Source organism: Balaenoptera acutorostrata, chromosome 6, assembly GCF_949987535.1.
Source record: "Balaenoptera acutorostrata chromosome 6, mBalAcu1.1, whole genome shotgun sequence".
Taxonomy (NCBI): domain Eukaryota; kingdom Metazoa; phylum Chordata; class Mammalia; order Artiodactyla; family Balaenopteridae; genus Balaenoptera; species Balaenoptera acutorostrata.
In genome coordinates this window covers 59,835,024-59,956,919 of record NC_080069.1, presented here as the reverse complement: position 1 = coordinate 59,956,919, position 121,896 = coordinate 59,835,024, and the positions used below count along the sequence as shown (strand labels likewise).

Here is a 121,896-nt window from a genome sequence, read left to right as displayed (position 1 = left end):
CATTGCAAGCAAATACCAAAGTTAGACACAGGGCTCAGAAGACAACACAGTTTTTTAAAACTGCTCTATGAGTCAGCAACTGGCTGGCAAAAGAAAAAAAGGGAAAAATGTTTTGCTTCACCTCCCTCTTATGTGGGTAGTAATACTCTAATAGCTAACTGTTCACAGCAATTACATAATGTGAGAATAGGCACCTTTAAAAACACAGACATTAGAGGAAATTTATGGCTTGTGTGAAACCAAAATGTTGTCAACAGGAAAACCTACCAGATAGATTTGGAAACAGAACTTTTATGATGTGGGTGTAATTGTTCAATTTATACAACATTCCTTCTGCCTTATTCCTGAAAGGTGGTGAAGGATTTTCATTTAAAACACTTTTGGGGTGAGACGGGGGAGGAAACAAATAAAACTGCATACCCTAAAGTCATCTTCCAGTTTTAAAAAAATCCACTGATATTTTTAATTTTAGGAGCCTCCCTCATGGAGGGTATAAGGTACAAGGCTGAAAAGTTCTGACTTACCTCAGGCGATGGGCCAGTGTATGTCGTTAGACAGGCTTTTTAAATTTTTTCCATTCTTTCAAGACTCGATGCCCTCCTCTTTAAAAGAAGGAGAACAATAATCCTCCTTAGACATTCCATGCCATCTGATTATTATAAAATTTATTCAGACACTCAAAGGAAAGAAGGTATAATTAAGTGAAATCAGTGTCTCACAAATCAGAGTGTCCTCTGACATATACCATTGCCTGAGAGTTCAGTCCTCAGTGTAATAGTTGCAAAAATTTTGTTTTCAATTCACCAAAGGATGACCAGATTTGAGGGGATTGGGTCATTCTACCAAAACTTAGAAGAACCTTGGTTTTTGTAGACAGCTCTTATTTCTGTCTGCCCATGATTACATTCCTTCCTTTGGAGTACTGTTCTTCTCCCATCTACTTGCCAACTCTGCTTTTCATTCTGGCAGAGTTGTCAGTCATAGTACCTAATCCCGTGGCCACAGGGTGATCTAGATCTAGCCAAACATAACAGCTCATTCCTCTAGCCGCAGCCGCTGGTTGAAAGGAATGGTCCACTATGTGGTGGGCATGTGCTCTAAGCTGGATTAATCATCCTCTTGGGTTGTTGCTGTTTGGAGCTGGGTGACAGGGAGTCTTACCTCTCAGATCACAAAAGCTGAAAGATATAAATATGGGACAGCAGGCAGCCATATAAATGATATATGCAGATTACAAAATTTTTAAAAAGTCATTTTAGGTTGGGATTGTTGGCATTATGAGTGCTTACAACGTTTTTAGTTCTATGATTTTGATTTTCAGTTTAAAAAAAAGGAAACAAACATAGGCCAATTAAACTTCTGAGGTGATCCAGGACAATGTATAAAGTTTGGACAAAACAGTACAGATTGGAGTGGGAAAGCCTTCACAGAACTCAGTGATTTTAGTTGAGCCTTAAATGATCTGGATGAACAGAGGAAAATAGTGCAGGAAAAAAGCAGGCTAGAAGGTCACCCTGATGGGGGCAAGAGTGAGCGGGTGTCAGGAGGCAGTTAAGCAGGTCAAAAAACATCGGAGTCATATCTGAGAGTCTTCAGACTAAGGGAGGAGAGGGGCCAGCACTGAGTTGAGGTTAGGGGTTCTAGAAAAGGAGCCTCTTCTGGCGTGAGGTAGAGAAGTGGGGGAGGAGGAGGGCTGGAGTGAAGGAGCCTGCTGGTAGACATAAGTGCCCTGGACATAATGACATGCCTAACTGCCTTCTACCTATGTAAACAAACTCTGTATGGGCCGCCACTCCTCCCAAAAGCCATGACCATGGCCACACTGGTTAGACCGGAAGTGGACACAGGACAGGGCCATTTGAATGCTGACCAATGGCCTAGCACGGCCTGGTACCCAGGGCTTTTCCAAAACAGGAAGAACTGGGCCAGTCCTATCCTCTTTCTGCCTCTAGCTTTTGCTCTCTCCCTCAAAAGATCTAGAGGGAAGTTTCTGGCAGCTCCATGAGCTGATCTGAAAGGTTATGAAGTAGACCCAGGCATAGGTTTGCCAGATAAAATAAAGAGTAGTTGAATTTGAATTTCAGATCAACAAAAACAACAGAAAGTTTTTTCGTACAAGTATATCCCAGATAGTGCATGGGATATACTTATACTAAAAAGTTATTCATTCATTATTTATATCTGAAATTCAGAGGTAAGTGGATGTCCCGCACTTTTCATTTGCTAAATCTGGCAACCTTATCAGGTGTCCTTATGCAGCACGCGAATATGAAGCATGTGGGGCAAAGCAGTACAGATCTCTTCTTTTCTGCCTTAAGGGAAAAGGAAGTCTGACTGTCTCTGGTGCTGCGAGACTCTGCCCCGATGCTGCAGGCGTGTCTCCTGGCCTCTCATTGCTGGAGCACGACTAAGCCATCAGAGAGCACTTACTGCTCCTTCTCGAGAAGCTTTGCTGCTCAGTCTCCCCTGACCAGATACACACTGTATTATGAATGAGCTACAGATGTTCATCACCCAGGATTAGGCTGTGATGGTGTTGGACTTTATTCTTTATTCTGCTAGACACCAGCAAATGCCTTCCAGACTAGGTCTTCAAAAGCAGGGAGTCTAATATAAATGTTGCCTCTCTTCAACCGCTTTCCACCTATGTAGCCTCTCTTTGAAGCCCCCAGCAAGGTGCCCCCATGCCCGCGCGCTCCCTCAGTAAACCCCTGCCCTCCCTGTAGGAAGAGGACAGTCCTCCTCTCTGTCTTTTGCAGGGAGTTGCAAACTCGAGCACCCGAGAGGCTCTGCTTTGCTTAGTCACTGCTGACTCTGGAAGCGTGAGGATAATCCCTAGTGTTTGATGTGCTTGACATCTTCCGAAATGTTCCTAAAAAGTAGGGCACACTCTCCAAGGTGAGTCATTTTTTTCTCAGCTACAGTGTCTAATCATATACAAGGAAAATGTATGTGAAAGTGGCATTAATTCGACAAGTTGCAAAAGCCTAATTGTGTTGGAAGGAATTGCTTTTTTTCTTTTTCTCCCTGGGCCTAGCTTACATGACCAGAGGTGTACGTGGCTCTCTTTACCATCCTAGAAGGTGGGGCCAACTCTAATTAAATTCTTCTTTACCAGCTCCTCCCTTCTAACCTAGCTAGAAGGGGAGTTTCCCCGCACCGAAATTTAGCAGCCTACATAAGGGGCCAGTGAGAACTACCTGATAGAGAGGAAAGGAATGGAGGGGAAGTGCACAATGGAAGCCAAAAAGCCATAGAAGAAAATGTACTGTTGATTCCTGGTGTCAGATCTCATGAACACTTCAGTTCATGTTTTGGACTTCCATAAGACCTCTCTCTATTTTTATAGAAATAAGCAACATAGAGAACAGACTTGTGGTTGCCAAGGGGGTAGGGGAGGGATGGATTGGGAGTTTGGGATTAGCAGATGCAAACTATTATATATAGATTGGATAGACAACAAGGCCCTACTGTATATCACAGAGAACTATATTCAATATCCTGTGACAAACCATAATAGAAAAGAATACGAAAAAAGAATATACATATGTATAACTGAATCACTTTGTTGTACAGCAGAAATTAACACAACCTTGTAAAACAACTATACTTCAGTAAAATAAATTTTAAAAAGAAAGAAGCACGTCACCTTCATCTAAAAAAGGAGTCAGCAAACTTTTTTTTACTATAATTACATATTTTTTTTTATTGAGGTATAATTGACATGTAACATTATGTTAGTTTCAGATGTACAACATAATGATTCAATATTTGTAAATATTGTGAAATGATCACACAGTCAGTCTAGTTAATATCTGTAAAGTGCCAGATAGCAAATATTTCAGGATTTTCAGGCCATTCAGTCTCTTGTAACTACTAAACTCTGCTGTTGTAATGCAAAACCAGTCATAAACAATAAGAAATTGAATAAACATGACGGTGTTCATGTAAATAAAACTTTATTTACAAAAATCAATGGTGATACCATTCTCCAATAAAAAGAACCAGGGTTTCTTGGAGAAATGGCTGATTCTAGGCATTGGGCAGGGAGTATATGAGTCAGAAGCATCTTGTTGCACCAGAAAGTAAGGAAGTGCTCAAAAAACAAGAGGACAGGGAGGATGTGAAAGGGACACAGGAGCCTATCTGAAACAGCTCTCAAAACCAAAGCTGGAACAATGTAAGCAATAGAATAAATAAGTAGCTTTAAAATGTAGGTTTTATTATTATTCATCTATGGTGAAGGCTAGCAGATCAAGAGATGACTGCCAGTGTAAAGATGGCTTGTTACTCACGGTTCCTAAGAGGGGGCATGCCACACAGCAGGGGGCCACAGGAGGAAGCACCGGGATTGATCAGGAGGCAGAGGGAGTGAGAGGGAAATGTGGGCAAGAGCCCTTGTTGTAGTTTCTGCAGGAAGAAACAGGTGAGGCAAGGTAAGCAGGTTTAGGATTGGCTGATTTAAATAATTTCAGTGGTTCTGGGGCATAGGGGCTGCCTGTAGTTGGCTGGTACCTGGACCTGGCTAATTAGGGCAGAGGAATAGCAGCCCTGAGAGTGAGAACCTGATAGAGGAAGTGGGGGGGGCGGTGCCCATTCTGGGTAGGTTGGTTTGCATTTGAAAGACACACTCAAAGGAGAATCCTTTACTCTCTCTAGAAATTGGCTGTCGCTGGGAGGGGCAGTCTCTCCAGGCTCAGCAAGACCCTGATGTCCAAGCATCTGAAGCACGTGATTAATACATAGTGATGGATGATAATCCAAAACATAAAATAAATATCCATGAGTCCATACTGATACAAATAAAAGATTGAATAATTAAATAAGTGAAGGAGAAGAGACATATCTCCCTTATAGGATTTCAAATAACTTATCAATATGTAACTACTCCCTGCTCCAGGAGATGAAACTTAATTCCCACTCCTTCCCCACTCCACACCCCATGAGTGTGAACTGTGCTTAGTGACTTGCTTCCAAGGAGTATGGAAAGAAAGAAAGAAACTTTACAGTGGAAAGATGCTTTCCTTCTGAGGTAAGGGCAAAATCTAATATCAGAGAGTATTTCATTACCTGCTCCCACAGCTTCTAACCTTCAATCATTTTATACCATTTTCAAGATCTTTTCCTCTTACATCAGTGAATGTGTCTCATAGAGGTAGTAGGTGAACTTCAACAGATTTTTTTAAAGTATGCTTGGTTGCAGAATCTTAGGATGATACCAGCCTCACATCAAGGGGGTCAGACAATGTCCTGGTTCAAGCCTCCCTCCAAAAAATGACAGCTTCTTCCAAATCTTTCCATGTCCACAGTCCCTATAATCAAAAGGGACTAAAATGTTTTCTGATATTTCTTTTCTCTGATTCTATTATTTTCTACCAGTAGACTCTCTCACTCTCTTTGCTAATCCAAGATTTTAAATACCTTCCAATAAATTTGGCACTGTTTTTGGAAAAAGCTAATTGCCTAATATGTACTTGTCAGTGGAACAGAGGTGGGGATGGTGGGAGAACAGCAAACAATAGAGGTATCCTAAAACAATTAGTTGGAGACAATTTAGACAATTAGAAAAAAAATCATTATGCAGGGCTTCCCTAGTGGCGCAGTGGTTAAGAATCTGCCTGCCAATGCAGGAGACATGGGTTCGAGCCCTGGTCCGGGAAGATCCCACATGCCTCGGAGCAACTAAGCCCGTGCGCCACAACTACTGAGCCCGTGCTCAAGAGCCTGTGAGCCACAACTACTGAGCCCTCGTGCCACAACTACTGAAGCCCACGCACCTAGAGCCCGTGCTCCACAACAAGAGAAGCCACTGCAATGAGAAGCCCTCACACCGCAATGAAGAGTAGCCCCTGCTCACCGCAACTAGAGAAAGCCCGCGTGCAGCACCGAAGACCCAACGCAGCCAAAAAAAAAAAAAAAACAATGATTATTTTTAAAAAATCATTATGCAAATATATATCTATTAACAGTTATTCAGCTTTGAAAAGGATCATTGCTTAGAATTGAAGAGGACACTCAATTCAGATTTTCCATCTCGGTTGTTAAAATTCCTTATAATTCATATCAGGCCTCTGAAAGGTTATAAATCTTACTTCTCACTAAATTGTTATTATTCTACCAACTGCCTTTATGACTAAGGGTACTTCAGCTGTCTTTCCCGTCACACATTCCCTTTCCATCCTTCTGCTGCTACTCCTTTCTTTGGCAGAGAGAAACTCCCACATGGTCCCCTGGCTTCAGGAAAGCAATCCTCCACATGAACATGTAATCTGTTGAAGCAGAGAATCCAGGAACAGCACCAAGCAAAAGATTTTTCTCCTTTTGGTATCTTTAAGGTGTCCTCAACCCTATTGTGGAGAGAGCTGGCTAGTTCTTATTTTCCTAAAGCCTCGCGATGCCTAAGGGGTGAATGAGAATTGGGCATTTGGCCCTACCCCTCTCTCAGTAGCTCTTGCAGGGCCTTTCTTTGAACCTGTTGGGAATGCCCGTCCCACAGAACCCAAAACTAAGAAAGATCCAGCACGCTGTAATTGCCACTTAAATTTAGGTATGCTCCCTGCTAATCGTGGGTCAAATGTAAATGACTGAAAATTCAATTGGTTGAGAATATGGCCACAGCAGTGTAGCTTTGGTAATTCATCAATAGAGATTTATGCTTAGTCAAGATGACGGTTGGATTGCAAAAGAGTATTTGTAAATTTAGAGACATCATTTCTGTTTTTAGATAAAACTCATCAGTGCTTTGAAACACAAACAACGCTTAACCAAAAGAATCCTTTATATGTGTATGTGTCTGTGTGTGTGTATTTCACAACGGTAAAAGCAAAGGAAAGAACAGACAAAAAGGACATAATCTTGATTATCCAGATTTTTCCCAAACAAGATGTCAGCACCTCAAGGCAAGAATGTTCCCCAAATGGTGTCCCACCATTGGAAATGCTATTCCACAAGATAGGATCAACAGAGAGTCAAAAGATGACTAGGAGAAGGAAGTCACCATTCAATACGAAGAGCCCATTCTGACCAGGGTCAGAGTTGAAAGGTGATTTCAGTGGGTGCAATAGCATTTAATACTCTCAGAATCAGTCATTTTTAGAAATATTGCTGTTCAAGTAGATGAATCTTCATGCATTTTTATTATCGAAACCAAGTCCCCCTAAAACCAAGTTCCCTTACTGAGTTTATGATTAATCTCTCTATCCAAAACTTTATTCCCTTTCTTGTCCCCTCTGACCTCAATCCTGTGCCAACTGAACGCTAATCAACCAGAGTCAGATGACTAAAATTGCTGTTGTCCATAACATCGTTAATGTACTAAAATTGCTATTATAGAATATCATCATTAATGTACAAACTCAGGTTGTCTCTCCAGGGCTGGATGAGCTCATCCTTGTCTCTATTCATAGACCCTCCATTGCCTCTTAACTGGATTATTGCAAATGTTTCCTTAATTATTTCCCTACTTCTTGCCCCTCTGGCAAGGTCCCCTGTATAGATTTACCCTCTTAATGCATGGCTGTGTTCACCTCACTCCCTCTATTAGTTATCTGTTGCTGTGTAACAGGTTACCCCAAAATGTGGCATCTTAAATATTTATTATCTCACACAATTTCTGTGGGTCAGGAATCTGGGAACAGATGAGCTAGTGTTGGCAGGAATGCAATTCTCTTAGGCTTGACTGGGCTGGAGGGTCTGCTTCCAAGGTGGTTCCCTCAACTACCTGACAGGTTAGTGCTGATCATCGGCAAGAGGCCTCTTCTCAGTTCCTCATCATATCAGCCTCTCCACAGTGACATCTGAGTGTCCTCATGACATGCAGCCAGCTTCCCCCAGGGTGACTGATCCAAGAGAGTGCAAAAGAATAATTTTTAAATAGAGTTTTTAATTGGGGCCTGAGGACAGACAGTAATCAGCAAAATGACTGCCTGTAAGATTATTCATTGCTGCATTAATTGTACAAGCAGAAGACTACAAACAGCCTAAATGTACTTCAAGGGAGAACTAGTTAAAGAAATTTGACAGATACAGTGGAAGAAATAGGATGCTTTTTATATTTATATAAAAGGATGTCTAAGATATAACCTCACATGAAAAACATGAGGTATAGAATATAGAACAGCATGTATTGTATGCAAAATATGTGTGTACATGCATACATATGTGTGTGTGCAATATGTATACATACATACATATATATTTATATAAAATATATGATTTCTCTGGAAAGATACACAAGAAATTGCTAACTGGAGGTTATGGTTGCCTCCAGAAATCTAGGAAGGGGCTCTACATGACTGGGGGAAAGATAGAAAGGGAGACTTTCACTGTATGATATTTGTATCATTTTGTTCTTCCACTTTTATTGAGATATAATTGACATACAGCACTGTATAAGTTTAAGGTGTACAGCATAATGATTACATACATCAATGAAGCGATTATCACAATAAGTTTAGGGAATATCCATCATCTTATATAGATACAAAGTAAAAGAAAAAGAAAACTATTTTTTTCCTTGTGATGAGAACTGTTAGGATTTACTCTCAACTTTCATATATAATATATAGCAGTAATAATTATGTTAATCATGTTGTACATTACATCCCTTGTACTCATTTATCTTATAAGTTTCTATTTTTGACCACTTTCATCCAATCTCCCTCTCCCCACCCCTTGCCCCTTGTAACCACAGTCTGATCTCTTTTTCTATGAGTTTTTTTGAAGTATCACTGACCTACAACACTATGTTAGTTCCTGGTGCACAACATAGTGATATGATATTTCTATACATTACAAAATGATCACCATAAGTGTAGTTACCATCTCTCACCATACAAAGATATTACATTATTATTGACTATATTGGAATATAGTCAATAATAATACAGTTGATATTTCTACCTTTTAAATTATGTGCTTAGGGGCTTCCCTGGTGGCACAGTGGTTGAGAATCTGCCTGCCAATGCAGGGGACAAGGGTTCAAGCCCTGGTCTGGGAAGATCCCACATGCCACGGAGCAACTGGGCCCGTGAGCCACAATTACTGAGCCTGCGCGTCTGGAGCCTGTGCTCCAAAACAAAAGAGGCCGCGACAGTGAGAGGCCCGCGCACCGCGATGAATATTGGCCCCCGCTTGCCACAACTAGAGAAAGCCCTTGCACAGAAACGAAGACCCAACACAGCCATAAATAAATTAATTAATTAATTAAAAAAAAATTTATGTGCTTATTCAAGAATTATTTTAAAAAATTCAGACCAATTGTCCACTCGGGGAAAAAAGCCAAAGCCAGAGGAGAAGAATAAAATAAATGACTTAGCTATAGGAAAGATTTAGACATCAGAGAGAACTAGATGGAAATACAACTTGGACAGTTACTGTTGAAATGTGGGAAACATACGGTTTCAACCCCAAGTGAGACTCCCAGTTACCTATAGTCTAATTCTGAGAAAGGAGGCCTTGGGGCAGTGGTAGAATTACTTTGGAAACCAAGATGAAAGAAGTTCACTTTTGGAATTACATAAATTGGGAGCTGGGTGAATTTTAGAGATACAATAGATCAGAGATCACAAACAAGTAGGCCACTGGCCAGATGCCTATGTGTGTTGTGTTTGGTTTGAATACTGTTTTTAAATGTTATATGAGCGGTTAAAGGATAAACTGAGGCATGTTAAAATTTTTGACTCTATTTGAGCAAAAATCAATTCAAATAGGGCAGTGCCAAACAGCAAGTGCTTAGGAGAACTCCACTGACTGGAGCCTGGGGAGAGAATCTTATAGAGAAAAGGCAGAAGCAAAGCAATTATTGAATGGTTATAGCTTGAAGTCTAGTTGGCTGTTTGCGATTGGTTGTCCTTAGCATTTTGATTTTGTAACCTTGAGGCATTTACAGACTTAGACTTTGGTTTTCTGAGGCAGGCTGCCATTGCATTAGAGCCACCTCAATCTAATGGCCTCCTTGTTTAAGTAATTTAACAAAATTAATTGCCCACATTTGAAGATCAGGAGATTTCACTTTTGTTGTTGTTGTTAAAAAGCTAAATATCTGAGTTCTTTAGAAATGTTGGAAGCTCTGGTGGAGAAGTTCTGCATTCCTACGTGGCAGCCATGGTAGCTTTGTAGAGAGAGGCTGGTACTCCCCAGTTTGCCACGGCTCCCCCCAGCAAGCCAGTTTTCATCACCTCATGAGCTCATGTAAGCATCTCAAGTGAGGAAACTAATGCTCAGAGGCAAACTTTGAGAGCTCATGTCTCCCTATTCCTACTCTCCAATCAAGAGTCATAATCTTGGTTTGTGCCACTACTCAGAATCCTGTCTCTAAATTAATGCCACGACTTCAACCCAGTGGTTGGTTCCAACATCCACAATTGGGAAACCTTTGTTTTTGTTTTTGTTTTTGTTTTTCCTCCCTCAGGAATCATACAAAACTCACCCAGAATTACAAGGACTATCTATCCTGGGATCTTAGAATCTTTCTATCTCCTTTCTGTTGTTGTCTGGTCCTAGTGCCAGGTCTAAGAATGCTCCCATTTTCTGCCAAACTTGCAGCAGGGCCAGAAGCTTCCTTTGCCATGGCTGAAGAGGAAAAACTTCCTCTACACTCTTATATTGTCATTTGGGAACCGTGAATTAAACTGACAAAAGACAGATTAATGAGAGTTCACAGAAAAAGTTGACTCAAGGAGGCGGTTAGAATTGGGGCTTATGTACTATCTTAATGAGATAAGGGGAAGGGGAGCGCAGCACTTACAGGAAAACAAATGACTTCTTAATAGAGGAGGGGGAGAAAGGGCACTTATTGGAAAACAAATGACTTTCAGGAAAGATAAATAGGTCCTTAGAATAGATGGGAGATACACCTTTGTGACAATGTGTAAGTGTGATGCCCACTTCTAATCAATCTTCTCTAGTTGTGGGAGGGGATTTATGACAATTGAGTTCTTTGGGGAAGCTCCACATTTAGGAAGATAATGGAGTTCAGGGGAAAAAAGCCAATTCTCAAATGCCTTCAGCTCAAAATAATTTTTATGCTGCAGTGGTTATTCTGGACCTCTTTAGACTTATTCCAAGGAGTGGCCGCTGGCGCTAAGACTCAAAGGAGTTCCGCTGGTGCCGACCACTAACCCTTCTTTCCCCCGATCCCTGCGATCTGCACATCTCAAGATGCTGTTCTGAAATGCCACACCTCATAGTGAACCACCTTCCCCTGCTGTGTTCTTTCGGGTCCTGCCCCTTCCCACTGCTTCTCAGGAACCATTGTGGTCTCTACTCCTGAAGACAATGTTACTCAATCTCCAGATATATGTTAGAGTTTTTACATCTGAAACATGACTTCATTCTCTGGAGTGAGAGCTCCCCTGTTAAGGGATTTAGAGCAAAGTTTACAGGCACTGGGAAGACTAATTGTCCTCAGGTTGTGAGAATTCAACTCAAACTAGCTAAAGATTAAAGAAATTACTGGCTTACATAATGGCAAGTCTAGGGGAGAAGATGGCCTCAGCCCCACTATTCCAAGTCACCGTGACTTCTCTATTTTCTGCCTTTGCTTATTTAAACTCTTGGCTTTTTTCCTTCTAACCCTTCCACTGTCTGACACGAGCTATGATGTCTAAGGACACATCCTCAGGTCCTCAGAATGGAGGGAGAGTTTCTTAGTTTATAGATAAAATCCCAGAGTTCCGACCTTGCTTCTATTTCCTAGCAGTTAACTCCTTCCTCAACAGCACAATTGGGATGATCATACCTGCCTGGAAAAGCTGTTGTGATTTTTAAAAATATACGTTAGGGATAATACTGTACAGCGTCTGATACACAGTAGGCGCTCAATAAACATTATTCTGCGCGTGTACAGCAATGATACGTATGTACACACTAACACGGGGCCGCTGAGGAGGTTCTAAACGAACCGGACCTGGAGGGCCAGTCGTGCCCCGGGCCTCAGCCTTCGACCCTTAAGTCTCTCAGGCTTTGGGGCAGTGAGGCAGCAGTGCAGCTCTCGAACCCTGGAGTCAAGGAAAAGTTCCGCACCTCAGGGCCGAGAGGAAAACAACGAGGGGGACCAAAGGGCGTGCCAAAACCGCCCTATGCCGCATAGAGCGATGCTGCGTAACCGAGCGGGCTGAGAACCCATCCAGACAAGCTGCGGTGAAAAGAAAGCCAGAGCCCCTCTTCTGTGAGCCGAGACCAGAGAACAATGAGTTCAAGCTCTGCACGCGGAGGCTCGGGGTGCCGCGCCCGGGGGCGGGCCCAACTCGGGGCCTGACGGGAAACGTAGTGTCTAAAGCTGCGCCAGTGCAGCCCAGTTGCTCGCCGGCCCGGGCTACGCGCAACTACAAGTCCCAGCAAGCCCCGCGAGGCCTTGATCAGCCGCTTTTCGCCGTGAAGGGAGAGGGGCGAACATGGCTGAAGGCAGCAGGGGCGGCTCAACGTGCGGCGGCGGGGTGGGTGGCAGGCAGAACCCGGTCCCCAGCAGCGGCGGCTGCAACTTCCCAGAGTACGAGCATCCTGAGCTGAATACGCGCGTTTTCCATGTGGCCGCTTTCGGGGAGTTGTGGCTTGGTCGGCTGCGCGGGGAAGGGGACTTGTCGCTGAAGGAGCCGCCGGCACCGGCGCTGCCCGGGGGCCGAGGGGTTGCCGACTCCAACCGGGAGGATGAGGCCGTGGCCCGGGATCTGGGCTGCAGCCTGGAAGCGGCAGCCGAGCTAAGGGCGGTGTGCGGGTGAGTGCGGGGCCGAGGGGCTTTTGCGGCTTGGAGTCAACCCGAGTGCAGCCTTGCTCCTGCGCGCCCCAGGGCCTCATCCTGGGGGCGGGCCTGTGGTTTACTCCCCGGGGTGGAAGGGCCGCCCTATCAAAGCTTTCCCGGAACAACGGGAGAAGTCCCGTGATGGGAATGCACAATTTCTGCTAGTGGGATTGAAGGGACGAGAGAGCTGCATGAAAGATTAATTTTTCTATTCACTAGTTTTTAAAGTGCTTATTAATGTAGGAAAGCAATCAGAGTAACAGCGACGTGTATCTGTCTTTGACAAGACACTTTGACGACGGAGGAACCTTAGTTTATGATGAGGCTGGAACTCTCCTTTAACCACAACAGTGTCAAAACCTTGATTGTCTCTGGTCTCTTTTGGGGACCTCCTGGGTATGCTATTATTGAGATATTCTTCAAAGTGCCTCATTTTAAATGAAAATATAAAAATAACGATCTCTTTCTCCATTTAACAGTATTGGCCGCCTTCAACCAGCCGTATATCCCTTTCTTTATAGAATATCGGCACAGAATTCGCCTTTAATTCTGGTTATCTGATTGCTTAATTATTCAGTGATGTATTTAGGACACAACCCCTGCTTGCTAAGGACAGGATGCGGTGATTGCTTTGTTTGTTTCTTTTTGTTTTAGTCTTGATAAACTGAAGTGCCTTGAGGAAGGGGAGGATCCAGAAGTCATCCCAGAAAATACTGACCTAGTGACTTTGGGGTATGGAGGACTTCGCTTTTGTTACTTGCTACTTATTTAAATATTTTTTCAACATTATATTGTTCGAAAGTTGACAGTGTGGTATTGTTATCATTCCACCTCCTAAATTCAACCATTGTTGACATGTGGCCGTACTGGCTTTAGCTGTATGTGTTTGAGATACCTGGTGTGTGTCCTTTTCTATTGCTGAACCATTCAGTAAGTTGCAGACATCATGATAATTTACCGCTAAGTACATCAGTATATAGCTTCTAAAAGTATGATCCTACTACTTAATCAGAGTGGTATTATTATACCTAAGAAAATTAACAGTAACAGCATTATCTCTAATATCCAGTCCATATTCAAATTTGTGTTTATTTTTAAGTGTTTACAAAGGTACAGTTAATGCACTTAGACTTTGGGGGTGGCAAGCTAAATACTCTGCTAGTGTGGTAAAGGACTCGTTTTTTAAAATTTTCTGTCAGATGGATACTTTTGTAAAATAGGATAAAAATGAATTACTAGAAAAATGAAATTAAAAGGCAAACATAATAAAACTCCAAGTTTTTTATCATTAAATTCCACAGTAATATTACTGTCATATAGGTGTGAACATTTCTAAATGCTTTCTCTCATTGTCTGTACTGATTGGATAACAAATAGCTCATAGATCAATTCCAGTCTGCCAACCACATTTTGAGAAAGGCTGCTCTATGGTAATACTATTATAGAGAAACTGCATGTAATAGGGAAATTTGTAATTTCCAGTTTGTAGCCCGCTTACTTTGCACCGTCTCAGCTATGTTGTCATCCTTTATCCTACCCTTTCTATTGTCCCCTTCAAAAATTTAGGCAGGCGTTTCGACCCTACCTTGCTGTTGGGTTTTTTTTGTAATTGCCACATCTGTTTCTCTTATCCCTGTTGGCTAACACTTACATTAGCAACACTTGGAGCACTATAAAAGGTTCCTGTCTTTCCTAGGTCCTGTGTTTTCTCCTGACTTATCCATCATGCTATCACCTAAGCACGCTCATTTGCTGAGAAATTGTCAATGGCTCAACCTCTCCTCTATGGGCAAATTTCAGATTTTTTTACTTAGACATTTGAAACCTTCCACATAGCCCAGATCTGCCTTTCTTGACTTGTTTTCAACCATTTTCTCTTTCAGTGCCTCAGGATGCACATGGCCCCTCTCCCAACTGAACCCTAACCAGTCTTTGAGTCCCTAACATTATTTCCACATCTCTACAACCCATCTATCTCCCTTTGGAAATAGATACACTTGTAATGTCTAGAATTCTTCTAACATTTCTAAAGTCCTTGAAGGCTCATTGAGAGTCCAAGCTCCTTCATCTGTGAATTGCCCTTGAGCGTGTCAGACTGCTTTACTCCATCTGGTACCCTTTAACTATTGTTGATTGATTATTTGGATTTTTTTCTAAAATGCACATCTGATTGTCTCACTCTCTTACATAAAATCTTTCAATGGTTCTTAGGCAAAGTCCTGAGCTCTTAAATGGATCACAGGGTCCTCTATAGAATGGATCTTGCTGATCTTTTCGGCCCTACATCCCTGCAGTGCTCCAGCCATGTTACACTGTTTTTCAGTTCCTAGAATGTGCTCTCTCATCCTAGGCCTTTGCCTAGAACACTCACACTTCCTTATCCCCCGGTCTGGCTGACTTCTACTCATCTTTCAAGTTTTAGCTGAAGGACTAAGGACTCCATCTAGCTCCCCTTTTATGCTTATGTAGCTGCCGATACTTCTCTATTGAAATACTCTTCCCACTTATACTGTACTTATTTAATTTTCTGTCTTTTAGCTAAACTTAAAAGTTCCATAAGCTGTGTCTGTCACACCCACTGCCATGTCCCTCATTCCTAGAATTTTGGCATAGAATAATAGGGAGTCAGTAGATATTTGTAGAATGAGTGGAATAAATGAAACTTGCATAAACCTAAGGAAGCGATTTTTTAGAGATTGGCTAAAAGAAGAAAGTTGATGATATTTATAAAGCAGACTTTTTTTTTCTATAGTTAATTACATGCTAATTGGCTTATAATGATGTTATTGAGCTATGTGAAATAGTAGTTTTCAGACTGCTTTACACAGTGCTTCCGTTGGCTATTTTCTGTTACTAGATCAACTGGATCTCCTTGGTTGTCTTCTAGTCCCTTCCATAGGAAATGTGAGTAGAATTATATGTGTAATCTCATGTAAAAGGAGTTAGTGCAGCATTCCTTAGCTGGGATTATTTTGATGTACTTTAAAACTATTATATTTAAAATAAGACTAATCTTAATCTTAACAGTAGCACAAGTGAATTAGGCTTGTGCCAAAAGCCAAAAATCTGTATCTTTATGCTTTCTCTTTCACTAAACTTTCCTTTCTTTTCCCTACCAATAACTTAAAAACATAAAGTAAAAACAAAACCTAAGTACATGACCCCTTTATTGTGGCATAAAATACATTTCTAGCACTTCCTCTTTTCTCCAAAGGTTAAACAACATTGTTTTTAATACAATAGCTTGTAAATAGAATATTTAAGAATATAATCTAAGAAAAATTTCCAGAATGGTGAAGAAAACCCAAATCTACAAATTAAAAGGGCTCACTGGTTACCTGGGAAAATTAACTCAGAATTATCAACTCTGAGATGTATCCTGGTAAAACAGTTATGTTTCAGAGAGAAAATGGGTAACAAGGGGCATTAAAAATATATATAAATACAAAGGTAACCACTGGAACAAAAATGCAAATACCAAACCTCCATCTGCAATTTCTAAAAAATAGACAAGCAGAAAGACATGTCTCATAATGAAAAAAACAGCTAATATAACAAAATACATACAATTAGAAAATGTAATAGAATTGAGGCCAAAGGCATCAGTTTTTCTGCAGTCTCATAAAAGGGTTTAGAGTAGGCTCACAAAACAAAAACCTTACAGAGACAACAGACACATCTAAAATAAAGTAATTCAGAGAGGCTAAAAATAAATGGTGGGACAAAAGTATACCAGATAAATGGAAAGAAAAATTGAGCAGATGTAATGGTCCCAATAACAGACTAATAAAATTCAAGTCCCCAAACATTATATATGACAAAGGACACATTTTAGTGCTAAAAGCCACGAACCACAGTTAAGATAGAATACTTATAAATATATATACCCCAAAAAATACAGCAACCAACTTTATAAAACAGAACTATAGGGGATACAAGGAAACATAGCTAGAAACACACTAACAATAGGGCACTTTAACACACCAATCTCAGCACAAGACAGATCAACTGGCTAAAAAAAAGTGAGGCGGTAAGAGCTCTAAACAACATAATCAGTAGGATATGTCTTATGGAGATACATATATATACATAAAATTTATAACCCAGTATTAGAGACTGCGTGGCACATTCACAAAAATTGGTTATACATTAGGTCACAGAGGAAACATCATAACATCCATTGAGTAGAAATAAAACCAACAGCACTTTCTGATCACAACATAATAAAACTAGAATTTACTAACAAAAACAAAAATCAGGCCATTCTAACATGGAACTGTTCTAACAGGGCTATTGTTACAACATGGTAAAATATATATACCTTAGTTGTAAAGCTAGTATCTTATTTAGTAGAGAAGCAGTACATGTATTCCTGCTAAGATCTGGAATCAGCAAGCATGCCTAGTATCTCACTGCTTTGCAGCATTGAATTATAGGATTAGCCATGCAGTTTGACGAGAGGAATCAATTAGAAGCATAAGAGTAGATAAAGAAGAAAAACTAGCTCTATTTGTGAATGATTTAATGGTATTACCTGGAAAAGAAATCAATGCTAAAACAGACAAAAAACAAAAAAGAATTGTGTAAGAGCAGGATACAAAATTGATAAATAAAAAAAATAGCCTTCGTAGATACAAACAGTAAACAATTAGAGGACATAATGGTGGAGGAAAACCCCATTTACAATAGTCAAAAAGGTTAAATACTTAAGAATAAATTTAACGAGAAATGTGTAAAACTGAGGTAAGGGAAAATTTTAAACCCTCCTGAAAGACTCAGAAAAAATCTTGAAAACATTGAAAGATATCCTCTGTTCTTGAATAGGAATACTAAGCATTATAATGTTGTTAGTTCTTTCTAAGTTAATTTACAGATTAAGTGCAATCCCAATAAAAATACTAAAAGTATTGCTTATTTTATGGAGTTAGACAGTTGATAATAAAGTTCATATGGAATATATTCAAGAATAACTAGGAAAAAACTGGGTGAGGAGGAGAAAATTGTGAGTGCCTGGTTATTTTACCATATATTAAAATATACTACAAAGTCTTTATAATTAAAACAGTGGGTACTAGCTCATGAATAGACAAATAGACCAGTGGAATAGAAGAGAAAGTCCAGTTAGATTCAAATGCATATGGAAATTTAGTACGACGCTATACACAAGAATAAACTCCAAAGGGATTGGGATCAAAATGTAGAAAATGAAACATACCTACCTTGGTGTAGTGAAAGGCTTTCTAACTATTATTTAAATCCAGAGGTAATAAAAGGAAAAGATTGATAAAATTGACTACATATAAAAATTTAAAATTTTGCATGACAAAAAACACCATAAACAAAGTCAAAAGACAGCTGCCAGACTTGGAGAAAATATAACATGTACACAAAGAGCCGGTAACCCAAATATATAATACCTTAAAAGTTGAGGGACAAAGAACAAAAACCCAAAGGGAAAATGGGGAAAAGATATGAACCAGTAACTCACACACAAAAAAGATATAAAAATGACTCACAAACATGAAAAAATGTTCATGCAGATTCATTATTAGAGAAATGCAAGTTAAAATGACAGATACCTTTTTTCTCCTATCAGACTGGCACAAATTTTAAAGTGTACATTCTTTTGATGAGGCTGAGGGAAGCAGGCATTTTCAGACATTCCTGATGGAAATGTAAATTGATAACAGCCCTCTTCTAGGGAAATTTGGTAATGCCCAACACAAAATTACATAGGCACTTAGCAGTCCCACTTCTAGTAATCTCTACTGAAGATATACCTCCAACAATATGAAAATTTATTATGCATAAGGTTATTCGTTGCAGCATTGTTTGTAATGGCCAATATTTGAAATATCCTAAATATACATACATAGGAGAGTGTTGAAGAAATTATAGGACATCCACAGAGTGCAGTATTGTGTAGCTGTGCTAAAGGATAAGGAAGGATGAACCAATAGAGAGATTTCTAGGAAATACTGTTACGTGACAAAAGCAAAGCCCAGAAGCGTACGTTACCCTTCATGTAAAAAAGAAGTTTCACTGGGTATCAATTTATTGGCTCTCATCTAAAAGTGTACCCTTTTTGCCTGCTCTGTAAAAATGAGTCTCAGCTCTTTAAATATTTTTCCTTTCCCAACTGGCACAGTATTAAGCTTTGTCAGTAAAGGGCACAGGAGAGACTTTGCATGAGGAAGGAGTTCTGCTTCTTGGTGCCGTGTGCTGGCTCAGCAGGGTCCTGCAGTGCACACAGCTTCCCCAGCATGCAGCTCCCGCAGTACCCGGCAGTCAGTAACACAGAGCTTTCCCTGCCACTCCACTCCCCTTGAAACCTCCCTGGAAAAGCTTTTCCTGGCACCCTTGAGGGAGATTTCCAGCAGGTTCCACTGATGCACCCTAGCAACTTCTCTGCCATTCAGCAAGTCACAGCCATTCCCTCTCCAACAAGGTCTGGCTCTCAGTCCTGGGGGAAGAAAAGGGAGCCTTCCTTGGGTATTCTTTCTTAGCGCAAGGGGTAGGGTTCCTTGTATCTGCTATTCCTGTATTCTCTAGCGTTCTCTACTTCTTACTTGCCAGTCCCTCATTACTCCAGCCCTCTGTTAAAAGTTAATAATTCTTCAGATTAAGCTTTCTCTGTTCAAATTACTGTTTAGTTTTTTTCTCCTAATTGAACTCAGACTGACACAAAAAGGAATATAAGAAAATACATAGGTATCTGTGTATTTGAACAAAATAAATGGAGAGGGTAAACCAGAACTGTAGAGATTGGTGGCCTGCGGTGGGTGGGTAGGAAAGGGGTGGAAAGAAAGGAGGAAATAGGTACAGGTTAGTGGTCGGGACAAAGAGGGAATGATACTTCTCTGAATATGTATACTTTTTATAACTCTCTTAGAATCATAGTAGTGTTTCACATATCTTTTACACAACCCAAAAGTAATCAGACAATTAAAACCAGCCAAGATATAGGGGGAGACCCAAAATAGAATGTGAAAACTAACAAATGCGTCTATTTGTGTTACAAATGACTAGCATAACAACACTGAAGAGAATTAGGAAGAAAGATCTAATCTGATTTCTGTATAAAAGTGTACTTGGATTCGGTGTTGCAAGGCTGAAGACAAAAAGAGCTACTAATTATTAGTGTTTTTCACAGGGGTGTAGGTTAGCAATTCTGAAACCATGTTTTTTTAAAGAACCGAATGTGTAAGTGAATAGATTAGAGATAAAGGGAGCTGGGTTTCTCACTTGTGGAGAAAAGTTAAGGAAAGGTTGAAGGCTAAAATGAATCCTGATTTTAGTTTGGGATTAGAAGTATTAGTATAAACTCAATGGCTTTAAAAATATATAACAGAGTATTGGGTTAAATAAACTACATTATTGAAGTTAAAAAATATGTAAACAGAAAAATACAGAAACACAGATATTTGTACATGTGTGGTTTAGTATATATATGTATGTTTCGTACCTCTCTCTGCTGAGAGTCCTGGAAGTGGTGACTGCAGTAACAATGAGAACACCTCGTGCTCAGGTACAGGTGTCTAAACCTCTCTCCAGTGAAGGAACTAGGGCTCCTAGGAGAAGTGGTTGGATTCCAGGGCTGAGACACGAAAATACAGGGTGAGCCTTGAGCATCTTCTGTGGTGCCAGAAAGTAAGGAAATGTTTAACAAAAAAAAAAAAAATGATGACTTGTTGAAAGAACAGAGCCAACTTGAAGGAGCTCTTAGTGGCCAAAACTAGAATAATTTGAGCAACAGAATAACAATGGTATTAGATTTTAACCTGTAGAATAAAGTAAATATTTATGAGTTCATACTAATAATATAAATAACCAAAAAAATAAATAAATGGGAAGAAAGAGGCAGGTCTTCCTCATAATACCAATGAATAAATGTTAAAGGAGGAAAATAGAGAGTCACTGTTAGGTATAAACCACAGTAATAAGTGTTGTAGACAAAATCTACTGGTGAATGCTAAAATTCCTGGAGGAAAGTTTGAGGAGAAACAAGATTTGCATAGTCTCAAAGTATCTCCCCCGAAACACTTATCAGGGACAAAGGAAAAGAAAATATCTTTCTAGTGTAGGAACCTGGCGGACAGGAGCTTAACCAAGGTAAATATCTACAGGAATAAGACATACTAATATTAACATTATGAACTTCAGGAGGATACAGTGAGAAGGAAAACATCATTCTTGTGGTATTCTTGTCAAAAGTTTATAAGCTTACTCCAATTATGAGGCAACAGCAATTAAACCCAAATTGAAGGACTTTCTATAAAAACACTGATTAGGGCTCTTTGACAGTGTCAAGGTCATAAAAGACAGAGACTGAGGAACTGTAAAAGACTGGAGGGGAAAGGAGAAATAAGAAATGCAATGTGGTGTCTGAATAGGATCCTGGGACCAAAAAAAGAGGCACTAAAGTTAAAAATTTGTGAAATTCAAAAAAGTTCTTTAGTTAATAATACTGTATTAATGTTAATTTCCTGGTCTTGATAATTATTCTGTGAACATGTAAGATGTTAACAGGGAAAGCCAGGTAAGAGATATAAGGGAATTCTTTGTACTATTTTTGCAGCCTTTCTTTAAGTCTAAAATTAGTTCAGAATAAAAAGCTAAATATTAAAGATATTTTTGAAGCCCCAGTAAAGAATGTTGAAGTTTGATTTTTCTTGTAACAGGGTTAGAAAGAGACTTCTGGAACACCGGGAAGAAACCATAACGATAGACCGGGTCTGCAGACAAGAAACATTTGCTTATGAGATGGTAAAAGTCTTATCTTTTCTACCTTTTCCCATGAAACAAACTCTCATTGATGTTAGTGATGACTGTATGATGGCTTTATATTGGATGTGCTTAGTTGGAAACAAATTAGAGAAACTTCACTGGGACTGGGAACTAGTAGGAGAAAAAGACCGATAAAATTCAAGCGATGGGGAGTTCCCTGGCAGTCCAATGGTTAGGACTCCACTTTCACTGCCGAGGGCACAGATTCGATCCCTGGTCGGGGAACTAAGATCCCGCAAGCCGTGCAGTGCAGCCAAAAAAAAAAAAAAAGAAAAAAAATTCAAGTGATGGCACATTTTCCTCTCAGATCTCTGCCTTTATTTTTGCTTTTACTTTGGTCTTGCCTTCTGTATTAGGCTAATTTCATGCCTTTCACCACCCTCTTTCTGATATTTTTGTTCTGCTCCTGATTTTGGTTTAACTATATTCTTTTCTAATCCATTATTTCTTAGCTAAAACCCTCAGAATAATTTAAGATGATGAATAATGAGGAATTAAGTGTTAGTAGACATGATAGGTTCATTCAGTACATGTTCTTGACAACTTATTATGAGCCAAATGCTGTTTTAGGCACTTAATAGTGCAGAAGGGCATCTGTTTTCTCTCTCACTCATTTTTATAATTGTAAAATTTACGTAACATAAAATTTAACATTTTAACCATTTTAAACGTTCATTTAAGTGGCATTAAGTACATTCACAATGCTGTGTAAGCATCACCACTATTTTCTGAACTTTTTCATCATCCCAAACAAATTCTATACCCATTAACACCAACTCCCCATTCTCCCTTACGCCAGCCCCTGGTAACCTCTGTTCTACTTTCCATTTCTGTGGATTTGCCGATTATAAATATTTCATATAAGTAGAATCATGCAGTATTTGTCCTTTTGTATCTGGCCTGTTGTACTTACTATAATGTTTTAATGGTTCCTCCATGCGGTAGCATGCATGAGAACTTCATTCCTTTTTATGGCTGAATAATATTCCATTGTATGGATATACCACATTTTGTTTATTCATTCATCTGTTGTTGTGGACATTTGGGTAATTGCTTCCTTTTGGCTATCGTAAATAATGCTGTAATGAGCATTAGTGTACAAGTATCTGTTTGAGTCCATTTTCAGCTCTTTTCAGTATATACCAAGGAGTGGAATTGCTTGGTCATATGGTAATTCTAGGTTTAACATTTTGAGGAACTACCAAACTGTTTTCCACAGGGGTTGAATTATTTTATATTCCCACCAGCAATGCAGGAGTGTTTCAGTTTCTCCACATTCTTGTCAACATTTGTTATTTTCTAGGCTTTGATAATAGCCATCTTAATGGGTGCGAAGTGGTATTCATTATGGTTTTGATTTGCATTTCCCTAATGATTATTGATGTTGGGCATCTTTTCATGTGCTTTTTGGCCATTCGTATACTTTCTTTGGAGAAAGGTCTATTCAAGTCCTTTGAGTCCTTTGCCAGTATTTAAATTGGCTTGTTTGTCTCTTTGTTTTGGAGTTGTGAGTTCTTTGTATGTTCTGGATACTAGACGCTTACCATATGTATAACTTTAAAATATTTTCTTCCATTCTGTGGATTGCCTTTTTACTCTCTTGATAGTGTCCTTTGATGTACAAAAGTTTTAAAATTTGATAAAATACAATTTATCTGTTTTTTTTCTTTCGTTATTTGTGCTTTTGGTGTCATACTTAAGAAACAATCGCCAAATCCAACGTCATGAAGATTTTATTTTACCCTGTTTTCTTATAAGAGTTTTATAGTTTTAGCTCTTAAGTTGTTGATCCATTTCTAGTTAATTTTTATGTATGGTATAAGGGAAAGGTTCAACTTCATTCTTCTGCATGTGGATATTCAGTTTTCCCAGCACAAAAGACTGCCCTTTCCCTATTGAGTGGTTTTGGTACCTTTATTAAAAGTCAGTTGACCAAATAAGGTTTATGTCTGAGTTCTCTATTCTATTTCATTGGTCTGTATGTCTGTCCATATCCTGGTACCACATTGTTTTGATTACTGTGGCTTTGTGGTCATTTTTGAAATTTGGAAATGTTAGTCTTCCAGTTTTGTTCTTTTTCAAAATTGTTTTCATTATTCATGGTCCCTTGAAATTCCATACGAATTTTAGGATGAGTTTTTCTATTTCTGTAATAAGAACAGAAAAAGCATTGAGGTTTTGATAGGGATTGCATAAAATCTTTATATTGTTTTGGGTAGCATTGTCACCTTAATGATACTGTCTTCCAATCCATGAACAAAAGATGTCTTTCAGTTTGTTTAGGTTGTCTTTAATTTTGTTCAGCAACATTTTGTAGTTTTTTTGTGTGTACAAGTCTTTCATCTCCTTTGTTAAATTGTTTACTAAGTATTTTATTTCTTTCCTTGCTATTTTAAATGGAATTGTTTTCTTAATATTCTTTTCAAATTGTTCATTGCTATTGTATAGAAATACAACTGATTTTTGTGTTGGTTTTATATCCTACAACTTTGCTAAATTTATTAGCTCTAACAGGATTTTTTGTGTGTGTGAGTTCTTTAGGATTTTTTACGTAGAAGATCATGCATGTCATCTGCAGAGATAACTTTATTCTTTTCCAATTTGGTTGCTCACTTGACCTGTCCTCCTTCCTTCCTCCCTCCCTCCCTCCCTTCCTCCCTTCCTTCCTTCCTTCCTTCCTTTTCCCCCTAATTTCTCTGGCTAGAATTTCTCTAGTACTTTGTTGAATAGAAGTGGCAGAAGTGTACAACCTTATCAATCTTTAACTATTAGAGTATTAGTTTAGCTGTGGGCTTTTCATATATGACTTTTATCATATTGAGTAAGTTCCCTTTGATTCCTATTTTATTTAATGTTTTTATCAAGAAAGGGTATTGGATTTTGTCAAATGTTTTTTCTGCATCAATTGAGTTGATGTGTTGTTTTCCATCATTCTATTAGTGTTGTATATTACATTGATTTGCATTTGTTGAACTACCCTTGCATCCTGAGGATGAATCCCCCTTGGTTGTGATATGTGATCCCTTTTATATGCTGCTGAACTTGTTTTGCTAGTATTTTGTTGAGAATTTTTATATTTATATTTATAAGGATTGTTGGCCTGTAGTTTTCTCATAGTGTCTTTGTCTGACTTTGGTATCAGAGTATGCTGATCTCATAGAATGAGTTGGGAAGTATTCCCTCCTATTCAGATTTTTTGGAGGACTTCAGGAAGGATTGATAAATTCACCAGTGAAGCCATCTGGTCCTGGGCTTTTCTTTGTTAGGAGGTTTTTAATTTCTGATTTAATTTTCTTACTTGTTACAGGTCTATTCATATTTTCTGTTTCTTCTTGAGTTAGTTTTGATTATTTCCTTCCTTCTGCTAGCTTTGGGTTTAGTTTTCTTTTTCTGGTTCCTTAGGTTATTGGTTTGAGATTGTTCTTTTCTAATGTAGATGTTTAGAGCTGTAAGTTTCCCTCTTTGTACTGCTTTTGCTGCATCCCATAAGTTTCTTATGTTGTGTTTTTGTTTTCATTTGTTTCAAGGTATTTTGTAATTTCCCTTGTGATTTCTTTTTTGACCCATTGGTTGTTTAAAAGCATGCTGTTTAATTTCTACATGGAATTTTTCAGTTTTCCTCCTGTTACTGATTTCTAGTTTCATTCCATTGTGATCAGAAATGATACTTTTTTAAAAAATTTATTTATTTTATTTATTTATTTTTGGCTGTGTTGGGTCTTCGTTGCTGCATGCGGGCTTTCTCTAGTTGCAGCAAGCGGGGGCTACTCTTTGTTGCGGTGCACGGGCTTTTCATTGCGGTGGCTTCTCTTGTTGCGGAGCACAGGCTCTAGGCCCTCGGGCTTCAGTAGTTGTGGCTCGTGGGCTCTAGAGTGCAGGCTCAGTAGTTGTGCCGCATGGGCTTATTTGCTCCACGGCATGTGGGATCTTCCTGGACCAGGGCTCAAACCCGTGTCCCCTGCATTGGCAGGCGGATTCTTAACCACTGCGCCACCAGGGAAGTCCCAGAAATGATACTTTTAATGATTTTAATTTTTTAAATATATTAAGACTTGGTGGTCTGTCCTAGAGAATGGTCCCTGTGCCCTTGAAAAGAATGTATATTCTGCTATTGTTGGATAGAGTGTTCTATATATGTCTGTTAGTTCTAACTGGTTTATAGTGTTGTTCAAGTCTTCTATCTCCTTATTAATTTTCCATATGGATGTTCTACTTATTTGTTGAGAGTGAGGTATTGAAATCTCCAAGTATTATTGTAGAAACCATCTGTTTTCTCTTCAGTTCTCACTTTATATCTTGTGAAGTTCTACTGTTAGCTGCATATGTTTATAAGTATTGTATCTTGCTGGATTGTATCTTTTCTCAATATATAATGTCCTTCTTTGTCTCTTGTAACCTTTCTTTGACTTAAAGTCTATTTTGTCTGACAGTAATATAGCCCCCTCAGCTTTCTTTCGGTTACTATTTGTATGGAATATCTTTTTCCATCTTTTACTTTCAGTCTCTTTGTGTCTTCATATCTAAAGTGAGTCTGTTGTAGAGAGTGCATAGATGGATCTAGTTTTATCCAACCTGCCAATCTTCTGCCTTCTTAATAGGAGAGTTTAGTCCATTTACATTTAGAGTAATTACTGATGAGGATTTACCTCTGCTGTTTAGCTATTTGTATGTCATATATGTTTTTTGTTCTTCAGTTCTTCCATTACTTCCATTCAGTTTGTATTTAACTGAATTTTTGTGGTGTATCCTTTTGATTCCATTCTGTTTTCCTTCTGTATGTGTTGTTATTTTCTTAGTGGTTACCGTGCAGATTAAAATTAACTTCTTAAACATAGAACAACCTAGTTTTAGTAATACCAACTTTTTCAGTAGTGTGTGTGTGTGTGTGTATAATCCTATACCTCTCCGTCTCTTTCCTTTATATGGTGATTGTCACAGGTAACATCTTTATATATTATGTGTCTGTTAACATAATTTATAAATATTGTTTTAGGCTTTTGCTTTTGAAATCACATAGGGAAAAAGAGAAGGTACAAACCAAAAGTACAGTAATTCTGACTTTTATAATTACTTATGTTTTTACCTTTACCAATGTTCCTTATTTCTTATAGATTCAAGTTACTGTCTAGTGTCTTCATCTCAGGCTGAAGAATTCTCTTTAACATTTCTTATAGGGCAGGTCTACTGGTAATGAACTCCCTCAGCTTTTGTTTATCTGAAAATGGCTTAGTTTCTCCTTTATTCCTGAAGGCTAGTTTTGCAGGGTGTAGAATTCTTGGTTGACTGTTTTGTTTTTTTTTCATGACTTTAAATATATCATTGCACTGCCTTCTTGTCTCCATGGTTACTGGTGAGAAACCATCTTTTTTTTAAAAATGTTTGTTTGTTTGTTTGTTTATTATTTTTGGCTGTGCCGGGTCTTAGTTGTGGCATGCGGACTCTTAGTTGCAACATGCGGACTCTTAGTTGTGGCATGTAGACTTTTTAGTTGCGGCATCCCTGTGGGATCTAGTTCCCTTACCAGGGACCGAACCCGGGCCCCCTGCCTTGGGAGCGTGGAGTCTTACCCACTGGACCACCAGGGAAGTCCCGAGAAATCATCTTTTAATCTTATTGAGGAACCTGATTTCCATTAGTTCTTTGTTTATGGTTTCCTTTAGCTAATTGAGTGCGTTTAAGACAGCTGATTTAACATCTTAGACTAGTAATTTCAGTGTTTGGGCTTCCTCAATGGTAGTTTCTGTCAAATTCTTTTTTTTTCTTGTGAATGGGCAATATTTTCCTGTTTCTTTGTGTATTTTATAAGTTTTTGTTGAGAACTAGACATTCTGAGTGTGTTTTTTACTTGTTGAGAGCTGGAGCTGTTTGTGACATTTCCAAACTATTTTTCCAACGTGTAGTCCTTGTTGTGTACAGGCATACCATATTTTATTGCACTTTACTTGATTATGCTTCACAGATACTGCGTTTTTTTTTACAAAATGAAGGTTTGTGGTAACCCTCCATTGAGCAAGTCTATTGGTACCATTTTTCCAACAGCATTTGCTCACTTGATGTCTGTCACATTTTGGTAATTCCCACAATATTTCAAACTTTTTCATTATATTTATTTTGGTGATCTATGATCAGTGAACATTGACATTATTAGTACAACTTGTTGAGGCTCAGAAGATAGCATTTTTTAGCAACAAAGTGTTTTAAATTATGGTCTGTACATTGTTTTTGGGGACATAATGCTATTATTGCACACTTAATAGACTACAGTATAGTATAAATATAACTTATGTGCATTGGGAAACCAGAAAATTCATATGATTCACTTCATTGCAGTATTTGTTACTGAGGTGGTCTGGAGGTGAACCTGTGATATCTCCAAGGTATGCCCGTATGGTCACTGATGTTTCTGATTAATTATCACTTTGGTCAGCCAGTGACCTGACCAAGATTTCCTTAAATGTCTGACTCCACAAAGGGTCCTGTGTCTTTAAATTTTCCAGTGGATGCTGCTGGGGGAAGCCACTGCTGGTAAAACTGAAGTCAGGGGTTTCCCTGGTGGCGCAGTGGTTGAGAGTCTGCCTGCCAATGCAGGGGACACGGGTTCGAACCCTGGTCTGGGAAGATCCCACATGCCGCGGAGCAACTAGGCCCGTGAGCCACAATAACTGAGCCTGCGCGTCTGGAGCTTGTGCTCCGCAACAGGAGAGGCCGCGATAGTGAGAGGCCTGCGCACCGTGATGGAGAGTGGCCCCCACTTGCCGCAACTAGAGAAAGCCCTCGCACAGAAACGAAGACTCAACACAGTCATAAATAAATAAATTAATTAATTTAAAAAACCAAAACAAACAAACAAAAAAAACAAAAAACTGAAGGCATGTATCTGCACCAGGCCCTCAGGGCATTGCCAGACCAACCAAATCACACTACCCCCAGTTTTTGGAGAACAAGATCCCACTGCTCGTCCTGGTGTTGGCCACCTTTTCCAAGACCACAGGCTGCTGTCTCCACATCTGCAACAGGGCTAAATGATGGTAGTTCTTAGCCCATGGTAGTTAGTTTATACCCTCTGCTAACCTAGGAAAGATCAGCAGCTGGCTCCTTCATCAGGCACTGACCTGGTTGATACAAGTGTCTGATCAGGTTCCAGAGTGCCGAAATAGTTGATTCCAGTCTCTTTCCATCTTAATGGTTGCTCTGCTGGAGGGACCGATCCCCTGGAGCTTCCTGCTGTGCCTTTTTGCACAGTGTCTCTACCACCTGTTTTTAAAACATCTTTTGCACCTTTACTTCTTAGCCAGTCCTCCCTGGTGGCCTCTATTTTATAGTTATTAAGCACATATAAAAGAGAGTGTGATGTATTGATGGATTAAAGATGTGGCAGTGTAGTAAAAAACGGGTTTTAGAGTCAAACAGATTTGTATTTGCATTCTAACTCTGGTTTACCGTGGGTGAATTGGTGAACCTAAGCTTCATCTGTCAAATAGCTTTCATGATAATATGAGAAGAGGTATGTAAAAGTGTTAGTAACTGCCAGTATTAGACCAACGTTAGGTGATACTCCTGTTTTATCATCAATTGCTAAGCACTTAGTGCCCAATGTCTTATTAGATGCTTTATTATACATTTCCAGCAACCATTCTGTAAAGTAAGTATTTTCTGTTTTTTATAGATGATGAAACTAAAGCTTAGAGAGGTTTTCAACAATTTTCTTGAAATGGAATTAGGAGTCAAACCCAGGGCTGACTCAAGCCCTTGCTTATAGCCCTTATTCTACACTGCCTCTGATCTGGGTCACAGTGTCTGATTTTAATGTCTTTATTAACTTGTTTTCCTTCTTCAGGAGTCACATGCCATAGGAAAAAAGCCTGAAAATCCAGCAGACATGATTGAAGAAGGAGAGCTTATCCTATCTGTGAATATCTTGTACCCTGTTATATTTCATAAGGTCAGTAGTAAAACCTTTTGGATTCACAGATAATATGAGTGACTTTTGTCAAAGAATTTAATTATTTGAAGTTTAATTATTTGAACCTTATTTGAACCAAAATAAATGCAAGCATATGCTGTCTCATATGACATTCTGTCTATATTCTTGGGTTCTTTTTTATATAAGGAATATGGTAAATAAGGTCAGATTTCAAATTATCTCTTGAGTAATAGGATTACAGTTACAGCGTTGGAATGTATACCTGATTTCTGTATTAGTAGCAACTGGAAGTGTATGTAAATCCACAGTGATTCTGAAAATATGTATTCTTGAGGATTGTTTTTTTTTTTTTTGCAGAAAAACTGGTGAAGGAAAGGGGTGGGGTTTTTTTTTCACCAATTCAAAATTCTTGGGAAGTTATTGAACTAGCTAAAGACAGCTATTCTTAGATGAAAATGCAGAAAGTTAACAGGTCAGGGGTACCCAGGAATTTCTTAAGAATCTCTAATAAAGAGAACTCTATCCCAGCCCAGAGTGTATATATTCTTGATTCTCCAAATACATGTATCATAAACTCTGATAAGGTTTCATTGAAATATTACTCTACATAAATTGCACTTGTGAATAAATAGACTTTTATGAATCATCTGGGAAGTAGTACTAATTACTTTGTTTGATTAAGATCTCAAATTACAATCAAAACAAAGCAAAACAAAACCAATAAAACCAAACCTCTGCATTTATAACATGCGGGTAGTGTATAGATTGCTTGACTTCAATGAGGTAACTTCCAGGAAAATTTAAAAGACAGTGAAGTTATATTCCAAAGGTGCTTCATGTTAATGTCACTTTAGTAGCATCTTGATTATAAAATTTAGCTTAAACTAAAAAAGTTTTATTGCCAAGTGTATTAGTCCATTCTGGCTGCTATAACAAACTAGCACAGACTGGGTACCTTATAAGCAACAGAAACTTGTTTCTCACAGTTCTCGAGGCTGGAAGTCTGAGATCAGCATGCCAGCATCTAGTGAGGGTCCTCTTCTGGGTTACATACTTCTTTTTTATAAGGGCACTAATCTCATTCATGAGGGTTCCACCCTCATGACCTAATCACCCTCAAAGGCCCCACCTCCTAACACCATCACATTGGGTCTTAAGATTCCAATGTGTGAATTTTGGACAAACATGAGCAGTCAGACCACATCACCAAGTGTCTCAATTGTACTCATAGGATTTTAATTTATGGAGGTGACTGAGTGACAGCACTAGAGGCCAGTGCCATTGAAAGATTTTTATTGTTTACATTTCCTGAGGGGAAAGGGTATGCCACATCATGCAGGGCCACAGGGGTAAGCACCAGTATCAGTCAGGAGGCAAGGGAAAAGCATAGGCCACAGCCTTTATTGGGTTTCCATGGGAAAGGCATGGCAGGGCAGAGTAAACAGTTTAGGATTGGCTATCTTGAATAATTCCAGTGGGCTCTGGGCTATCAGGCTGTCCCTAGTTTCTGGTACCTGGCTCTGGATTGACTTAGGACAGGGGAAATATCGGCTTGGTATATGAGAGTTAGATAAAAGAGATGGTTTTAGAGTATGGGCTCTGGATCACAGGGGAGATGTAAACAACTTTGGCGATTAGTTTGGAGCTATAATTAATCGATGCTGAGTAGACAAATGCAGAATCTAAGAAAACACAGGACACCATATTATGGGAATAACTTAAAGTAAGAAAACTAGTAACTTAATTTAGATCTGGTCATGACAGGATTTATAGTTTAACTGCTTTGTCTCTAAGTGAACACTGATTTATTTACTGTCTGACTCGTAGCACAAAGAACACAAACCGTACCAGACGATGCTGGTATTGGGCAGTCAAAAGCTCACGGAACTGAGGGATTCAATTTGCTGTGTCAGTGACCTCCAGATTGGTGGGGAATTCAGCAATACTCCTGACCAAGCCCCTGAGCACATCAGCAAAGTAAGGTGATTTTTTTTTTTTTCTAACACTCATAAAACAAGAGGAAATAATAATAATAAGCTAAGGAAATAGTGATTTTAGGTCAACAGGCTCATAAACATTCTGGTGAATGCTTTCTTCTTCTATGCCATTCCATCAAGCTCATCTCTTCCCTTCTATTTTTTTTCTTAATTTATTGATTGATTGGTTGATTTTTGGCTGTGTTGGGTCTTCGTTGCTGCGCGCAGGCTTTCTCCAGTTATGGCGAGCGGGCGCCACTCTTCATTGCAGTGTGCGGGCTTCTCATTGTGGTGGCTTCTCTTTTGTTGCTTAGGACGGGCTCTAGCCGCATGGACTTCAGTAGTTGTGGCACGTGGGCTCAGTAGTTGTGGCTCGTGGGCTCTAGAGTGCAGGCTCAGTAGTTGTGCCGCATGGGCTTATTTGCTCTGCGGCATGTGGGATCTTCCTGGACCAGGACTCGAACCTGTGTCCCCTGCATTGGCAGGTGGATTCTTAACCACTGTGTCACCAGGGAAGTCCCTCTTCCCTTCTTTTTGTCATCAAGACCTTTTTAAAGATGAGGCTATATTCAGTTTTGATTTCTTCATCTCCCATTTATTTCTCAACCATTTTCTGTACACTCTTCTTTCTAAGGTCATAGGACCACCTAATTTTCTAACCAATAGGTCTCTGTTCCACGTTCATACACTTTGACCTCACTGTAGCATTGGAATTTGCTGTTCACTCTCTTCTCTTTCAAACTCTGTATGAGTGTGTCTGTCAAAACTGCCCCCAGCAAAGCGTTGGAGTCCACCCAAGAGCATCAGTGCCCATAGAAGAACCTGTTAGTTCAAGGATCGAAGCAAACAGGGACGTAATATCTGGTGATGGTCCTTGCTGGTGTTTCCCAGGGTGCTGCTCTCAAAAGGACAGAGAAACCCTGCATACTCATTGGATCAGGATAGAAAGGACCCAAGTGGCAGACTGGCCACCCACAGTTTCCAGAAGGGATTGCTTACTCAATAACAGTAGGGCCTTGATCCTTCTGAATTTCATCATAGAGCAAGCTTGACCTCAGATTTACTGGCATACCTAAGAAGGGCAGCATCTCCTGTAGATCACTAAGAAGATGTTGGAACAACTAGAATGGAGATAAGAGTTTGGACAAGAACCATCACAGTCTCTTCTTTTTGCTCATTCCTTTATCACCAGCCATACAGATGTTATTATAACTTAGGTTTCATCTTAATTCTTATTCTAAATTGTTCTTCTGGGCTTTCCCCCCAGTTTTCATGGTTTTAAGTGTACTCCAATCTTTGTAAATCTCTTTCTCTCTTGGTTTCCAAACCCATTATTTGTAAGTGTCACTGGGCATTCTCACTTAGCCTCAGTGCTGCCCGGCATTTTTACTACCTCTCTATAGTCGATATACTCTGCCACTTTTCAAGGTAACTGTTTTATTCCTTCTGAAACTGCCAGTATCCTTTCCTTGTGGCTTACCTTCAGCTGAAAACCTTGCTGTTAATTTCACTGAGAAAATAAGTTATCAGAAAAGAATTTTCCGTTGTCTTTTACCTACATTTACCCATTTGCCCATGCAATTCTGCCTTCACACCTGTTACAATGGATGGGCTAAACCTGCTGCTATCAAAAGCCAATGTAGGTGTCTACTGGATTCCATCCCCCATTGCATAACCAAGGACTTTGTTCTTGTATTTATCCCCTCTTCCCTGCATCATCAGTTTTTTCCATTCTGTTGGCTGTCCCATCAGTACACAAGTGGGCTGTAATATCTCCCATCTCCCATTCTAAACCTCTTCTTGACCCTTATCTTCCTCTAGCTAGCATCTCATCTTTCTGCTTTCTTCTCAGTAAACTGACTCAAGAGTTAATGAGTTAATAATAAGAAAAATTAATAATAGTACCTCAATTCATTGTTTCTCTTTTTCTCCCCCCACTTTGTCTTACACTCACTTTTTTTTTTTTTTTTTAATTTTATTTATTTATTTATTTATTTTTGGCTGTGCTGGATCTTCGGTTCGTGCGAGGGCTTTCTCTAGTTGCGGCAAGTGGGGGCCACTCTTCATCGCGGTGCGGGGACCGCTCTTCATCGCGGTGCGCGGGCCTTTCACTATCGTGGCCCCTCCCGTTGCGGGGCACAGGCTCCAGACGCGCAGGCTCAGCAGCTGTGGCTCACGGGCCCAGCTGCTCCGTGGCATGTGGGATCTTCCCAGACCAGGGCTCGAACCCGTGTCTCCCGCATTAGCAGGCAGATTCTCAACCACTGCGCCACCAGGGAAGCCCTACACTCACTTTTATTCACCACCACTCCACCAAAATCACTTTACTAACGCCACCATAGACTTAGTTCTCATCTTATTTGACCTCTCATCAGCATGTGACACAATTGAATATTCCTTCTTACTTGAAACACTTTCTTTACTTGGCTTTTAAGATGTTACACCCCCTGGGACTTCCCTGGTGGCGTAGTGATTAAGAATCTATCTGCCGGGCTTCCCTGGTGGCGCAGTGGTTGAGAATCTGCCTGCTAGTGCAGGGGACACGGGTTCGAGCCCTGGTCTGGGAGGATCCCACGTGCCGCGGAGCGGCTGGGCCCGTGAGCCACAATTGCTGAGCCTGCGCGTCTGGAGCCTGTGCCCCGCGACGGGGGGGGCCGTGGTAGAGAGAGGCCCGCGCACCGCGATGAAGAGTGGCCCCCGCTTGCCGCAACTGGAGAGGGCCCCCACACGAACCGAAGACCCAACACAGCCAAAAATGGATAAATAAATAAATAAATAAGAGAATCCTTTAAAAAAAAAAAAAAAGAATCTATCTGCCAATGCAGGGGACACGGGTTCGATCCCTGATCCAGGAAGATCCCACATGCTGCGGAGCAGCTAAACCCATGTGCCACAACTACTGAAGCCTGCGCTCTAGGGCCTGTGAGCCACAACTACTGAGCCCATGTGCCACAACTACTGAAGCCCACGGACCTAGAGCCCATGCTCCGCGACAAGAGAAGCCACCGCAATGAGAAGGCTGCGCACCGCAACGAAGGGTAGCCCCCGCTCGCGACAACTAGAGAAAGCCCATGCGCAGCAAGGAAGACCCAGTGCAGCCAAAAATAAATAAATTTATTTATTTAAAAAAAAAAAGATGTTACACCCACCTAATTTTCTTCCTGTCGACTTTAATTCCTCTGCCGGATGCTTCTCATCCTCCTGACTTGTAAATGTTATGAAGCCCTTTGAATCAATCCTCAGACCTCTCCTCTGTGTATACTCCCTAGGCGATCTCATCCAGATTCCTAGCCCAGATTTTCATCTCCAATCCCAACATCTTCTCTGAACTCCAGACTTATTTTTTCCAACTGCCTCCTTGACAATTACTGAATGTCTAATAGCCATTTCAAACTTAATTTCTTCAAAAACAGACTCTAGTTCTCTCTTCTTCCTCAAATCTGTACTTTCCCCAGTGTTCCCATCTCAGTAAATACACTCATTCTACACCTGGTTACTTAAGCTAAAAACCTTGGAATCATCTTTGCTTCCTTTTCATCCCACATTGAAGGCATCAGCAAGTGCTTTGGCTCTACTTTCAAATTATATTTAGGATCTGCCCATGTCTCTGCTCCTTCACAGGTACCAGGCTGGTTAAATCATCATCATCTCTTGCCTGGACTTTTGCAGTAGCCTAGTGACTGTTCCTCCTGCCCCTTTCCACACTTCTGTTTCTCCTTTATACCAGCCAGATGATACTGTAAAGTATCAGTCAGATCCTGTTGCTTTTCAGCTTGAAAGTCTATAGTGGCTTTCTCTTATATCTAGAATAAAATACAAAGTCCTTACTGTGGTCCATTATCTGGTCCTGTCTGCCTCCCAACTTCATATACTAACACCCTCTTTGTCACTTGTTGCCTTCAAACAACCTGCCATTCTTGCTCTTTCTCATGTATGCTAAGCAGGGTCCTGCTCAGAGCCTTTGTATCTTATGTTCCTTCACCCTAGAGTGTTCTTCACCAGGTATTCAGATGGCTCACTCCCTCATTTCTTCTTCTTTTAGATGTTGCCTCGACAGAGAGGTCTTTCCCTGTATTAGTATTCTCTTCCCCGACATGCTAATAACACTCATCACTACCTAACATCATGTTATATATTTGTCTGTCTTCCTTCCCTTGAATCATGAGGGCAGGGACTGTGTTTTGTTCAGTGATGTATTCCTGTGATGATGTGTGACACAGAGGAAGTGCCCAAGTCTTTGCTGAATAAATGAACCCAGATACCTCAAGCTCAGTTAGTCTTAAACTCATTATTCTACCATCTCCCTTTTTCTTCAGATGAAACTCTCCCTTTCCGTTGCTGTTTATCCTGCCGTAATAGCTCCAGACTCTTTTTTTCCACTGCCGTATGCTTTAGTTTGGGCCCTCAGCATCTTCTCCTGGAACTATTATAGAGACTTCTTAACTGGTTTCCCCACCTTTAGACTGTCCCATACCTGCCACTCAAGATGTCTTTCAAAGACAGATCGAACACCAGGAGTGAACTGTAAAGTAAGCTGTGGACTTTGGGTGATTATGATGTGTCAGTTTAGGTTCCCCCTTGGTAGCAAATGTACCACTGTGGTGAGTGGTGTTGATAATGGGGAGGCTGTGCGTGTGGTGGGGGAGGGGTGTGTGGGAGGCCTCTGTACCTCCCTATTTTATGATAAACGTAAAACTGCTCTAAAAGAATAAATCCGTTCTTTTTGAAAACATTTTTTTTTTAAATTGATCCTGTCATTCTCCAATCTAAAAGTCTCAGTGGTTCTCTGTTGCCTGTGGTCCAAGTTCCTTAGGCTGACATATAAGGCCTTTTGTAATGGTGATTCTCAAGTTAGCTTTCTATATTGCTCACCCCCTGCTTTTACACCTTATCTTTCAGCCACAATGAATTTATCTGGCACAAGCGTACCATACTTTTTTATGCCTCTGAGTGTTTGAACATGGGTGGGAAGCCCTTTCCCTCACTTATTATATGAGATTCTTCTTGATTGTCCTCTGTTTGCCACTCTGGCCCCATTTCGTTTGTCCATTATAGTGCTTTATAATAATATGCTGATACTATTTGATATGTTTGTCTGTCCCACAAGGCTGACTGTATTCCAGTCTTTTGGGTGACTGGCATGGAGACCAGCATAGTTTTTGAGTTATATTGAAAGTGGTTTTAAGATATTTGGGTTCTTCAGGTTTGCCAGCTTGGTGCTTTTGAAGGTAAACATTAAAGAGAAACAAGTGGAATCTCAAGGCTGTATGCACACCAGGAAATAGAAGATTTATCTTTTCTTTTAAAAGAGAAGCAGTCTTCTGCAAAGTTTCTCCACCCTGTGGGGGAAAAAAGAATAACAAGGTGTAGCTATAAGTTTATAAGATCAATTTAAGAAGAAAAATCTGAATTCACCCTCCTTATTCTGACCATGTCATGACTGCTCACAGTGGTGAGTCAGATCTGGGAATCAGTCTTAGCTCCAGGAATCCTGGAGAGTGTTTTTAACCAGACTTGTTTAGTTTATTGTGTTTGTACATCAGTGCTCATGCCTTCAGCAGCTTTCTAAGCAGGGGACTAAATGACCTATAGTCCTGTTTATACATCTGCTGTTTCATTGTTTCTGCCTCTTCCATGTATTAAAATAATATCCTCTGATTATTTAGCACTTATCGTGTGCCAGTTGTATAGTACACTAGTTGATAGTACAGTATCTTTGGAAAGAATTATCACCATTTTACAGGTAAGAAAAAGATGGGTCAAAGCATCGTCATGAGTTACCTGTGTTCAGTAAGCAGTGGTAGAGGCTGGATTCAGACCATTGCCAGCTTGCCTTCAAGGCCCCACGTTCTTTCTTTGCCATGTTGGTACTATGCCTGGCTTTAGACATCTTTCCCTACCCTTTTATTTATTTGGTGAACAAGCACTGAGTGAAAACTTGAGCTGTGCTGTGATTAACGGCAAGATTCTAGTACATGGGCTTTGTGGAATCTTTGCCTGTTCAGGAACCTGTTTCATTTGCCTCCTTGTTCTAAGCTATGTTTTAGAAAGGTGAACTCATAGTTGTTTGGCCTGTGGAAAGATTTTTATTTCAATGATTGGCATTTGTATTTTACAGTGTTTTTTTTTTTTTTTTTAAAGTTTTGCCTTGGAAAATTGTAAACATGCACATGAAAAAGAGAATAGTATAAGGAGCCCTTATGTACCCATTACAGTTCTCAGCATTTTGCCAGAATTATTTCATCTGTTTGCCCCATGCCATTGTTACACCTAACAAACTGAAAATAGGTCCTTAAGTTATAATGGTTTTTTTGACAGGGAGATATTTGGCATGTATTTCACTGGTAATCATGGAACAAATTAGTGACTTGCAGCTCTTGCAGCTGAGGAAATGAGAATCTTATTTCCAGCCAACAAGATTTGAACAAAATACTTTCTTTGATGAATTTGGTGTGTGAGAGGACTAGGAGAACTGGGCCAGTGTAGTTAAATCTCTTTTAAAAGCCATGTCTAAAATGTAATGTTTTGCTAATGTTTGTTTTAGACTACAGTAGTTCAAGAATGAAGTACATTTTTAAAATATATGTATAAAATCAGTGTCAGTATTTTCTGCTCAGGTTTGTTTTTGTTTGTTTTTAATGGTCCTTCGGGTTTTAATGTCTGATTTATCAATCTTTTTAACATAGCTCAGATTAGTCAATCTCTTTTTGTCAGTAGTCTCTTAAGGGTCTTACTTAGAGGAACTCTGAGAAAATACTTGACACACATATTATTGTTACTTATTATAAGTAAAGCCTGGATATAGGAAAAATGGTAACATACATTTAAGTTGTAAAAATTTTCTTACCCAGCCTTCTCTGACACTTCTTTTCCCCCATTACTATTTTCCTCACAGCAAATCTTAGGAATGTTGCTGAGCTTCTAACGCAGCTGACTTGAAATGATAGCAAGAGAGTACATGATTATTAGATGCTTAAAATGACATATAGATAATGACTTTGTTCAAATGATCATACTAGTTATCCATAGTTACTTTGTTTATAAATTTGAAATAGTAATAGGTGGACCTTTAGGTTACATTAGATTAATAACAGAAGTAACTTCTTATACTTCTTATAGTTTTTCCACGTCAGTTGGTTATTTCCCTCCCTTGCAACTTAGTCAGCTAAACCAGCTGACAAATAGGGAAACTAGTTAGTTGAGGATCTCTGGTTACCGTTGAAAATGAAAATTAACTGATAGTGAGATTACTCACATCTTCTTTTCTAGCCGTTTATATAATGATATAATGAAAAGATTTTTGTTATTTTAGAGTCCCCCTTCTAATTAATAATTACACCAAAGGTTTTAAACTGCCTGAATCACTTAAGATGAAGTTCTATATGAACATATTTTTATATACACTAAACTTTCTTTGTTTTGTTTCCAAAATAAGGCAGTAGTGATTCTTTCAGAATCTTTACTTTGGACCCTAGCTTACCTCTTTGAAGGTTTAGAAGTATAGTAAGTGGTGTATTTTGTGTTACAGCAGCCAGGCATGGCATTATAGTACGTTATATCCTTTCATCTCTGCAACCACATGGGAAGAACGTATTGGCTTTACTCAGATTTTACACGGGGAAACAGAGGGTCAGGAGATTCAGTTGAGTAGTCTGAGAAGAAATAGCATAACCAGTCTTAGAAGGGTGTCTGACGCCAGTGCCAGGTGATCTGTAAATGGAGGAATGAAGAAAAATAAGAAAGAAAAATCGAAGCTTCGAAGAAGGAGAGAAATTAGGCTATCTTAGGGTGATATTATTTTAATGCCTGAAACATATATCTTTTATAGTTCATAAACTGCTTTTGATTCTCACCACAATCCTGTAAGATAGCATGGCAGATATTGTACAGGTGAGGAAACTGAGGTCTGAGGAGTAAGTGTAGGAGAAAGACATAGGTCTTCTGACCCTCACCCAGGGGTCTGATTCTAAGCAGATGGTCAAGGGCGAGTCTAACAGAGTGGTTCTCAGCGCTGGTTGCACATCTGAATCTCCTCAGGGGGTTGGGGAGATATTGCTGCCTGAGTCATATCATCAGAGATTCTCACTTAATGGATCTGCGGTGAGACTTGGTCTTTGGTATTTTTATGATTCTGTTACAAGGTCAGGATTAAGAGACCACCCCTCTGATGGAAAGTCTGGTAGTCTGAAAGTTGAAACCTGAGGGTTCTATGGTACTTTGGGCAAGATTGCTTGAATAAGAATAGATATTCACATTCTGCCTGCCTAAGAGTTATTGAAAACAGAAAGGGGGAATTTTTATAAAAGCCCATTGAAAATACAAAAAAGGACAGAACAACATAGCTCCATGATCATTGTCATTAACACTGGGGAAACATCAAAGATGTGGCTTTGTTTAGTTTTTAGTTCTGGTATCCAGAATAACTGTCACTGCCGTGTATGCATATAATAAAATAATATTAAAGTTTATTTCATTTCTAATTGGGTTCCTTTCATGAATCTCAGGACAATATACAAATTTAAATCAAACCTAGTGATTAAAACTACAAAAGGATAAAATTGAAAATAGCATCAAGGATTGTGTCTTTATATCTTTATCCCTGGTAACTTAACATAATACTTCCCACATAGGAGGTTCCTGTTAAATAATAAATTAATGAACTGAACAGATTCTGTGAAGTTGCATGAGGTTATTGTAAAACATATTAACGTGATTTTATGACACACAAATGTGGAATTAATACTTAGAGCAATTTTATAATTGTTAATACTGTACTTTATCTCAATACCATCTGTTTTCTTTCAGGACCTATATAAATCAGCCTTCTTTTATTTTGAAGGAACATTTTACAATGATAAAAGATACCCTGAATGCAGAGATTTGAGCAGGTATAACTTTCCAAAAATCCTAAAGTCTTTCCTGTTTCTCGTTGTAAAAATAGGGTTATCACCACAAATTCTATTATTGGTCTCTTAAGAATCTTTGCCAAGGAATTATTTTGTTAGATTGTTTTTTGTTTGTTTTGGGGTTAAAAAGTATCTCTCAGTTTTTAAAATATTTTCAAAGTTATCTGGTTGGCCTAGGTTATAGTAAGTTAATCAAATTTTTACCCCAAAAAGAAAATTTTCTTACCAAAGACATACATAGACCATTTCAAAATCTTTGCCAGCTATCTAGAATTATTTTTTAAATGTAATATCTGCTGTTTCAGAAATTATAGTAAATCTTGTGTAGAGCCTTAGATACATCTGAAAAAAAGATTAAATTCCACTTAAACACTTTATTAATCTCTGTTCTTCATGTTTAGGTGATAGTAAATTAATCTTTCACTATTTTTTTCTGCTTGTCCAATGTATACTGTTTGGAGTGGATATGTGTATGTAAGGTTGCTTATGTAGATAACATGAAAAATCTATGTCTGACATCATGTTATCTACATAAAAGTATTACCATACTTTTATTATTGGTATTCTGGCAAATAGAGTATATATGTATATTTTTTCTGAGTGTTTATGTAAACTCTTTCATTATAGCCATTTGTATCTATATTCTAATGCAGCAGTTCTCAGACTTGGCCTCCGCACTCCTTTATACTGTAAATAATTGACTCCAAAGAGCTTTTGTTTATGTGGGTTATAGCTGTAAATATTCACTGTATTAGAAATTGAAACTAAGAAATATTTTAAAATATTAACTAATTTAAATAGTCAAGTTACAGTTACCATTAATAACAATTTTGTGAAAAATAACTTCCAGAACAAAATAAAATAGTGAGAAGAGTGACGTTGTTATACATTTTCCATTCAGTCTGAAGTGATAACACACATCACATAGCCTCCAGAAAACTGGTGTTTATGAGAGAATAAGAATTGAAAAGAGTTTTAAGATTACCGTAAAGATAATTTTGACCTCACAAACCTCTGTGGGAGTCTCAGGACCTTACTTTGAGAACTGCTGCTCTAATGGATACGGAAAAATTCAGAGTTCCTTCCTACTTGCAACATGTGTCAGCCACTCTGGTTTTCATTTCAAGTTGGTAGCTGTCCAGTTAATTCGGTGAGCCGGCTTTTGTGAAACATGCAGTTGCAAACCGCTTGGAGCAGTGATACAGCCTTGCCGTTTTCCTCCTCAGAACCATCATTGAGTGGTCAGAGTCCCATGATAGAGGCTATGGAAAGTTTCAGACTGCTAAGATGGAAGATTTCACCTTCAATGACTTGCATATTAAACTGGGTTTTCCATACTTATACTGTCACCAGGGAGACTGTGAACACGTTGTTGTCATTACTGACATAAGGTAAGTGGTAGAACTCAGAACATTTTGTTATTTGTCCTGTTTTCCTTTTCTTTATTTCACAGTATAAAAGCACAGGTAGTTTTGTTTGTTTGAAATAAGAGGAATAAAAGTAATCATCACTGCAGTTTCGTTCAGGAGCAGCAAAAATAACTGCTTGCTATGCAGTGACCAACTCTGCATCCATTTGCATCTTCTATTGTTTGTCTTTTGGAAAATCTGTAATAATTACTTTAGTGATTAACCAGTGTGAGCCATTTGAAATGGTAGAATATGCCAAAAACCAAGAAAAATAACTGAAGCTTCTCCTTTGCCTGAGGACAGTGTTTGACTTCTGTGAGTCTCCATGGGCCCCTTCCTCCATTAAAAAATATTAGAAATTATATTTTATGACAGTGCTGGTATAAAGACAAACAATACAGGCTGGATTTTTATTATAAAAAAAGAAATACTTTACTGTTTATTAAGGGGTTAAAAATCTGTAAATAAAAGTAATTATCTTTGTATATTGGGCAGCTATTATTCAGGTAATAGTCATCCACTTTGTATATCAGATAGGCCCTTTGCTTTGCAAATCTGCAGCTATATTTCTAGGTTTCTTCTCTTTTTGCCAAAATTTGAAGGAGGTAAAAGGGAACTGGGGGAAGAGAAGAGTAATTCTAATATTTGACAAATATGAAGGCTTAATGCTTTGATAAAGATTTAGAGTGGTCAGGAATGAAATAGTCTAAAATGAGATTTAGGGATTAGTTATAAATTTTGTATAGCTGGTACCTCTAATGAATAAGGCTATTCATTTCCTTATTTAGGAAATCTCAATTTATGAAGGACCACTATATAGGAATAAGCCCTGCTCTATCCTTGGCTTGATTTTTTCTGAGAGACGATTCAGATTTTTTTATGGAGCAATGATATACTCATTCTGATGGTTTTAGAAAGTCCCTGCTTCCACTTTTTTGGGGTTTTAGTGACTGGTCTCTAAAAATTTACCTCCCATGCCCTCATTCTCAGGAAGCTACCAGCAGTACTTTACACAAAGAGTAAACCTTGAAGAAGGAACACATGGAATGCAAAGCAGAATAGGTAAGACATAAAAAGGAACTCTCAGAATGATGGGAAAGGGAAGTCCCAGAATGATGGCTGTAGAACAGACCTAGAGAACAGCTTAGTCCAGAGATTGGAGCAGGACGGGGGACGAAGGAAGCATGTCCTGAGACTGCTAGACCTCCCGTTGGTGTGTAGCCCATTTGGAAAGCACGTTTACCATTCTGTCAGCAAATAGGGAACTGAATTAGTGACAGGTACACTGAAACCTAAGCAAATGCAAACATGAGAGAATTAGTAGCTAGAAAACAAAAGTGTTACACAGTAAAATGAACCTATAGTCAATTCTGTGGTTTAGGGGGATGTTTAATTCATTTGTCATAATTTAAACATTAAATATCTATTTAACCAAAGTTTAGTAGTTCTGCAGAGGGATGTTGAGGAGCTAAATTAAAAAGAGGCAGTTAAAAGAATGGAAAACAGTTGCCTCTAGGGAAGAATTGATGAAGCAAGAGCCAGGAGAGCTCATAAACCTCATAGATTTATATGACTTAAAATTATTTAGGTTTACTTCTTTGATAAAGTGTTAAGTTTTTATAAAATGTTCTGCTTGCTCTTCACTCAAATGAGGGGGAGTGTGCCTCAGTATAAGCATAAGATGGAAGACAGTCGACTTTTTTCTGGTGATCTGAGTCTCCTTACATTTCTTACAGTGTAGGCATATTGCTGTACAGTGTCATTCCTTAAATTCAAGGCGACTTGGAAAAACAATTTACACTTGTTAAGCATTTGCACTATAGGACTTTCCTAAGGAGTTTTTTAATGTAATTGACTACAAGTAATTTTTATCTTACAGGAGGATTTAATCATTCAGTGCCATTTCATAGTTTAATAGTTGGTAAACTATTAAAAGTTTATTAATCATTTTCTGATGGTGAAGTTAATACATTGCTACCCTTTCTTACTAAAAAAAAAGAAAAATCAAATTTTATAATTATCAGGGGCCTTTAAAATACTGTTGTGCATTCCATTCATTTTTCAGATGAAGAACCTGGGGTCCAGCATGGTTAATGGATTTATCCAAACCCACTAAGCTGATTAGTGGCATAGTGAGAACTGACTCCCACTTAAAATTTCTGAATTCTGACACCTAAAACTAAAGTCCTACCAATTCACATTATAACGGAAGCCAGATTTGGATTTTAATGAGAGCTCTTTTAATAAAAGAAGACCCATGTTTGTAACACAAAACCACTTAATCTAGGTAAAATAGCACTGAGTACACTTGCTCAGACTGTGTACTACGTGTTGAGCAAAGCAGGGATTCTCTGAAGGAGTACATTCAAGAAATGCTGCCTACAGTATTTCCCTCTTAAGAGTCATAGTGCACATGGCCATAAAGGGATTTGGGAAGTTTCCCAGGAAAGAAAACATTGTTTAATCCCAAATGCTCTTTTGGAGAAAGTGTTTTGTGGAACACAATAAATTGAAAAATATACCTACCGTGTTCTTAATTTTGAGGTAAGGATATATTTCATTACGGATCACAAAAATTTGCACTACAATATCATCATTTATTTTTTCATGTACAAAAGGCTTGTGCATCATAATGACTGCCTGGATAGGACACTCTATCCCCTTCTTATCAAGAAGCATTGGCTCTGGACCAGAAAATGTTTTGTTTGTAAAATGTACACGGCTAGGTAAGTGATTCTGTTTTTTTCCTTGAAAAGTATTGGTTTTTAACAGTCAAGTACTTTAGATTTTTGGTATTTCAGTTTTTTTTCTGTTTTGAATTGAGGATTTACACTCTGGAATATAAATAATATAAAGGCTTTTATCTAGTAGGAAAGCAGTACAAACAGTAGTACAAATCAGTTTAGTAGGTTAGAGCCATGTTTTAGACAATAAGGAATTATGTATAATGGAAGTCCAGGGATTAGGTCAGACTTTAGTTTGGTTGATAATTTATGCTGGATGATGTATGTCATCAGGGAGCCATATTCTTTCTACCTCTTGTTAGCAGTTTACAAAATTGGCTTCATCCACAGCTTCTCGATGATAAAAATAACACTGCATCTCATTTTTAATGAGGTCAAAATATGGTTTCATAAAATTTTGTGGTTTTGCATGTTTAGCTTTTGTTTTAACTGTGGCTCAGAGTCAAAAAGCCATTTAGACGAAAACGGAAGAATTTAGTGTCATCAGTTTGTTTTGGGTTCCCCACCACAGTGTTTTTTTTGTTTGTTTTTTTTTTTAAAGTAACTCTCCCTGGCTTGGCTCTACTTTTTTTTTTTTTTTAAAGTTTAATTTTTATTTATTTATTGATCTATCCATGGGTGTGTTGGGTCTTCGTTTCTGTGCGAGGGCTTTCTCCAGTTGTGGCAGGTGGGGGCCACTCCTCATCGCGGTGCGCGGGCCTCTCACCATCGCGGCCTCTCTTGTTGCAGAGCACAGGCTCCAGACGCGCAGGCTCAGTAATTGTGGCTCACGGGCCCAGTTGCTCCTTGGCATGTGGGATCTTCCCAGACCAGGGCTCGAACCCGTGTCCCCTGCATTGGCAGGCAGATTCTCAAGAACTGTGCCACCAGGGAAGCCCTTTTTTTTTTTTTTTTTAACATCTTTATTGGAGTATAATTGCTTTACAATGGTATGTTAGTTTCTGCTGTATAACAAAGTGAGTCAGCTATACATACACATATATCCCCATATCTCCTCCCTCTTGCGTCTCGCTCCCACCCTCCCTATCCCACCCCTCTAGGTGGTAACAAAGCACTGAGCTGATCTCCCTGGGCTATGCAGCTGCTTCCCACTAGCTGTCTATTTTACATTTGGTAGTGTATATATATGTCCATGCCACTCTCTTACTTCATCCCAGCTTACCCTTCCCCCTCCCCGTGTCCTCAAGTCCATTCTCTACATCTGTGTCTTCATTCCTGTCCTGCCCCTAGGTTCTTCAGAACCTTTGTTTTTGTTTTTAAGATTCCATATATATGTGTTAGCCGTACGGTATTTATTTTTCTCTTTCTGACTTAGTTCACTCTGTATGACAGACTCTGGGTCCATCCACCTCACTACAAATAACTCAGTTTCGTTTCTTTTTATGGCTGAGTAATATTCCATGTATATATGTGCCACATCTTCTTTATCCGTTCATCTGTTGATGGACACTTAGGTTGCTTCCATGTCCTGGCTATTGTAAATAGAGCTGCAATGAACATTGTGGTACATGATGCTTTTTGAATTATGGTTTTCTCAGGGTGTATGCCCAGTAGTGGGATTGCTGGGTCATATGGTAGTTCTGTTTTTAGTTTTTTAAGGAACCTCCATACTGTTCTCCATAATGGCTGTATCAGTTTACATTCCCACCAACAGTGCAGCAGGGTTCCTTTTACTCCACCACACCCTCTCCAGCATTTTTTGTTTGTAGATTTTTTGATGATGGCCATTCTGACTGGTGTGAGGTGATACCTCATTGTAGTTTTGGTTTGCAGTTCTCTAGTGATTCGTGATGTTGAGCATCCTTTCATGTGTTTGTTGGCTATCTGTATACCTTCTTTGGAGAAATGTCTATTTAGGTCTTCTGCCCACTTTTGGATTGGGTTGTTTGTTTTTTTGATATTGAGCTGCATGAGCTGCTTGTAAATTTTGGAGAATAATCCTTTGTCAGTTGCTTCATTTGCAAATATTTTCTCCCATTCTGAGGGTTGTCTTTTCGTCTTGTTTATGGTTTCCTTTGCTGTGCAAAAACTTTTAAGTTTCATTAGGTCCCATTTGTTTATTTTTGTTTTTATTTCCATTTCTCTAGGAGGTGGGTCAAAAAGAACCTTGCTGTGATTTATGTCATAGAGTGTTCTGCCTATGTTTTCCTCTAAGAGTTTGATAGTGTCTGGCCTTACACTTAGGTCATTAATCCATTTTGAGTTTATTTTTGTGTATGGTGTTAGGGAGTGTTCTAATTTCATTCTTTTACATGTAGCTGTCCAGTTTTCCCAGCACCAGTTATTGAAGAGGCTGTCTTTTCTCCATTGTATGTTCTTGACTCCTTTATCAAAAATAAGATGACCATATGTGCATGGGTTTATCTCTGGGCTTTCTATCATGTTCCATTGATCTATATTTCTGTTTTTGTGCCAGTACCATACTCTCTTGATTACTGTAGCTTTGTAGTACAGTCTGAAGTCCGGGAGCCTGATTCTTCCAGCTCCGTTTTTCTTTCTGAAGATTGCTTGGGCTATTCGGGGTCTTTTGTGTTTCCATACAAATTGTTAAATATTTTGTTCTAGTTCTGTGAAAAATGCCATTGGTAGTTTGATAGGGATTGCATTGAATCTGTAGATTGCTTTGGGTAGTATAGTCATTTTCACAATGTTGATTCTTCCAATCCAAGAACATGGTATATATCTCTCCATCTGTTTGTATCATCTTTAATTTCTTTCATCGTCTTATAGTTTTCTGCATACAGGTCTTTTGTCTCCTTAGGTAGGTTTATTCCTAGGTATTTTATTCTTTTTGTTGCAGTGGTAAATGGGAGTGTTTCCTTAATTTCTCTTTCAGATTTTTTCTATTTTTTCTGTTGAGATGATCATATGGTTTTCATCCTTCAATTTCTTAATATGGTGTATCACATTGATTGATTTGCATATATTCACAATATGCTTTTCTAAATGATCAATAGGAAAACATGATAAATCAGTTATCAGATCAAAATGGAAATCAGGGGATGTCAAAACAATCCATGGGATGCAGAATTCAGATAGACTGAAAAATATCATTTTCACTTAATGTGACATTTCAGGTCAAAACCCAAAATCTCATTTGAATAATGTTGCCCATATTCCCATTTGTATATACTCTGTAACATTTTAATCCTAAATTCTAGGTTAAAAACCTGGAGTTTTTACAGTGAGGTATCACCTCACACCGGTCAGAATGGCCATCATCAAAAAATCTACAGACAATAAATGCTGGAGAGGGTGTGGAGAAAAGGGAACCCTCTTGCACTGTTGGTGGGAATGTAAGTTGATTACAGCCACTATGGAGAACAGTATGGAGGTTCCTTAAAAAACTAAAAACAGAACTACCATACGACCCAGCAATCCTCCTACTGGGCATATACCCTGAGAAAACCATAATTCAGAAAGAGACATGTACCACAATGTTCATTGCAGCACTATTTACAATAGCCAGGACATGGAAGCAACCTAAGTGTCCATCGACAATGAATGGATAAAGAAGATGTGGCACATATATACAATGGAATATTACTCAGCCATAAAAAGAAACGAAATTGAGTTATTTGTAGTGAGGTGGATGGACCTAGAGTCTCTGATACAGAGTAAACTAAGAAAGAGAAAAACAAATACTGTATGCTAACATATATATGGAATCTAAAAAAGAAAAATGGTTCTGACAAACCTAGGGGCAGGACAGGAATAAAGATGCAGACGTAGAGAATGGACTTGAGGACACGGGGAGGGGGAAGGGTAAGCTGGGATGAAGTAAGAGAGTGGCATTGACTTGTACCAAATGTAAAATAGCTAGCTAGTGGAAAGCAGCTGCATAGCACAGGGAGATCAGCTGGGTGCTTTGTGACCACCTAGAGGGGTGGGAGGGAGACCCAAGAGGGAGGGGATATGGGGATATATGTATATGTATAGCAGATTTACTTTGTTATTCAGCAGAAACTAACACACCATTGTAAAGCAATTATACTCCAATAAAGATGTTAAAAAAGAAAAAAAAGCTGGAGTTTTCAAGTTAACCAGTACTAATTTACCAGTTAGAAAGATTAAGCAAAAAGTTTATCAAGTTTGTAGTATCTAATATTATGCATTTTCAAGATGGCCTATTAGAAGAAAACATTTGTGTTTATGTAAACAGTTATTTGAAGGATAGGTATGTCATGGCAAGTATGTGATGCTTTCAAGTATGGATTTACATTCTTTTCTACTTACCTTTAAGGAGAAGTCTTTCAGAGCACAGTTGTCCTTTTGCCTTGTGGAGTATTGGTAGTGATATGTCTGTATGTATACATGTGTATACAAAATTATATAAAGGACTATATAAATAAGCTAAAATAAGGCAATAGTGGGAATGTTATGTATACATATTATTACAGGTCATAACTACTGCGGCATATTAAAGCATGAAAAAGTCGATTATAATAATATACATCTTTTTTAACTACAGATGGGTGACGAACAATGACAGTTTTGCACCAGAGGACCCATGTTTCTTTTGTGATGTTTGCTTCCGAATGCTCCACTATGATTCAGAAGGCAACAAACTGGGGGAATTCCTCGCTTATCCTTATGTTGATCCTGGAACCTTTAGTTAATATCAAAATGTGTACCCTTTACTTCCAAGAAATGCCAGTGAGGAGCAGGATCCACCTGAAACAATCAGCTGAAGTTACCACCCCAGCAAAGAAAGTTCAAATCACAGGTCTTATTAAGCAACTTAAATGTATTTAAATGTTTTGAAATATATTAAATTATTTTAATATTCCAAAGTATAGTTTTTATTCAGTGCTTTTTTGCCCATTTTTGAGTTGTCTCATTGATTTGTAGGAGTGCTTTTATGTATCCTGAGTACAAATCCTTTGTCAGATACAAGTATTCTGGTTTTCTCCCAGTCTGTAGTATGCCTATTCACTCTTTGTCCAGAGGGCTTTTTGCTCATCTGTCATTATACATCAAGTGATGGAAGTGTTTTGAAAATTCTTTGAAGAATGTGAGCGCTACACCTTGTACCATGAGGCTTCCAAGGTAAAGATCCTTCAAATATCTGTAATAAAAATGAGGGAGAAGTTAAGAATAAAAGCAGACTATTTAATAAATACAGTATTAAGAGTAGCTATTGTGTAATTTAATCTTACACTGAGCGCTTTTGTAATGTTAGGTTTTGTTTTGGTAGAAACTAGGCACGCTTAACACTTCAGAAAGACTCACTACACGAATAACGAATGTATAAAGATCTTGAGTATACACTCATACCTTCACAGAAGTAACTTAAACTGAAGCTTCATTTCTTGACCAGAAGTTTTTGGAATCACAAATGCTATTAGTTTAAAATGTATGCCCATTTAATATTTTTATGATTTAAAGAAATCGATTTTATCTAATATGACCAATGAATGGACATGGGAAATCAAGATCCTATGGATTGCTAGCTGTGGATCATGATTCTTAGGCAATAATACACAGCATCCTGTATACAAAAACACAATTGTTTTTCTATCCCAGCTCTTCATTCTTCTGGTTATGATAGTCTAGTTATCCTATTCTCATTCTGGGCCACAGGGCAACTTTGATAAATTCTGAGGTCTAGCTCCGTGAGAGAAAATTGTAGCTACCTATATTGAAATGTTTTCTGGAAATCTTTTTTGGTGGAAAATTTAATTGTTTAATACTTTTAGGAATGCTGGAAAAATATTAAACAGAATTAAACATTTTAAATGTGTTGTACTTAAATTTCACGTTCTCTCTTCTAGGTTATATTTAAATTCGGCTGAATTCCACTTTCCCTGGATGGCTAAGAACATTTACCATATAAATCAAAAACTGATGAAGCCTAAAAGACTGTGTGTTTAAAAGGTTGACAGTGAAATGTTTTATGGACTTAAATGCCACATAAGTCAATTAAGTCGATTGGTATGTAGAAGACAAGGACCTGTTTCTAGCGGTGAGCATATTCACTGATTCAGTCAATACACCAGAAAATCAGCATAAGGAAATAAGAGGTCCCTCCATGGCTGGCTGGCTGTTATTGCCTGCATGTTTACTTTCATGTTTCCAATGATGCTGAATTAGAACAGATTGAAAATCCTGCTGGAAAACCAAAGATTTATCTAATTCTTTAAAGTTCCACAGGTAAAAATGAATTTTTGCTTCCTTTATTTTTAAACTGCATTCCTTATAGGTCTTCCATTAGTATGCAAGGGTCTGTTTACTTTTATTTTCATCATTCCATATCTCAAAACAGCAAATTCCAGAAAGTGGATTGTCACAAAGCAGCATTAATCCATGCGTGGTACCAATCAATTTATTTTACTGGCAAAGAAGGCTGTCAGTTAAAACATTACTGCTATTGAAATTCTTATTTTGTTCTTCTTTGAGATTATTATTCTGCTGGTTCTTAAGGTTAACTTCTTCACCGAAGTTACAAAGGCTCAGATACCCTTCTATTATCATTTCCTGGTGCGGTCTAAAGGCCTACCATATTACTCTCAGAACTTGCCAATGTACTGCATATCAGTTATACAGGTCTCCCACTACGTTCAACTCAAAAGAAACCCCTAACTTTGAAGTAGGCATATTTAAGATGTTTTGAATCAGGGATTTTGTAGCTGTAAAATTCAGTTTTAAACACATGACAAACTACAGTCAACATTTTATCTGAAGAAGGCAAATATGAAAATGTTATGAACTTACTAATCAGCATCCTCTGTAGTTAGAAATGAATGGAATTTTGATATACTAGTGGATGGACAGGCACAAAATGATTACCTAGAAAAGCAATACCTATTTTAGGCTTCAGTATCCTTTAAGGATAATTTGACCTTTCTCCCAATCAAATTGCAGTGTCTCTTATCATCTCTAAGGTTGGAAAATTACACAGCATAAATATGTAAACACATTTTGGACTATATAGCAGCTTCTCCATTTCTTAATATGTAATTATGGGTTTGCTATTTCCAATAGATCATTTCTCTGGATAAGTTGTATTAGTGAAGCCCTCACAGAGCCCTGTAAAAGCCTTTGCTCTTGTACAGGATTAGATGGCAGACCTGATCTTGACCTGACGTCTTTAACCAGGTAAGTGTGTATGGGTATGCTACAATCAATGTATCAGCAAAAACTGGATAAAATCTATCATCCTACTATTTGAAATCATTCCAATCAAGCTGTTTCAGGTTCTCCATTTTAGATGATACATACGAAATTTCTCTGAGAAAACATGCAACAACTGATTCTGCTGAGTCATATGTAACTTACTCTTTTAAACGTTATCTGATGGTTAAAAAAAAAAAAAACACAGAAGAGATGTTGCTTATATATAAAAAAAAATACGTTTGGGTTGGGGCTAGCTAGCTCATTTAAAGTATCTCTTACTGACTTGTTCGGCTATGTAGTTTTGGTCAAATACAAATTTAAATTGAGCCAGTGCTCCCAAAAATTGATACCGGTTTATATGACTTTTTCTTAAGAGTTCTGAGAATAGTAGTTATCTGTGAATCAACCTATGACAAAAAAATTTTTTCTTGAAATGAGGGTAAAGAGAAGGCAACAGTGTTTTAACGCTACATGAATCAACTGGCTAGAGCAAGGTCAGCCCATAAAAGTAGACATAAATAATCAGAATGCTACTATATTTCTCTCCAGCATTTGAATAGTCTGTGGTTTCTTGGTAGAACTATATAGATCCGTTGGGTCACCGAAAAAAAAGGAAGGGTAAACCAAAAGATAACATTTCCTTTATTTTTATCATTTTGAGCTTACGTTTTAGTAACCCTGTGTCCCCAAATAATACAGTTTCTATGACCAAGTATACTCTCTTGGAAGCAAATCCAGAATTTCAGCACAGTTTTATAAGTGGCAAAGAAGTAATTTACTAGTAGACTTTGATAGAAAAATTCTTTAATCAAAACAAGTTTACATGTTGACACTTATGGCTTAACTAGAATAAATCTGTCCAAATTTAAATTGTATTAAGGACCAAACAGATATAATAGCAAGAGTTCCCTCAAAACAGTGGGTCCTAGTTCCATTGTAAGACCTCTCAAAAGCAAAACTCCAATTACTGAAATGTTTCAAACTTTTCATCTGTAGATGAAAACAATTACCCGAGAGGTCAAAGCATACGATGCATGTCACATGCAAACACTGGTAATTAAGCCTTTTTCCCATATTCAGTTTCTAAACATGAGAAGTGTCTTTTAAGCTACTGCAAACCACCAACTGACCTAGTATTCAAAATATCTTAGAAATGCTATCTGTTAAGTTACCCTTAAATTTTGTGTTAACCTTGGTTCACCCTGATTTAGTCCATATCCATGAATATACAGACAACTCCTTTACTTTTGTCTACTGTGTTTCCACTTTTTGCAATCCTGTCACATGTATGACATAGAAATAAAAATTCCCTTCTGGTATACCCATGTTTTCAAATAGGTTAGTTTCCTTATATAGTATTTACTTTTATTTACTGCAAAAGCATTATGGATTGCCTTTTTTCCAATTAAAAAAATACTTAGTGACTTCTTTAATGTGTGACTTTTAAAAAAATTCAGAAACTCGAGACATTTCTCAAAAATAAACTTTTATCATTTAGTTTTCAGTTTCAGCTACTAGTGCCTGTAAAGGATCTTAGATGGTTGAACCCTAAAGCCAGATTCATTCCTATATATACTCCTGCTCGCTGCAGGAAACTCATGTGACTTCACTGAATTCCCAGCCACAAAACTAAATTACCTTCAAAAGTTAACATGAGTTTTGTACCCCGTAGAACAAACAGTTCAACGTCAGTTGGATATCTAGTTGTCATACAAAAAGGCATACAGACCACACGTTGTTACAAAGCAGCAGGATAATGTAGCACAATGTAGACTGAGATTAAAATTAACTTTTGATAAAAGAAGGGAGGGAGTGAATACTTGTATAGAAGTAACATTTTATCTACTGTAAAAATGATTGATTAACTTCTACAAAACCCACAAACAATGAAAAGACAGTCTGGTAAATCCAAGATTTGTAAAAACTATGCACAAAACCGACAGTATTTGGGAAAAGAGGAAAGGTTTATACAAGTAGCAGTTTTAAAAATGTAACCTTTTTCTACTATCAATTACACATTAACATACACACACTAATTGAAAATATACTACAACCAATGTCTGGAAAAGCAGTTTAACGTTTCCTAAATTGGACTTTCCCTCACATTTACTGTATAATGTAGCTGTTAATACTGCACAAGTACAATTAGCAATGTTTAGTCACTTTTAAACAAAGGTAAGGAGATTTCTCCCTCAAAGCAAGTTTTAAACATCAAAACCTATGCTTATAAAAATTTAAAACTTTCAGCAGTCTAAATATTTCGAATGAAAACCATTACAAACTTCTCAAATGTTCTTTATATTCCAGGTATGTCAACCTAGTTATCTAGTGTAGAATCCTTCAGAGATATTTCAGTCTCTCTCTCTTCACTGGATGGCCTAAAGAAAAGGGGGAAAGAAAGGTGTGACAACTGGGATTAGGATTTTTTTTTCCTCAGGAGGAAAAAAGATATTAAATCTGTGCATTTGTTTTTAAAATCACCAAAAGAATTTTTTCCGTGACTTTATTAATTGTTATCTTTTGTTCAAAATTTTATTTTACCATGTTGTGTCTTCTTCCCAAAGTAATATGCACATCAAGCAAAATAACTCAGGGAAGCATCATGGCCCAGGCCCTTTCCCACCACTTCCAGCTTTAAAATGAATTCTCTTTAAAGAACATGAAAATGTTATATCTGTGATACCAACATATTATAAATCTTAAGAAGAGAGGGTAATATACACATGGACAAGATTTCCCTGAATTTCAGAATTAGAAAGGATGTTTGATTCCAAGTCCTTCAAGTGTACAGTGGACAAACCAAGATTTGGATAACTACGGTTACATATCTAGTTATTTTAGAGTGGGTATGATAATACAACACAGCCTATGATTTTAGATCTAATTTCTGTATCCTGTCAAAATTCAAGAAGTATGGACATGGGTCATTATTAAAGGTGCTATCAGTGGAAGAAGTCCAAGGAATAGTTATTTTTTTAAACAGGATTCCTGCCTTGCTCTATTCCCTTGAATACAGTGGCATATTAGTTTTAAGTGAAGTTTCTTTACGGCTTGGCCATTTTAATTTGCGTCTTGAATCCTGAATTCAGAAAGTGAGTGATGAAAATATAATCCCTTACACAAATAACCTTGGAACAGCAATGTGATTTAAAAATTAAAACATACATCACAACCCACTAAAACATGTCCTCACTTTTTCTTAATGCTGGCCTCATGGTGGTCTTTGCTTTCTTCATTGCTGTCTCCATTATGTTGTGGTTGATTACTGTCTTGAGCATCCGATCCTCCATTTAGAGTCTTTGAACCTTTATAAAGATTTCAATGGAAAAACTGTTAGAGCTTCTCATATTTTAAGATGTCTTGAAAGACCCAAAATCAAAAATAAAACATAGTCCCAAAGTTTCTAATACTGTATTTTATTTGAAATTACATTGTAATCCTTTGGGTAGACAAGGCACAATAAGAAACAGGGTTACTACATATATCTGTCCATATAAGTAGGTTACTAATCTGATTATTCCATTTGTTACTGTTATCAGGAACACGAAAGGGTGGTACAACTCTTTGGAGCATTATGATTTATTCTAGTTCTTAGAAAAAGCAATGTGAATCACAGTAAAATTTTGTATTTAACAACAAAACGTGGCAAAGTAGTTAATTAACATGATTTCGTCTCTTATGACAAAATGATGAGGGCTTCCCTGTAAATATTATTTCATTAACAAATCTCTAAGGAGACCTATATCATTCCCTAATAAGTAACAAAATTCAACTCCTTTGGAACATTTTTTTCTACATTAAGCAGTTGCTGCTAAGATGTTTTAGTACCGTGGAATTGGGGAAGCTGCTAATTTGGGGGGAAGTGGCTAATGGTACAGGCAGACCTCGATTTATTGCGCTTGACTTTGCTGTGCTTCATAGATACTGCATTTTTTTTTTTTTTTTTTTTTTTTTTTACAAATTCAACGTTTGTGGCAATCCTACATCAAGCATGTTTATCAGCACCATTTTCCCAACAGCATTTGATCACTCCACTTCTCTGTGTCACATTTTGGTAATTCTCACAGTATTTCAAACTTTTTGACTTTTGTTATATTTGTTACAGTGATCTGTGGTCAAGTGATATTTGATGTTATTACTATGACTCACTGAAGGCTCCAGATGATTTGTTAACATTTTCTTAGCAACGAAGTATTTTTTTTTATTAACGTATGTACACTGGTTTTTTTAGACATAATCCTACTGCACACTTAATAGATTACAGTATAGGGTAAAAAACTTTTATACACCCTGGGAAACCAAAAAACTCATGTGACTCACTTTATTACAGTAGTCTGGAACCAAACCTGTGGGGTATGCCTGTAACTATGGATTCTGTTTTAAGCGTCGGTCATATATACATCCTAAAATATTTATGATTGAAATAGTGTATCTGGAATTTGCTTCAAAATAATCTTCAGGGGTGTCACAGAGAAACTTGATGGGGATATAAAAAAGCAGTGCTCATGTATTGATAATTGCAGAAGCTGAGTGATGGGGACATGGGAAGTTCATTTCCCTCGACTTCTGTATAGGTTAGAAATGTTTCCTAATTTAAATGGAAAGAGAATAGCAACCACTACTACTACTAATTTAAACTTGATGAAAACTTAGGGATGAAAAAGAAACCCAGAAGCTAAGGCTGATCATGTTCTGCTAAGGGCTTTATGAGACTTTCTCATCATTTAATATAGATAAGGTATTAATAGGATTAAATATTGAAGCCATTTTTAAAAAGTAGTTCCAGCGAACAATTACCACATACCTGTTTGTTCCTTTTCTAGTTTTTTGTTTGGCCCTTTCTTCCCTTGATCTTTGGTTTTATTTGCTTCCTCATGCTGCCTTTGTTCGGCAAGAGATTTATTCAGCACTTGTGTGATCACAGAATCTCCTTCACCAACCAAAAACATGTTCTTAAACTTGTTATACAACATTGTAGACTTTTCCATGATAACCTGACTAACTTTGAATCGCCGTATCTGAGAAAACAAAACATACTCATAATTAATTTTTTAAATGTTACTTAAAGAAGTGGTGATAATGAGGAAATTTTAAAAATCTACATGACTCAAAATCACTTACTTTTTTCAGTGTTGTAATCATCTCTGTGTGTTTTTGAGCTTGCTGCATTGTGACCTGAAGTGAAGCAAGTTCATCCAAGGCCTCAATACATCTGTTCACATCCTTCATGACAAAATAGTAATTTCATAACTGTTAATTACCACAACCCATATAATCTATTTCTAGAGATTACTTTTAAAATCTCAAATAACAAGGCAGTACAAAATAACCAGTAAGTCTGTTATCTCAAATTTACACTTATAAAATCATGTGAGAAAATATGAAGCCATAAAAGCAGCACTGTATTTTTAAATGAGGTATTAAACACTTACAAGATTATCAATTTTGAGTGAATTTTTAATTTCAGCATGTATCCTTTGAAGTCGAGAATCCATTGATGTTTCTATAAATTAAAATGTGAAACACAGTAAATAGATTTTCCAAAACCAGTATTTTTGTATAATCTAAGCAAACTATAATGGAAAGGTTTGGTAAATTTTTAAAAATGTTCTTTGTAATCTGTCTACATCATTAAGAAGTTATCTGCCATTTTTAGTATTTAGGAAAGCAACATTCATCATATAAGCAAAGAATCACCATCTAGCTGCATGTTGCTAAAAAAAAAAGCAGTCTGCATCCAATAACTCCTCTTCTGCAATCCTTAAGGCACTGCTTCACCCTTACACATTTAACCAAAACTAAAAAATCCATCTGAAACCAGATTTGTCAGAAATGGTAAAACATCTAGCTTTAGGCAATGTTATAAAAATTTGACTTCATCATATATTGAGCAGTAAAATAATAAGACTCCTTAGCAAGTTCACCTGATAACACTTAAAAACAGTGCAAGGTATATAGAATCCATTAGGGATTTGAAATGTATACTTGTAGGATAAGAACATAAAATGACCAATTTCAAAACCTATACAGTTAGGTGTCTGTAAAACTTCCTTTCTGTGTAGAATACAATTTTATACATCTTAGAAAGTGAAATAACTAACCTCGCTTCTTCTCCACTTTCTTAACTTCTGGCTTCTTTCCTTCATCTTTATTCTGCCTATCAAATGTTAACACAAATATTTCAAAAACATTGGAACTTTGTGACTGGTTACCAAACGCCCACAATCCCTTATGTAAAAGTTAAAATTTTTTTCTTTAAAATAGTCAGTGGCCTAGATCACAAGGAATTGACTATAATTTTTAGAACTTGGTAATGCCACATTAGTATTAATTAGTATAAATATAAACAAAACTCAAAACGTAAAAATTAACATGCTAAAGTAATCTAACAATCTAATTTTTCAGTGGCATTACAAAGAAATTTTAATGGCTGCCTCGGTGAAATTTTGTTCCAACAATACTGTGTTAAAAGACCGACTTTAGGGTCAGTGGATAAACAGGCCATAGTGGGAAGAGAATGCCTGTAAATGTTTCATGAATTCTACATCACAATTATTTTTTAAAATAGCACGTCAAAATAGACTGATTTAATTGTTCCCACATCTCCCAAGGGTAGATAATTTGAGGGGTTCAAAGTTAGTTTCAAGGTTAAATAGACTTTATAATACTACTAGATTAAAATGGAGTGGGATTTTTTTTTGTGCCAATATATCAAACTTAAATGACATTCACTAACATTTACATACCATTTCACAAATGAAAAGGTACCATTTTACTGTAAATCACAAAAATAACCATTTAAAAATGAATTCTTAATAATTTCTAGTACCTTGACTTGGAGTTTGGGCCCTATTATAATAAACCAATTGAAATAGACAAGAACAAAAAAATATCTAAAAATCAGGTATTTTTTTTAAAAAACTTTATTTTAAAATTTTGGTTACAGTTTCATTTTTGTTTTCTTAACAAGTCTACTGTTTAATCTCTCAGGATTAAAAAACAATTATTAATCTTCTAAAGAACTGAACAACAAAGGAATGTCAAGGGAAGGGCACAACTGCCCCATTCTCTGGGGGTATAGTAGCTACTCCAGTTTAACACCTAGCTTCAAAACAAAATGAATTTTTATATTTTCTAAATGAAATAATGTACAACCACCATCTTCATCTGAGCTTATTATAACTTTCAAACACAAAGCTTCATTTTAAGCTTGGTAAAAACCTTTTAACAGGAATGATGGCCGACCTTAATATGTAGTGTGTATCTTACAGGAAATGTTTTTTAACAATCATAACACAGTAATAATGCCATTAATGAAGTCCTCAATTTAGAATCTGGAACATTCTTCCATCAAGGGGGGGGAGGGGGAAATTCAGTCCAATGAGTCTGTCTCAAGATCTTCATCTCTTGTTTGCTCCACTTGTATTCTCTTTTCAGTAACTGGATTAATGCTTTGAGCCCAAAATGAGATATATTTTTTATTACTGTAGATTACATGTTGTTTGGCTGGGAATACAATACAATAAACTTTATTTTGCATAATGCATTTCATACAAGCTGCATCTGAAATGCTTTACAGAGCAAAACTGTCCAAGTACAAAGTTTTGTAATAACAGGAGAAGGAAAGAAAACACAAATATTAGAATTTGAGAAAGTTACATTCGGAGGACATTCAAAAAGAAATTGAAACACATAAAGATTAACTCTGAGATACTGAAGAAGGGTTGGGCTAGATTTACTAAGCAACAACTAATTTTATATCTTAATTTGGGGAGCACAATAAAGTTAAAAGCAACAAACAGTCCAACAACTTTTCAGTGAAAGGACAGGAAAGGATAGGTAACAAAAAATAACTCTAGTATTTACATAAATGGTCAAAGTCTAACAAAGGGAGTAACATTTCTGAGCTTTAGATCAATTTTTAAATTACTCCCTCAAGTAGCTAAAACTGCTTATATATCCTCCAAAAAAACTAAGAAAGCAGATGGTCAAACGCTATACTTATCAAGAAAGACTTTCGGCTTACAGATTATATATTAAAAAAGTACAAAATTACTTAAGAATAGTTTTAAGAATTTCACTGTTTATTATTAAGTTTGTCTTAGTGACCTAGAGCATGTTTTTAAAATCACCTCCTCACTAAAACAACAAAAAAACAAAGTTTAGTCAGAATAATGCAAGATGCTTCACAAAGAAAGAAACACTTTTCAGAGAAAGAACTCGGAAGTGACAGTCTAAAGATAACTAGGAAAACAAATGTAATAAACATATGAAGCCTAATCATCATTGGCACTGCTATTTTCCCTGTTATAAAATTATTTTATAGAATAAACTTTTTAAAGGGGAAAAATTCCCCATGGTAAGTATATTGTCTCCAGGTATCAAAACTTCTTAGCTTGAACTTGATTTATATTGCACACATCTAATGCAAACCCTGTCAGCCTTTAAATTTTCCTTTACTGGCTTCTTGGGTTTCCATCTGTGCTTTTGTTATTTTTGCTGGTCTTTTGGGGGAGGGCTGCTGGTGGTATGACAAATATGGGTATTTCTTTCATTCTTTCTCCACCAATTTATTATCTTTCTCTATTTAATATTATACAAGAAAATAGAGGATAAGGACATTTTCTACAAAGCCACTTAACAGTTAAGCCCTATCTGCACTTTCAGTTTAAATTAAAAATAATTCACAGGGTGATTATCTCAGTAAATTTCATCCTCTTTACTCAGAAAAGAATGAAGCCTGAAACATGATTATTATATACTGAGGACATTTTTCTAACACAATGGAAAAGTCACTTCTTTAAAAGGCTTCAGAAAGTCTGGAAAATGAGATTCTATTGTTTAAACATTTCATGCTAGCTTAAAAAAAGAAACTGAAATTTAGAAAAAGAAAATACTTACTGCTCAGTTTCCATTTGTTCCTCTTGCTTGCGTTTTCTATCTGCTGCTTCTTTCTCATGTTGGCCTTTCAGCATATTCCTTCTATGAGCAGTCTGAAAGTTTCTTCCACCTTTTCTCTTCTGTTTTATTTGAGAATTAGGATGGTTTTAGTTAACTATCAAGTCAGTGACTAATGCTTCTGTGATTACAATCTTGGGAGAAAAGAAGCAACTAGTTTTCTTAAGGGATGAATAAATTACTAATTTTTAAAAAACCCTCAGAATTACACGTTGTTGCTATCTAAATTTAACTTTCCCCTTGATGATTTTGGGATTTATAATCCATTTACTGCACTGCTATAGGAATGATATGCTTTGGTTAAGATGGGTTAAAATGAAGCACCTCAGGCTATTTGCCTCTGCACTATGACTTTGACTTCAGTACCTGTTTACTGACAAGTACCTGCTCAACCTACCGAATTTAGTTTTGGGCTCCTGAAGTACTAATAGATTAGATACACATAAATGAAAGACCTATACAACCTGGGTCTGTAGATTTCCAAGGCTATACACAAAACTTGTGTTTTTATACAGAAAAGAACGTATAGCTTTAATGAAATTCCCAAACAACTGCTGTATTCAAATAAAGTACCACCAATAAAATGTACCCTAAATAGGCCTGAAGTGTTAAGAATTTCATTGAGGTAAATAATAAAAATCTACGTATAAATGTACCTTTTTACATCTGTCTTCACTGGTCACAACCTATCTGGCTTAATTCTCTACTTTCCTACCTTTTCTGTCAATAGGTAGGTGGGGTTACTGGAAGTTTATCATGTGACATTTAATTTCCATGTAATTATGAAAAGGTAAGATAAACTTGGGATGTACAATAAAGTTTCAAATATGCTTCTTAACACAGGTAATTCAAGTTTATTCAGAAAGGTAAAGAAATTCATTTTAACTTTTAATCACATTTATAGACTTTCATAAAGATACTGAAACTTTCCTAAAGATTAAGAACTACATAGGAAGCTAACAATAGAACAAATATTTTATTTGATATGCAAACGTTCTACCTTTTCACCTTCTTGATCATCTCCTTCCTCTTCAGAATCAGAGGTTGATGTAAGCCCTGTTTTAGCTAAATTTTTCCTTTTTGATTCAACTTCTTTTTTCCCCTCTTTTTTATCTGGCTCTTTTCTTGGCTTATCTTCTTCCTTCTGGCCCTCTTCATCCTTTTTAAGCTGCTTTTTAGGTTGTTTTTCCTCTTGCCCTTTTTTCTTACTTTTGTCTTCTTCAGTTACCCTATTTCACAGGCACAACAATGAAAAATAATCTTTTATGTATCATTAGTACTTGTCATTCAACCACCTCTCTGAGTTAATTGAGTAAGTACTCTGGATAACAATAAGCTACATATAGTTTGTTTTTTATTTAAAAACAAATTTTAAATATCTTTAAGTAAAATATAATGGAGTGTCTATCAACCAATCATAAAAGGAAAAGAACATCCTTTTAATATAAGTTAGAAGACAGAAAAATTACAGTGGCATTAGGGTAAAAGAAAAGTGATTTTTTTTCCCTTTGTTTTCCATGTTTTTTGTAATGTGACTCATTCACTTAAAAATAATATTGAGTACTATCTCATATGCCATGGTACTGTTCTTGACTTTGGGGAACATCAGTGTATAAGATGTGTGAGATGCCTAGATTTTATGGAGCTCATATTCTACATATTTATAAAAGTAAATAATGTTTTAAAAAGTAGCCATGCTGGGAAAAATACAATTGCAGAATCGAACTGCATAATGGTGAAATACGGTCATTTTAAAATTTAAAGAAATATGCTTTGCAATGTAAAAAGCTCCCAACTGACGCATATAATGGTAAAATATATGGCCAATTAACCTTAATATTACAGTGTTCAAGGAATTTCATTGAGATTTACACATATTATATAATTACATCAATGGATTTGAAAGCTGGAAGGGACCCCAGATCATTTAGTCCAACCCATTCCATTTAAGAAATGAGAAAATGATGGTGCAAAAGGTCAAATAGCCCAATCTCTCAATTCCAAATCCACTGACCTACCAGACAACTGCTTCCTTGAACCCTTAAGATTATTAAATTGGAAAAGAAAAAAAAATCACTTTATTTCTTTAGAAATTTTTTGTCACATAACTACCATTGGCTATGTTTATTTTTAAATGTTATACAGGTTTCATCCTTTTAATCGATGGAAGAAAAAGCAGGCAAGTAAAATCCCTTAACTTTCTTCAGTATTTCCACAAGGGGGTAAATATTTTAATAATGATCATTTTTTAGAGATGGGAATAGAGAATCAAATATAAAAGGGATTCCCATGGCTCTTAATAGATATTGACGAACTGTCTCCCCCAAAATGTTACCCCCTATGCAAAGAGGCAGGTATTAAAAATAAAAATATCCTTTTAACCCAGCAAATCTGCTTCTAGCAATGTATTCTAACCAATATATTTGCACATGTACAAAACGACAGATGACAATGTCTAAAAAAATGTATCCATACAAGAAATAAACTTTTAAGAATTATGATACATACACAGTGGAATACCATGCAGCTGTTTTTCTTTTTTAAAGGTAGATTTAAAAGTGTATCGTTAAGTTTTTAAGAAATGGGATTATTATTTCAAAGTTTTTGAAACTGTCAAAGCAGAGAACTCCCATAAACGTAACTATCACTGCTTGCTGCAATTAAGTCTTTTCCCAATGGTCCTCCCTCCTTACCATCTTCCATGAAAAACAGACCTCATGGTGATAATTCCCTTTTTAATAGGTCACAGTACAATAGGAAACATATTAAAAGACTAAACAAAATAATAAATACATGTTAATAGCAAAAATTAATGCAAACACAACCCAAAATATCTCAGTGGCTTATAACAAATATTTTTACTTTACATGAGGATTATGAGATGGTTTCAGCTCTTCTGGACTCTATCCACTGTCTTGTCATTTCAGGACCCACTGCAAAGAAGCTGTCACTAGCAGATACACGCTGTTCTCATGGTGGAGAGCTTAAGTTTCAGAAGAGCTTACATAGTTTTGCTCTACACTCCACAGAGTTTTTGCCCAGATACAAAGCTGAGAGTAGCTATAACAGCCAGTGCCCAGCCTACATATAGCACAAGTGAAAAATAAATATTGTAAGCTGCTAGTATTTTGGGGTTGTCCATCAAAACCTAAAACGTTTGACACTTGCTTTGCATTTGAAACCCTAACATATTATACAATGGGTAAAACTGTCATCTGTGATAACTGGAGAGAAAACTTGTTCAGTGAACTTGTGGCTCTGGGTGAAGAGGTTTCAAGATAGAATATTAGCATTTTGAGTTGATTGTTATCAACATAAATTTGATAGGGTACTTCAAGAAAGCGGTAAGTTCAAAAAATAATAGGACGACAAAGGAAGGAGAAAAAAATTCCATGCATTTCAGTGTTGAAAGTCACTTCCATCCTGTAAAAGATTTTCAAATTCAGACAAAGACTGGAGTCAAAGATCCAATCAAGGTTGTAAGTTGCCAGCCTTTCCTTAAGAATTCAAATTGGGATACCTTGATCCTTCTGATGAACAAATGGTTCTATGAAAAAGAAACCAGGGAGTAGGTCTTCAGGAAAACCTATAAACTCAAAAGTGCTTTTAGTTAAGTATAAAGAGATAAGCATGTCTGGGGAAGTCTTATGAGTGAGACCACGGCACATGAAGCTGACTAGAATTAAACAGACACATGCTAACAATAAAGTAGTATTACTACCAAAAGGGACGCTAGCCTGCATTAAGAGAAACTAATGGAGATTTAAAAAGGAATCTTGGGCCCAACTCCCTAAAGTATGAAAGCAGAATAAGAAAGCTGCTCAGCTAATAAGGAGGGTTAATACTTTCCAGTCCAAGAATCAGACAAAAGCCATGGAGAGAAATGGACTAGGAAGATACTCTCAGGGAAAATTGGGACGTACCTAATCAAGGAAATATTCCTTGTATCTAAAACAGGGGGATCTCACAATATTTTCCCAACAGAATTTCATATTTCCTGGGGAACAATGACTGCTGTGTGCCTCTTAATCTTCTCCTTGGGAGTATTTATTATGGTTCCCTATCCCTCCCAGATCAATGTGCATATATAAAAGGGAGAGGGGAGCAGATAACCTGTGTTTCAGTTCCTAAGTCAAGGCCTTATGTTGATCGTAAAATCCTAGACTTGATGCTTGATGCCCTTATTAGAAAAGACATCTTAGGGAGGAGATGAGTGAGATTTACTTGGTATGTTTAAAAACATAAACTCACCTGCATGTACCTAATTTCTTAATTTCACTATAGTAGCTAAAACCATGTTGTAATTTTTGGCCACTATTTTCAAGAATATTTAAACAGCTTGGCAGTAAAATAAAACTCTTTAAACATATATTGGCTGAAAAGTACCAACACTTCTATAACTGAAATTTCCAATAAAATATTTTCATTCAAAACACTGTAAATCCATTCTTAAATGACATACTCACTTAAGCCTTTTCTATAAAATCTTTAAACACAATAGCTACAAAGTTTTGCCCTCTTTGTCTAAATATACATTCCTGCTGGTGAAGTTTCTACCCAGAAAAGCCAACACAAACAAGATCCATAATGGAAAAGAAAGATGGCAAGAAAAAAAAAAAAAACTGATTATTTTGTTAATAACTAGTTATCATTCCAAAATACTTTAAAACTGTAAATTTACAAAAATAATGTTAAGTGTTATTATTTTTTAAATAAAGATTATTCTGGAGGAGCAAGATTTGTGGAAATTGCTTCAAAAATACTTTGTCTAAAAATTCCCTTAAAGGGAACTATTATAAATTTTACCCTGCATTATCCAAGTATCTTATATCCTAATATACAAGAAAATGTCTTAGATTAATGAAATGATAATCATATCAGATTTTTCTTGATTCCCTATCAATTTTAACTTTTTATATAATGAAAACTATTTTTCAACTGTTTTGCTCATAATTCTTAGAAATACAAAATAGTAATAGCAACAAACACCCTGTAAATAAAACTGGTAAAAATGCAAAGAAATTTATACATATTGAAAGTGAAATGTCTCATTTACTGCATAACTAATTATACTCACATGTCACTCTCCGAAGGACAGGGCTGTTTTACCATTTTGGGTCTGCCTCTTGGTTTTGGAATCTTGACTTCTGTAGCTAACATTCACAGGAAAAAAAATGTTGTAACTACCAGCTTTCCCGTTAAGATGTAGATCTCACATATAAAAGTTACAAATGATATATACTAAGAATATTAGTTTATTACAGATAACAATTACTTTAGGTTTTAAAAATCATATCCTCCAGTGGTTCAAATGAGTTAACAGCAGAAAATTTACAGAGGTGAATCAAGAGTATTTTCAATCTGTCCTTAGTATGGCTGAGGGTTTAAAAGAACATCCCTCATTGTTGTTTTAATAGGAATGTCACAAAATTCAACTTTATAGTAGATAGCAGCACTTACATTCAACATTCATATACATATTACAGTATTATTTGTATATGTATGCTCACGTATTTGAAAATTTGTTATCAAAATTCATTGAATTTTCTAACAACACCATTAATGTGATCCATTACACTATTAAATTCCAAAGTAAAAATCAGGTAAATTGTTTTTTTTTCTTTTTGGGTATTACTCATTTTATCCTGTTTCATTAAGAATCCTCTGTTATGGGACTTCACTTCCCTGGTGGTCCAGTGGTAAAGAATCTGCCTGCCAATGCAGGGGATGCAGGTTCGATCCCTGGTCGGGGAACTAAGGTCCCACATGCCACGGGGCAACTAAACCTGCGTGCCTCAACTACTGAGCTAGCACACCTCAACGAGAGAGCCTGCATGCTGCAAACTACAGAGCCCAGGAGCCCTGGAGCCTGCATGCCACAGCTAGAGAGAGAAAACCCGCACGCCATAACTAGAGAGAAGCCCATGTGCTGCAATGAAGAGCCCGCATGTCGAACTAAGACCAGATGCAGCCAAAAAAAAAAGAAAACAGAATGCTATGTTATGAAGTAGAAAAAAAATTGGCTCTATTTTGGCTAATTTTTTTGTTTTACTTTGTATTAGAGACACATCCTTCCAAACTATTTCCTATTTGCCAAATTAGGAAAATAAATAGGCAGTGCTGAAGACATCTGCATATTGTACAGACCCTAATAAAGAAAGAATGCAATAATTTAATAGCTTTGATTATTCAAATGCTGTTTATCTCTTGTTTTCATTATGATTCCATTTGGAAAGCTTAATATTTCTAAAGTAAGAGGTAAAATAAACCCATCATTCATGGATTTAAAATCTCACCACAGCCTCATTTGCTGCTATTAAAGGAAAATGTAATGGGGATAAAACAGAAAATGAAAAAGTCTCAAGCAATTATTTCAAATTTAAATACTTTATTACAAAGAGCAGAAACCTTAATGTTTTATCTCCTTTGAAATTTATATATTACACATAACCAAGTACCTATTCACCTATTCCAAAGTAGCTGAGGTACAACACTTTAATGGATTAGAATAATAATCACAAGCCAGCTATTTAAACATTAATAATCCTACCTGCAGGTCGTCCTCTTTTAGGACTCACTTTTAGATTAACAGATGCTGTTGCTGTAGTCACTACTCCTGCCTCCTCGGTTTCTACTTGTTTTTCTGCCTGAATCACAAAGATTTAAATTAACTTACTTAGCACATAGTAGGCATTCCAAATTTAGTTCAATGGCAAAAACGTGCCACTATAGGATAACAAGTTCAAATACAAGCGTAACATATATTGATCTTCATTATTTTTCAACAGTTGACTCATCAGAGTGATATCCTTAAATTTAGCTTCTAATTCTAGAGAGTAATTCTAGGAAACAAAAACTCACTTTTTAGATATTCTCAACCTAAAAAAGTCATTTATAAAAATATAATGAATATTCTTGATGCAAAATGTTAAAGTATAATGTAATTACACTGTAATATCCCACACACTGCTTATAAATGTGCTTTCATTGAGTATCTCAAAATGCTAACACTTTATATTGCGTACTTATGATGTACAACCTAAATTAATGTTAGAAAAGGCAAGAAATTAAGTTGCTGATATTTCCATTCTTTAACTTTGTTAATATGTACATGTTTTATTTTTGAACTGAGACATCTGCTGTTCTTCCCTAGGAGTTATTCTTATTTTCTATAAAGGATTTTCTACTGTAAAGAAATCCCAATGACCCTTTGCAAACTATAATGCCCCAGGTAATGAGACAGTAGCCCCAAATGAGAATCAGTTTAATCAATTCAAGCATTAGAGTAGAACAAAGGTTAATAACCACCAATCAGAAAGGGAATGCAAACATAACATCATAATCGAAAAGAGAAAATAAATAAATAGCAAAGAGAACAAAGAGAAGAATGGGAGGACTACTATGAGCTGCTCCCCCACCCCCAATTATTTAGAATTCAGCCGGAACTAGCTCAGTAAAAATAAAGGCAATAAAGCATCATGCCAAACGTTGCATAATCCAACCTTACTGATAAAAAAATTTTTTTAATCTTTTAATCAACAATCTTATTTGCAAACACTTACGAGGTAATGCCCAATTTTGGTAAGAATGTGGAGAATTATTCATATATTGATTAATGGTGATCAAATCAATAAACTGGTAATACATTTCTGATCATTATGAATATCAGCAATACAGAATATGCAAATCTGACTCAGCAATCCCACTTCTAAGAATTTATCCATTTCTTTGTTCTTAGTTTTCAAACATTATTTTTGCCTTTGTAATTGCAATATAATAATGTAGGGTCTTCCCTGGTGGCGCAGTGGTTGAGAATCTGCCTGCCAATGCAGGGGACACGGGTTCAAGCCCTGGTCTGGGAAGATCCCACATGCCACGGAGCAACTGGGCCCGTGAGCCACAATTACTGAGCCTGCGCATCTGGAGCCTGTGCTCCGCAACAAGAGAGGCCGGGATAGTGAGAGGCCTGCGCACCGCGATGAAGAGTGGCCCCCGCTTGCCGCAACTAGAGAAAGCCCTCGCACAGAAATGAAGACCCAGCACAGCCATAAATAAATAAATAAATAACATTAAAAAAAAAAAGTATATTCAAAGCATTATTAAAAGTCAAGAAACTCATCTAAGGTAACCCTTGAATTGTTCTCAAGGAACATTACAAAAATTGCTTCAAAAACATTAGCGCAAGTTGTATTTCTAATTTTAGGAATTACAGACTACCCCCCACCCCAATCCTGATTCGATGATAGCTCTGGAGTAGGGAGCCAGGCATCTGTTTTTATATCAAAGGTTGAGAACCCAAGACTGTATGAGAGCTCTTCTATTGAGTTAGGAGGGTGAGCAGTTAAGAGGGCAAAAGTTCTCCAAAATTCAGTTCAAACTGATGAACTCTTCAGTGCAAAAAAATCCCCTCTTCAATTACACTTGCAACTTTTGGAAATAAATCATGACATCGCATAAGAATTACAGGTATGAATCTCTTTGAGGAGATACCAATAAGAGGTAACAAGGTCATCGATAACTAATGCCATAAATAAACTAACACTATACGAAGCAAAAATACAGCCCTTCCATAGACATATATTGACTATTACAGCAAAATCATGCAAGTCAAAACCATTCCTCGTGAAAATATTAACTCAAAGAATAAGAAATATTTTATCTAGAGAAAGGACTATTGTTATTTCAAATATATATATATTTAAATATCTCAAATGCAAATATTGACTCTAGATTTCTTCCATATTTTATCTCACTGAGACCTCTAAGCCTTTGACAAATTTTCTCCCCATTTGTTACCCCACTTTCTAGCTCTACTCCCTTCGTGACTTTACGTAAAGGCCCCCCCCATCCCTCAAAAACCTCATGGAACTACTATTCATCTGCATTCTTGTTTTGCTGCACCTGTCCCGCAAATCTCCAACAGCGAGTTACTATAAAACTCTACCTTCCCTGCTCTATTTTTCCCTGCTGCTGAGCCCTGCTGAAAAAAAATTATACAAACATGCATTCATTTTATGCAACTTCATTTGTGATCTCAAAGCCATCCATTAATCCTTTACCCTGTCTTTTGTCATGCCCTTTCCTTCTCCCTCTAGCATAAACTTTCAATCCTTTCTTTCTGCCTTACACCACACATGCAGTCTTGCTTTGAATTTGGTGATGGAGAAGGGAGAGACTGAGGCCAGCAGGAAGGGATTCCCATAATTTCCAAGTCTTCCTAGAAGTTTGTAATAGTCTTGCCCACCCTTCCCTTCAATGTGAAGAAAGATGAAATGTCCGTCTCTTTCCCATCAAGTCAATTCCCTCAAATGTGTCCTCCCTTTTCTCTCACCCAGCATTATTCTTAACTTACAGTAATTTTATACTCTTTCCACATCTTTGATCTTTCCTGGTTTCGCAAAGAAAAAGTGTTAAAGCCTCTATTATATTTTGTCACTTTTAACACCCTCCCTTAACCATGCAAATCCTTGTTGCTGCATTCTCTCCTCCCCTTCAAAGACTTCAAAAGCACAGTGTAATTTTAACATTAAACATTTTATTCTTTAACCTACTTCATCTGTTCTTACCGTTTGACCTTAAGGTATCCTGGGGGATCCTAATTGTCAAATATTATTGGACCCCTTCTGCATCAGGACACTACTAACCACTCCCTCATTCTTAAAATTCTCTCCTCCCTTGTTTAGCTTGATATCCTCTCTTAGATTTTTCTCCTGACAGTTCATTCTCAGCCATAATTTTACAAGCCAGCCTTTCATCACCATTATAATTCCTCAGGATTCTGGTTTTCTGCGTTCTTCTCAGTAAACTTTCTCCCTTGACTACCTATCTAAATCCTATCTTTATGTCAGAGACTGCAGCTGTAACTTCTACCTTTTCCCCCTTTGGTGTCAGAGAAATATGTATCTTCAGTCTAATTCTCAAAGGTGTTTCACATCCTCCTCCTCATGCCTCTGCTCCCAAAACATCTCCTGCATTCTCAGTGTATAATCTAGTCATCCAAGCCAACACCCTGAGTCATCCTAGATTCCTCCCCCTCACTTCACACCCACTTCCAATCAACTATTAACTTTACCTCCTAAGGTGCTCTTAAAATCCTATCTCTCATCTACACCACTAAAAATGTCATGCTAACTCTTTAGAAAGGCCTTTCATAATTTAGTTACCAAGTCCCAATCATGACTCCCCATTTTAATTCTCTTGTTCTATGTATTTATTGTCTGTCTCAACAAAAATATAAGTTTAATAAGAACAGAGACCTTATCTTCCTTATTCGCCGCTGATTTTCTGTCTGGGCCAGTGAAGTGAGTACCAAAATTCTGAATGAACTTATCAGTGAACTGGTCTCACTGCTCCAGTCCAATCCCCATCATTCACACTGCTTTAAAAAGAGAAGTACCTGAAATTTAAAGTGATTCAATGGCTTCCCACCACTTCTCTAAGTTCAAGTTCTTCAGGGTAACACAGTGGGGTTTTTTGTACTTGTTTCCCTCAAACTTTATGGTCTGATAATACTGAAATGCAATACTTGAAATGCTTGAAGCAAAATTTTCTCTGTGCCTCTGTAATTGCCTCACATGCTCCTCCCCTCCTCCTTCATCTGCCTGACTAAAATTCTGCCTACCTTTTAAAATCTTGTTAAAGTTATCATAGCCCCTTCACACACACCCCACAGGGAATAAAAAGCCACTGTAATTATTTGTTTTCATCTTACTTCCTTATAAGACACTGAACTCAGAATACTACAAAAAAAATTTTTTTTAAAGACTTAACTCTTAAGTTTTCTTTGTAGCTTTGTCATATAATAACAGTCTGAGACATAAATAGGTCAGGAAAAGGTATGATGAACAAAACTTCACATAGGGAAGAAGAAACACTAATTAAAAGCCTAAGAGGTACTTTGTCCTAAACTGTCACATACTCTCATTTCATGCAACAATGCTGTAAAGTAATAACAACATAATAATGGACAACACTTACAAAGCACTATGTACCAGGATTTATTATAAATATTTTACATGTATTAACTCATTTAATTCTCTCAACAGTCTTATGAGTATATATATTATCCATTTTATAGAGAAAACTTGAGACAGCATCATAAAAGGAATGAAAATTGGTGCATTTTATTTTGTATACCATTCAACTTAAGGGTGCTGTATCACTAAGAAAAGAAACAGATAGTTTTGATAAGTGAACATAGTTTTGATAAGTGAACAACATAACCTATCCTTTAAAAAAATTAAAGGACTTAGAGTGAAGGGCTAAGTCTAAATTAAATAGTACCATTTCATTATCTACACTCCCTCAATCCAACTAAAATAAAAATTCTTTTAAGATCTCTGTGGTTAAGCAATAGAATTACCTTTCTCTTTCTCCCTCTTCTGGCAGCTTTTGGAGTGGTTATGTCAACTGCTTTAGTCACATCCTTAAAAAAAAAAAAAAATACACAACAGATGAAATTGATAATTATGCCATGACTGAAAGAAAATTTCTTAAATTAAAAATCACAAGCACATTTCACTAAAAGTACTACGGAAACTTGTTTTGCTTCTCTGACCTTTGAAATTATAAACATTAGAAGTCTTAACATTAATTCATTATAAAGTGGAAGTAATCACCAGTATCTTCACCTAAAAAAAAAAAATGCTTTCCTCTGTCTGATCAAATATAAAAGTCACACTTGCTCGTACACTGGGAGGTTTGTCTATTTAAATTTACAAAACACTCTTTCTACAGTAAAATCCTCAGTTTTAGGACTGTGAATGTTAAGAGGTGGTCGGGACTCTGGAGATCAAGTAACAACTTCATGAAGCCTAGAAAGGCTAAATGAGTATCCCCACTCAGATAATCAAATACAGAGCTGGAAATAAATCTAGGTTTTTAAAAATTCGGTTCAATATCCTTTCCCGTACATCCATCCAACAATACCTCACTTTAAAAATATTCCTAACAAACAGTAAGCGACTCTCCTAGTTGTACCTCATATTTTGCACAGCAAACTAACTTCAAATAAAAATATCCATGCATCTTAAAGATGCAAAAATTATTTTACAATACCATATTTAATATTTACACAAGGAAATAAGCCTTTAATATTTTCCCATTCATTACTCAACTACTTTAAAGATTAGTTTCTACTGTGCCACAATCAACTCATTTTACAATTCTTCCTTTCAACAAAATGGGTTTAGAATGCAAGAGAAATTAAACACACCTCGTTGCTGGCTTTTTCTTCATGGTCAGTATCTTCCTTTGAAACACTAGTTTCTTTTTCTTCAACTTCAACATCAGATGATGCATTTGATTGTTTAGTTGATGCCTATGAACAATCAAGTCTATTAGTTTCACAAAATAATATTTTACGCCAACTTTAAAATTTTGTACCCATGAAAAAATCAAGGCCTGTTTGTAAGAAAGCTAGAAAAGTACCCTCATTTCTGTTGCACAGGATACTTTTAATATACACAATTTTGAAAAGTTTTAAATGCTACTATTTTATTTAGGAAAGTCTTACATGGAACTATATTCCTGCAATTGATGCATGCAATCTCAGCAGATAAAATGGTGAGGCAGAAATTAAAAGTACAATTACAAAGAATACCATTCTGATGTTCTAACCAGCAAATGCCCAACAAGATACAACGTAAGGTGATTTAGAGGAGCACAGACCTACACCGTATTCAACTACTGAAATATTCTTAGATAAAGAAGCTAATCTATGTACTCTAAGACGAACAGCCTTAACAAAGGATATATATCACAACTTTAAGGACTCTTATTGATCTATATCTCAAACTTAGTTTATTTAAAATGCAGATTCCTGAGACCTAAACTTAAGTGATTCTGATTTAACAGACACTGAGTGGGAGAGTCCAGTAATCATTAAATTTTAAAAGTACCCCCATATGAGAGATACTTAAGCATGTAACCTAGGGTCCCTAGATTTCCATAAAACCAACCAAAACGATGAATACCAGAGGCAACACAGCATACATCGGGAGGTGAGGGTAAAGCTCCCAATCTACAAGATGAAGGGACTGTAATCCAAACTGTGCACCTTTCTAGCTATTTCCTTTGGCAAGTCTTTAAACTGTAAACCCATTTCCTTTTCTGTAAAAACAAGGCAATGCTGATAACCCACAAATTATAAAGGTATATAAAAAATGTGCCCAAAATTACTTATAGCACGATAGAAATATTTATAAATTATGATGGCCAATTTTTTTTTGTTGTTTCTTTTGTATAGGCTTGGGCATCAACGCTTGTACCAAACCACAGGAATGTGCCACTGGGGATGTCTGGGCTGGGAACACAGAGTACATCACACCACCATAATCATGTGATTATTCTCCAAAACTGAGTAAATAATACTAAACTAAATTTTATGTAATATGACGCACCTGTTGACTTGAAAATTTCACTTTCGGATTGTTATCTATCTCCCATAAACCTTCATTAAAGCCTTTTCGTTTATTTGGTTTGCCGTACTTTTCCTTATTTTCTGAGTAAGGAAATATGTCCTTTGGGCCTAAAAAAGCACTAAAAAAGGAGGGGGGGGGAAATGTGAGTGTAAAGCAATCTCAAATATAAGTGATTAAATAGCACTACTCTATGAACGCAATTATCAAAAATTCTTAATCTAAAACGCATTAAAAATCATAAATTAAAGGTAGCCACAAATAATATCTAATTCCAAATGCTTTTATTAAATTCAGTCACAAACTCATAGATCCATAATCCTAATTTTAAAAAAACACACAAATTGCACAACAATGTCAATGTACTGAATGCCACTAAACTGCACACTTGAAAATGGTTAAAATGGTAAATTTTGCTATAATAATTTTACAAATTTTACTATAAAAATGCATAAAAATGAAAAAAAGAAATGTCACAAGACTGCATTAATCTATACATTTAAATGCATTCTAAATACTGTTTTACTACAAAGTAGTTTGGAATATTATACAACTCATAAAACATTGTCAATAAAGTATATTATATGTATGTTTTAATATTTGTATATACTAGATTTTTAGAATAAAATAAGTATGTTAAGACTTCTGCTTTATTCAGTGAGGGAATCAGATGTTATAACTGGTTTGTTCATTCATATATATATACACACACACACACATCTATATTACAGTCAATTCTTGTATTCATGGTAATTATATCCTATAATGTCACCATGAACACTGAATTAAGGAATACTGTACCACTGCTCCAGGGTAAATACAGGGTAGGTTCCTCTGGTCACAACAGTTTTGTCAACCAATCAGTACATAACATTGTTTTATGTGTGTTTCTGTTTAAAGACACCTATTTAATATACACTGGTAATTCGTTAACACTGAACTCACAGCCAACAGCTTACGTAACACGTATTTTCTCCATAAGGCACAGCACAGGCTTCTTGCACTTAGGAACACTAAACGGCACTTCAGCACTACACTTGGGTGCTATTATAAACGGCAAAATGACCAAGAAAAAGCACAAAAATACAAAAGCCATGGCACTACACAGACTGCAAAAAGGACACTTGTTTACAATACGAGAGCTGAAACAAGGTAAAGCATGGCCTTGGTTCAGCCTCAGCTAGGAATGTGTGCATCAAGTTACTCAAATTTTTTGCCATTTCACACACAGACATGACCGTGAAGGCGCCACAGGTATTGATTTGGCATTATAAATACATTTTAGTGAGCAGGCAAATTAATAAATATGGAACCTGTGAATGATGACAACTATTTTTGTGTGTGTATATATACATATATATTTAGATATAATCCCCAGAACAGCCCCATTATATATCTCCCCTATGTTAGTCAGTTCTGTAGAAGTCTGTCAATCCTATAAATTTAGATGCAGAGAATTTATCAGTTTTTTGCTATAATGGTTGATATATATGTATTCTCCAAAGCAAGAGGAAAATCAAATTACTACTCATTTCCTCTAAAATATGCTACAATTTAAGATTATTAATTACTAATTATCTATCACAAATTCCGTATCTGCTGAAATTCTTTAAGAATTAGGGACCTAATGACTATAGCTCACATTCCAGTTTAGAATATTTTAAAAGGCTTTAAGATAAAATTTCAATAAAAAAGAGACTTAGGGCTCTACTTAAATATAATCAAATGCATATAAAAGTCAGCTTTATTATTTAAATTCTGCAATTTATAAATACTCGAAGTATCCATGTATTTTAACTGCACATCAGTTAAGGCACACTTAAATCATCACTATCTCATTTGATCTAGAAATTCAGACTTTTACTAGGCATCATTCATTCCTATCCATAATCTAAAATTAGAAAATTTAACACATTTAGTTAAAACAGTAAAGCAATTCCTCCTGCATAATCAGCTTCAAATTCCAAGTAGATGACTCGAGTTAAAACACCATCAAAAATAAAACATACTTCTAGTTAGAACAAAGCAATTCTCTCTCCTAAAACCCCGTAACTCATAAGGCTAAAGATGACAAGGGACATTGTCAACAGGTCTGAAAGCTGGGAAGACTAAGAAAGTTGGATACTAAACAGCAATATAGAAGAAAGTGAGACGGTACCCTAATTTAGAGTTCAAAATCCCCAAAGGGTTCAAAACTGGTGGCATCAGGAACTTGAAGAAGTGGAAGGGACCTTAAATATTTAACAAAATTACAGAAAAATGTCTTAAAACCTCAAACATGGGGCATTTTTAGATATGATTCTAAACCAAAAAGCTATTCAAAAAACTGATTCTACCATGATGTTATTTAGCATATAAAGGTTTGACAGTTCAATTTATATAGATTATTTTTCTTTCCCCAAAATAGGCAGTCCTCACTTTGTATGACAATGAGAGAACACAAAAATGACTGTGCAAGGCAATCTTATTGAACAATGGGAAAAATTACAATTGTTCCAAAATCTTCAAAAATTGTCAAAACACTAAATGCACTATTACTGACAGTGTGTAAGGAAATTTTAAATATAGTAAAACTAATACTAATTATTTAGTACACTGTAATTTAAAACATTAGAAACATTGAGATTAAAGTGTTTCATGTCTCTGTAAAAAACTTAAGAATAGTTTGAACAGTGCTTGCCCCTTCTGATCACATAACTTATGACATGGGGTAAGCATATTTTCTATGCCTAAGGCAATGTGTCATACTCCTTTCTAAATCTGATCAGTTTCTAACATTTTGTCTTTTGTACTTTCAATGTTACGGCATATCTTTAATGCTTTTTGTTGGCGTCACTTCCTCTGAGACATCTTCATCCTGTTTATTACAACCACTTTCCTCATTTATGTTGATAAGCTTGCCTTCCCTAAGCTGCTCTGGCTGTGTACCTAGTCACCCCATATACAGCACATCTACATTCACAAGGTTATTATTCACAAGGCTATTTATTCTATAACTGCATTTACATTCAATTCAAATTTCACTTCTGGCATTATCAGTTTCTTTGCTGGCTGATTCCCCATCTTGTTTTTTCTTTAAATGTAACCTGGGTGGGTGTATCATTGAAAGACAAAGAGGCAACAACACTACTACACTTTGTGCTATCTATGCTTGAATTGAGAAACAGATGCACACTGACCAATCACCAAGAAACTTCAAAAAAAGTGACATGCTGTGCATCTGTTATTTACATCTTGATTTGTGGACTGAAGAACTAGCAACAAATTTTGTAGTCTATACAATTACAGTTAATATTCCAGAGTAAGTGAAAACTGAAACATTGTTGCGGGGACTGGGGCTGTTTACCTAAACCATGGTAACCAAAATTTAAACATACTAGAACTATGCAAAGCTAAGGAATGCCTGTATCCTTCTCTTCTCTTCATGCTTTGACTTTAAATTCTACTTTTATCAGACAGCAATGGTCCCATTCTTGCTTTCTTTGTGACATTATATTGTTACTTGGCAGTGACTTGTTTGAGCCTTGTCTCAGAAAATAAGACACAGGTAGTCTAATAGGATTAATCCAATCAAAAGGTCTTAATAGAGAATTCTATTCACATAGTGTAGTCACTTATATTTGGTCTTATTCATACCACCTTGATTTACATATACATTTTTATTACACTTGGTTAACCTTTATTCTTAATTTTGCAGAATAGGTTTTAAAAAACTTCTCTCCCTCCTCCTCCTCCAGTCAGGTTTTCAAGCACTACTTTCTATTATTTTACTATTATGTTCATATTATAAGTCATACTTAAATTTACATGTTTATCAATATACCAAAAATTAAATAACTATGCCTTTCCAACTGAGAGAAGACCTTTGCAAATCTAAATAATTCATGTTATATATAGATGGTTAAAAAAATACTCACACATGAAAAGATGCTGAGTGTCACTGGCTATCAGTGAAATGTAAATCAAAACCAGAATAAGATATACTACCTTCACACCCAATAGGATAGTTGTAATAAAAAAGACAATAACAAGTCTTGGAAAAGATGTAGAGAAATTAGAATCCTCACACATAGCTGACAGAAATATAAAATGGTTCATAGCTGATTTGAAAAGTCTTGCAGGGACTTCCCTGGTGGTCCAGTGGCTAAGACTCCACACTCCCAATGCAGGGGGCCTGGGTTTGATCCTTGGTCAGGGAACTAGATCCCACATGCCACAACTAAAGATCCCACGTGCCGCAACTAAGAGCTAGCACAGCCAACAACAACAACAACAACAAAAAAGCCTGGCAATTCCTCAAAAGATTAAACACAAAGTTACCATGTGACCCAGGAATTCCACTCCTACAGAAAAGACATGTCCACACAAAAACTTGCTCACAAATGTTCATAGCAGCATTATTTATAACTGTCCAAAGTAGAAACAACCCAAATATCAACTGATGAACGGATATAGACCAATACAATGGAATATCTGGCAATACTGTAAAGACAAAGTACATGCTACAAAATATAGATGAACCTTGAAAACATTATGCTAAGTTAAAAAAAAAAAAAAGTCATTAGAGACCTCATATTGTATACTTCAATTTATATGAAATGCTCAGAACAGGCAAAGTGATTAGTGGTTCCCTGTGGCAAGACAGGAGGGAGAAAGGAGAAATGCAAAGTATCTGCTAATGCGTACAGGGTCTGTTTTTGGGGTGATGAAGATGTTCTAAAACTGTGCTAATGTCTACACTACTCTCTGGATATACTAAGATCTACTGAATTGTACGTTTTAACTGGATTAATTGTTCGGGATATGAATTACATCTCAATAAAGCTGTTAAAATATTTTTCAGTGAATACCACATCCCATCAAAGAAAACAAAAATGATCCAGAATTTTACCAACTACAGATAGCCACTGTTTTCACCCACTTGTTTGTTGCATATATACAGATATAAACATGTAATTTTAATGGATATGATACATACTCATCCATAAATACTTTCTCAAATTATAATGAACATCTTTTCATGTCAACAATTACTTAACAGCTAAATACTATTTCACTGAATAGCCATCCCAAAATTAATCTATTGTTGGACCATTTTCTATATCAAATTTTCTATTATAAAATGCAGCTATAGTAAATAATGTATTGCTCAATCTTTTCACGTATCTTCCTAATAAAGTCTAAGTAGAACTGTTGGCTCAAATGATATGCTCAAGACTACGGAGCTCCTTAATGAGACTCAAAAAACTATGGTGGATGAAAAAAAAATCCTCCCATGTTGTCTCCCCCAAAAAAGAAATGACTAATTAAGGGACCTGATGGAGATGTTAGCTAATGCTATGGTGGCAGGTAATCATATTGCAATATATAAATGTATCAAATCATGGTGGTAATATTGCAATATATAAATGTATCAAAATCAACACACCTTAAACTTATACAATATATATCAATTACATTTCAATTTAAAAGAAGAAAAAGAAAACACACACACATACAAAGAATCCTCCCCAGGGATGCAATCCCACAGGTTTGGAGCACAGGGCTCAGATTAGTTGTTAAACAGCCAGTGCTAGTCCCCAAGGGCACAACCTTACGCGGCTGTGGCTCTGATTCATTCTTCAAAGCGTTCCATTTTTAAATGACATATAAATCTCAAAGAAAATATACTAAAACAGTAACAGGTTTAGGGGTTGTTTCTAAAAAATAGTAGTAAAAATGCTGCTTCCTTTGTAGAGAACTCTTTTAACGTTTTTAAAATTTTTACAATGAAAAGATATACATTAACTCAAAGTACATTACCCACCAAATTCCAGAGCTGAAAGGAACACTTAGGGATCACCAAGATCCTCCTTTTAAAGATTAGAAAACTGAACGCCAGAAAGATTAACTGACGCAGGCAAGGTTATCTAGCTATTAAACAGAATAGCCTCCACTCTGTACAATGTTCCCTTAAAAAGGTTTCAGGGTTTCCTTTAACCACTGTAATATAGTCTTTGAAATAGCTACTAATAAAATATTGATGTTATATCCCTATACGTATGAACTCATTTCAAATACCAATGTCAAAGCCCACAAGGATCAAAGCTCATGTAAAATGTCCTAAGAAAATAGCAAATCATTAACTAGAGTACTAATGTTATAATTCTGAAGCAACTTAAAGCCTGCAAGTGTGTTTCTTACGTGGCATATGCCTGAAGACCGTTAAGTGTGTTCCTGTGTATCCCAATTTTCACAGAATGTAAGTAAACAGAAAAGCAGTTCTCTCTCTAAAGTCACTTTTTGGAAACAATGTACATACCCACGAGAACATACACATATATGTCTCACAAAAACTCAGTTATCACACACCTAGAACCTTTCCTTTAAAGCAAACCAGAGTTGCATATAAAAAATGGGATGCGAATGCTTATCAGAGCTGCAGACATGAAGCTCAAAACTCATTTAACTGTTGCCAAGTCATATTATAATACAGAAATGTCTACCTTTTAAAACATTGATTCTAACTTGCTGCTTCATTTTCCTATTATTATTAAACCACAAAATAGGAAACATACTGTTTTAAACTAGATTTTATAACAGCACGCACTATTTTATAATAGAAGATGATGCAACAGACAATTGATACATCTACTATGTGCCATGAACCTGACAGTATAGAGATGAAAAAACAGTTCCTCTCATCATATAAGGCTCATGAGAAACCATACAGGCCCCTCACCAACACATACAGCTATGTCTGTAGTACAGAAACTGTATAGAAAAACTAGTGTAGAAGAAAATAAAATCCTATCCTTATGATTCATTTCTTTATTCCTTTCTTGTGGACAGGTTATACAAAAAACTGACCAACAAGCAGTACCTCCCCATTCACCTTCATTCCTAAAACTGTACATTAGGCAGGTTTTGAAACAGCCTGTGATGGATATTTTTAAGGTTCCTAGAACTGTGCATCTAACATCTTTGAATTAAGACAAGAGCAGTAAGGAGATAAAAGTGGCAAAAACACCGTCTTCATTTAAAATTTTCTGACTTTAGAGAAATAAATAGACCTTAGATGAGAGTATTCCCTCAATTAGCAATGGTAATTAGCCAGCAAAACTCAAACTGCACTGCAAACAATTTAATAAACACAAGTATTAGTCGTGAAAAAATAATATGCAACATTACCTTTAACTATTCATAGCTGACATATACTTAGTGTTTAATACATGCCAAGCACTGTTCTAAGCATCTTTAATGTAGTATCTTGTTTGCACCTCAAATTCTGAGGTCGAGTATTTTATTATTCCCATTTTACAAGTAAGGAAGAGAAGGACACAAGGCTAGGTAACCTGCCCAAGGTCATATAGCAGATAAATGGCAGGATTCAAAGACAGCCTTACGATCAGTTGTCTTAAAAACTATAAAAATGCTAGCCAATGGACAGCAAATTCATAATCCATAAATGATTTTATCTAGGTCATAGAGCTATCAATCTCTCACCAAACATTTATTTAACAGCTACTATGGGCCAGGCACTTAAGCAAATGATGACAAACAAGATAGACAAGGTCCCTGGTCTCCAAACTTTTCACTTGTGGGTGAAGGAAAAGAAAAAAATTTCAGTCATCAGTGCAATGGAGAAAAAGCATAAAAAGGAAGATTTGAGCTAAGATCTAAATGACTGAAAATCTGAAGACATACCTTTCCCAACAAAGAGAAAACAGTCAAGAAGGACTTGAGACAAGATGAAATATATTTGTGTAACAGTGAAAACATGTGATGAGGTTGGAAAGGTAAACACAGACTAGTTCATATAGGGTCTCATAAATAGCATTTGTCGACAAAACTTGGGAGTTTTGTTTGTAATAAGGCAGCCATTGAAGGGTTTTGGACAGAGAAATGACATGGTCTGACTGGAATATCAAGTTCACTTTGACTATACATGAAGAGTGAAAACTGAGACCAAGATAGGATTAGGGGGCTTCCCTGGTGGCGCAGTGGTTAAGAATCCGCCTGCCAACGCAGGGGACACGGGTTCGAGCGCTGGTCCGGGAAGATCCCACATGCCATGGAGCAACTAAGCCCGTGCACCACAACTACTGAGCCTGTGCTCTAGAGCCCACGAGCCACAACTACTGAAGCCCGCACGCCACAACTACTGAAGCCTGCGCACCTAGAGCCCGTGCTCCGCAACAAGAGAAGCCCATGCACCACAATGAAGAGTAGCCCCCACTCGCCGCAACTAGAGAAAGCCCAAGTGCAGCAACGCAGCCAAAAATAAATAAATTTATTTATTTTAAAAAAAAGATAGGAGTAGGACACTATTTCTAAAACTAACTGCAGCATGAACTTAAGTGGTAGTAGAGGAGATGGAAAAAAGTAGATCAGAATGCACATTAAAGGAAAAGAACAAGACTTGCTGACTGACTAGATGTGGGGAGGAACGGAAAAGACTGTAATAGGAAATCAAGGATAACACCACAATTTTTGCCTCCAGCAAAGCACTGCATCCTTGTCAGTCTCATTTACTAAGAATTTGTTTTGAATATGTTAGTTTTAAGATACCTAGTGGACCATCATGTTTGGTATACATAAGGGCTCATTGTTATCTAATATTCAAAACTTGGCTGGATGAATTTACTGTGAAAGGTATAAAACACTATGAAAAGTCAGATGGTTGCAAGTCAGGAAAAGAATGCAATTACAAAAGGATTCTGCTCCAAATTAACAATAAAAAAATCTTAATCTATAAATAAGTTATGAATAAGTACAGTTTTCTATGTATGTATTTTCTTTTTTTTTTTTTAATTTTAGGTTTATTTATTTATTTATGGCTGTGTTGGGTCTTCGTTTCTGTGCGGGGGCTTTCTCTAGTTGCGGCAAGTGGGGGCCACTCTTCATCGCGGTGCGCAGGCCTCTCATTATCGCGGCCTCTATTGTTGCGGAGCACAGGCTCCAGACGCGCAGGGTCAGTAATTGTGGCTCACGGGCCTAGTTGCTCCGCGGCATGTGGGATCTTCCCAAACCAGGGCTCGAACCCGTGTCCCCTGCATTGGCAGGCAGATTCTCAACCACTGCGCCACCAGGGAAGCCCAGTAGAGTTTTCTAAATTGCCATTTCTTCTTCTATGTTCTTCCTTTCCCATCTCCCTAACTACAGGCTATTAGAATAAACTCCCATTTATACAAATTCCAAATTGAAAGGTTCACATAACTGCCCCCCCAACTTTTGGGGGGGGGAAGGCAAATAATCAGTGAGATCTAGTTTCTAAAAATCAACCTTAAATACCAAAAAGTTAAGTCACCAGACCAATAGATACAACAGCACTGCCTTTCCAAAGGTAACGGTATACTTATGAGATCACTAAGGCACAAAAATTACAAGTGCATTTTGAAGTGAAAATTTATTATCGTTAGCTTAATTTTTTTTTAAATTTATTTATTTTTTATTTTTGGCTGCACTGGGTCTCTGTTGCTGCACCCGGGCTTTTCTCTAGTTGAGGCGAGCGGGGGCTACTCTTTGCTGCGGTGCACTGGCTTCTCATTGTGGTGGCCTCCCTTGTTGCGGAGCGCCGGCTCTAGATTGCAGGGTCAGTAGTTGTGGTACATGGACTTAGTTGTTCCGTGGCATGTGGGATCTTCCCAGACCAGGGCTCAAACCCGTGTCCCCTGCATTGGCAGGTGGGTTCTTAACCACTGTGCCACCAAGGAAGCCCCATTAGCTTAATTTTAAAGTTATACTTTAATTTCCTGAATATATTCTAATTCTTGAATATTAGTAATTCACTGTCTTCATTAACCACTTAATACCACTGTTTTGTTATTAACCAAACAACGCTTACGAAAATTTAATTATTTGGTGTAGTCTGTTCTGACTTACAATTCACAGATATTTACAACATAAAAATCGTCATTTTTAAATGTTGGGGAAGGGATGATCGTTCTTCTAAATTTAGCATAAAAATTAACTATGTGTTCTATGGTACTATAAACATACATAAAAATTCTAGGGAATATCTACTCACTTTACTCTGATAAAGTGTTCCCAAACTTCACAGGCACCAGAAGTATCTGGAAGGCTAGTTAGAACAGACTGCTGGGCCCCACACCTCAGCTTCTGGTTCAAGTGAGGTCCAAGAATTTGCATGCCTACTATCTGAAGTTCCCATGTGCTGTTCCCATGTGGGGTGCAGCTTGACCTGGTACCACACTTTGAAAACCCCTACTCAAATAGGGAGTACACAGTTTTTCATTAAAAGATACCTTGCCCTATTAAATTTATGGAAGAGTTTTAAACAGTAGATTATCCCAGAGAATCAGAAACTCATCATTTTTTTACAAATTAAATTTTTATATTCAGAGGATATACCTGGATCCAAATCAAAGTAATTACGGTGAAGGCCAATACAATTCTGGACTCAAAACTGTACCTTAAAGCAGATAATTACGTGGCATTGTATGATATCGTTAATATGAAATGTCCAGAATTGGCAAAAATAGACAGACAGTAAACTAGTAGGTATCCTGGGCTGGAGGGGGAGGGAATGAAGAGTGACTGCTAATGGTTATGGAAATAAATATACTAAAATCCATTGAATTATACAATTTAACAAGTGAACTTTATGATGTAAATCACATATTAATAAAACTATTTCTTAAAATTATGTGAAAGTTCATATAGTAGCTAAGCAACATTAAACCAAATGTTGCCACTGTACACACTCTAAGGAATACATAATTCTAATTAGAGTATCACCAGTTTTGTTTCACCTGATCCCAGGTAAACAAGTCTACTTTACCAAAATTATTGCAAATTCTAAACTTAAAGTTCAAAATCAGTGAGGTTATATACAACTTGTAAGGCTATTAAAATCGAGGCACAAAGTATATTATTTTTCAAAACTAATGATAGCCCCTGGAGTAATCCTCTGCACCCAGCAATAACAGTTCAATATTCTATTGCAAATTTTTTTTTGCAATTTTTGAAAAATTAATTTGCTTCACCAAATCAGTTCTCTGCCCACAAATCCACCAGGGGCAGCAGAGCAGTAACAGTGGCTCTCAGGACCATATAAATACACACAGAAGGAACTATCCAGATTTCTTCTCACCTTTCCCACAATATACCGTTTGTGTGGCTAAAATCAAAGCCTAAAATAGGGTGCCAGGTTAGCACTAATTATACTAAATATGAATACTGAATGCCTTGTTAAAACTTCCCTTACATATTTTCATCCATCAGTTATTCTTCTGATTGATGAGAGGATCAATGTACATCTTTCTTTTATGATTAAGGACATCCATTTCAATAAAAGTTAAACCTACAGTGTCTAATTTTTCTACCATAAAAATAAAATTTAAAAGGAAACTTGAAGACTTTTTTCCAAGTTCAAAGATGATTTTAACGTCTCCTGTTACTTTATTATTTTCTCTCTGAATTAATCGCTACTTGTTTTTCGTTATATGCCCAATGAACCTGCTAAATTAACTCTGATTTGCTTTTAGAGCTAAAAGGACTTACGTCTCATGAGTTCCAAAAAAGAAAATGGGTAGTTTGTTTGTGGGTGGTTTTACAGCTCCATCAGGAACTTCATCTACCTAAAAAAAGATCAGAAAAATTAAAATCTTTTAAATCATACGCACCTAAACACATCAGAATAAACTGAAAACAAGACATCCAAAAGGGATCTGCTATAAAATGGACCAGTTCTACAGGTCCACAATCCCTTACCTCCAGTTCTGAAACCCAAGAAGCTCTGAAAACCAATATTTCTCTCAAAACTCATTTGGTAGCAAAACCTGGATTGACACTGAAGCTATTCCATCATTTCTTTTATCCACCTAGCATTTCTACTGATGCTTCTCCACAGAAATATCGTGTTAGATTACCATGTGCCATCCCAGACCCTACTAGGAGCAAGATATATGGCATCTGTACCATCATTACCTTTCTAAAATCCCGAAGTTCTGAATTTTTAAACACATCTGGCCCTAAGAATTCCAGATAAGGGAGTCTGAACCTATTCAAAAATTTTAAATGCTATTTCCGCAGGGAGGCTATCCAAATATAGGAGACATTAACAAGTTTAAAACAGTATTTCTCCAAGTCTGAAACACATATTCTGAAAAGATCTTAGACCTACACGGCTGAATCACATGAGGTTACCTGTTCCTTTTTCATTTCTCTTTTAATACTTTAATACTTCTAATTAAGTAAGGAAGAAAGTATCAGGTACTGTTATGTCTAACACATCTGTAATACTTAATACTTTCGCTTACCAGAGAGAGTTAAGGCCATCAGGCAGTAGTATTTAGCCAGAATTTAACACTTCTACTTCATTATTTATTTATTTAAACTTCATAATAACATTTCTATTTCAAAACTTTCATAATTTCAAAGACACCTTAATTTAAAAAATCAGCTGACTATTAAGAAGGGTACAGACCACCAGCAGACCTATGATGCTCCACATGCATTATCATGTTTAAGAAAAGACCATGAGGGTGATGTTGGCAATCTGAAGGTTTCAGACATCAGTAAGAATCGTCAGCACCCAACACCCTTGGGAACTTAACTTCCCCACCTATATGAAGATTATACTGTCTTTTCAACCTTGTGACAAGTTGTTAAATTGTGAAAATCCTTAGAGGCCTTAAGATAAGGGATATATTTGTCACCTCAGCTCATATGCTTTCTGCCAGCAAACAGCTTTAAAAGTTTATGCAAATGTCTAGCACCTAAAGATTTTAATAAATGCTAGGCAATTTTTTTAAGTTGACTTTAAAAACGATTACTACTGGTACAGGATTACAAGAATGTGCAAGACTTAAAAAGTAATGAAGCCTGGGATACACAGAAAACTTTAAAATCAAAACTGGAACAATGATTGTCACCTTCACAGCTGAGACCTTAAATACATATTTAAACTCTCTAAAGCAAAGACTTAGAATTCATAAGACTGGAGGGAAGATAGAAAAAGGAACATAATTCTTAGACACAGACAATATCAAAACTAAATTCAACTGCTTCTAAGAAAAAAAGGGGAAAAGGAAAGAGACTAAAATTTCCCATTTTAATCCAAATTAAATTGTTAAATATAGAATTTATTAAAGAAAGAAAGAAAATACTCTGGCCCTCCTAAGGCTACTCTATTTTGCTTTTATTAGCATTCTTAGTCACCTAACAGACTGAAGCATGTGGGGAGGATGATTTAGAAGAAGAGCAGATAATTTTTAAAACATTTTCATTTGGTTTTTAACTGCACTGTCGCATAGAAATCTTAATAAAGATGTACCCCATATGCTCGGATTTTATAACACCTCAAAATAAATGATGCTAAAACCACAAAAAAGTATTTTGCAGGGGGCTTAAACCTGCTCAGTTTCCCTATGCTCTCTACTTAAACATGAAATAGTGTTTTTTAGCGTATGATTTATGTACTAAGAATTAGCGGGGGGTGTAATAAGGAAATTCAGTTTGTATCTACTGCTCTGCAAAAGCTTACAAACTACCTGGAGGTCAAAGAATGCACATAAGAGTTAAAAGGTTATCACAAAGGAAACAAAGTGTCAAATATACAGACGAATTATGATTAAGGATTTTTTCAATAAGACACCACTGAAAAGGTAGACTTAATAGACCAGGGAAAAAAATATCTTTCCAGGCTGGGGAAGGAAACCAGTAAACCTGAGTCTGTAAAGAGCTGGATGGGAAAAATTAAGAAACAGTGAATATTTTATACTTGGATAGCACTCAGCAACTCACTCCATGATTCTCTGTAACCAATGGTTATTTTTCTTCCCAACTGACATAATTAAAACTACAGGATTTAATTATCTTTAAGAAATACAGTCCTCAAAGAAGAGTAAATTAGTGGAAATGACAACTTTAGAATATCTCATGTTTATATTTAAGGACCTTGAGCTTACTAATCTAATTGAGCTCAACATTTGCTAGGTTCTATCACTACCTTAGAACCTGAGTCCTACCATAACCTAAAAGATCTTTTTCTGAAAATGGTACTTAGATATTTTAGACAGTCTCAATTCCTAAATGTTACAAAAAAACCCTCAGTCCTTAATCACCTCTCTGCACTACATGTGAACCCAGGAATCTGGGTCTACTCCTTTTGCCTGTGGGAAACAATCAAAGAGGTAAAACAACTTCTTCAAGGTCATAAGGCAAACTTCACCAATAAAAACGTGAAAATAAACTTTCTAGACGTTCCGTGATGCTACCTTATTGTAAAATTTTCAAGAATATCCAGTCCTATGTCCTATTAAACAAGTCAATCCAGAAGGTCTCATCAACCATAAAACAGGAAAGAATACCTATGTTAATTCAATCACGTAGAACTCTCTGACACCCAACAGTCTGCATAGATTTCACTGGTATTTTGCATTTTACTCAAAGTTAAGAAAATGTCTATGTTTCCTTAATTTTTAAACACAAAATCCATACTTGATTATTTTCACCTACAATGGAACACTAATGGCATCAACTTGAAATATTTCATATTAAGAAAACCTGCCGAAGTCTGTCAAAAACAAACCATAGGAAAATACCTAAGTATGTAGAAACACCTGAATTTTTAAATTACATGGAAGATTAGTGGGCAGAAAACTAAAATAAAAGGTCAGGTTACAAATGAGACTAAGTGAAAGCGAGGGGGAGAAAGGACACGAGAAAAAAAAATTAAGAGAAAAGGGTATAGGAAGTAGGCCTCTGAGGAAGGTAGCACCGCTAAACGCGAAAGCTAAAAATCACTTACTCGAGCTGGCCAATGAGGATAACCTTTCATCTTGGCGAAGATGAGGTCCCCAGGTTTGAAATCGCGAGTCATGTTTCGGGGGCGAGGCCGGGGGTCCGAGCACAGGGAGGAGGTGTGGCGGTGCGGACTGCGAGGGGATGCGGGAGGGAGGACGGCAGCCGAGGCTCCCGCGGCGGCGGGAGGGGGAGGATGCCTCGGGGTGTCCCGACGCGCCTGCGAGGGAGAGCATGGAGGGCGGTTAAAGCTCAGAAACCCGAAGGGAGGGGCCGTAAGGGAGGGACGGGGGAAGGGGAGGAGGAGGGGGAGGGGGTGGGGAGGGGGAGGGGGTGGGAGAGTGAGGGGAGAGCCGCCTCCCGCTCCTCCCGCGCGAGTGCGCGGCCTCCGCAGCCCGAGAGCTAGCCCTCCAGGCTTCGCCAGGTCTACCGCTCGACGACCGAAAAGACGCCACCACCTGAGGCAGAGATGCTTCTCAGCCCCGAATTCCCCTTTCTCCCGCCCCATCTTTTCTCTGGCTTTTTCCCCCCAAGCTTAAGCCCCAGGAGGGTGGGGGGTCGGGGGGGAGAAAAAGATGGCAAAAGGCAGGGGAACGTTCCCCTCCCATCCACACACGGCCTCTCCCCCAGCCTTCTTCCCTACGGTCGCAGCCCCGGGCCGAACCTCTGCTCCCGGGCGGGCCGTGGCCACTTCCCCGCTACAGCCAGGAGTGAGGCCACCGAGGGGGGGCGGGGCGAGTCCCCGCCGCCCGCTCACCTGCCGGGGCCGCGGGCGCTGAGGCTGCGGTGGCGGGCCGGCCGCCTCTGCCCGCGTCCACGCAAGCCACCTGCGCCACCAGCTGCCGCAGAGGCGTCTCAACGGCCCCGAATAGCAACCACCGCCGCCGCTGCCGCCGCCGTCGCTGCGCTGCTCCCGCGCGGCTCCCGCTCGGCGCCCGCTAGCACTGGGACGGGACCAACTGCTAGCCGACGGAGGGGGGATAACGCAACACCCGCCGAAGGTATGTGGCTTCTAAACAGGACTTCAGGAGACCCTAGATCCCCAAGTTCACTTTTTCCTAACAGGTGCAGCCTGATGGAGAGAGAGAAGAGTGAGAAGGAAAAAGGAGGGGGCGCAAACAGCTTGGCCCGTTGTGGCTCCCCCCTGCGGTTTGCGGAGTGGTCGGGCCCGGCCCGCCCCTGCTGGCTGCTCTGCGTGTGTGTATTTGTATGTGTACTGTATGTAAAAGGCGGGGAGGGAGGAAACGATTGTTGTGGACGGGGTTTGGGGGCGGGTATACGGGCCTCCAGCCCTTGGCTGTGTGTTGGAGAGAACCTGGCAGCCTAAGCTGCATGTTCTTGCAGTGTTTCCCAGGGTGGAGAGGTTTTTAATGCTGCACTTGCGCGGTTTGCACCATCCAAAAAAGAACTGTACAAAACCCCATAGATGAAATCGGAGCATGAGGCGGTTGCACGGGTGTGCAGCTTGTAGGCCTCTTAAACCTTGCTGAAGGGGCCCTGCAGTCTCCTTTTCTTTGAAACTGTAATATGAGAAAGCCCCATTTATTTTCTTTTAAATTTAAAGCACCAAGAGCTATTAAGAAATATGCAGTCCTAACGAATGCAAAACGTGCAGTATAGAAAACAATGATAGGAAAGCATAAGCCTTTTCGATAGGATGTGGGTTTGGGCCCATACTGTATTTTAAATGCATCTAAATTTTATTTCCCTAGTAGAATGGTAGCTGGTAGGTAGTACAGTGTAAAGTGCTGCTAAACCTCAAATGTTTATCTCTCAAAATACTCTTCAAGGGATTTCTAAAATTATTTTTTTTATCCTGTAGCCAGTACATTTTTTAATGTGTTGGTAGTTATTACTAGCCTTCTGATGTGAATTGATACTTTAATATTTTTACTGTACCAGAATTACATCACCAGAATTGTCTTATTTAACCATTAACGTTCACCCAGGTTCCCAATAAATGTAGCAAAGAAAGCATTTTGAAAAGTAACAAAAGCTGATCTTAAATTGTGTTTCATCCTTCACTGAGTCCTCCCAAAGTACCTCCTGTGTGTCAAGCACTCTTAGGTGCTAGGGATACAACCATGAACAGCAAGCACAGACACTTCCCATTTAAAACTGAACAAAAATATGAAAAAAGCAAAAAAAAATAAAAATAAATAATAGTACGTAGCTCATACTCCTTTAAACGAACGACTCACAAATAAATCAAGCAAAGCTTAACATTAAGTAGGTAAAAATTGAGAATTTTTTGAAAGAGATACACATAGGCCTTTAAAAAGAATAAAAGGAGACATTCCCAATGCAAAACGTCTTGCAAGGAGACTGACTCATACCTCAGCAATACGCAGAGGGTTCCAAGTGCTGCAAAAAGAAATTGACTAGCAAGCGAGAGGGAAGGGTTGGAGAAATGTCTTGAAGCTTTTCATCGTGAATTTGAGTTTGATACAATGTATACTAGAGAGCTACTATAGGTTGCTGAGCAACAAAGGTAAAGATGATTCTTTAAAAAGTTATTCTTGCTTGCTACAAAGTAGATGACAGTAGAAAGAGGCTGGAGATTACTGTTGTACTCCTTAAGTGACTGGTTTCTGGATGAGACTGTTGACTATGAAAAGGGGAAGGAAGGGCACAGCTAAGTACACAAAGGAATAATTGTCAGTTAGTCATAAATAGTGCACAGGAAAAAGTGGAGAAAGATGTATTGAAGAAAATTCCAAGCATTGAGTAGGAGAGACTAAGGCATCATCCAGCAACCATTTCTTGTGTACCTCCTTTGTTCTAAACCCAGTAAGGCTTTGCAACTCCCAGTGTGGTCCAGGGGCTTCACCTGGGAGCTTGTTAGAAGAAACGCAGCCCCTTCCCAGACCTGCTAAATCAGAATCTGCATTTTAACAAGATCCCCAGATGATTCTTATGCATATTTAAGTTTGAGAAACTACTGCTGTATGAGATACTACAGACCATAGGAACTCAAAATCAAGTAGGGAAGACAGATATATAGTAATAGATAAATTATAATTAATATTAAAAGATAACTTTTTATTAGTGCTTAATGATGGTACCAACAAGTAAAATTATTGGGAGTGGGGAGGTCCTCAGAAAAGAAATGGAAATAGAGGGAAAAGGAAAAAGCATTGATGTTTTAGTGTTAGTATTTTAAAAGAAAGAAAGAAAGTACAAACTTAGCTCTTGCTATCTTTAAGTTTTGGCAGTTTCTATTTTTGATAGTCTGTAGACAATGGGCGATACCCTTTAAACAATAAGTCAAAGCAAAACAGGTGGTAGTTTAAGCCTCTAGAGAACAAAAGCCCAGGATCCCTGGGAGCAGCAGTTGCAGAGCGGAGGGGGAGGGGAGGGGAGAGGGAGGCGCGAGTGTTGGGCTCATCAGAGCCCCTTGGAGAGCTTTTCAGAACTACTGTGAGCTTGTGCTCTTCTCCAGCCAAGCTCCATGCACCCCTCCCCCACAGTCAGCCTTCTTAGTGGGGATGCCAGGAAAAGTATAGCAAGATAGAGATTAGAGGAGCAATGAAGGGAGTTGTAAGGAGAAAATACAATTTCCAAAACAACGGACGCAAGGGGGAGGGGGAAAGGAGATCTAAGTGAATTGAGGGAGGAGCTTGACTTACAGTCTCTCATTTAATCCAGGTGTTACTATCCCCATTTTACAAATGAGAAAACAGGCTCACAGAATTTGAGCAACTTGCCCCAAATCATAACATCTACTCAAGTGGCCAAGGCAACGGTCCCCCCAGTCTGTTCTCAAGTCCCCGCCTTTGTGTGATCCCACACCGCCTCTAGGTGGAGCAGGGGGCCAGCAGCACTGTGTAATTAGAAAAAGATGCTGGAAGTAAAAGCAGCCCAGCACTCTTCCACCTTCTGTCTTTGCACTTGAAAGTATTCCCAGCTTCGAATTTCCTGACAGCCTCCCTCTGCCCCACCCCATTCGCAGCTTGTCCCTACCACCAGACCATTCTGTTTAACTCCTTCTAGTCCTAGAGGGCTCAACCCAAAAATCTCCTCCCGAAAGACTTCTGACCTCATCTCACTGTGACGTAATTTCTTAATTACAATCTTTCTGACTAGTCTTTAAACTACTTAGAAGAAGGCACTATCTTAGTGATCAGTGCCTGGCATTCGCAGGTACTCGATAAAATTTGTCTCAATAAATATTTGTTAAATAAATGAGAGGAAGGGGCAGGTGAAAAACTCTGACGGGGTCTCCCTTATCCTTTAAGCTGAGAAAGCAGATACGAAGACACTTGAGGGTACTTAATTTGTTTGACTTTGTGAGTTTTTCATGTGCTTAAAGGTTAACCCTTTAAAAGCACTGACATTTCTCATTGACTACAAATACATTCATTCTAACCATTTTAATGGAAATCATTCTAAGTAAGAGTTGATACTTATTCCCCAAATTTAGCAATGATAATCCCTTCCTTCACATCTTTTACATATAATGTGCATAATTCCCCACACTAATACACAGTATTAGTAACACAATTAAACTTATTGGTATGAGCAGCAATTACTGAACTGTTGGGGTTTTTTTTTTAACATCTTTATTGGAGTATAATTGCTTTACAATGTTGTGTTAGTTTCTGCTGTATAACAAAGTGAATCAGCTATATGTATACATATATCCCCATATCCCCTCCCTCTTGCGTCTCCCTCCCACCCTCCCTATCCCACCCCTCTAGGTGGTCACAAAGCACTGAGCTGATCACCCCGTGTGATGCAGCTGCTTCCCACTAGCTATCTATTTTACATTTGGTAGTGTATATATGTCCATGCTACTCTCTCACTTTGTCCCAGCTTACACTTCCCCCTGCCCATATCCTCAAGTTCATCCTCTACATCTGCGTCTGTATTCCTGTCCTGCCCCTAGGTTCGTCAGAGCCATTTTTTCTTTTCTTTTTTTTAGATTCCATGTATATGTGTTAGCATACGGTATTTGTTTTTCTCTTTCTGACTTACTTCACTCTGTATGACAGACTCTAGGTCCATCCACCTCACTACAAATAACTCAATTTTGTTTCTTTTTATGGCTGAGTAATATTCCATTGTATATATGTACCACATCTTTATCCATTCATCTGTCGATGGACACTTAGGTTGCTTCCATGTCCTGGCTATTGTAAATAGTGCAATGAACATTGTGGTACATGACTCTTTTTGAATTGTGGTTTTTCTCAGGGTATGTGCCCAGTAGTGGGATTGCTGGGTCATATGGTATGAACTGTTTCCTTACATGTGATACTTTAAGCCTTGTGGTGGGGAAGTTAGCAAGAATATGGGGAAGATAAAGAACATTAAAGAGCTAGTTCAGTTAGAGATGTCATAAATCTGGTCTAAGCCTAGCTTTCTCTGGAAGTCAAAAGTACTTGGAACTTTGGTCCTTAAGAGGGGCAAAACTAAGATGTACTAGTTTGTGAGGCAGCGACTAGATTTATCAATGAGGAGAGTCATTCTCAAACACAAGGGATAAGAGAAGCATCAATGAGTCTGGATGGTCATTAGAAAAGCTGGAAAGAATTGTGTCATCTCATTCCATTATATACATGGAATCATACAGTACATAACCTTTTCAGATGGGCTTTTTCCACTCATCTTAATGTTTTTGAAATCCATCCAAAACATTGTTCCATGTATCAGTGGTGCATTGCTTTTTATATCTGAGTAGATTCCATGGTATAGATGTACACAGTTTTTTGTAGACATTCACCTATTAAAAGATATTTTGGTTGTTTCCAGATAGTTGCCATTACAAATAAAACTGTTATGAACATGCGTGTGTAGTTTTTACGTAGGTATAAGTTTTAATTCCTCTGGGATACACGCCCAGGAGTGCAATTACTGGGTCATAAGTAGTTGCATACTTAGTTTTTTTGGTTTTTAAAAATATTTATTTATTTATTTATGTTATTTATTTGGCTGCACCAGGTCTTAGTTGCGGCATGTGGGATCTTTAGTTGTGGCATGCAGGATCTAGTTCCCTGACCAGGGATAGAATGGGGACCCCCTGCATTGGGAGCACGGAGTCTTAACCACTGGACCACCAGGGAAGTCTCTATACTTAGTTTTTTAAGAAACTGTTTTCCAGGGTGGCTATATCATTTTATATTCCCACCAATAATGAATGTATAAGAGATCTAGCTTTTTCACACCTTTACCACCATTTGGAATTGTCACTATTTTTTCTTTTCACTGTTCTAATAGGTCAACGGTCTTAATTTCCACTTCTCTAATAATTAGTGATATTAAGCATCTTTTCATGTGCTTATTTACCATCTGTGTTATCTCTTTGGTGAAATGTCTCTTCATGTCCTTTGCCCATTTTCTAAGTGGATTGTTTTTTCACTGTTGAATTTCAAGCATTCTTTATATATTCCAGATAAGAATCCTTTGTCAGATGTGATTTGCAAATATTTTCTTCCAGTCAATAGCTTGTCTTTTCAACTTTACCAGATCTTTCACCAACTAAAAGTTGTTAATTTTGATTTATCAATTTTTTTCTTTTGTGGATGATGCTTTTGTTGTCATGTCTCTACCAAGCCTTAGGTTTCCAAGATTTTTCTCCTGTGTTTTCTTGTAAAAGTTTTATAAGTTAACATCTTATACTTAAATCTATGATCCATTTGAGTTAATTTTTGGGTAAGGTTTGAGGCTTTTCTTTTCTTTTTTTTTTTTTTTTTTTGTCTATGGATATCCAAATCTTCCAGCACCTTTGCTGAAACTATCCTTGTTTCATTGAATTGCCTTTTTACCTCTGTTGAAAATCACTTTGCCATACTAGTGTGGGCTTATTTCTCTATTTTGTTTAACTGATCATCGTGTCTTTCTGTCTGAGCCACAATCTTGATTACTGAAATACTAACACACTGTCTTGATTACTGATGCTCTATAATAAATCATACAATCAGGTAGAATGATTCCTTCTACTTTATTCTTGTTTCTTAAGTTTTTTTTTTCTGGCGATTCTGGTTTCTTGCTTTTCCATAAGAATTTTAGAATAAGCTTGTCTATATCTATTTAAAAATCTTCCTGGTATTTGATAGGAATTATGTTAAATTTATACATCAATTTGGGGAGATTTGATATCTTCAGTAAGTTGAGTCTTCTAATCCATGAACACAGTATGTCTCTCCACTAATTTAGATCATCTTTAATTTTTTCATTAGCATTTTTCATTTTCAGCCTACAAACACCATATATGGTTTGTTAGATTTACAGTTAAGTATTTAATTTTTTGGAGCTATTGTAATTTTAATTTCATTGTTCATGTGTTCATTGCCAGTACATAGAATTGATTTTTGTATGTTTATCTTATATTTTGAGACCTTCCTGAACTCACTTATTAGTTTTAGGAAAAAAAAATTGTGATAGATTTTGATGGATTTTCTACATAAACAATTACGTTACCTGTAAATAGGGGCAAAGAATACACTTCATATGATTTCAGTTCTTTTACATTTTTTGAGGATTGTTTTATGGTACAGGATATGGTCTAACTTGTATATGTTCCAAGGATGCTTGAAAAGACTGTATATTCTGCTTTTGTTAGGTAGAATATTCAATAAATGTCCATTATATCCTGCTGGTTGATGGTATTGTTGAGTTCTTGTATATACTTCATTATTTTCTGTCTAGTTGTCCTAACAATTGTTGAGAGAGAAATGAAGTCTCCAATGATAGTTGTGGCTTTCTTTCTTTCTTTTTCAGTTCTATCAGTTTCTGCTTCATATATTTTATAGCTCTGTTGTTTGGTGACTATACATTTAGCATTGCTATGTTTTCTTGATTGATGGACCCTTTTATTATTACTTTTTAAAATATTAATTTAATTAATTTATTTGGATGTGCTGGGTCCTAGTTGCGGCCGGAGGGCTCCTTAGTTGCAGCACGCATGTGGGATCTAGTTCCCTGACCAGGGATCAAACCCAGGCCCCCTGCATTGGGAGCGTGGAGTCTTAAACACCATGCCACCAGGGAAGTCCCAGACCCTTTTATTATTGTTTAATGATTCTTCCTGTCTCTGGTATTATTATTATTATTATTTTTGCTTAGAAGTCTACTTTATCTGATATTAATATAGCTATTCCTGCTTTCTTTTAATAAATGTTTTCATGGTATGAATTTTCCAGCCTTTTGCTAACATGTTTTTATATTTGAAGTGTGTTTCTTATAGACAGCAGATAGTTGGGTCATGTTTTTTAATCCATGCTGCCAATCTCTCTTTTAATTACAGTATTTAGATCACTTACATTTAATGTAACTATTGATATGTTAGGGCTTAATTCTGGCATTTTACATATTTTTTATTTTTTGTCCTCTTTGTTTGTTTCCTTTTCTATACCTTCCTGTAGTTTCTTTTAACTTTTTTTTTAAAATAAATTTATTTATTTATTTTTGGCTGTGTCGCGTCTTCATTGCTGCGCGTGGGCTTTCTCTAGTTGCGGTGAGCGGGGGCTACTCTTCCTTGCGGTGCGCGGGCGTCTCATTGCGGCGGCTTCTATTGTTTTGGAGCACCCGCTCTAGGTGCGCAGGCTTCAGTAGTTGTGGCACATGGGCTCAGTAGTTGTGGCTCACGGGCTCTAGAGCGCAGGCTCAGTAGTTGTGGCACATGGGCTTAGTTGCTCCGCGGCATGTGGGATCTTCCAGGACCAGGGATCGAACCCGTGTCCCCTGCATTGGCAGGCGGATTCTTAACCACTGTGCCACCAGGGAAGTCCCTCTTTTAACTTCTGTTACAATTCCATTTTGATTTACCCATAGTGTTTTTGAGTATATTTCTTTGTATACATTTTTTAGTTTTTGTTCTAGTTATTACATTATATGTACATAATTTATCACAGACTACTTCTGTTGACATATTACCAGTTTGAGTGAAGTATAGAAAAGTTCCTTTGCTGTCCACCATTTACTATATGATTGTCCCTGTGCCTTTCTCCACACCATTGTCTCCCTAAGAAATGTCCTTCAATAACTCTCTGCTTATTCACCATTTTTCTTCTCTTGAAAGTCCAAACCTTGTTATACCTCTTAGGTCTCATTTTTAGCCTCATCATCTATTCTAAAATTCCATATTTACTACTTTCTGTAGTACTCACTTTTAAATTAACATATTGTCTTAGTTTAAAATGCTTTCAGACTTAGTTGACAGAAACTCTGTTATAGTAGCTTATACAAAAGAAGTGAAGAGATAGACACTGACACTGCAGCTGGATGACTTTAGGACCAATCAATGTGTCTTCAAATCACTTGACCTTTTCCTTATATTGGCTGGTCTACTTATAAGCAGATGATTGCTCTCTGGGAACCACATCTGAATTTTAGATAGGAAGAAAGGGCATAGGATGAAGGGATAGGCTAACCAGGTCCATCTCTTTTTAGTTAGAAAACAGAAGCTCTCCCAAAAGTCACACCCAGCAGACTTATTTTGTCTCATTGGACAGAATTCTGTTACATATCTACTCCTGGCTGGAAAGTACAAGTGAGAAAGGGGTCGTGAATAGGAATTCAATTAACAAAACAATGATGTCTGAGGTACATATGCATAAGTATCTGTGTAATCCATTTGGGTAAATCTTATGTCTCCCTAATTAGTTTGTAAGGTATTTAAGATCAGAGATCTAATCAGAGTTAGTTATTTTGTACTTCATACCAGATGACTGTAAGGGTCCTCCTAATTTCATATATTTCTGCTACAAACAACAAATAGGGTTCTTAAATGGGGGTTTCAAACCAAACATAATTATTTCAGAATTTTTCAGTGAGCTCAGTTTCTTCTGAAATTAATAGCTTCTTCAGTCAGGGAATTAGAACTACTACGAGATATAGGACAAGAGTTTCTTTTTTCTTTTTCTTTTTTTATAGCAAGTAGAAATTCTTGTGGGAAGAACTGGAGAAGTGAAGGTCCAAGAGGTATACTGGAAGATTAGAGAGACAGTAACCAGCAAGTCAATCTGAGAAACCAAGCAAGTCCAGCTGCCAAAATAGACTTGTATATGGAAGGCTTATGGGGAGATGTATGGGAAGTTGTGCCTCTATTCACCTACCACCTCTGTGGATCATCTCTCAAGCATCTGGTGTTGAGCCTGAGACCAGTGTTGGTCAATGGGGTCAGGAGTTGGGAAGAAGATCCAGGTGTGGACTGAAGGAAAATGAGGACAAGCTAGACCCTTCCGGTCCTCTATATCTGTCTCTTCCTGCATCTAACCACAATGAACTTCAGAGTAATGGCTGCTGCTTCACTTCCACCTTCCAAATCTATCTCAAATTCTTCTTTTGGCCAACTCTAATTTGGAACCCTCCAGGGAAGGAGATTTGGGGAAATGTCATCTAGCTTAATCAAATCACCACGACTAAGTTAATTTCATAAATGGAAGTTGAATCTTTAATCTCTAGTGCATTAAAATAACTGTATTGGAACTTCCCTGGTGGCACAGTGGTTAAGAATCTGCCTGCCAATGCAGGGGACATGGGTTTGAGCCCTGGTCCAGGAAGATACCACACGCCACAGAGCAACTAAGCCCGTGTGCCACAACTACTGAAGCCTGCGTGCCTAGAGCCCGTGCTCCGCAACAAGAGAGGCCACCACAATGAGAAGCCTGCGCACCACAACGAAGAGTAGCCCCTGCTCGCCACAACTAGAGAAAGCCTGCATGCAGCAGTGAAGACCCAACGCAGCCAAAAATAAATAAATAAATAAATAAACTTTTAAAAACTGTGTTGCCTGGAGGGCTGGAACTGTATCTAAGTTCATTTATTCTGTCCCTTTTGTCCTAACCAATAATTTGATTCTTAAATTATGTGTTGTTCCATTGATCTCGCTGTGCAAAAGATAGTTTTCTTCTGCCCTGGTACCTATCTCCTCAAGGGAAAAAGGAGTCCCTTCTTTGGAATTAGGCTGTAACAGGCTGCCCAGGCAATCTGTCTCTTAACATCTACTAGTCTTTTTTTTTTTTTTTTCTCTTTGTTCATACATTTCTGTTGGCATTCCTCTTCTATTTCTCTATTCTGGATATAATTCTTGAACTTTCTCTAATATATCCAGCTCCTCTCCTGCCTTAGTATGTTTATGAACCATTACTTCTAGCTAGTAATTTATCTTTGGGTAATGTAGTTTGCCCATTTTTATTTTAACTAACTAATATATATTCAACTGCAGATATTTATTGAACATCTAAGATATCATCCTAGCCTCCATAGGAGCTCAAAGTACAAAAATATCTATAAAACAAGAGAGGAAGTAAAAAATACCACCATAGAGCAACAAATAAACAACTCTCAGAGTTCAGAGAAGAGAATTGGGTTCTACCTCCCCATGGGCTCTTTATTTACCTTTTCCAATCAAGAAGCTTTGTATAAGATTTCCAAACCTTCATAATATTGCCCTAGTGTTTATATTACAGATCTGTCTGACTTATGGTGGGGTAACGTCCCGATAAACCCATTGTAAGTTGAGAATATCCTGTCAGAGATGCATTTAATACACATAACCTACTGAACATTGTAGCTTAGCCTAGTCTACCTCAAGCATGCTCAGAACACTTACATCAGCCTACAGTTGTGCAAAGTCATCTAACACACAGCCTATTTTATAATAAAGTGTTGAAAGTCTCATGTAATCTACTGAATACCGTAATGAAAATGAAAAATAGACTCGTTATATAGTCACAGAATGGTTGTTTACCCTGGTGATCAGAAGCTCGCTACTGCTGCCCAGCATCATGAGAAAATCCAAAGCACATATTACTAGCCCAGGAAAAAAAATCAAAATTCAAAATCTGGGCTTCCCTGGTGGCGCAGTGGTTGAGAATCTGCCTGCCAATGCAGGGGACACGGGTTCGAGCCCTGGTCTGGGAAGATCCCACATGCTGCGGAGCAACTGGGCCCGTGAGCCACAACTACTGAGCCTGCACGTCTGGAACCTGTGCCCCGCAACAAGAGAGGCCGCGACAGTGAGAGGCCCGCGCACCGCGATGAAGAGTGGCCCCCGCTCGCCGCAATTAGAGAAAGCCCTCGCACAGCAACGAAGACCCAACACAGCCAAAAATAAATAAATAAATAAAATAAATTTATTAAAAAAAAATTCAAAATCTGAAGTACCGTTTCTATTGAATTTGGATCACTTTCACACCACCATAAAGTCAAAAATTGTAAGTGGAACCATCGTAAGTTGGGGACCATCTGTATAGCTAGGAACAGTAAAATTAGTTGTTTCAGTACACAGGATTTAAGCAATGTTAAATAAACAGTGTTGGAAAAAGCTATATAAACATATTCGTAAAGGAAAATAATAATTTTAAACTACGTAAAGATAGAAGAAACTGGTTGTGAAAATATAAATGCAGAACTTAGAATGCTAGGCTATAATATTATTTCTACTAATTCTATTCAGAAATTATTTTCCTTTTTGCAATGTTTCAATGACATGGACGTCTGGGATTCAGAATTATTTAGTCTTGCATGCATTTACTTGAGCTTACTTTTCTCATTGTAACATTTGTAGTTTAACAGCATGAGTAAGCAATACACTGGTAGAGGTTTTAGAGCATTTTAACCATATGCAACATCATCACTGTTGAATGCCAGAATAATTTTTTGAGGACTGTGCAGATATATAAAATTTCATCTTTTAAATGCAGTTATACATTTCCTCTTTGTATAAAAATTAAATACCATAAACTACTTAGACTATAGTTATAATTTCACATTAGTATATATGATCGAGAAAGGAAGTATGACCATGCTCATTATAAAGTTCAAGTGTGTATTTATACATACCTAAGGTACAGTTTTCCAAACAGCTGCAAGGCTGAGGAAATGGTCAAAAATGTCGCACAGGAGTGATGCTGAGAAGCTATCATGTGTTTTCTTCACTGACATTTTAGGTAAAGGGAAAATTAAGACGTAGAATTAGTTGTGAAGGAGGCAAAACTCAGCTTCTCATTCAGTCTAGTCTCTTCAGTCCAGCTTAGATTGGTCAGGCCTCTCAAGTTCAATTCAGTATCTTTTTACTGCTCCTACTTCTTGCCTCCTGGTTAGAGTAGAACAAAAAAAGGGAATGAGATGTACTGAATTTTTATCCTTATCTCCTGTTCTAACTTACTACCAATATAGTGCCATAAATCTTTCAAGGGATTTTTCTTCCTGTTTTGGGTTACCTAACAAAAGCCAGCATAGCTACATTTAGAATAACACTTCTTGGGAAATCCCTGGCTGTCCAGTGGTTAGGACGCTGCGCTTCCATGGCAGGGGGCACGGGTTCAATCCCTGGTTGGGGAAAATCCTGCAAGCCCCACAGCCAAAAAAAACCCCAAAACCAAACAAAACAAAAAAACACTTATTTTTTTTTGTGTTAACATGTAACATAAAATTTACCACTATAACCATTTTAAAGTGTACAGTTCAGTGGCATTAAGTAAATTTACATTGTTGTGCAACCATCACCACTCTGCATCTCCAAAACTCTTTGCTCATCCTAAAATGAACACCTCTTGTCCTAACTTACTAGTAGGAGAGTAGGGTTATTGGGGTAGAGAGGAAATTAGAAAAAAAATAGTATATTCTATGTGTTAGTCATGTCCCTGATAGAGAGTGTGAACAGGAGGATCTTGACCATGGTTAACAGTCTGCCACCAGACATCCTGAAGAGATGTGTAGAGAACAGCTCAGATAATGCACACTTTTCTTTGCTTTGGCATCATGTCTTTGATCCCATAGGTGTAACCCTTGGATCTGTTGTGCTGGGTTGAATCTCAGGTGATCTTACAGTGTTTTTTTAATCCCTATAGCCTTAAATCTCAAACTTGGCCATTCCTTGGGGCCATGAAAACTTTTCTCTACAGTTAAGAAGAGGCTCATGAAGATGAAGCCAAGAAAAAGAGTGATAAGGAAAAGGAAGGCGTTCTCTTAAAGGCACAGAGCAATTGGTCTCAGACATCTATCTACACACTCACTGCCTTGTTACTCTTGGGCCCCACTCTGAATTCTCCTTGGTCTTCTAGACAGGATAGATGGTGGGAGGATAAGACTCTAGGCCTTTTTACTATACCAGCTACACTGAAGGGAATAGGATCAAACAACCCAAAGTAATAGGACATTTCAAGGGAAGGAAATTGCAAAGCAGAAAGAAAACTGAAAAGTCCAAAGGGAATGAAGAAATCAAAAAAGTCCTCCCCAAAGATTCTAAAATAATGATAATGATATAATAATAATAATAATTTACTATATGCTTATAAAAAAATCCTATGAGGAAGGTGCAATTTGTCCCCCCATTTTTAATGAAAAAACTAAGGCATGGAGAGGATAAGTAACTGTATTCAACTCATTCATTCCACTAATACTTACCTGTTTGAGGAGAGGTACTAGGGATACAACACTAAACATAATTGATATGGCCATTCTGCCCTCATGGAATTTACAGTCAATTGGAGAAGACAAAAAGGCAAACAGGCAACTGAATAAAATAATTTCAGATTGAATCAAGTGTTATGAAGGAAACATATGAAGAAGAGGGTGAGTCTGGGACTAATTTAGGCAGGGTGGTGAGGGATGACTTGTCCTTGGAGATGAGTTTTAAACAGTCCCTTGAAGGAAGAGAAAGAGCTACTCATTCAAAGGATGAAGGAAGAGTTCCAGGCAAGATGAACTGCATATGCAAAGAGCTTGGAATATTCCTAAAACTGAAATAAAACCTATTTGGCTGGAGTGTGAAGAGGGGTGTGGGAATAAGGCATTAGATGACATCCAAAGAGTCTAGATCATGCAGGGCTTGTAGACCACAATAAAGACTTTGGGCTTTACTCTTTCTTTTTTATGTATACCGATATATTAACTGCTGTTAGTTCCTGGTAGTGGGGTTACAATTGGTTTTTATACTTTTCTTCTCTTTTTAACCTGTATTTCTGAAGTTTTTAGAACAAACATATATTACTTATGTAAAAAACATAAATCTTTTTTCTTTTAAAAATGGATGTGATATTATATATTTTCATTTGTATGAAATGTCAATCAATGGCAAATCTGCAGAAACAGAAGGAACATCAATGGTTTCCTGGAGTTTGGGTGGGAGTGGGAAGGGACTGGAAACAGGCATGAGGGAAACTTCTGGTGATGAAAATGCTGTAAAACTGGATTATGATGATGGTTGCCCAGATCTATAAATTTATAAAAAACAAACAAATGTAATTGTATGCATACAATGGGTAAATTTTCTGGCATGTAAAATAGACCTTGATAAATCTGAAAAAATGGAAGTGAGTACAAACATGGAATGATTTCTAAAACTAGAGACAAAATAAACCACCCACAGAAGGCAAAAGAAAAGTTAAGTTGTTCTGGAACCTGAAAAGGACCTTAAAACTTTACCCAAACTTGTACCCTTTTGCAGAACGACCTATGTCTGCTGCTCCAAGTTGCTCTTAATCTATTAGGAGTTGAAATGAGAGGTAGTAGTGGTATGGGCAAAATATAAGAAAAATACACTATGAATTATGAGATAAAAATAATAAAATAAACTACAACAGAAATAGAAATAATGGCTTTGGATATGACCATCAAACTTTAGCTTTGTAAGACAATTCTTTACAGTTAAACATTTTTTGCCTGCTTAAAATCTTTTGAACAGCTCCTTCAAAGTTTGTTAACTTTTTGTAGTAAGAATCTCCTTTCTCAAATTAGAATCCCCAAACTTATGTTTCCCAGCCTCTCTGTTCCTGGACTTGTGACCTAAGTTGCACCAGGCACAAGCATTTGCATGAACCTTTGTTTCAGAGGTGAGGACACAGGTAGGGTGGAAAGCAGTTGTTTGTCTGGCAGAGGGCAGGAGGCAGAATGTTTCCAAGATGGGTGGTGGTGGAAACTTTCTTACCAGGTCAATTTGGTTTTGGAAGGTTTTTTCCCTTGGGGTTTGGGAGCGTTTTTTGTTTATTTATTGCTGTGTGACAAACTACTTCAAAACTTAGGAGCTTCAAACAACAACTGTGTTATTATTTCTCATAATTCTGTGGGTCAGGAATTTGAACAGGGCACAGAGGGAAAGTTCATATCTATTCCATGTGGTGCCTGCAGGAGGCTGGGCCATCCAAGATGTAAGTGAAACTTACACGTCTGGTGCCTCATGTAGGGTAACTCAGATTGCTAGAGGCTGGCTGGAAGAGCTCAACATAGGTCATAGGAAACAGGGGGCCTTGTTTCTCACATTTGGTTGGGTTCCTCAGGTCTTCATTATCTAGTCTTGTGCCCTCAACTCTCCATGTGGTTTCTGCATCTGGTTTCTCCCACAGGGTAGCCGGGCTTCTTATAGACAGAGCATAAGAGCAAATGCTGCTAGGCCTTCCCAAAGCTTAGGCCCAGAACTGGCACAGTGTCACCTCATTGCGTTCTTTTGGTTAAAAGAAGTCACAATAAGATACAAGGCCATTCCAGTTTCAAGGGATGGGGTCTCCACAAGTGTTTGACAACCAAGAGGCATGGTTCATTACAGGCCACCAATGTTAACTATTTACTACACTCAACCTAAAGCCTTCTCCTCCAGTCTTTCAGATTATTCAGTAAACTCTTGCATTAAATATAACAAATACCTTTCTTCTTGGAATATCCAGAGTAAGATTCTGTTGACTGTAACAAAGAACTCTGCCTTACACAATTCTCAATGCAAATATTTTCTCTATGATTAAAGAAAAAAAAAGATCCCAATAACAGTAGCAAGTTCATTTCTCTTCTTCTTACCCCTTCATGTGATTATTTAGATTCCAATATGGTCCCCCCAATTCTTCCACAATTATTTTTAGGGGCTCTTGTGGTTTTTTCAAGTCAAATTCTTCCTCCCTAAAAGACATCAAGCATAGAAGGTTAAAGTTGAGTTTTATCAACTTTTCAAAGAAAGGTTATTCTTTTTTTTTTTTTTTTTTTTAAAGGATTTTCTTATTTATTTATTTATTTATTTATTTATTTATTTATTTTTGGCTGTGTTGGGTCTTCGGTTCGTGCGAGGGCTTTCTCCAGTTGTGGCAAGCGGGGGCCACTCTTCATCGCGGTGCGCGGGCCTCTCTCTATCGCGGCCCCTCCCGTCGCGGGGCACAGGCTCCAGACGCGCAGGCTCAGCAATTGTGGCTCACGGGCCCAGCTGCTCCGTGGCATGTGGGATCTTCCCAGACCAGGGCTCGAACCCGTGTCCCCTGCATTAGCAGGCAGATTCTCAACCACTGCGCCACCAGGGAAGCCCGAAAGGTTATTCTTATAGTATTTAAAGATGAGTATGAAAAGATCCCTAATTCATTTTACAAATCCAATATAATGCTAACACTAAAACGTATAAAAGATAGCATTAAAAAAAAACTTATACTCCAATCTCATTTATGAATATAATTACAAACTTTAAAAAATGGCAGCTCAAAATAGAGTTGCCATATCATCCAGCAATCCCACTCCTGGGCATATATCCAGGCAAAACTATAATTCAAAAAGATACATACATCTCTATGTTCATAACAGTACTATTCACAATAGCCAAGACATGGAAATAACCTAAATGCCCATCCACAGTTGAATGGATAAAGAAGATGTGGTACATATATACAATGGAATATTACTCAGCCACAAAAAGAATGAAATAATGCTATTTGCAGCTACATGGATGGACCTAGAGATTACCACACTAAGTGAAGCAAGTCAGAACAAGAAAGACAAATACCATATGACATCACTTATATGTGGGATCTAAAATATGACACAAATGAACTTCTCTATGAAACAGAAACAGACTCACAGACATAGAGAACAGACTTGTGGTTGCCAAGCGGGAGGAGAAGTGGGGGAGGGATTGACTGGGAGTTTGGGACTAGCAGATGCAAACTATTATATATAGACTAGATAAACAACAAGGTCCTATTGTATAGCATAAGAACTATATTCAATATCCTGTAATAAACCATAATGGAAAAGAATATGGAAAAGAATAACTGAATCACTTTGCTGTACACCAGAAACTAACACAGCATTGTAAATCAACTACACTTCAATTTAAGAAAAAATGGCAACTCAAGTCCAGCAGTTATTACAAATACAATAAATACAAACTTGAACGTGATGATCAAGTAGTTTCAGGATTGCAAAGATGACTCAGTGTTAGACAATATATTTTTTAAAAGAAATTTATTTATTTATTTATTTATTTATTTATTTATTTATTTATGGCTGCGTTGGGTCTTTGTTGCTGCATGCGGGCTCTCTCTAGTTGTGGTGAGTGGGAGCTACTCTTCGTTATGGTGAGCAGACTTCTCATTGCAGTGGCTTCTATTGTTGCAGAGCATGGGCTCTAGGCACGCAGGCTTCAGTAGTTGTGGCACGTGGGCTCAGTAGCTGTGGCTCGTGGGCTTCAGTAGTTGTGGCACGCAGGCTCTAGAGCGCAGGCTCAGTAGTTGTGGTGCACGGGCTTAGTTACTCCGCAGCATGTGGGATCTTCCCGGAGCAGGGATCGAGCCCATGTCCCCTGCATTGGCAGGCAGATTCTTAACCACTGCGCCACCAAGGAAGTCCCTAGACAATATTTAAATAACTTATATTAATAGGGAAAAGTGGAAAAAATGATTATGTGGTAGGATATTATACTTGAAGTTTTGACTGAGATACTGAGCAATGATGGAATAATTTCAAAATGAGTCATGAGACAGACCAATCTTCAGATTTTCAAACGAATGATAACTCATCTTGGATCCCATTCCCACTCTAAGAACATTAAAAAGGACCAGATATGTGGGGTGGGGGGGATTCAAGAACAATTCTGAAGAGATTTTTTAGAGAAAATTTATGGTATATTTTGTGTCTCAAACACCCCAAGCAGCAGAGGTAGAAGGTTCCTCCCGATTCCCAAGTCAGGGGCTTTAATAAGATCTCTTAGAGAATGAACATACCTCCTTCTGGTGGGGGAACAGAGAAGGTGGGGCAGACTGGAGCCTTGTTAACTCCTGACCAAGAAGACTCACGCAAAGAGCAACGAGACTCCAAAAGAGAAACCATGTGGAATACTGTTGGAAACCCAGGAGCTGAGTGGAGAGTGGCAGACCATTCTGTTGCCCATGTCATGGGAGTTGTAGATGGAGGATACCAGCAAGGAGCCTCAGAAGTGTTCACAAAAGTCTCAATGCAGAAAAAGATAGCTTTAAACATTTGATGGTCCCTTTGATCCAGCAATTCCAATCATAGGTATGTGCCTAACAAAATTATAGACATATGTATATCAAAGACACGTACAAGATGTTTATAGCAGAATTATTTGTATTAGCCCAGACTGAAGGCTTCCCAAGTGTAGAATGGACAACTAAATGTGGTATATTCAGACAATGGAATATTATCCAGTAGTAAGTGAAAGAATGACTTACTGAATCATTCAATGATATGAATGAATCTCACAGATGTTGAGTGAAAGAAACGAGATACAAAATATTACATTCTCTATAATTCCATTTACAGAGAAGTCAAAAAAATAGGCAAAACTAACCCATATTAATAGAGGTCAGCATAGTGGTTGAATTTAGAGTAAGCATGGTGGTTAAAAGGTGGTACAAGGGAGAATTCTGGAGTCCGGCAATAGTCTGTTTCTTGATTTGGGTCCTAGTTACATGGATAATCTCATTTTGCAAAATTTCATTGAGCTGTGTCATGTATGCTCCTCTCTATATGTTTGTGATATTTTTTTTAAAAATTTACTCACAAGCAAATTTTCTAGGCTCAGAGAGTATGAGGTCATCTTACAATAGTAGAAGTTAAATATAAGTTGTCTGTTTCCCTTTCACTTCCTCCTCCAAGGGAGTGAGTGGAAAAGAGAAGAGATTGACTATATTTCCTTCCATAAAAACAGGCATCCCACCTGAAACCAGGCCCACCTAAAAGTGTGTGGGTGGAGAAATCTTACCTTTGAATGCAGATTGAAGCGTTAATATATTTCGATTCATATATTGGACAAGACATTCTAATTAGTGAATTAAAAATACATTTTGCCTCCTACAATGATGTCTGGACTTCCAATCACCTAAGAGTAATCAGGATAGTCAAACTTGGGAATTCTCTGGCAGTCATTGTGCACTTTCACTGCTGAGGGCCCGGGTTCAATCCCTGGTCCGGGAACTAAGATCCTGCAAGCTGCGCTGCAGCCAAAAAAAAAAAATAGTCAAACTTGAGTTTCATCCAAGGGGGAGCAATAAACCTTGCCCCTTGAATATATGTTAAAGGGACCATGGGAAACAACGTATAGGTGCATTTTGATTACATCCCACTGGTTTTCTTGTTCAATATACCACTTAATAGTGGTCACTACAGATGCAAAAATAGGCTTTTGGTTAAAAAAAAAGGAAATTAGTGAGCGAAAGATACTTTCTTAATATAAAAACAATTTCTAATCTAATTAGTCAGAATTATATTTAAAGGGATTAACTGTAAGAATTATTTCACATTAATGGCCTGATTTATTCAAATTGTCCTGAGAATTCTATCCACTGCAGTAAGCTAGGTAACAGAAGTAAGTTATAACTACCAAGACTGAAGAGAAAAATTGTCACTACTTGGAGACACTATAACTATTACCAAAATATTCCAAGAAAATGTACTAAATGGATGTTAGAATTAATTCTGAACTGTCTTAACTGTCTTTAAGAGGAATATATTAAAAATTAGTAGTTTTTAAAAATATCCTAGTAATTATATAAAGGTGAAAATAGGCAAAACTAACCTGTCTTGATAGAGGTCAGAATAGTAGCTGAGTTTGGAGTAACAGTAGTAACTGAGATGTGGTCCAGTTAGAGAATGTACTGGAGGGAAAACCCCCAAAGCAAAAAACTAATCCAAACAAAAACAAACCTTTCACATACAGATGGCCAAGGGGCACATGAAAGGATGCTCAACGTCACTAATTATTAGAGAAATGCAAATCAAAACTACAATTAGGTATCACCTCACACAGGTCAGAATGGCCATGATCAAAAAATCTACAAACAATAAATGCTGGAGAGGGTGTGGAGAAAAGGGAACCCTCCTGCACTGTTGGTGGGAATGTAAATCGATACAGCCACTGTGGAGAACAGTATGGAGGTTCCTTAAAAAACTAAAAATAGAACTACCATATGACCCAGCAATCCCACTATTGGGCATATACCCTGAGAAAACAATAACTCAAAAGGACACATGTACCCCAGTGTTCATTGCAGCACTATTTACAATGCCAGGACATGGAAACAACCTAAATGTTCAATAACAGATGACTGGGTAAAGAAGTTGTGGTACATATATACAATGGAATATTACTCAGCCATAAAAAGGAAGGAAATTGGGTCATTTGTAGAGATGTGGATGGACCTAGAGTCTGTCATACAGAGTGAAGTAAGCCAGAAAGAGAAAAACAATTATCGTATATTAATGCATACATGTGGAATCTAGAAAAATGGTACAGATGAACCTATTTCCAGGGCAGCAATAGAGACGCAGATGTAGAGAATGGACTTGTGGATACGGAGGGGGAAGGAGAGGGTGGGACAAATTGGGAGATTAGGATTGACATATAAACACTACCATGTGTAAAACAGATAGCTAGTGGGAACATGCTGTAAAGTGCAGGAAGCTCAGCTTGGTGTTCTGTGACGACCTAGATGGGTGGGATGGGGGGGTGGGAGGGAGATCCAACAGGTAGGGGATATAGGTATACATATAGCTGATTCACTTCATTGTACAGCAGAGACTAACACAACATTGTAAAGCAATTATACTCCAATAAAAAACAAGCAAACAAACAAAAACAAACCTTTAAAACCTAGTAATAGGGATTTCCCTGGTGGTCCAGTGGGTAAGACTCCATACTCCCAATGCAGGGGGCCTGGGTTCGATCCCTGGTCGGGGAACTAGATCCCGCATGCCTCAACTAAGAGTCTGCATGCCACAACTAAAAAAAGGATCCTGCATCCTGCAACTAAACATCCCGCATGCCACAACAAGATCCAGCGTGCGGCAACTAGGACCTGGCACAGCCAAAATAAAAAAATAAATAAATAAATATTTTTAAAAAGCCTAGTAATAAATTTAACACAAATTTATAAGATTCATGGGGCAAAACTGTATATGGTTTACTGAAGGATATAAAAGAAAATCTAGAATAAATGGAGAGATATATTCTTGGATGGGAGGATTCAATACCATAAAAATGTCAATAATCTAAACATTTCTAGTAATTCCTTGATAAACTGATTGTAAAGTTCACCTGAATGGTTGCCCATGTCATTTAAAGAAAAGGCCCTATACAAACTATTTCCCTCCCATTAGCTTTTATTCCCCATATCCAATCTGTCTGCCATTTGCTCTCTCTTCTCTAGCCATACTGGCCACCTTGTTACTTCTTCAACATGCCAGGCAAGTTCCTGCCTCACACCCTTTGCAATTGCGAGTCCCTCTTTCTGGAATGCTCTTTCTCTAAATAACTGCATGCTTACTCCCTCAACACCTACAGGTCTTTGCTCAAATGTTATCCACTTAGGGAGGCCTTCCCTGATTACCTGATCTAAAATTAGAACACCCGACCTACCCGCCACCACCCACATGCATTTCCTCCCCCACTTCTTTGCTAATTTTTTCACAGCACTTATCCTCATCTGGCATGCTATATATTTTTTACTTACTTGTTTATTGCTTATATCAACTGTTGACCCCTTCTAACAGAAAACACACACAAGTACACAGAAAACACATTGATCAAAAAAGCTAAATTTATTTTACTTTTGCTTAAGGGAAAGCATCACCATGACAGGGTCAAAGGGGTGCCTCAAAATGAGGAAATTAGGGAGAGGCATTTATAGAGATTTAGGACCTGGGCTGGGTGATTTAAAGGCAGGTCTTGCAAGCTGGGGAACTGGTTGAGGATGAGCAGAGTTTATGATATAATAGCTTTGGATCAGTGGACTCAGTGAAGCAAGAATTTTGAAGCAAGTCTTGATGAGCTAGCAGTTTTGATAAACAAACTAGTTAGTTCACGTTATATTCCCCAACCAGAAGCCAATATTTTTGCTTTGTTATTATTTAACACAGGGACTTGAGAATTATGTTGGTTTAAATTCCCAGTCCCCTCTTTTATCATTCTCTAGGCTCATGTGGAGGAGTATTATCATTTGGGGACATAATCAAACCGGATCTACACCGTTTGGTACGCGGTGGTTGAGTATAATTTCTGATATTAGTTGTTCCAACTTCTACAAGTGTCAACTTTTCTTGTTTTGTTTTGTTTGTTTGTTTGTTTTTGGTAGAAGATCATCAGTAGGCAGAGTGACTGCTCAACTGCTTTAAGATTCTTGAGTTTTGCATTTGAGCAGGGTGACCCAAACAAATGCTAACCTAATTTGGATAAAGACTAAATTAATAGAATAGTTTCCATTTCAAATATGAAGAGCTCTCAGAAGGAACCAGAGATTTGGGTATTAGCCAGATTATTTAGTCTCATGATATTTGTTTTTTCCAGATCTTTTTAGTAATATTAAAGATCCCAGAGAAATCTGCAGAAATCTAAGTACAACATTATTTCCCTTAGCACATGCTCTCCTTCAAGAAGCCAATATATCTAATGGCTGTTTTGGACCATTGTTTGTTCAACCTCATGAAATTTTAGGTGAGGAGTTCCATAGTCTTAGACATCTTATCTAGTTTTACTATTTTCTGAACCATAAGCATGTAGGATTACTCCTACTTTTCAGGCCTCTTGGAAAGCATAAAATGAAAAGCCTTGGGTATAGAAGGCAGTCCCCCAAATCTTCAGTTTTTAAAGTTGTTGAACTCAAATCAAATCCAAGTTTTCCTTTGTTGAATAAATTGTTTAAAGATTTTTTTTTTCTGTGAAGGGAATTTTGTGGGGTAAAATGAAACCTGGGTGATATTGGAATCTATCTTGAAAGCAGGCATCAATTAACCAAGATAACTTATCTCTATTCAATCTGCTAGTAGCAGTCAGTTTTTGTGCCACAAATTTAATACCAGTAGCAAGAGGACAACCAATGGTATATTTTTTGTGATAATATCTCTATGGAGTTGTCAAAGGGTATGGTAATGTTTTTCAACATTATATAAGTATTGTTGGTGTCAGGAAATTATATTTGTAATAAAGAGATCATTATTTGGTTCAAGGGAAAGAGCTTGGGGTTAAGTGCACTAGTGTTCTTTTTTTATAAGATCAATAAAAGCGATATAGTCTTTGAATATGCTCCATCTGTTTTTAAACCCTTTCCAAGCTCTATTTCTATTGGTTACAAAGGCTAGCTCCTACAAAAGTTTCCTATAATAAGTTTGTCAAGCTGAAAATTCTGAGAATAGAGTCCTCCATAAAACTGCTCTCACTTCATATACTAGCCATAATTGTGGGGGTCCCCAGGGTGACCCTCGCTTTTGACCAGTTGCCTGCAAATTCAGGGTTTCCCATGACCACCCTCAGGTTTGATAACTCACTAAAAAGACTCACAGAATTTAGTAAAAGTGCTACACTTATGGTTACAGTTTTATTATAGCAAAAGGCTACAAATTAGAACCAGCCAAAAGAAGAGATACATAGGATGAAGTCAGGGAGAGTTTCAAACATGAAGTTCCTATCATCCTCAGGGATGTGTTACCTTTCCAGCATCAAAGTGTGAAAATACTCAGTAAGTATTGCCAACCAGGGAAGCTCACCTGAGCTTTAGTGTCCAGAGTTTTTATTGAAGTTTCATTACTTAGGCACGATTGATTTAATCATTACACATCTGGTTGAACTTAAACTTCAGGCTCTCTTTCTTCCCCAGAGGTCATGCTGATATCACATGGCTCACAGTCCCAACCCTCTAATCACATGGTTTGTCTTTCTGGTCTGGCCCCCATCTGAGTCACCTCATTAGCATAAACTGTCTGGTTTGGTCTGAGGAGTCCACCATGAATAACAAAGACTCCCCTATCACCCAGTAAGTTTTAAGAGTTTAGAGATTATCTCCTAAGAACTAGGGACAAAGGCCAGTCAAATGATTTATTACACAGTCCCCAAGTGTTTTTTCTTTAGAGGGGGAACATGATAGGGCATTTCTGGCTGTCTGACCTGCTGTGTTACTCTGAAAAAAAGTCACTTAGTGGTTGAATCCAGTTACCCAGGAAATCAACTGATTTATTATAGGGAACTAATATAAAAGGAAAATGAATGTCACCCCAAGGAAAGAGAATATAAACTCAAGAGTTTATTTGATTTTGTGTTTTAGCCAAATCACAACAAGATTGTAGCCAAGCATTAGACTTTTACCAAGGAGTGACTAGGGATGCAAAAAGCATTGTTAAGGTTAAAGATCTTGTAAATATCATAGTTAATAATCCAAAACCTTAAGGCAACCAAGAGGAAAGAAAATAGCTTGGCAAATAAAGTGCAAAATCATGCTTATTGACACATGGCAGTCTACAACTACATGTGACTTTAGAGCTTATTTCACAAGTCTTGGTTGGAAACTATCTACTTCATGCAGTCATCTTCTTTTTTTTTTTTTTTTTTTTTTTTGATAGTAAGTTTTTAAATTTATTGTATTCATGCTCAGCACATGTTTCATTTACAGTTCTTAGTTTTTTTAAAAAAATATTATTATTATGTTTTTTCTGCTGTTCATATCAATCTCTCTATGATTTGTTACTTTCTAAAAAACTTCTTAGGAAGTCTTAATGACAACTTTGTTTTGAGAAGGACTTATAATTGTTGGTAGTAGTGAAGCTGTCAAATAGGCATTTTTGTTTTAAAGCTCACAAGGCTGTAGTCCTGGTCAGGTCAAAATGTATTTCATAATGATCTTTTGAAACAGTAAAAGTATTAAATAATTAGAGATTTTTTTTACCTTATATTAAAATAGTTTGCTTTGCTGGAAACATAAGGATGCTTTCTTTCCTTAATTCTAGATGTAATACAATAAATCAATTTTCAGTTATGAGTAATGTTCTTTAAAATATCAGAAACAGGAAGAATTCATTATCTAATTTCTGTTGTGAGATTTTTATATTCAGTTTTTTCCTCTGTGTACCTAGTTTGGATCATATATGAACAGGTGATGATTGCGGCCCTCGACTATGGTCGGGATGACCTGTCATTGGTAGGTATTTAAACTTGTTATATTTTATTTTATATTTAATTTGCTTCATAAATTATGTGTAAGCAGTTAGTATATGGCTGTATTGAATGCTTTCTGTAGCTGGTTTTCAGTGCTACTCTTGAGTACCTGGGACTAACTAGGTACTTTGGGACACAGTATGTTTTTATATCTTTTTAACAATCCTGAGAAGTAGATGTTTAGTATCCCAGTTTTACTGAAGAGGTTAAATTAGTTGGTGAAGGTTATCCACTTAATAGGTGAATTATGCCATATTATAGAGTTAAAAATAAGCGTATAGTTTAAAACATTTATTTTTGGGGTTGTTAAATGACTTATGTAATATATGATGTTAAGTACTGTTTTACAATGTTTTAAATGTATATGTTAAATTAGTAGAAAATCTTAACATGTACAGAACATGACTTAAAATATTAGTACTAGGTATTTAAGTGGGGCCTGACACATTATGGAAGTAATTTTAAATTTTAATTTAATTTTAAAATAAAAGAATGGTAGCTATATTTTTAAACACTCGTGCTAGGTGCTATGCTAAATGCTTTACATCATGGTTTATTTAATCTTTATAATTATTTCTTAATTTGATTTGTGTTTGATACTATCACTATATTCATTATATAAATCAGGAAGCAGTGGTTTCTGTTCTTTTTTTTTTTTTTTTTTTTTTTTTTTAAAGGAAAAAAATTATTTATTAGTTAAGGCCGTGTATGAGTTAATATTAATTAAGCAGAGTGTATTAATTTATTATTATTAATTTATTACAGCTTGCCATATGTTGATGTTATATAGATTGATACTGTATCAGCTCATTTTAATGTAGGAAATGTATGATAGCATTCTTCCTATTTCATCCCTCCAATCCTTTGTGCTATTGTTGTCATATACTTTCCTACTACATATTTATACACGCCACGATATTATTTTTCTTTAAAAATCAATTTTTGTTTCAAATAATTTAGAAAGAGGAAAAAAACCCCAGTGTATTATATAGTTACCTAAATATTTACCATTTCCTAAACCCGTTGATTCTTTTTATGGATCCAAATTTCTAACTAATATAATTCTTCATAAGCCTGAAGAATTTCATTTAGCATCTATTGTAGTGTAACGTGTTGATAAAAATCCTCAACAAGGGAAGAATAGAAGAGAGTATCCTCCAGATAAGCACATACAAAAAATCTTACATAACATACATAAAGGTAAAAAACTGAATGCCTGATCTATACTGTTGGGTGCAAGGCATAGATATTCACTCTTACATCTTCTACTCAACATTGTACTGCAGGTTTTAAACAGTGCAGTTAGGCAAGAAAAAAGTAAAAGACATCCTGACTGGACAAGAAAACATAAAACTGTCTTGATTCACAGACAACAGGATCATCTATGTGGAACACCTAAGGAATCTACATAAAAGATGTGAAAACTAATAAATGAATTTAGCAACTTGAAAGTTACAATGGACGTATACAAAGTCAAAAATTAGAATTAAAAAAAACTGCACTATTTACAATATCAATAAAACAGGGAATACTTAGGTATAAATCTAACCAAATATTGTAAGATTTGTATGCTGAAAGCTGCAAAACATTGATGAGAAAAACTAATGACACAAATACGAAGAGAGCTCTATTGGTGATCATGGGTAACAAATCTTAATATTGTTAAGAGGGCAGTTGTCCCCAAATTCATCTATAGATTCAGAGTAAAGCCAATCAAAGCCCAGAATTTTTTTTTCCTAGAAGTTGACAAGGTGATTCTACAGTTTTCATGAAAATTCAAAGGATCAAGAATAACTAAAAAATTTTGTAAGACCAAAAAATAAGTATTTCCACTTCTGTGAAGATGGAGTAGACATACTTTTTCCTATTCCTCTGACTAAGTACAGCTTAAAATTGCACGTTATATATGAAACAAACATATAATGACTCAAAGGTGGAGAGAAGACACTGGCTAAGGATTTTGGAACACGAGGAATTAATGGTAGTGAGTTTTTTTTTTTTTTTTTTTTTTTTTTTTTCTGCTTTTTTTTTTTTTTTTAAAGTTTTGGTGTTCGGTATTTTTTTTTTTTTTTTTTCCACACACACACACTGTATTTTATTTTTACAAGAGATAGATAGACTGACACCAAGCATTGTACATGGATGACCACAACAAAAGCAACAATGATTGCAATTACCAAACATGAAACACACTTATACTATGTCATAATATTGACATTCAGTCCAGTAATCCTCCACTGTAACAGCTCCTTTACTTTGCAGTGAAAATTGATTTGTATATTCTTTTCCTCTGAGTCCTTGTGGGATTTTTTTTTTTAATTCAGACAGAAAGTCACAAAAATTATACTCATCCTCATCAGTTCACTCAGTCCCATGTAATTAATTTCTTTTTTTTCATCTTGATCTTTTGTTAGCACTTTTATGAGTTCATCAGTTTTTCATTAGAGTTCTGAAAATGCTTATTCATTCAGTTCAGCAGTACAGTCAGTTACCAGAAACCTGTACTTATCAGAGTCTTTTCCATGAATTTCTTGAAGATGAAACTCTTTTATAGGAACATATTTGCAAAATCATCAGAGTACACCCAGAACTGTCTGTAAATGACAAAAGACTTAAAAATGACCATGGTTAAAGATTTGATGAAAGTTCATAATAATGCAGTTGACAAGAAAATTAGTTATTTCTGAGATATACATTTTAAAGTAATAACTAGGATTATTACTTATAACATTATACCAGAACATATAAGATTTTTAGACGTTTCCTGTAATGTCTGAAACATTTATATTAACATATTTCCATACATATTTCCATACAAATACAAATATAAGATTTTTAGAAATTTCATGTAATGTCTGAAACATTTATATTAACATATTTCCATACATATTTCCATACAAATACAAATATAAGATTTTTAGAAATTTCATGTAATGTCTGAAACATTTATATTAACATATTTCCATACATATTTCCATACAAATACAAATATAAGATTTTTAGAAATTTCATGTAATGTCTGAAACATTTATATTAACATATTTCCATACATATTTCCATACAAATACAAATATAAGATTTTTAGAAATTTCATGTAATGTCTGAAACATTTATATTAACATATTTCCATACAAATAACCCAATGAAAGTTTAGTATTAGTTGTTTTGTTTGTTTTTTTATACTGCAGGTTCTTATTAGGCATCAGTTTTATACACATCAGTGTATACATGTCAATCCCAATCGCCCAATTCAGCACATCACCATCCCCACCTCATCGCAGTTTTCCCCCCTTGGTGTCCATATGTCCATTCTCTACATCTGTGTCTCAACTTCTGCCCTGCAAACTGGCTCATCTGTACCATTTTTCTACGTTCCACATACATGCATTAACATACGATATTTGTTTTTCTCTTTCTGACTTACTTCACTCTGTATGACAGTCTCTAGATCCATCCACTTCTCAACAAATGACTCAATTTCGTTCCTTTTTATGGCTGAATAATATTCCATCGTATATATGTACCACAACTTCTTTATCCATTCGTCTGTTGATGGGCATTTAGGTTGCTTCCATGACCTGGCTATTGTAAATAGTGCTGCAATGAACATTTGGGTGCACGTGTCTTTTTGAATTACGGTTTTCTCTGGGTATATGCCCAGTAGTGGGATTGCTGGGTCATATGGTAATTCTATTTTTAGTTTTTTAAGGAACCTCCATATTGTTCTCCATAGTGGCTGTATCAATTTACATTCCCACCAACAGTGCAAGAGGGTTCCCTTTTCTCCACACCCTCTCCAGCATTTGTTGTTTGTAGATTTTCTGATGATGCCCATTCTAACAGGAGTGAGGTGATACCTCATTGTAGTTTTGATTTGCATTTCTCTAATAATTAGTGATGTTGAGCATCTTTTCATGTGCTTCGTGGCCGTCTGTATGTCTTCTTTGGAGAAATGTCTATTTAGGTCTTCTGCCCATTTTTGGATTGGGGTGTTTGTTTCTTTGATATTGAGCTGAATGAGCTGTTTATATATTTTGGAGATTAATCCTTTGTCCGTTGATTCATTTGCAAATATTTTCTCCCATTCTGAGGGTTGTCTTTTCGTCTTGTTTATGGTTTCCTTTGCTGTGCAAAAGCTCTGAAGTTTCATTAGGTCCCACTTGTTTATTTTTGTTTTTATTTCCATTACTCTAGGAGGTGGATCGAAAAAGATCTTGCTGTGATTTATGTCAAAGAGTGTTCTTCCTATGTTTTCCTCTAAGAGTTTTATAGTGGCCAGTCTTATATTTAGGTCTCTAATCCATTTTGAGTTTATTTTTGTGTATGGTGTTAGGGAGTATTCTAATTTCATTCTTTTACATGTGGCTGTCCAGTTTTCCCAGCACCACTTATTGAAGAGACTGTCTTTTCTCCATTGTATATCTTTGCCTCCTTTGTCATAGATTAGTTGACCATAGGTGCGTGGGTTAATCTCTGGGCTTTCTATCTTGTTCCATTGATCTATGTTTCTGTTTTTGTGCCAGTACCATATTGTCTTGATTACTGTAGCTTTGTAGTATAGTCTGAAGTCAGGGAGTCTGATTCCTCCAGCTCCATTTTTTTGCCTCAAGACTGCTTTGGCTATTCGGGGTCTTTTGTGTCTCCATACAAATTTTAAGATGATTTGTTCTAGCTCCGTAAAAAATGCCATTGGTAATTTGATAGGGATTGCATTGAATCTGTAGATTGCTTTGGGTAGTATACTCATTTTCACAATGTTGATTCTTCCAATCCAAGAACATGGTATATCTCTCCATCTGTTGGTATCATCTTTAATTTCTTTCATCAGTGTCTTATAGTTTTCTGCATACAGGTCTTTTGTCTCCCTAGGTAGGTTTATTCCTAGGTATTTTATTCTTTTTGTTGCAATGGTAAATGGGAGTGTTTCCATAATTTCTCTTTCAGATTTTTCATCATTAGTGTATAGGAATGCAAGAGATTTCTGTGCATTAATTTTGTAACCTGCAACTTTACCATATTCATTAATTAGCTCTAGCAGTTTTCTGGTGGCAGTTTTAGGATTCTCTATGTATAGTATCATGTCATCCGCAAACAGTGACAGTTTTACTTCTTCTTTTCCAATTTGTATTCCTTTTATTTCTTTTTCTTCTCTGATTGCCGTGGCTAGGACTTCCAGAACTATGTTGAATAATAGTGGTGAGAGTGGACATCCTTGTCTCGTTCCTGATCTTAGAGGAAATGCTTTCAGTTTTTCACCATTGAGAATGATGTTTGCTGTGGGTTTGTCATATATGGCCTTTATTATGTTGAGGTAGGTTCCCTCTATGCCCACTTTCTGGAGAGTTTTTATCATAAATGGGTGTTGAATTTTGTCAAAAGCTTTTTCTGCATCTATTGAGATGATCATATGGTTTTTATTCTTCAATTTGTTAATATGGTGTATCACATTGATTGATTTGCGTATGTTGAAGAATCCTTGCATCCCTGGGATAAATCCCACTTGATCGTGGTGTATGATCCTTTTAATGTGTTGTTGGATTCTGTTTGCTAGTATTTTGTTGAGGATTTTTGCATCTATATTCATCAGTGATATTGGTCTGTAATTTTCTTTTTTTGTAGTGTCTTTGTCTGGTTTTGGTATCAGGGTGATGGTGGCCTCATAGAATGAGTTTGGGAGAGTTCCTTCCTCTGCAATTTTTTGGAAGAGTTTGAGAAGGATGGGTGTTAGCTCTTCTCTAAATGTTTGATAGAATTCACCTGTGAAGCCATCTGGTCCTGGACTTTTGTTTGTTGGAAGATTTTTAATCACAGTTTCAATTTCATTACTTGTGATTGGTCTGTTGATATTTTCTGTTTCTTCCTGATTCAGTCTTGGAAGGTTATACCTTTCTAAGAATTTGTCCATTTCTTCCAGGTTGTCCATTTTATTGGCATACAGTTGCTTGTAGTAGTCTCTTAGGATGTTTTGTATTTCTGCGGTGTCTGTTGTAACTTCTCCTTTTTCATTTCTGATTTTATTGATTTGAGTCCTCTCCCTCTTTTTCTTGATGAGTCTGGCTAATGGCTTATCAATTTTGTTTATCTTCTCAAAGAACCAACTTTTAGTTTTATTGATCTTTGCTATTGTTTTCTTTGTTTCTATTTCATTTATTTCTGCTCTGATCTTTATGATTTCTTTCCTTCTGCTAACTTTGGGTTTTGTTTGTTCTTCTTTCTCTAGTTTCTTTAGGTGTAAAGTTAGATTGTTTACTTGAGATTTTTCTTGTTTCTTTAGGTAGGCTTGTATAGCTATAAACTTCCCTCTTAGAACCGCTTTTGCTGCATCCCATAGGTTTTGGGTCGTCGTGTTTTCATTGTCATTTGTCTCTAGGTATTTTTTTATTTCCTGTTTGATTTCTTCAGTGATCTCTTGGTTATTTAGTAACGTATTGTTTAGCCTCCATGTGTTTGTCTTTTTTACGTTTTTTTCCCTGTAATTCATTTCTAATCTCATAGCGTTGTGGTCAGAAAAGATGCTTGATATGATTTCAATTTTCTTAAATTTACTGAGGCTTGATTTGTGACCCAAGATGTGATCTATCCTGGAGAATGTTCCGTGTGCACTTGAGAAGAACGTGTAATCTGCCGTTTTTGGATGGAATGTCCTATATATATCAATTAAATCTATCTGGTCTATTGTGTCATTTAAAGCTTCTGTTTCCTTATTTATTTTCATTTTGGATGATCTGTCCATTGGTGTAAGTGAGGTGTTAAAGTCCCCCACTATTATTGTGTTACTGTCGATTTCCTCTTTTATAGCTGTTAGCAGTTGCCTTATGTATTGAGGTGCTCCTATGTTGGGTGCATATATATTTATAATTGTTATATCTTCTTCTTGGATTGATCCCTGGATCATTATGTAGTGTCCTTCCTTGTCTCTTGTAACATTCTTTATTTTAAAGTCTATTTTATCTGATATGAGTATAGCTACTCCAGCTTTCTTTTGATTTCCATTTGCATGGAATATCTTTTTCCATCCCCTCACTTTCAGTCTG

The 121,896-nt window shown here is 37.2% G+C and overlaps 2 protein-coding genes across 10 annotated transcripts; one reads left to right on the top strand and one right to left on the bottom strand.

Annotated features, from left to right (window-relative positions):
- Window positions 1-12,382: 12,382 nt before the first annotated feature.
- On the top strand, window positions 12,383-49,281 carry SNAPC3 (small nuclear RNA activating complex polypeptide 3). Of its 2 annotated transcripts, XM_007176775.2 has the most exons (9): window positions 12,383-12,715; window positions 13,394-13,471; window positions 21,421-21,505; window positions 29,364-29,468; window positions 31,278-31,427; window positions 40,232-40,314; window positions 41,559-41,723; window positions 44,360-44,467; window positions 48,957-49,281. In XM_007176775.2, the coding sequence occupies exons 1-9, from the start codon at window positions 12,396-12,398 to the stop codon at window positions 49,102-49,104; spliced, it is 1,242 nt and encodes a 413-aa protein (XP_007176837.1). In that variant the 5' UTR covers window positions 12,383-12,395; the 3' UTR covers window positions 49,105-49,281. The 2 variants fall into 2 exon arrangements, with proteins under 2 accessions (XP_007176837.1, XP_007176838.1); XM_007176776.2 differs by lacking the exons at window positions 44,360-44,467; window positions 48,957-49,281 and adding an exon at window positions 42,732-43,585.
- Window positions 49,282-49,298: 17 nt separating this feature from the next.
- Window positions 49,299-89,692, bottom strand: PSIP1 (PC4 and SRSF1 interacting protein 1). Of its 8 annotated transcripts, none has more exons than XM_057548081.1 (16): window positions 89,390-89,692; window positions 88,733-88,945; window positions 85,483-85,559; window positions 73,960-74,098; window positions 72,774-72,878; window positions 71,922-71,984; window positions 67,110-67,206; window positions 65,637-65,712; window positions 61,560-61,788; window positions 60,503-60,621; window positions 57,703-57,758; window positions 57,034-57,104; window positions 56,723-56,824; window positions 56,406-56,619; window positions 54,795-54,906; window positions 49,299-49,553 (listed from the first exon to the last, which is right to left on the bottom strand). In XM_057548081.1, exons 2-16 carry the CDS (start codon window positions 88,802-88,804, stop codon window positions 49,445-49,447), a joined length of 1,641 nt encoding a protein of 546 aa, XP_057404064.1. In that variant the 5' UTR covers window positions 88,805-88,945; window positions 89,390-89,692; the 3' UTR covers window positions 49,299-49,444. The 8 variants fall into 8 exon arrangements, with proteins under 8 accessions (XP_057404064.1, XP_057404066.1, XP_057404063.1 ...); XM_057548083.1 differs by having other exon boundaries at window positions 56,723-56,776; window positions 89,483-89,691; XM_057548080.1 differs by having other exon boundaries at window positions 89,483-89,690.
- Window positions 89,693-121,896: the final 32,204 nt, after the last annotated feature.

Bases quoted from the DNA above. Each gene is read 5' to 3' on its own strand.
- SNAPC3 (XM_007176775.2), top strand. From the start codon at position 12,396: ATGGCTGAAGGCAGCAGGGGCGGCTCAACGTGCGGCGGCGGGGTGGGT. The intron at 12,716-13,393 runs GTGAGTGCGGGG...TTTTTGTTTTAG, and splicing joins GAGCTAAGGGCGGTGTGCGG to TCTTGATAAACTGAAGTGCC. The intron at 29,469-31,277 runs GTCAGTAGTAAA...TCTGACTCGTAG, and splicing joins ACCCTGTTATATTTCATAAG to CACAAAGAACACAAACCGTA.
- PSIP1 (XM_057548081.1), bottom strand. From the start codon at position 88,804: ATGACTCGCGATTTCAAACCTGGGGACCTCATCTTCGCCAAGATGAAA. The intron at 74,099-85,482 runs GTAAGTCCTTTT...CTCCTTTTTTAG, and splicing joins TTTTTTGGAACTCATGAGAC to TGCTTTTTTAGGCCCAAAGG. The intron at 57,759-60,502 runs GTAAGTATTTTC...AACATTTGATAG, and splicing joins GAACAAATGGAAACTGAGCA to GCAGAATAAAGATGAAGGAA.